Genomic DNA, 144,179 nt, shown 5'->3' on the forward strand with positions numbered 1-144,179 from the left:
CATGAAAAGACACTTAACTAATTTTAAATAAAGTTATAAAGAATCTTTGACACCATAAAGGGAGAAAATAAAATATGACATTGAAAAATCTTCCTATGAAAATTTCTTTATATCATATTGAGGAATGACTACATGAACAGAGAGAAGCTGATATAATTTACACATTTTGTAACTTTTCCTCTTTTAATCATCTTGATTTCTAACAAGCATATACATTCCTGGGAAGGTTATCATGCTTACAGAGAAACTCAGGTTTATTATTTCATTCATTCTTCAACTAAGAAACACTTTAATAACTGCCTTTTGGGGATCTTTTGAAATTCAAACTTATCAAACCTGAACCCAAGGAAATTCCTTATGATGAATTTACTCTTATTTCTATTGATCCATCATATATTTTCATAAGGACCTTATTATATTTTTAGAGATATGATAAGAAGGATTTTATAAATAGCATTGCTACCTGCACATAAGCTATCATTGCCAATATTAAGATATGATATGTTGCTTTATTCTAAATTCTCCAGTAAGTTATTAAATCATTATTATAGATCTCAAATTTCACTCCAATAGAATTCAGTGTATTAAATTGCCTGTTATTATAATATGTATTTTCTCATGTGTAAAATATTGATCTTATAAATATTTTTCTCTTAATGATATATGGTATATGAGAACAAAAAATCCATTCAAAATATTGAAAGAACCTTAAACTTTGATGTGTAAGAACTTGCTTTGTAATCTTTGTATTTGCTAAACACTAAAATACAGTTATTGCTTCATATTTTCTAAATACTAAAATGCAGTAGTTAAATAGATGTATTATTGTAGCAGAGTTCTTTTTCTCCTCAGAAAGTTGTGGAAGAACTTATTTAGCTTAATTTACATCCTCTGCATCTACCTATTATTTAGAAAGAGCTGGCAATAACTAATTGCATGGATGCTCATTGTTATAATGGCATTCCTCAGTGACATTCATTTGAAAATACATCCTTTTAGAGAGAAAAAAAGATTTTAGTGCAATTGCATTGTATTTACATCGTTGGGTAGATCTCTTGCACAGCTCTTATCAATCCAATGAAAAATTGATTAACTTTCTGTAAGTAATAGACAGATAATTACTAGCTTTACTGTTTTAAAGTTGAAGTCCAAACTTGATTTCTAGGTGGCTAATAACTTAAGTTGAGATGAAATGAGTCAAGAATTGGTAATGGCTGAACAAGTTCCATGAAGTAGACCTGCCAGAGGATTAAAACTTTGTAAAACAGGATGAGCTGAGATTTCTGACCTTAACATTGTGTATTATTATCTTATTTATGTGGTGTCTCTGATTGATATCTGATATAGTCTCATTTGATCTCTATCACATACAAAGTTGCTTGCCAAAGTATCCCTCAGTGGGGTAAAAAAATTGGTAATATTGGGAAGTATTTTAATTTTAAATTATGTAGTAACTAAAGCATCATCAAGTATAGTATAAATTGGGTGTCTTATTTAATGTCTAAGAGGAATAATATTATATTTGGTAGTTTACTTTCCTAAGCAATATAGTTCCATGCCTAGATAAGGTGGCTGTTTTATAAATTAAGTGGGAAAATTTCACTCCTCTATCATTGGCTTTTGAGCATTTCAAACATAAAATGTATCTATTTAGAGCATGTATGATGTAGTAAAAGGAGTATTCTTTATTTTATTTTTGAAAATATCTATAATTCCAAACATCAATATGCTTTTATTTTTAAATAAGACATTTTTAACAGGACATTAAATTTAAAAATATGTGAATCCTCTCATATTTCTACTTTTTGAGGAATGTCCAAGTTGCTTTCCACAGCAGCTATACCATTTTAGTTGCACACAACAGTGTACTTACTGGATATGAAAATGAAAAACCCCAAAATAGTGAGGCCTAGTAGAAAGAAATAGAAAAAGAAAGCCATACAATGATGACTTTCTTCTCTTCCAAGATAAATCCTTCCCAGACGCTGGCCATAGGCAGGGAGAAAGTGTCTCAGGAAACCTAGAAGTGATAGTCTCTAGGAAACACTAATGTCTTTCAAGAAAACTCCTCCCCATGTGCTGGCCACTGACACCCCCCACTCCCTTGCTGCAGTCTGGTTGGGCACAAAATAACCGAGCTGCCACACAGCCTTGTAGGTTCAAAACAGGAACTCCTTTATTCTCCGCACTCCTGGGAATGCCATGCACGCAGCCTTCCCCCAGGACACACCAACAGGAAATCCCTCCTCTGGAAGTCCCTCCTCCGGCACTTCCCCAACCAATGGGAACTCTCTGGGAATCCCCGCGAGAACTCCAAAGTAGCAGGAGAACTCCAAAGTAGCAGGCCAAGGCATACAGCAGGGGTCTAATATACAATTCAATACACAGCTTAACATAACCATTATCATCTCAATGGCTTGCTGGTATCACCTCTCAACCTCTCCATTCTGGCAAAAATTCCATGCATCATTCCGACTCTGCTATGGCTCTCAACATCTCCCCCCTTCTGTTTAATTAAACACCAAGCATGTGGCTTAGGGACCATGCCTGTTAGGCTGTCCAATACTACATATGGTCCTTACCTGTCATCGGATGAGCTGACCTCAAGGCGTCAGCCTCCTGTCTTAGGTTGGTACCACTGCAATTGGATCTTACCCGTCACTGACTACCGGTCCAGCATACAGCCATACTTGTGGATAGGCCTATGCACCAGTGTGGGGGGGTGAAGTTCTTTGCCTCACCTCTGTTGGCCCCCAAATTTTAGACCATCACTAGCAGAAGAGAGGAGGATACAGAAATGCCACGACAACAAGCCAATTGACGGCTCCTTTGGAAAAATTATACCACCGGTGACACCATCAGCAAAGATACTCCAGCACTACCACAATTTGCTGCACCAACAGATAGTTCACAATGTATACAAGTGATACATAGTCCAGGCAAGTTCTGCAAGCAGTTTAAAGTGGAGGAATCTATCAATATGTCCATTTCCTCCCAAAGTAAATCGACTCCTTGATTGAGCATTACTTGTTGAGTTATTATTCATTGATGCATCAGTTTATACAGTTTACTGTGATAGCTATCGAAGAAGATGTAGTTTGGTTTTATCTTTGTCTTCACCGGCACTGGGATGAAGATAGGAATTCTGGCAATGATGGCTAAAAAAAATTATATAACATTCCAGCAGGCACTAAAAGAAAGCAATTTTTTAAACAATTTAGTATCCTGAATAGAATTAGATATAATGAGAAGGAAAGGTGAAAGTAAGCAAACAGATCTGTTAACCTCCTTTTTTGTTCACATATTAAAACAATCCTCAACAGCTGTTTGCCCAATTTAAATTAAGCCATTTAAATCATGTGAATAATAAAAATATTTGGATCCATTTTTTCATGAGCGCTCCTCATATATGATATATGGACATACGCACATACAGACATACAACACAAAACACAAGTGTGCACACATACATACAACACATAAGACAATAGTAAAGGTCTTGTAGCTTTACACAGGTGAAATATCCATTGCAATGTTTAAAAACTCCACAGTCAAAAATTAAAACTGATCAGAAAAACATTAACCTAGGTCTGTATGAGCTCAAAAAATAAAATAGAACTTTATGATGTGGGAAAGGGCAATAATAAAATAGATATTGAAAAAGACATCCTGGTTACCACCTGGGTTTGACTCTTTTTTGGATATCCCATCCTTTTTCCTGTAACTTGCATAATGGGTCTGAAGGTATTCCCACAAGCAAGCCCCAAGGTTTTTTACATTTGAAATAGGCTTTAATGGTGTTCATTATTCATTAGCCTCCAGGTGTGGGGGAACCACTGTTTCAGATGTAAGAATAGCCAAGCTGGAGCTCTGGATATCAGCTGTTATGAATTTGAGTCAAATTATCTTCTTTTGGGTCTGTAGAAATCGCTTTGGTTACTCTCTCTGGAATCCAAATCGGCTGCTGTTCTCCCTGTGGAAACACACAAACAGAATCCCGACTCCAGACAATTACTGGGTCAGGACCTTTCCATTGTCCTGTTAGAATATCCTTTCAAAGTACCTTAGGCTTATGTACATTTTTTGGATACATATGTCTTTCCGCAGCACTAAGAGCTGATGAATCCAAATTTAAAAAGTTTAGATTAAAAAGGGTTATTTTAAATTTATGGGATAAAGTTGGGGGATATATACCCCTTTCCAATTCCCTTTTTTTGCTTTAATAAGTACATTTTAATAGTTTGATGAGCTCTTTCAACTATGCCTTGTCCCTGTGGATTGTATGGGATTCCTGTTATATGAGTAATGCCAAATAATGAGCAAAATTGTTTAAAAGAGGTAGAAGTATAACCAGGGGCATTATCTCTTTTTAACTGTTTTGGAATGCCCACAGTGGCAAAATTTTGTAAGCAATTAGCTATAATATCTTTAGTTTTTACTCTGGCATGAAGGGAGCCCATCAAAAATCTGGAAGATGTATCAACTTTAACATGCAAATATTTTAATTTTCCAAATTCTGGCAAGTGTGTGACGTCCATTGGTCAAATATGGTTAGGTATCAGTCCTCTAGGATTGACTCCAAGATTAACTTGTGGAAAAAAGGTCACACAATTTTGATATTGTTTTATTATTTTTATAGCTTGTTCCTTAGTTATTTTAAAATGCTTTTGTAAAGTATTAGCATTGACATGGAACCTTTTATGAAAATTTATAGCTTCTTCTATTGTAGAGAAAATATATATGTCATGTGTAGTTTTATCTGCTAAATCATTGCCCAAACTAAGGGCTCCAGGCAATCCTGTATGTGCCCTGATATGTCCTATAAAGAATGGATCTTTTCTGTACCAGATTAGACTTTGTATAGTGGAAAGCAAAGAGAAAACAGTAGAGGAAGGGGAAATCCTACCAGCATCTTCAAGGGATACTATAGCATTAACTATATACTGAATATTGGAAAATAAATTAAATACAGAATCTTTAAACATCACAAAAGCTTGTAATACTGCATTAAGCTCTACCCTTTGAGCTGATTGTTTGGGTACTAAAAGTGTAAAAGTTTGATCGGGGGTAACTACTGCTGCTGTACCATTATTTGACCCATCAGTGAATATATTTGGAGCATTCATGATAGGTGTTTTTCTTGTCATTTTTGGAAAAACTACAGGATGCAAAGACCAAAAAGACAATAAAAGATTAGATGGTAAGTGGTTATCAAATCAAACATTAGATTTACACATGATTATTGCCCAAGTATTTAACTCATTAGCTAACTCATCAATTTGATTCATAGTATATGGAGTAATAATTTTATTGGGAGAAATTCCAAACACTCCCTTTGCTGCTTTTATTCCTTTGAGTGTTAATTGTCCTACAGCCTCAGGATACCTAGTAAGAATAGTTTTAGGAGAATAAGATAAATGTATCCACAATAATGGACCTTCTTGCCAAAATACTCCTGTAGGAATATTTTTTGTTGGTATTACAATAAATAATAAAGGCAAACTTATATCAATTCTATCCAAATGCATATTTTTTGCCAAAATACTCCTGTAGGAATATTTTTTTGTTGGTATTACAATAAATAATAAAGGCAAACTTATATCAATTCTATCCAAATGCATATTTTCCAAATATGTTTCAATGAGTTTAATGCCATGTTTGCTTCAGGTGTTAACATGCGGGGTGAATTTGGATCTGATAGACCTTTTAGGATATCAAATAAAGGTCCCAACTCTCCTGATGGTATGCCTAAATAAGGCCTTATCCAATTTATGTCTCCTAATAACTTTTGAAAGTCGTTAAGTGATTTGAGTTGATCTACTCGTATTTGAATTTTTGGTGGACGGACGATGGTTGAGGATAATAGAACTCCTAAATAATTAATTGGAAAAATTAATTGTACTTTATCTATTGCTTTCTCTAGATTATAATTTTTTAATAAGTTTGTAAGTATGGCATAACATCTAGCAATGTGTTTTTATTATTATGTGCTAATAATACATCATCCATATAGTGAAATATTTGTAATTCAGGATTTTGATTTCTAAGTGGCTGGATTGCTTTGTTAACATAAATTTGACACATAGTTGGGCTGTTAGCCATTCCTGGAGGGAGTACTTTCCATTCATATCTCTGATTGGGACCTTCATGATTTAGTGCAGGGATAGAAAATGCAAAACGTGGACTATCCTCAGGATGAATTGGAATTGAAAAAAAAAATCTTTAATATCTATAGCTAAAACATACTAGGTATTTGGCAAAGCAGAAAATTGGGGAATCCCTGATTGAGCAGGTCCCATAATAACCATCTCATTATTAATGGCTCTTAAATCTTGCAATAATCTCCATTTACCAGATTTCTTTTTGATGACAAAAATGGGAGTATTATGGGGAGATATGGAAGGTTGTATATGTCCCTCCACTAATTGTTGTTTGACCAGGTCATGGGCTACTTTTATCTTCTCCTTAGTAAGGGGCCACCGAGGAACCCATACTGGTCTTTCTGATTTCCAAGTAATCTTTATTGTCTCAGTGACCCCTTCTGAAAACCCAATCCATGTCTATTTATTCATTGATCTATTTTAATTTGTGCTGTTATACCTTGTTCTTGTTCTCCTAATCTGTTTTCTTTCCTAAAACCTTGTCTAGCCCTAATAGTGGGCGCATTTGGATTGATGTTATTTGTTAATGTCAAACCTAATTGATCTAGGACATCTCGTCCCCATAAATTTATAGGAAGATGATCCAATACATATGGCTGTATAGTTCCTTCACATCCTTCAGGATCCTTCCAATCTAATACCATTGCACTTCTATGGGGATTAGTTGCCACTCCTAGGCCTCAAAGCGTTTGAGTGGCTTGTTGTAATGGTCAATGTTTTGGCCATTCTTGACGAGATATGATGCTAAGGTCTGCACCTGTATCAAATAGTCCATTAAATTCATGTCATTGAATACTTAGTTTTAGCATGGGGTGAGAATCTAAATTTGAAGACAGCATAGCCCAATCTACACCTGTAGAGCCTAATCCCCTGGAACCTCTTGTACAGTACGGCTGGAAAATTTATCATGCAGGCTGGGTATTATTAGTAACTGTGCTATTCTATCTCCTGGTGAAATTACTGATATATCTCTTGGAGAACTAGCTATAATTTTTATTTCACCTTCATAATCGGGATCAATTACCCCAGGACTTATCATAAGTCCTTTTAGAGTGGAAGAACTGCGTCCCAATAATAAGACTACTGTTCCTTGGGGAAGAGGTCCTTTTACTCCTGTGGAAATGATTTGAACTCCCATCTCTGGAATTAGTACTGCTCTGGCGGAGGCACAGATGTCCAACCCTGTGCTCCCTCTGGTTTGTCTGATGAAGGATCTAATGGATAATGTGTCCTGGGCACTACCCTGATGGTGTTGCTGGGTTCCTCCATTGACCCATATATTTGTGGTTGTGGGCCCCGGAGCATTGGGCCCCCCTGTCCGTTTTTTGGCAATGGTGCCCGATCCTTTTCTCCATGATTTTGTGGGTAAACATCTGGTCCTTGTCCATTTTTTGATAACACAGTACCCTCTATGGTGGTTTGAGAATGGCATTCATTAGTCCAATATCTCCCTTTACGGCATCGTGGGTAAATACCGGGTATTCTACTCCTTTGATACCTACCTTTGTTAAACCCTCCTCCTACGGGGCAACTCCTTTTAAAATGTCCTGTTTGTTCACAATTGTAGCATGTTTTCAGCCTGGCATCTAAAGCCTCTTGTACTGCAGCTGCCAGGACTTGCCCTTGTTCATTAATGTCTCTACATAATTTGATATATGTGTTTAAATCTCCATGTTTCCATGGTCTAATGGCCTCCCCGCACCATCTGTTTGCTTGCTCAAAGGCTAGCTGTTTAATTAATGGCATTGCTTGCTCTGTATCCCAAAAAACTCTGGTAGCTGTTTGAATAAGCCTATCTACAAATTCAGCATAAGGTTCATTAACTCCTTGTATTACCTTAGATAATTGACCTTGTAAATCTCCATGTCCTTGTAAAATCTTCCATGCCCTAACTGCATCTGCAGCAATTTGTGAATATATAGCAGGATCATATTCAATTTGTTGCAGCTGACCATCATAAGGTCCTTTTCCTAACAACATATCTAGATTTCTCTGAGGATAACCAGCTGCTGCATTTTGCCTAGCCGTCTCCATGCAAAATCCCTCATTGGCAACCTTCCATAACAGGTATTGTCCTCCATTTAGCACAGCTTTACGCATAGTAGTCCAATCTGCTGGCGTCATGTTCAAGTTGGTAATGGATTCAACCAAGCTTATAGTGAAGGGTGCTTGAGGACCATAGGTTGTTACAGCCTCTTTTAGCTGCTTCCCTGTTTTGAAATCTAAAACATGGTGAATTCGCTGCCCTCCTGCTTGTTCAAATACAGGGCATGCTAATCTTTGAGGTCCTGCCTCAGGATCCCATCTATCAACTATGGGGGTTGAGGACCCCATAGGCAGAGCTGTTGGTTGGACACTTACGCCCTCTGGTGATAGAAAGGTGTTAGTAGTAGCCTCCTGTTGTAATTTTTCCCCTGATGGCTTTTTACAAAATCGTATCATCATCCACAATGGCAATGTGCCAACTGGCAGAGTTCCTGGGTTTTTCTTTTCCCTGTCCCTTAAATCTTCACCATGATGGTCCCATTGTGATATATTCTACAACTCCTCCTTAAAAAGCCATGGGCTACATTTTTGTATTGTATCAATGTATGCCCTCTTTTTGGTTTTACTGGGGTGCCTCCTTCCTCTAACAATTTACTTAACATTCTTTTGGTTTGTTTTTTGCTAATTTCTGACCCCATGTTTCTGCTACAAGGATAACACAACTCAAACAGATAACTCAAAACAAAACCAAAGCAAAACGAAACAAAAATGGAACAAAAAATCGTTGTATCAATTTTCCTATTTTTTTTTAAATGTATATTCATGGTCTATCTCTATCTCTTCCTCAGGGCCGAACAACTTCAAACTTTGAGCCAACCATTTTTCCCAGTTTGCCTGAGAAAGTTCTAGGGATAGGCAGCTTGAAACAAAAACAAAACAAATCAAAACAAGAACACAATGTTTTTTGAAATGGTCACCCATTCTCTAGCCTTCCCTCAGGGGTGAGCAATTTACCTTTTCACTTACCCTCAGTGGTTCCCTGCAGGGGACACCAAATGCCGCAGTCTGGCTGGGCACAAAACAACTGAGCTGTCACATAGCCTTGTAGGTTAAAAACAGGAACTCCTTTATTCTCCGCACTCCTGAGAATGCCAAGCACTCAGCCTTCCCCCTGGACACACCACATACCAACTGGAAATCCCTCCTCCGGAAATCCCTCCTCCGGCACTTCCCCAATCAATGGGAACTCTCCGAGAATCCCCAGGAGAACTCCAAAGTAGCAGGAGAACTCCAAAGTAGCAGGGGCTGATGCAGACAGCTGGGGTCTAATATACAATTGAATACACAGCTTAACATAACCATTATCATCTCAATGGCTTGCTGGTGTCACCTCTCAACCTCTCCATTCTGGCAAAAAATGCCATGAGTCATTCCCACTGGGCTATGGCTCTCAGAACTCCCTCATTCCCAACCCCACTCAAGGACTCAAATTCCTCAGTGCTCAGACTGACTTGCTCACCTAAACCATCCACAACCTGAATAAGCCTGTATTTGTTTAGTGGCTTATTTTCCACCAGGAAAGTGGGTCCATTCCTGTAGGTGTGGTCCCATTGCTGAATAAAAGACTGAAATGATCTGTGAAGATTGCTTCTGGCTTGGTCTCTGTTCTAACAGTACTAAGATCCCAATTTCTCTGCATCCTTGCTAATATATTTTATGTAGTTTTTTTTTTTTCCTTCATAATATCCATCCAAACATCTCTGAGGTAACATCCCAGCATGGTATTGTTTTGCAATCCCCTATTAGTGATACTGCATTTCATAATTGTTGGCAGTGTCTTTTATAAAGAAATATTTATTCACATTCTTAGCTCCTTTTTCATTCAGATTACTTGGTTTTCTTGCTATTGAACTACCATGTGATCTAGCAATCTCCCTTCTGTTTATTTATCTGAAACAATTGAAAGTGGGATCTCAAGGGTATATTTGCACTTTCACATTCATTGCAGAGTTATTTACAATAGCCAAGATGTGGAAACAACTTAAATGTCCATTAAGAGATGAGTGGATAAAGGAAATGTGGCATATAGGTACAATGAAATATTACTCAGCCAAATAAAAAAGTGTCCGGGGATTCTTCCATCTGTGAAAATATGGATGAGTTGGAGGACATAATTTCAAGTGAAATAATCTACTGAGATAAATGCAAATACCACAAAAATTTACTTACATAAGATATCAAAAATATCAAACTCAGTGAATCAGAAAATGAAATGGTGATTGACTGTCCAGGGGCTAATATGAGGAGTTGTTGAACTGATGTATAAAGTTTCAGGTATAAAAGTTGAATAAGTTCTAAAATTTTTCTCTATAACATTGTGCTTGTAATTAACAACACTGTATTTTACATTTTTTATTTAGTTGTTTGTTTGTTTATTGATAAAGGACTACTGAGCCACATTCTCAGCTCTTTTCATTTCATTTTCAGTTTTTCCTCCTCCTCCTCCTCCTCCTCCTCCTCCTCCTCCTCCTCCTCCTCCTCCTCCTCCTCCTCAGTACCAGAGATTGAATCTTGAAACCAGGGGCACTTTTGTATTTCATTTAGAGAGAAGGACTTGCTATATTGCTGAGGCTGTATTTAAACTTGCAATCCTCTTGTCTCAGCCTCCCAAGCCTCTGGGATTACCAGCCTGTACCACCACACTAGGCTATTTTTAGTTATTTTTGAGATAATTTCCATGAAGTTGCTTAAGGCAGTTCTAAGTTGCTGAAGCTGGCCTCAAAATTGTGATCATTCTTCCTCAGCCTCTCAAGTTACTGGGATCACAGGCATGCACCACAAAACCTAGGTACACTTAATCTTTAAACCTGGGCATGGTAGAGCATGCCTGTAATCCCAGGGGGTGAAGAGGTCCAGGTAAGACGATTGCAGGTTTGAGACCAGACTCAGCAATTCAGCAAGGCCCTTATCAACTTAGTGAAACTCTGTCTCAAAATGAAAAATAAAAAGGGTGGGAATGTGGTCAGTGGTAAAGTACCTTTGGGTTCAATTCTTAGTAGCCAGATAATAATAATAAACACTTTTTAAAGTCTGGATGGCATGTTAAGTGTTCTTACCAAGAAAATATAATTTTACTTCATGTTTACTGTTTTTAGTGTTTTGATTTAGCTAATTTTAACAAACCATATTATTTATTTTTATTTAAATGTTCAGTTTATACCAACTCGGCTTTTGGAATGTCTTTATATTGATTTTTGTGTTGAGGGGGATTTCATACATTGTGAGGAAATATTTGCAATTTTCTATCTCAAACAAAAAGAACAAGTCACTTTTTAAGAAATATTGTCATTTTGAAAGGTAATTATTATTTAGAAATAAAAATACATATAGTGTTGATGTACAATATATATGTACATTGAGTTAGCATTGCTTTAAAGTCATCTTGATAATAAGTATTGGAAAAAGTACTGACATTTAAAAACAGGTCATTCATTGTGGATATTATAATTTATTTCAACATTGCTTCATCAAATGCTTTGCCTAATATTTTGTTGTTGTTGTTGTTGTTACTGGGGATTGAACTCAGGGGTACCTGATCACTGAGCCACATCCCCAACCCTATTTTGTATTTTTTATTTAGAGAGAAGATTTCACCGAGTTGCTTAGCACTTTGCTTTTGCTGGAGCTGGCTTTGAACTTGCAATTCTCCTGCCTCAGCTTCCTAAGCCACTGGAATCACAGATGTGAACCACCACACCCAGCTTCATGTATGCTTTTAATTATAAAGCCCTTACACAATAGTTTTTCCTTTGCTATTATTTCTGAATCACATGAGTATATTCATGATTAGCTTATCAGAAATGAAAGATATTGCTGATGTGAAATAAAGTATGAACAAACTTATTTAACATCACAATATTCTTTATGACCATATTTTGAGTATGCTTAATTTATTCTAAATTTTAAATGAGTTTTGCAGATGTTGGCAGTTTATAAGATGTCATTTATAGTTTTTTGGTAATAGCTTTGTAGGTACTGTATTAAAAATACAATTTATGACCTTAGTACAAACTCAATTTAACTTTTATGAAATGCAAATAAAATAGTTATATTTGGTTACCAAGTAGTCTTCTTCTAATTGTGTTACAAGTTTATAATACATAATGTTTAAACAGAACACTGGTGTGTGTGATAAGGGGATTGAACTCAGAGCCTCCTGCATGTTAGGCATGTGCTCTACCACAGAGTTGCCTTTCCAACACATTTCAAAATTTTATTTTGAGACAGTGTCTCTTTAATTTTTCAAGGCTGTCTTCAAACTTATAATTCTCCTGTCTCAGCCTCCAGAGTAGCTGGGGTTATAGATAGGCTTATACTACCATGCCCAGCCTTTTTTAATAGACAGAATCACTAATAAAATCTACCTTAAAATTATCTTGATATCAAAATTTTCCATTTCATGTTTATTACATCTTTTTTTCCTATAATATATACCTATCTTTAACACATTTTATTATGTATATAAATATATGGTTCATTATAACATCATTCCAGTTATTAAAACATATTAAGAATAACTAAAATTTATAAAAAATTAAGATAATGTGAATATATAACTTATTTGCAATTAGGGTTTTAAAAAATCTCAATATTGTTTATGTATAAATAATATATGGCTGGCATTAAAGACAAAGTTAGCCATTGTATCATCTTCTTCATTTATACTTTTATAAACTGCTTTGTTTGGAGTCCAAAGTATAGAACTTATTACTTTATTTTATACTAGTAAAATTCTTGTCATTTGCGAAACTTGAAAGTGTAATCATGTTAATTTTGCAGCTATATAATTATTAACGTTTATAATTAATTTAAGGAGAATTGGTATTAGTTCTTATTTAAGGATCTGGTAGAATTTAATTGAGAATTCAATTTTTTCTTTGCTTAAAGCCTTTTTATTATTGCTTTTATCTTATTGCTAGTTACTGGTTGGTTTAGGTTCTATGTCCTCTTGATTCATTTTTGACTAGTCTTACATGTTTAGAAATGTGTCAGTTTCTTCTAGGTTTTCCAATTTGTTAGAGCATAAGTTTTCAAAATAGTCTCTAATGGCCCTCTGGATTTCTGGGATACTATTAGGTATTTATCCTTTTTCATCTCTAATTTATTAAATTGGAACTGCCCTCTCGCCCTCAAGCTCGTTCATGCTGCCCCCCTTCCCTGTTTGTTTGGTTAAGTGCCTATCAATATTTTTATCTTTCAAAAACAACAACTAATTGTTTCACTGATTTATTTTCTATTATCAATTTCATAGATTTGATCTCTCATCTTAATTATTTCCTTCCTTCTACTTATTTTGAATTGTTTGTTCGTGTTGCTAAGGGGCCTTGAGATGCATGATTCAGTTCTTTATTTGGGATTTTTCTTTTTTCTCAAGTAGGTATTCATAGCTACAAACTTTCTTCTTAGAATAGCCTTCATAGTGCCCCAGAGGTTCTGGTATGTTGTATCACAGATCTTATTTGAGTCTAAGAATTTTTTAATTACTTCCCTAACTTTTTCTATCACTCATTCATAATTCAAAAGTGTATTGTTCAATCTCCATGTATTCATATAGTTTTAGTAGAATATTTTTAGTGTTGATTTCTAACTGCATTTTATTATGATCAGATGAGATGAAAGAAATTACATCAGTATTTTTTATTTGATAGTAGTGGCTTTGTGGCCTAAAATATAGTTTATTTTGGAGAATGTTCCATGAGCAACTGATAAGAAAGAATATTGGGCTCTTCTTGAACCAAATATTCTATAGATACCCAATTTAATTTATATCATTTTTCAGGTCCAAATAATCTTTATTTAATTTATGTCTAGATATGGCCTATCTATTGGTGAGAGATATTCATTTACAACCACCATTATTATTGTACTGGGATTTATCTGAATTTTTAATTTGAGTAGTGTCTGTTTTATGTAATTAGGTATACCAATGTTTGGGCCATATAATATTTACTGTCACTACATATTCTTTTTGGAGTGCTCCCTTAACCATATAAAGTGACATTGTTTTTTTTCCCCCTCTTCTGATTAATTCTGGCTTGAAGTATGATTTATGAGATATGGGATTACTTACTTCTGCTTGTTTTCTAGTTCCATCTGCATAGTATAACAGTTTCCATCCTTTCACTTTCAGCCTGTTGCTGCTTAGTCTATAAGGTGAATATCTTGCAAACAACATATTGTTGAGTCTTGTTTTGTAACCCATTCTGTATTTGAATTGGAGAGCTGAGACCATTCACCATCAATGTGGTTATAGAGATGTACTCATTAATTACTGATATTTTGATTTATTTCTAATGTTTAATTTGGTCTTGAGTATCCTTTTCTTAGCTAATATTCAAATGATATTTGTCTATTTGTGAATTCTGCGGTTTGCTTTATATTTTTCTGTATGAGGTATTCAAGGATTTTATGTGTTACTAGCTAAATAATCATGGTTTCTTTCAATTTCTGATTATCTTAGAAGTTCCTCTTCCTCCTCTCCTCCTCCTATTATTCCTCCTTCCCCTTCTTCTTTTTCTTCAATTCTGAAGTATAGCTCTGCCAGATAGCCATTTTTGTTGGCAGTTATTTTCTTTCAGAACTTGGAACACAACATCCTGGCCTTTAGAGTTTGTGTTAGGCAACTGGAAGTAAAAGAAATCAGAGGTGATTCTGATTAACATGCTTCTAAATATGACCTGACACTTTTCTTTTGAGGCTTTTAAAATTCTATGCTTGTTCTGTATGTTAAGCATGTTAATTATAATGTATTGTGGGGAGATTCTTTACTTGGGGTTCTTGTGTGTGTGTGTGTGTGTGTTTTCACTTTTTTTTTCTTTTACATATACATGATATTAAATTGCATTTTGGCATATTTTACATACATGAAATATAACTTATTCTAATAAGGATCCCATTCTTGCCATTGTACATGATATGTAGGTAGGGTTCTGAATACCTCCTTTATCTTGGTGTCCATCATATTCTCAAGGTTTGGAAAGATTTCTTTTATTATTTCTGTGAAGAGGTAGTCCATGCTAATACTCTGCATCTCTTCAGAGGGAGAATCTCAGCAATTTTCTGTTCTATCAGAGAGACTTTCAATTGAATGTTTTACTTAATTTATTGTGTCTTTTATTTCCAAGATTTCTGTTTGGTTTGTTTTTATATATATATTATTGAATTTCTCATTCATATCCTGTACTGACTTGTCAAATTTGTGCAGTTGTTCATCTGTATTTTCGTGAAATTTACTGATCATTTTTATAATAATTCTTTTATATTTTGTATCCAATATTTCACCCACTTTAATATATTTGGAATGTGTTGCTGGTGAATTATGAATTTTAGGTGCAGTTGTCTTACCTTGTTCTTTTCATATTTCTTCTATTCCTGTTCTGAGTTATATGCATTTTTTAGGACTGATTTTTCTTCTACTTTTATGTGTGGGCCTTATTAGGGTATAGCTTCTCCTGTGAACATGTCCTAAAGTTCTCTAGAGTGAAACCCTTTCATAGGGGTGTTATCCACAAACTTTGTATTCATTCTCTCTGTTTTCACTGTGGAACTGCATGTTCATGAGTGGGACCTGAGGAGCCCCTTAGGTATTTCTACTTGTGGCCTGGTTGTTCGTTAGAAATTTTTGTCTCTCCTTTATTACATTATAATGAAAGTCTAAATATGGTTCATTTGTATCTGGAGCTAGGTATGCTGTCTTTTGGTTGGGTTTAGTTTGGGAATATAATTTCTATCCTGAGAATTTGTGGTGTCCATGTAGATTCCCAGCACTTTATAGAAAAGGAAAAAATATAAATATCAATAAATGAACCAAACAATACAAAGCATTAAAATAAATACCTGGTGCAACCAATACTTGAAAAAATGTTCAACATCTCTAACCATTAGAGAAATTCTAATTAAAACCACTTATATTTCACCTCACTCCAGTTAGAATGGCAACTATCAAGAATACAAGTAACAATAGATGTAACGAGGATGAGGAGAAAAGGATACATTCTTACATTTTTGGTGGGACTGTAAATAGGGGCAACCACTTTGAAAAGTAGTATAGATATTCCTCAAAATAATAGAAATGGAACCACCATTTGAGACAGTAATCCCACTCCTCAGTATACACCCACAGGACTTAAAATCAGCATATTACAGTGATGCAGCCACATCAACATTTACAGTAGCACAATTCACAATAGCTAAACTATGGAACCAATCTAGGTGCCCATCAACAGATGAATGGACAAAGGAAATGTGGCTTATAGACACATGTTTATAGAACATTACTCGGCCATAAAAAAAGAATGACTTTATGACATTTGCAGGTAAATGAATGGATCTGGAAACTATTGTGCTAAGTGAAATAAGTCAATCCCCAAAATTTAAAGGTCAGATACTCCCTCTGATATGTGGGTGCTAATACACAACAAGTGTAGGAAGGGAAGACTAAAAGCTAATACACAACAAGTGTGGGAAGACTAAAAGCTAATACACAACAAGTGTGGGAAGACTAAAAGCTAATACACAACAAGTGTGGGAAGGGAAGACTAGACAAAGGGGAATGAAGGGAAGGGAGAGGGCATAGGAATAGGAAAGACAGTGGAATGAATCTGACATAACTTTCCTATGTACGTACATGAATACACCTCTGTGAATCTCCACATCATATATGTTCACTAGACTGGGATCTTAATAAGATATACTCCATGTTTTTATAGATATATCAAAATAGACTCTACTGTCATGTGTAACTAAAAAGAACAAATGAAAAAAAAAACCACTAAGATTCAGAATAAATAAATACGAAAGTGCCTACAATGACATCTACAACACTACAACACTAGTTACCACAAGAACAGGAATGGTGTGGCTAGTATAAATAGCTATTAAGTAGATCTGGTGGTAAGCAGCAGGTGTCAAGTATGTCATCCACAGCACTAATAACTGCAACAGCATGAATATTGGGACAGGAGTTTATGTAAACCAAGTACCTCAAAATGATGGTAAAAATGCAGCTTATTAAGAGAAAAGAAAATATGATATAAAGGTGAATAAAATTTAGAATACTTAAAATGTGACCATAGAGAATTCAAAAAAGATGTAGCAACTGACAGTTATAAAGAAAGAGGAAAAATTAGGAAAAAAAAACTCAAAGAGAGAGAACAAGGGAATTTATTTTAGCTGAAAAATAAAGCAGAGAAATAGAAATAAAAGAAACAAACAAAAACCCAAAACAAACCAAAAACTGTAACCCTAAAAAGGTAAGAAATAATAACTATCACAAGGAGATACTAAAAATGAGAAAACACACATATATGTTTCTCCTCTCTCTCTCTTTCTCTCTCTCTCTCTCTCTCTCTCTCTCTCTCTCTCTCTCTCTCACACACACACACACACACAAGAACACAAAAAAAGACAAAGAAAAAGAAGAAAGAAAATTTAAAAAAAGAGAAAAACAATATTGATGGGAAATTAAAGAATTGTTTCCATGAAGATGGTTAAAACGTTGTCAAGAATAGATAGTCCCTGTGTATGCCTGACTGTCCTTTCCATTTTTCTTGTGTTATGTGCCTTAGGGTTAGTGGGGGGCGGGATGCAATGGAGTACAAGGGCTGGGATTATTAATCACTTTCTCTTTTAATGTTGTTCACCAAACTGCCAGCTGGAGTGTCCTAAAACTAAGCTGGTTGAATAGCTCTCAGCTTTCTTTCTCACCAGTATAAGGTAGGATGTTACAGGACGTACTGTCAATAGGAGTTTTATGTTCAATGCACTCCCAGGGTAGGGCTGCTGCAAAGTTTAGGAGGGGAGATCTGGCATCTATGCCTATGTCTAATCTTAGGAACTTTGCTGGGGATATCTGCTCTGATGAGATTAGATCAACACAACTCTAAAGCCAGATAGATGACAATCTTTGCTTGTAGTTTGGATCTCAGGAGCCTCCTAGGAATTCTACCTATAGTGGAGGAGAGTCAATCCTCCATGGGTCTCACACTGCTGCCCACAAATGTGGCCTTCTCAGCCTTAATCCCTGACTGCATTCATACTCACCTATCTAATCTCTACACCCTCTTCTGCTGGTCATGTGATAAATAAGACTGAAAGAGAAAGTAAGTTGCACTCTCCTCCATATTTCTAACGTGGATCACCCTGGGAACAATCGTCTCTGCCTCTTTCACTCACATTCTGCTGGAACACCTTAGGCCACATGGTAGGTGCTTGCCAAGGTAGTATGACAATGTTTTCTCTGATCTCCTGAGTTCCTATAGCATCAGACTTCAGTGCAGCCTCCTCAAGATGATTCCTTTCTCAGCTTTCTGCTTGCCAGTTGGGAAGCAGAGCACTTTTCAAATACCAATTCACTGTGTAGCCTCTAGCAGGTAAGCTGAGGTAAGCTCAGGTTGTTTTTCTGATTTACCGCTATTTCCATGCCAAATTTTTCTGTTGGGTTTCTCTCTCCATATTATTCCCCTCCTTTGTGGTTAACCAGCACTGCTGTCACTGCAGCGACTGACTTGACTGCACTGTACAATTTCTTGTTCTTTACTCAATGCACCCAAGTTTCTGAGTATCTCAGAGACTCTGATGATTCAGTGAATTCCATCTTTCATCCACCTCAATGAGGAGTACACCTGCTGCTTGAATCCCAAGCCATACAGCAATTCTTAAGTTACTTTTCTTGAGAGTGTATATTCTTTTCACAAAGACATATTTCCAAGACTAAATCACAAATTTTGCAAGATGTAAGTTTTGAAACAAATATCACAAATTGTTGAAATATTAACATTTTGGTGAAATACTTTTACTTCTAAGAATCTATAGAACAATTTAGAGATTTTTAAATTAAGATTAGAAAATAAGCGATTTATTGTTTATCACCTAAAAATTCAGTAATTAATTGATTACATATACTAGAAGCTAGATTTTTATATAGTGGTTAAGAGTGTAGATTTAGATATCAAATTTAGATAAGTGTTATGACTTAGAGGAACTTTAATTGGTATTGAAATTCATTTTGATATTCATTATTAAGGATATGCTTACAATAAATTGTCATAGATATCCATAAAAATGCATATATTTGGAAGAAACACCTAAATAAATTGATAAATTAGTCTTTTTTAGGAGGGTAACAGGGATAAAACTCAAGGGCACTTGACCACTGAGCCATAGCCCCAGCCCTATGTAGAGATAGGGTCTCGCTGAGTTGCTTAGTGCCTCACTTCTGCTGAAGCTGGCTTTAAACTCACAATTATCTTGCCTCAGTCTCCCAAGCCACTGGGATTACAGGCATGAGCCACCTCACCTGGCTGATAAGTTAGTCTTGATAAAAATTAAAAATCTCTGTTTATTAAAGGATAGTTATAAGCAATATATTAGAGACTGAAAGAGAACATTCGCAATACACACATTTAGCAAAAGGTTCATCTCCAGATTATATGTGTGTATGTGTATACATATCTATTTTATATTTATGGAATTTGGAAGTAGGCAGAAGTCAGTCTGTGGTGTGTTTCAGGATATAAGCTGATTGCTGGAAGGGACTGACTGTAGGGTGCATGTGGGAACAATTAGGAAATGAAGAAAATCTTTTATATCTTGATCATAATGATGATTACATTGGTGAATAAATTTGCCGAAATTCATTGACTTGAACTGTTAAAATGGGTGCATTATTGCAAGTAAACTAAATAGTTCTATGACTATTTACATTAAGAATCAGCAAGTAAAATATAAACAATAAACTATAAACTATGTAAGAGGCCCAAGGTAATATTTTTTTTTTCAGAAAAAAATCTCTAAGTATGAAAATAAGAGCTGAAATTCACTTTGGGGTCAAATTTAATACACTATGAGATACATTTACGTACTCATCAACATAAGAAAAAAATATAAATTGGTGGCCTAAACTATTGGGAATATAACCAAAGACAAACTTTTCTAAACTGACAAAACTACATTGTAAAACAACTGGTAGTGGTTATCACAAAGTGACTACCTTAAAACTTTGAATATTTAAATATCTCATGGACCCAAAATCTCTCTCCTGAGTTTAATGGGTTTCTGCTCAGGTACATAGGATGGTTTGTTCATGGTTTGTTCATGGTAGCATTGATATGAATAGCCTGAAGCTTGGCAAAATTCCATATAACCATATACATAACAATGAGTTTTGTAGATAAATCCTCCCTAAACTAACCAAAATAAGTGAGCCAGAGAAGAACATATACATAAATTCATTTAGGTACACTTCAAGTACAAAGAATGTGTATATTTTCCCATAATATTATAGAGTTTTAAAACAACCCAATATTTTGCACAAATATGAGGGTAGTGTCTAACTCTGGCAAAGGACAGAGAAGAATAAAATTGAGGAATGCCACACAGGTAATTCCAAGGATGCTAATCTGAGTAATCTAACATTTTTTAATGCAACATCAAATTTAAGATGCAGTTTTTATCTATTTTTTCAATAATTGTGTTGTAAAATTAAATATTTGAAGCATAAAATATTAGAAGCTAACAAAATATTTATTCACCCTTCATTTATGAAAATTTACAGAATAGATTATATGCTTTGGTTACCATAATTCATAAAAAATCACTTGAAAGTAGTATATCACAACTTTTTCAAACACATTCAATGGTCTTTACAAGTTTCTTTCAGTGCCTTCTATTAACTTCATTTAAAAATTGTTCTATTTTTCATCAGAGTTTAATTTTATTTTTCTAGAACTTTAAATTGTTTTCAGATAGTCATATCAAAGATGAATAAAGGAGAATTGTTCAAAGAGGGCATTGCTTCCCTGAGAAAGGATATATTTAATTATTATGTAAAGATGCTGGAGAGATCATTTATGCTGAGAATTTCCATTTTTTAATTTGATGTTCCTATTCAAAAACTCATTATTAATGAAACTCAGAAAATGAATACCTGAATAATGAGCTGCCTTGAACTATAAATAGCAAAAACATTAATGTGAAAATGATTAGGATGAAATCCTCTCTCAGAACTCTCACTCAACTTGAGTTATAAAGAAAATCTACTCTAGAATTTTAGAACACAGACATTATGAAAACTCATGTTTATTTCAAAGAAGAAACTAAATTTAAATATTTCCTTAAATACAATATGCATTACTTTATAAAATACATGGCATATAACTAAAAGATTTAAGAATAATATGCCAATGTTAATATTTTATATCAAAATAACCAGAAAATCAAATGTAAAATGTTTCAATTAAAATTGCTTAATATTCCAAATAAAAATGTCACATGAATTAATTAAATCACTATTATTCAAATTTTTATGGAAGATCTAAGTAATAAAATCAGTTAACAAATTAAATCAGTGTATGTATTAGAAAATAGTGTAATTTTCTAATTTACATTAATAAAATGATCCTAAAATTTCTAAGTAATGCTAATAAGTAGCTTACTTGAATAGCTGCCTGAATATAGAATATTTTTTGATAATTATCTGAATATATTAATAATATTTAAGTAACTCATAAAAACAATTTAACATGAATAAATGCAAAAAAGGAACAAATAACATTAAATGCTTAAAGTTGCTTTTATCATGAAATAAATGGAACTTATATGAAGAAACTGAAAATGATGTTGATCTAATAAGACCTGAATGAATGACAACAAGTTTTGAAAAAATGTTGAGAACTTTAAAATACTATTCTTTCATATAAATTTATTGTCAAAGAAAATAACCATGGCATTAGATAAACAAATTTCTTTTAAATTGCAATTGAGAATAAAATATTGATGACTAGCTAACACCACTCTGAAATACCAAGAGTAATCCTGACAGAAAAATTTTTAACCCACCTTAAACTTATCATAAAGTCACCATAAGAAATTCACATCATATTATAATTGATTGGTAAAGTACAACAAGCTCAAAAATAGTAGAAATTTTATATGGGAAGTTAATATGAAAATGTAGGATTTGGGAAGAATCGCCAACAGCAGCAAGTATGATTTGATTTGAAGGGACACTATAAAATTAATATTTTGAGAAAATTCTACTACTTGCCTAAAAAAGGAAAGGAATAGGAAGAAAACTGTAGGCTGCCATATATTTGCCCAACTGTACAAATATAGAGAGTTACAAGAGCACAGATCTAACATGCATGTGAACAGGGAAATTAAGCCTGATAGTGGTTTATTGCCAGAGTAGATAAGAGATGCACATTAATTTTTTGTTTGATGTACACTAATCCACCTTTATATGTTTATTTGTTTTGATTCTCCAATATTTTCTTAATTTATATGTTTATTTGTTTTGATTCTCCAATATTTTCTTAATTTTTTGTTATTAGCAATTTTAAGGATTACAATCAACACATTAAACTTAAGACTTATATAACTTTTAAGCAGCCTTAATTAATACAAACTTAGCTTCAACATTTTAAACAAGTCACAACACATTTAAATCATTTCTCCCACCCTTACAAATGCCACTTCTTCAGTGGTCAGAACCATGTGAGATCATTTTGTGTTATGGCTTAATTATACCTTACAACCTGCTAGAAGATGCATTTCATAGTGATTGAAAGTGTACCTATTGGAAAGAAGCTAAGTGTGAAATCTTATTGTACTCTGTGACTTTAGAAAAGTTTCTTAACATCTCTGTGAAATTGTGTTAATTATAAAACCAACAAAACAATTTGCATGGTTTATATGATTGATTTATATAAGAGTAACTCAGATAACATAAGAACATGATTAGTAAGGCATCTAGAATAAATAAGTATCCTAAAAAATAATATTTCATTTCATGATTATCCTTACTACAATTATTACTATTATTAACATTTCCATTTTTCCTTAGGGCTCACTCATAGACCTCTCCAATTCTGGTGATCGATTTACAATTCACATAATTGTAACTAGATCCTCTCTACTTATTATAAATTCTAACATGTACATTCTCACATGTGTAAACTCCTGGCTTCTTGACACAATTTATTACTGCCTTTGGACTTATTTATTTTTTGGCCTTGTTAGTTTGAGTTATCTTCTTGAAGAAAGGTTTTTGTCTCATTCATCAACTAGTATTTAAAGCACAGTGTTGCTAGTAAGACACCTTACTTTGTAAGGCATGGAAATTTGGTGTTTACTGAATGCCTCAAAAGAAGAAAAAGAATAGTTTGCTAAAGTCTTTTTTAGATATTTGACCACCCTGTGTAGTCAAGTAGCTGTACTAGGTAGAAGAGAGGCAAACATGTGGCTTAAAGCAAGGTGGAGGGTGAATGAGTGTGGTAAGGAAGAGCAGGTAGTAAGGAGCTAGCAGAGGAAAACCTACCAAAAAATAGGAAGCAAATAAGCTTTCCGTTGACCTTCAATCTGATTGGATTTTCCCAATATTATCATTTCTTCAATATTTCCTAAGGAGTATATGACTACACATCCACAAAACGACAACATACAGACCTGAAAATGGAAAATCGAAATAAGAAATAATATCTTAGGAAAATGGTTTAAGACTGTCGTGGCCTGCACTGCTGTTAATTCAGGTAACTAGACCCCAGGCAGTGAGAGGATGAAGAAAAGATAGACAAGCAAATAGAGAAAAATCTGGGACTCAGTGGTTCACTACCAACCCTGATAAGGAGATAGTGACTACAAACAAGCCTGGCACGTTTATTGTATGCGTTTTAACATCAAAAGGATTTATTCTGAGATTTCTTAGAACCAAAGTTGAGAGTATAACAGCCCAATTAGAAGTGTCACCTTGAGCCCATAATTTTCTATCTCTGGGGCAGCTGGCCTTTGAACTCTAAGTCTTGAACTGATAATTCTGTGGCTGGCATGAAACCTTTTTTTTTTTTTGACAGGGCCTCGCCACAGCAGCGCAGCAGTCTCAAATCCCCGCCTTTTCACTGAGAGTTCTCAGGAGGGGCATTTCTTCTGTCTCAGAACAGTTCAAGGACCATAATTCATTTCTCACTCCCGACATAAGACCATGCATGACCTGGTGAAGAATCAATGATGAGAAAACAGGCTGTTCAGCTGCAATAAAATGTTGTCTAAAGCAGTCAAAAACAAAAAACAACAACAACAACAACAAAAAAACAGGACTCCAAATGCTAAGAGGGATTTCTAAAAGACCCCTCTGATTCTATATGAAGATAGCTTAACCCACGTCAAATAGAATTGTCTTGGGGAGGAGGGTGAATATGAAGAATAAGCAAACAAAAATTTCTAGTTTCTGAGACATGTGTTTTTCTTCTCCAAAAAATATCAATGTTGGATGATGTTTATTACAGTGTTTTGTTTGTTTTGATTTAACATCCCTAACCACATTCTCAGCTTCCTAATGGCAAAGAGTGTGTCTCTGAAGTATTTTTGACTATGTGCAGTTCAGAAAAACAGTGAGCATTTCATTAAATGTTTTCCAAATATAAGTTTAAAACATTATTATATACTTACTAAATTTCATTTTGACATGTCCTATTTACTTTCCCAAATAATCTTATTTTTATTTGATTGATTAAAGATTATTTGCACAATAACACCATATTTTATATTTCCACAAGATGTCTTCTCATGGTTGCTATGTGGATAGAAAAAAAGTAATTAAAATGTGATTTACTGAAATATATATATATACACACACACACATACTCAAAACTAGATGGAGTTTGGAGACAGAATAGCTGAGTTTGAATCATTTATTTGAACCTAATCTATCTCCATTTTGGCAAGTTATTTAACCTTTTTGAGTCTCATTTTTCTCTTCTCTAATTTTACATGTTATAATGACACTTATCTCACAAAGTTACCGTGAGTATTAAATATTACGTATAAGAAAGTCATTTCTGAGCTGTAAAATTCAACTCAGATGTTATGATTTAAGCCATTGCATCTATGAAATTCTTTTTCTAAAATTAGTTTTCTGCATCTGCCAAACAACCTCAGCCAATGCCAGTTTTTAAAATATGGGCCTTTTAAATCAGTTCTTCTTTAAGGACAAAAATATACATCTCCCTTGGTGCCCACAAATAGGTCAGCTATTAACTAACTATTAGACAACTCATTAATTTCAAACTGCATCTACTTCTTCAGAGAAAATAAATAACCTGCAGTTGTTTCTAAAACTATAAGGCAAAATCCATTATGTTAAAAGGTAGATATTTTATGTTATGTCATCATAATTCATGTCTGTTAAGACTTGGCCTTACAATGCAAAGGTAAATTAACCATGTGTCAAATCACGGCCACACAGTATTTTTAAATAACTCTTCTTAGTACCAGCATTTTAAAGTTCCATAAAGTGGTATATGCTCTTACTCTGCCATTCTTCTTACTTTATCAGACTCTATTAGTTCAATGTCATTTTAGGAGAGCTTTTAATTTATGATAAAAACTATATTTAGAGAAGCATTATTTTAAAAAAAAATCTTTCAAATAAATATTCATTAGTCTTATAAAATCGAGTGTCAAATTTCTTCTTTCATATCTAGAAATAATAACTTTAAAATTCTTCCAAATTAAATAAATTATAGACTATGTAATGCTTTGTAAAGCATTACAATTCCTAAAATTTCAGAGTTATGTTATCAGACAATTAGGAGGAACATCAAATCAGATATCCAATAAGCAAAAGTGCAGCCAACAAATGCTACTAACATGGTGATTTGTTCTTGGAAATTATTTTGTAAACAGAGTTCAATTTCTCTCTTCTTCATCACCTAAAACAGTTTATGGCACATTGTTTTAGTCCTGAGCAAATATCAACTAAATAAAGATATCCTATCCAAAGTTATCTTAAGTAACTTTGTACTCCCACTTCCAAGGAGGAGAACTGTGGAGAGTGAAACATGTTCTTTTTTTTTTTTTAAAGGAGAGAGAGAGAGAGAGAGAGAGAGAGAGAGAGAGAGAGAGAGAGAGAGAGAGAGAGAGAGAGAACCCTTTAATATTTATTTTTCAGTTTTCGGCATACGCAACATCCTTGATTGTATGTGGTGCTGAGGATGGAACCCAGGCCGCACGCATGCCAGGCGAGCGCGCTACCGCTTGAGCCACATCCCCAGCCCGTGAAACGTTCTTCAGGATGTTAAGAGAACAGAGAAGCACAGGAGATTAATGAAGGTTACTGACACACAATTGCTTAATCCTAGTAACCCAGTAAGGTAAATTAGGCAAGTGTCAAATAGGCCAATCCACCTCTCCTTCTGTCTCTTTTCTACTTATCAGTGATTCTTCCTTGCTGAAGAAGTTTTCTCATCTGCAGATCTTTAGAAAGCTTACCAGGAATTAGATAGAAAAAAAGTACCTAGAACAAAAGTGCTTATACCATCAATTGCATGCTCAGCTGCAGCTGCTGTTAATGGGATGGATAATAAATCCTGAGACCAGAGAAGGCTTGTCTAGCTTGTAGATCAACTCCATTTAGATAGCTGAAGTCTTACAAAGAGCAAGACTAACCCCCTGCATTGGTAAATGATCTGTAGACAAAAATCGTCTTGTTTGTTTTAGAATTTCTCAGTGCAGGCTACCTAGAACAATCTAAGATTTCAGAAGCAACTGTACTTCTGATGGACAAAAATCCCACAAGTAGAAAGAGAAAAACTCTTGGATCTTGATTATTTGTATTCTATTTAAAGAGATTTCAGTGTTTGTATTTTTATTCCAAGAATTGGAATAGGGGTTATTCCAAATAGCTGAAGTTTTTACTTACAAACTTTCTTTTACTGATGTCAAACATGGGAGGTGAGAATGACTACTACCCAACTTCTATTATTATTGTTCTCTTTATTGGATTTCTCAACCATTTTAGTCCTCTAAAATGGTTCTCATTGAATTTCAGTATAACAGGAAATAAGCAAATGAAATAATATTCTGCAACTACAAGATTAGGTAAATGCAAAAAAATACAAAAGTTTTTTTTTTAAGTCAAAATATAAATAGAAACTTATTCCTACCCTTTGTTGTGGGTTTATTTCCTTATTTGCTTGTTTTAATTGTGGACACATTAATGGGAAAAAATCATGGATCCATCATTTGAGCTATGATGATGCTTTGGAGAGAGAAAACCCTAGAAGCACAATAAAGATGATGTAAAGTCTCCCTAATTCAGCTTTTACATTTGTGTTTTATCATTTTGCCATATTTTATTTAATAAGTACACATTTTGCAGAATGCATTTAACTAAGGTATATATGGAGCACCCAAATTTTTGAATTATAAAAGGAAACTCCTCATTCTCATCCCTGTCTAATCTCATTACTAAACAGTAGCTACTGGTAATAATTTGGTATATCCTTTCTTACATTTAAAATATACACAGTAATTTCATTCATTTTGGTACCACATTGACATAGATTATATAAGCAATTTTTACTCAAAATTACTGAATTTAGACCATTTTAATTGAATAAACTAGGCTATAGTTAAAACAAACAATTTGGAGTTTGGTATGACTTCAAGAAGACAATAACTAAGTTGATGCTCTATGTTTATAATACTAAGATATATGAGAAACAAAAGCCCAAAAGATCTAATTAAATCTGGTAGAATTACACTTAGTTTTATTCTGGTTATGACACAATGACAAAGACCAATTCTTACTGTTCGACTGTTTTTAAAAGGTAGATAGCATTAAATAAAAATAATGCATGCATATTTTCTAAACCTTTAAACAGTTCAGTTCCCAAAGTCCCAAACTGAATTTACTTTTAATTTCACAGGTTATAAACTCGAGAAAACTAGTAACAATTGACAGACATTTTGCTGAAATTATAAAACAAGAAACTTTTATCTTCTAGCTTCTATTTTCTGTATCATTTTCCCAAACATTATGAAGTATTTTTAATCAAACTAGTGACTAATATAAATATGAAATGAAATTAGAGTACATATTGTCCTTTCTGGGCAATACTTTCATCTGGTAAATGACATTTTATGAGAAAACTAGCACTTACGTATAAGCAACTACATTAGTCACTTTAGATTTTAGATTTATGATTGTATGCTAAATTTTGTGGCAAAAGGTTGCTTTTTCTTTGGTAATACTACATGTTATATTGTTGTTCTTTAGAATTTCATTAGTAGCAATATTGAAAGAATGACAAAAATCCTATTGCAGAGCAATTACAGGTGCTGAAGAGAACATTAAAGATCCAGGAATTGTACCATTTGGATTTATTGTCATTGTTTTCTAAAGCACATTATGCAATTCTACTTGAATTTATTCAAATGCCAAAATGGAGTATAATTAATAAAGATAATCAATTAGATCGGAATTCTCAGTCTGGGGCATAATGTGTCTTCACTGAATTAACACAATTTTGTAAATTACACTCACTCTGTGGGAAAAACCAAAGTTCTTCCATCCAAGTTTTCAAAGGCTGAACAGTTTACTCCAATAATCTTAAGTGTAAGCAAATTCAGAATTATGGGCTAGAGCGAAGACCCTAAACGACCCAGACAGAGAATCTAAAACTGTTTGCCTATGCCCTTGTCTCCATGGAGAAAACAAGATGCTTAGTTGGTCATGGATTGGCTAAGTGCTTGGATAAAGATGAAAGAAAGCATCAGCAATAGAACCAAAAGGTAGTCAACAAGACGAATCTCAAACTGGCCTCTTCTCCACAGCATACTACTCCCTGGAACTCAATGGCAAGGAGGTTTTTTATTTGAAGTACTGGGAATTGAATCCAGGGTGCTTTATGAGAAACTGAACTACACCCCAGTTTTTTTTTATTTTTATTTTTATTTTGAGACAGGTTCTCACTATACTTGAGAGGTTGGCCTCAAACTTGTAATCATTGCCATCCCTCTGCCCCACACCAGTACCTTAGATGACAGGCATGCACCACTGTGTGCCCAGCTGGAAGGAGTTTTTGAAGACCTTAATATGTATATTTGTCAGAAAGTATATATGAAAAGATTTATTATAATCAAGTGCATATCTGATTCACTTCTCTTACAAATCTGTTGAAATAAAAAGAAATGTGCACGCTCTCAGACAAAGTCCAGGCATTCTCTCTTGACCATCTCTCCTTTTTCAAAATTCTGCCATTTGCATTCCCTGGTGACATTTTGTCCCACCAGCTCAGAAAAATCAGGTAGTCTCCCAAGAATTCGCTTTACCTGGGAAGTCCAATATCAATTAAAGGGCAAGAGAGGAAAAAAAATCTATTTTACTGAAACTCCTTTGCTTTATAACATTATTGCTTGTTAACCTCATTGTTTTAAGGAACCCCAAGAATGCTATGACAGAGAAGACATAGCATCCACATGAAGTTGGAGAAACGATGTCAAGGAGTTATTTATTGCTGGTCATTTTGTTTCTGTGGTTGCCTTTAGAGTGGACATTAGTAGTCCATGCTGGTACCAGAGTTGATGAGGGATTGCATTAGACTTTGGAATTAAAATCTGAACATTGCAAAGTGGTCATTGGTCTGAACTTGATTTAGACACATATGCTTCCATGTAACATCAAGGAATGGTAGATTACTAGCTGATCAGAATCGGGAAGCAGAATGTGACGCTTTTTCAGGAGAATACGTTTAAATAAACATTTAAATGTAAATGTTAGAATTGAGACCTAGCACTAAAAATAGAGTAGCCAAACGTATATTAGAAGTTTTGTGAAATAATTTATGACAAAAACTTTTAAATATTAGGTAAGTCAAAATTAAAATAGATTTTTCACAATAAAAGAAAAATAAATGCCAACCAAAATGAAGCACATAATTAATATTAAATTATAATTTTTGATATAAAGTATCATTGAAGTATAAAGAACTTTTTTATTTCTACTTCTAGATATATTGTTCCATTATCCCAGAAACTAATGAAGCAATCTTATTTATGGTGACTGTTATGTCAGGTTCTTTTTTTATTTTCATTGTATTCAATTCTGAATTTAGAATTATTTACCAACTCCAAAATAAAAAATCGAATAAAATAATATCCTTAGTAGGAATTTAAAGAAACAAACCCAAGTGGGTTTGACCTAACATATTAGGGAGATATGGGTATATGTAAATTTAAAGTTCAAGTTATAGGGTGCACTCAAAATTTTGGCCCATTTAGGCAAAACTAAAAGCTAAGTGTTTTTATTTACCCCAAAACTCATTTTACTATAATTTTTTGGCATAATTTTATAAGTTTGATTTCATAAAAATTATGTCTATCTAGCATAAATGTTTCTGAAGAAGTCTGTAAATTAAACACCAAATTCATGATATATCCTGTTTTTATTTATCCAATTTATATAGATTTATATAGATACTCTATCTGCTTTCTGATTATAGAATACCAAAGTTGGGTAACTAGTAAAAATGGCTCAAAAACAATGCTAAATTTTCTTAGGGAATCTTACAAACTTGTTATAATTTTTGAAAATAATTTTTGAAGATGACAGTCTATGTTTTGCAAAAGTACATCTTTTGTGATTACAGATAATGTAATTAAGAGAATGCAAATATGACAGTTAAAATACACACTCTCCTATATGAGTGTGTTACTATGTATAGGAAATGACCAGCACTTGATGTGAAAAATACTGTAAAATAAATAAAGATTCCAAGAGTGGTAAAATTAAATGAATTTATCTGGTAATAAATGCACTAAGCCAGAAAATAAAAATAAAGGTCATAAAAGTAGTAAAGATATGAAATTATCATTATTTGCTGATAATAGCATCATATACTTACAAAACCCAAAACAATCAAGAGAAACATGATAGAAATATGAAAATAGTCCATGCAATTGAACATTATCAGAAAAAAAAATGGAAAATCAATAGTATCCTTATATGCCAGCAAAAACCAGATTCAATAGTATAATGAAAACACACTATTCCTTGAAAATACTAGGCAAGGGTAATATAAATACACAGAGATTACCTTAATAAAAATCTGCTACATTTAGATGAATGTTTAAGTAATTTTCATGAAAGATATAAAAAACTAGACTATATTGAGCTTAAAATATATTTCAAGATACTAATCCCAAAATGGTTATTTTTCTAAAGTATTGGCTTACTGAGCACTAAGCAATATTCAGTGGCATATATTTTCGAATTTAAAGTATTACAAAGTCCAGATAACTCTAAAAACTGGACTATGTTTCACAATTGATAGAATGTTATAATTGACAATTTTTTTCCTTAGTTCTACATAAGGTAAAAAGTTGTGTTCAAGGATAGTATATTACATACAATGAGATATACAAATATAGCTTTAAAAAGCAAGTTAGAAAACATTTTCCAAAGGATAATTATTGGATTGCTATAGTGGGAGTATACTCACTATTTAGCAAAAATTACAAGGTGAAAGATCAAAACAGGTGTCAGTGTTTTACTAGATAGCACACAAAACCAGCATTCCTGGAGCATAAAAATTTGAGCCAATAAATAAAGCATTACAAATTAACTGAAAAATAATAGTTGTTCCATAGGATGTATCCAGTAAGTGGCTTATTAGCTTGCAAATAATACATAGGGCATCTAAAATGTATCACAATGAATGATACAGTTACAGCACTCATACAAAGTCTATCAAGTACAGAAATGAAAATAGAAATAGTTTAAACTTCAATAATGGAAATAATTTTTTCCATCTTAAAGAGGGGATTGCAAAAGAAAAATAAAATTTTGTCTGTATACAGTTTTTTATGTGTTAATTTAATCTTGTCCATGATGAAATTTTAATTATTGAGAAGAGTATTACATTTCCACAATTTAAATAATAACAAAGGAAAAAAAGTTTAACTTTCCCCAGCTTAATAACTAGTAGGTTGCCAGGACCTCCAATTCCCTGGATTTTCTAGATCTCATAGCTGCCTAGAAGCAATGACTTCCCTGATGGTCTCAGAATCTATTCCTTGGTAGTTTTACATCTACAGTCGATTTTCATTGTTCATAGATTTCAGATTTGAAAATTAACTAGCTTGCTAGAATTTGTTATTGGCAAATCAAATCTCAAGAATTTTGAAGGGCATTAATAACAGACATGTGCAGAACATTGAAAATTTGAATTGTCTGACACTTTTTCCAATGTGATGTTGAACAAGGTAATTGTTTACCTCCCTGTTTCAAGAAACAAGTGTCCTTCTCAAGCTCTCTTCAGCACCATGTCTTTCACATTTGGGTTTTTGGTTTTTTGCTTGTTTTTTTTTTTTTTTTTTTGGTGGAGGGGGGTGAGGTGGGACGGTGTCAGGGTGTCAGTAGTGATGCTGGTTTCATCTTTGAAAATGGTTCAAGGAAAGAGCTTAAGTGACATTTAGTGTTCTTAAACATAAAGAGACTGTGATGTGCCTCACAGTGTGTGTGTTAGGTAAGCATTGTTCTGCTATGAGTTTTAGTGCTGTTGCCTGGGAGTTCAATATTAATGAATATATGTTAAATAACATCTTGTTTACCATATATAAGACAAAATTATATATTGATTGGTTGACAACATATGGGAAACAGTGTTCAACAGAATCCTAAGCCCTTACTTCTCTTACCAGCAATATTTCAGTAATTGTTAATTCATTGTTTGTGTGAACTTTAAAGGACATAGTTGCTAAGAATAATAAAAATCAACTGTTCATATTCACCATAAGTTAACATACTGCTGATAGGACTGTTTCCTTATTTCTATATTTATCTCTTCATACTATATGTAGTCTATAATTTGCTTATTTTTGCTAAATATTATGTTTGTGACATTTGTCAGTATGGATAGATGCAACTTGTTATTCATTAATTACTTCTGTTTAGAACATTTTGATTCGATCTAATTCATTATATGCATTATAGTACATCCGTGTCTATGCTTTTAGACTCTGGGTTATTTCCAAATTTCTGCAAATGTGAAATGATATCACTATAAAAATTGTTGCATATGCTATAAAATTTTCCATTATTTATTTCTAGGAGAGTAACGGCAGAGTCAAATATTTTATCAGTAGTTGTTGCCAATTTTACCAATAGTTTATCACTGTTAAAAAAAGGCAATTAAAATTAAGTCAATAAAATTGCAAAACCAATGCTACTTTCCTTAATGTATTACTGTATTGATGTGCCCTAAATCCATGCTACTCAAAGTGTGATCTAGAGACCAAAAGCATCAAAGAGCTAATTAGAAATGAAGGCTATCAAGGTCACACTGTTGAATCAGAATGTGCATTTTTACATGCTCCTCATTCTAACACCATCCCCCTGTGACTCATATGCACATTAAATTTTGAGAAGCACCAATATGCATGACACTCCCATTTTTTTTTAAAGTTTAGAAACTGAAGCAAAGTCTGTATAACTTAGGACTCATGCTGTATATAAAAAACATGAAAATTTCAATCTTCAGTAACTACTGCCATAAAAATATTTTTATATTAATATGCCATCATTGAAGGGAGACTGGTGTTGTTGCTATATTATAAGCTACATTTTATACTTAAAAAATCATACTATACTTTTGTTGTTCTCTTAATAAATGTGCAAATATTCTCTGTTCATCAGTGTCTTTTTGTATCATTCTGATGTGTGGACAATTTTTCATACCCTACAGAATTAGGAACTAGTTAGGCCTAGAATTAAATATTATTTTTTGCCATTTACTAGTTTGTGAACTTGAGTAATTTACTTAACCTGGATGAATCACAACTTCAGTTTTGTAAAAATGTTAATAATGTCTATCTTATGAGGTGGTTGTGTATGAAAAGAAAGATATTAAATGAAAATCATTTAGCATTAGTAGAATATACATATATATATATATAGATAGATAGATAGATAGATAGATATGCTATGATAGATAGATAGATAGATATGCTATTTTCCTTTGATTTAATGTACACAAAATCAGGAAGTTACCTTTTCTTGAAATTACACTAATGCATTACTAGAATTATACATTGTCATGAATCTTCAGGTGAGTCTGTTACATTTTCATAACAAATACATTTAATCAAAATTTTAAAAAGCAAAATAATAATCTAAGAAAAAAGATTAAAAGATTAATTTCTTAATATTTTATATTTAATTCGTTTTAAATGTCAAATTGTCTTCACAATAAAATCAGTTACAATTTTTGTGATAGCAAGAGAAAACTGATCAAAGTTTTGTTTGTTATGTGAACAGGCAAAGTAAAAATAAGTTTTGGGGATAAAAATCCATTTAGGGAAGAATTGTCATTATGTTTCATAAGGAATTATAGAATAGTCAAATATTTTACAAATATCCTTTGACTCAAGTCCTGCCTCCTCATGCTTCTGTCAGTCTGGTGGCAAATGTCAATAAAATACTTTCACATATTGGTTTAGCATTGCCACTTTCTTCAAATGACAGAGCATAAAATAGACTGAACGGAATAATTAACATATCTATTATAGCAGCATTTAAGAGAGTGGTAACTTCTTGTAATTTTCTAATATCTGCAGCTAGCAACATCAAGTAAGCAAGGTGAGGTGGCACATTCCTGTATCCAAGGAACTCAGGAGGCTGAGGCAGGAGGATCACAAATTCCACGCCAGCCTGGGCAATATAGTGAGACTCTCTCTCAAAATGAAAACATGGCTTGAGACATACTTCAGTGGTAGAGTGCCCCTGCATCAGAACAAAACACACACACACACACACACACACACACACACACACACAAGCAATGCTCTTCTCAATCATTTGACCAGTGTGGTACCATTTTAGTAGAAGCACTATTGCTGATCTTGATATGGTTTTATAACTCTAATATTAAACTATTCTCCAATTTTAAAAAAACAAATCAAAAACCCAAACTGGGCCCATATGTAACTGTATTTAATCCATCAAAGGAAAGTTCCGCCCATGCAGTCAGTGGAAATGGGGTTCCCATTGGTGCAATGGGCTGGCTGAGAAATAAAAGCTAAGATAAATAGAAAACTGAAAACACACACACACACACACACACACACACACACAGGACAAAGGAAGTAGTTTCAGAAGCAGGGGCAGGACTGGCAAGCCAATCAGACAGATCTAGCTTCTAGACTAATGGCCAAATGGAGTCCGGGCCTGCTTTATTTATATCAGGAAACATCAAAGGCCTTCCATAAAATGTTCAAAAAAGGTTAAAGGTGGGCTGTCAGTTTCCAACAGGTTCTGCCCATCTCCAGAACTACTATGAGGTATCTTCCTAACAGAGCGATGATAAAGGTCACATGCGTTGGGCAATTTATTGCCACAGGAGAGCCACTGATAGTTCTCAATGCCAAACCTAAATCTCCCTGGCTACCATACCGAGAGAAGACCCTCATGTAATTCACGGATGGCTTCCCATAGGAAAGTATCTGCCTATTCCATTGTTATAGTGCAATGTTTCTAAAAGTGTGGTTTTCTATCACTGAATAAGAAGCTGTGATAAGCTTTGCTAAAAATGCTCTTTCCTGGAGATTGCCTAAGACTTTCTGAAATCAAAATGTTGAAGATTAACCCATGAAATATACACTTAAAATAAATTTAAAATACTTACCAGTGTGATAGTTTCTTAGCAACACAATATGGGATCTTTTGTTACAGTGCCCTGAGATGATTTGAGCAAGCCTGTACTGGTCCTCTGTTAAATAATCTGAATGGCTATGTGAAAATGCCTTTAATTGCATTGATTGAATTTGAATTAAAAGGAGATTTAGCATCTTCTCTGTGTGTTCTAATTATGTTGCTCTAAATAGTTATTCCAATTAGATTTCTTGTGATCCTTAGGGTTTATTCTTGAAACTCAAAGTTTTATTTTGTTTCAGAGTATAAGAATTGCAGAAAAGATGGGGAAAATATCATATTGGAGGATTTTCCATTGACAACCTTCATTGGAAGATAAGTGTTAAAAGCTGGTGAATTTTGAATCCCAAGGCAGGAATATTTGAGTGTTTTTTTCAAAGCTCCAGAATTGTAGGAAATGCAATTTAAGTCCTTAATTCTACTGGTTCTCTCCTAGAAAAAATTGATATGTATACTAGGAAATAGGAGTGAACTTTCATATCCCTATTTTTGTCCTTCAACAGTCTCCAGAGGCAGAAGTTGTTTGTGTCTCATATTGGATTTTAAAGGTCACTTTTTATTTTATAGCTCGAGGTTGGTTTTTATTCCTAGATACTTTACATGACCCATGGTAAATTAGACTCTAACCTGTGCTGAAGGACAAACTGTAGCTGTGTCTAATATCCCAGAACTTCATTTTCCCACTATGGAGTGAATACTTTAAAACTGCCTTACTATGGTACTGAAATACTGTGGTAATTCCTTTTGATTGACACTTCGGCAGTATATTATAGTTTTTAAAATTTTAGACACTAAGATACAACAAGCATGGGTTGGAATTTTAAGATACTTACTAGGTGTTTAAAATTGCTGAGGTTACTTAATCAATGGAAACTTGATGCATTTTCTGTAAAATCAAGAAAACATGTCCCTATATTTTTGGATTATTGCAAGAATTGAGGTAGCACATTTAAGACATTTAGCTAAATGGTTGTTATATTAAAATTATCAATAAATATTTGTTATTTTATTGAGCCATATTTTATTTTGTCTTAAAAATTTTAAACATAAACACACATATTGCTACAAAGTCAATAGAAGCATTTTGTTTCATTATATAATCATGCAAATGATAAATTTCAGAATGTAAAAGTTTAATTAAATAATAAGTTTGAAAGGTAAAAAAAAACTCTACATTCGTCTTTCAGAAAATAATTGAAATTAAACTTTATGATAAACATTTACCTACTATTTGAGTGCATTGCTAAAAATAAATGCATAAAGACTAGTGCCTTATTGTTAAATGGATGTTATTTCCAGTGTTGTTTAAGTTGCCATGCTTTACTTTATATATATATGAACAGTGAGAGTATATACTATAATTTCCAATATTTATTCATATTTAACTTGATAATGAAAATATGACTATACTCACTAATTGTTATTTTTTAATAATTAATGACTTCATGAGAAAAATCATTTATCAATGTACAGGTAGATGTAGTGAGATCTTAATTTTGTGTGATCTTGACATCCATTTGAATGCAAATGTAACTTTCTTATTCCAGAGGTAGGGCTCAGTCCACCTTCATAAATTTCTATACCACCCTCCATTGACTGAATCTAGTTGCCAGAGATCAGAACTTAGAGGCAACTTTTCCATCTAGCAGACTAGACTCCCTGATTCCCTTGCTTCCTTTAAATAAACCAAATAAAACTTGTCCTGGAACTTAAAGTGGCCAATATCCTGTTCTCTTAAGTATACACTTGTTGACAGGTGTCCCCCATCCTGTCTCTACATTTCCTCTTGTTTGACCCATGAATTGAGGACTGCCCTCCCAACTCATTACTTCCTCAATGCCCAGGAGTAATAAATCTCTGATTCAATTTCATACTATCATGGTACATTGATGTTGCATTTTCCAAGAATCAAAACTAACAACCAAAGGATATCCCAGGCTGGATTTTTTCCATAATATGAGGAAATCATGGTTGGGTTCCCAGTATAAGAGGAAGGTTCAGGCAGGCACAGAATGTATACAAGCAGACAGAGCCACAAGGCTTACATGTGAGGGAGCCCTTGCTCATGGGAAGGACAACTAGGCATGGAAAGAACAAATAGGCATTAAACCATACACCAAGTACATGAAGAATCCAATGAAAGACTTACTATAAACAGATATACAGCTCCCTCACTTTTCCGCTAGGGCAGAATTGCTAGCTGCTGTACTTCTGGAATCCTCACTTAGCTGGGTTCTTGACATAATATGTGACTTTGGATAACTGTCTTAACCCAAAGATGGGACATATTTTTATCGCTCTGAATTAAGTAACTTTAGAAATAAACCAGGAAAAACTTTTTTTAAGTTATGACTCAAAAATAAAACTAATTAAAATTTCTAGCATAAAATATTGAAACTCATAAACTCATAATAATATAAAATCTCATTCAGTTTATTTGTTGTCTATTAAAGCACCATAAGCCATATATTGATTCTTTAAAAGAGAAATGTGAATAACCTTGTGCCAACTGAGGCATTCAATTAGCTGGCAAACAAAACAAGTTTCTTACATTGAGTTTCTGCATTGTAATTGATATTAAAAATAATATTTACCAAATATATCAAAAAGAAAAGAATATGAAAATTTTACTTAAAAGAACATAGACTTATGTTGATGATATTAACGTTTAATTGAAAATTAAATATTGACTAAATAGGCATTTCTTCAGATATCATTACAATATGATTGAAAAGTTGAGATGATAGTAAATTTATAATAAAATTTAAAATTTTTGATAAATGAAATGGTTTTTTAGACTTTATTAAGTCACTTTATCAGTAATTTTTATTCTATTGCTCAGTAGTAAGTGCATACACACACCTATACACAGAAATGATTGAAATTTGTAAAAAGGCTTACATATGATCAAGGACAAAGTACATGGAAATAATTGCCAGCACACATAAACATATCAAACACTAGGAATACTCTATTTTAAAAAGAGGAAAAGGAAAATCAACTTTGATTGCCAGAAATGAGTTCTTTGTTTTTCAATTTCTCATGCCTAATACAACTAAAAGCCATACACATTTTAAACAAAACAAAGATAGCAGAGTTTTGAAAATTTCAAAGGCTATCCAGTATCACTATTTATCCTAACTGGCGATCTAATGCTGGGTTCACAAAATCTAACTATTCCAATAACTTAAGAAAAAGGCAAAGAAAGCATGCAAATACACAATAGTGCCTTTTCAAAATCCAGGGACATCTCGTTAACCTTAGAGGTCTGTGGAAAGAGAGAGAGCCACTGGAATTCTTTATTCTTATATAGGAGACACACAAGGGAAGTTTCCATGGAATATTCTATCCCAAAAAGGGCAAATGGATGGGTTACATAGGAACAGGAGTGTAACTCAATCCCAGCGAGTGATGCCTACTCCTGGAGCCAAGCCTTCTTATCCATGCTGGGGCTATGTCCAAGTTACTGCGACCTGACACTACGGTGCCAGACTGAAGGCAATGATTTTTCAGAATCCTGGCTCATCAGGACTTAACGGCATCTGCATCCAGGGCAGCTCCCTACAATCCAGGAAAAGACTTTGGATCCCAAAAGTCCACTTTTGGGATCCAAAGTCTTTTCCTGGATTGTAGGGAAAGGAAGATCCAATTAAATCCAAAGTAGGAAGAAAAATAAATAATACAAGTTGGAGCAGAAAACAATGAAAATGAAAACAGTAAATCAATAGAGAAACTTAATTAAGTCAAAATATAGGTCTCTGAAAGATTCAACATACTCAAAGGCCTAAGGAAAAAAAAGACACAATTACTATATCAGCAGTGAAAGTGGGTTGTCACTAAGATATCATCTGTACTGCAGCCATAGGCATGGACACCACTGTGTGATTCACTATTTAAGAGACTACTCTTCAAAGGATTCTGAGAGGAAATGAGAAGAGAGAAACAGAGAAAGACAAGGAGGAGGAGAAGGAGGAAGGGAGGTAGGGAAGGAGCCTGCTGAGCCAGCTACTTGGGTCCATGCTAACAACAAAAGTCAACCAGTACAAATGCAAAACACAGGCAGTGCCACAAAACTGGTAGAACATGCAGTGGAAACATGAATTTTAATAGCAAAAGTAAATGCTTAGGGAGATTTAAATACAACACTTTCTAGAGATAAATATATGAATTTACAACTCTGTATTCTATCGATAAATGAAAGGAGACTGACTTGCCTAAAGATATAGCAACATAGAAAGCAAAAATATTTTTAAAAATCCTAAAGGAAAAGAACGTGGTGTCAAAATCCAAGAGGAACAAGACATAAATAATGCATATCAACAATAATTAAAACAAGTGTTAAGGAGAATTATGAATTAAAATAGAGACCGCAATGTAAAAACTGAAAGGATTTAGAGAATTCCAGGCTGTTTTGATTTGAGAAAACACGCACATATAAATACAAACACACACACAAAATCACACACAGACACACAGGCACACACATAACCCACACATACATAGATTATATTATTTTAAAATCCCTTTATTTTTAGTATAAAGAAAAATCTATGAACAAATTTGTGTTCAAAAACAGGAAAATTTAAGGAGCAGGAAACTCCTTTCATAGAATTGACCACATGAGACTTCTGGTAAATACAATGTAGTTTTTGCCAGTGAAGGCACTGAGAAATTGTCTCATTTGTTTCTATCAGTTCTTAAATAGTGATGAAATGAGAGAAATAGTCCTCAACAATTTCACAGCACTGTCCTCAGATCTTCCTTTTTATATCCTGAAACTCTATTAGAATAATCATTAGGTAGCTCTGACTGAATGTGCATCACAGCAACAAATACTTCTAATTATAGAATTTAAAATAGCATTGCATAGTTTATATACTTAATTTTCAGTAATATTATAATGCTTTGGGAATATAAAAATGCAGCTTTTAATCAGGATTTTTGAAACATAAAAAAAGTTTGCTAGAATTTATTCTTATGACTTAATTGGAATCACTGAACTTTTGAACATTAGAAATAATCTGTATTTTCAGAATTGTAATAACACAGAAATATATATATATATATATATATATATATATATATATATATATATATATATATATATGAAACATTTGTAAATGCATATTTGGGGACAAATATAACTTTTGCTCAATCCAGAAATTCTCTCCTTAAAATTAATAGAGAAAGAAAACACTTTTATATATTAAATAGTTATTAAGCCAGAAGATAATATGTACCCTCGTCAATCTGGTAAAAAATTGGAAAAGCAAAATAAATTACATCCATTTTATATAGCTTCGCAGGTACAATCCATTACATACATGCTTTTAAGATAAGCAATAACTAGTCCTCAGGTAAGAGGACTTGACAGCACCATTTGTCACAAGTAGTTTGTTCTAAATTTATGCAGCAATTGGGGTGATCATCATTGTTAGCTAATTGGTTTCATCCAGAGAAGAAACAGACTTCTCAATGACAAGAGATTGTTCTGCACCATGAAGTAAGGGGCCTCCCACATTAGAATCCTAGTCCCCCACAGAAACCTGGAGATAGGAGGGCTACTTCCTTGATATTTACATTTCGAGGAAATGGCCCATGGGTCCTTGAGAATGACATTACCAAGTCATAAAGCTAACTAAAGATACATTTAATTTCCCAGAGGGTTTACATACATATGAAAGAAAAGAGAAAGTATTTATAATTACAAGTTTTCTAAAGTAAATGCTATAAGAATAAGGAAAAAGGGGGAATCTTATTTTTACAGCGATAATTAAATCTATTTAAAATCTTTGTCTTAAGTATGAAAATGCACATCCACATACACACATATGTATGTGCTCTTAGTCCTCTTCTTATCTTTATTTCCTGGACCTGTTAATCGGGACTGTATCCTACACCTGACTTCAATCAACATTTGCATTATCAACATCAATATCATCAACATTGCTATGGAATTTTGTCATTTTTCTTTAAATGAAATATACCCCCTTAAGTGATTCAGCTTTTTCAGTTTCACATTAATGAAGTTGCTAAATATGTCTATGCAAGTGTCATAAAAAATATTCAGGAATTTAAAAAAATCCTAGTTACTTTTCTTTCCTTTGTGTGCAATCTCTCTCTCTCTCTCTCTCTCCCTTTTCCCACCTCTCTCTCTCTCTCTCTCTCTCTCTCTCTCTCTCTCTCTATATATATATATATATATATATATATATCCCGATAGGTTTACCTATTCACCTGTTGAATGACATCTGGGTTGTTTCTAGGGCTGGACCATTACAAATAACACTACTGTGGACACCTATGTGATAATATTGATGTGGACATAAAATTTTATTTCTCTTGGCTAAATATCAGAGAAGAATTTCTAGATAACGTTTTTAAAACATTTCCCAATAAATACACAATTCTATTGGCCTTAGTTCTCATACCATACATTAGATCTCTACTTTATTGAACCGCTACATCTACTATTTTGTTTCCTTTGACTTACACCACTTTCATTACCATTCGCCTTCCACCATGATATCCACTGCTTCATTCACTAACTCTGTGCATTGGAGACATATGTAGCCACATATTTTGTGTATGTGTGTGTGTGTATTTATGTATACATATATTAATATATTCCATATAATTTAGATAACACTTTCTTTTCTGTTTGGACTATTTCACTTTAAAATAAGCCTCTATTCTCATAACCTGAAATTCACATATGATCTTACTGGCTTCAGAAATCCCTGTTCATCTTATATGTCTCATTAGAAAAATATCCACATTTGGCAGTAACAGTGTCCAAGGGAGTCATGGCTATTAATTATTGAGATTCAATTCACTTTCCACAAACTATTTTAAACTTTTCAAACCCATTCCCCATCCCAGAGTAAGATCAGCAGAACAAGGGAGAAAACTGAAACTAGTACCAATTACCAAATTACCTTTAACTTTAGTGATTATCCATTCTCTGGTAGGGTTTTATTCCTCAGTGCTTTTTAAATTTTTGTGGTTCTGTTGGTTAGAGACTATTTTTACCTAACAACCAGTCTAGGAGTTTAAACTATAAAACACCATAGAATATAATATGTTTCATATATTAATGGCAGGTAATATTTTAATTTGTAAGTCAGGCTCAACAATAATATAAGAATTTTAGTTTTAAAAATCTCAAATAATACTTGAGAGCTGGGTTTGTAGCTCAGTGGAAGAGCACTTGCCTAGCATGTGTAAGGCACTGGGTTTTATTCTCAGCACCACATATAAATAAATGAATAAAATAAATGTTCATCAACATCTCAAAAAATATTTAAAAATGTAAAATAATACTTGAGAAAAAATGAACTTTTTAATTTATTTTACCCTTTATTACCATGGTCCTAAAGCTTGATAACCATTCTATAAATATCTTGACTGAAAGTGCATGATGATATTGCTGCAAATTCAAAATGTCATGAGGGGATATTGTTAGCTTCATAACATAAAATCGCTAGAATATTTTTGTCTCTTCAGTCTCCCAATAGTAACATTTGTATTCATGGACAGAGAACAAAAATTGAATCATTCATGTAAACTTTCTGGATTTCAAATAACCAAAATGTTTCCAGATGCCTAAGAAAATCCATAGTCTTTTGAAAAAAGAAGTATACTATTTTTCATGTACTAAGTATGAAGTTACCTGCATGCCTAAAATTCCTCATATATTAAAAACAATTTAATACCAAGCACAATAAAGTTTTAGTTCAAGACTATGATAAGTTTCTCATCCTTTTGTTTCTCCCTAGTAATCAAGTTCTCTAATGTCTGCCATTTAGCAGTTTATCAAGATGCTAGAAAAAGTGAAGTTATTCTTCTAAGGCAATTACTTCTGGTCTTGACTACCAGCCCCTCTGAGACCATCAACTAGGCCTAACAGAGGGAGACTATTGAGCTAATTGAACTTCATCTCTAATGGTTGCTAATGACTTAATGTGCTCATCCTCCCAGATAATATATTTGCATTTTAACAGGAAAATGAAATGTTTTAGTTGAAGGAGTGAGTACTGGGATGATTTCAGATAGATTATAAATATTAATGCACTTTAAGTGAAGTTTCCTGGGAAAGATATGGTTGTTTATTGAAAAGGAAAATGTTAGTATTAATTATTTCAAAAATGTTTGGGGAAAATTCATACGTTTGTGTAGTCAATTTAATCAAAATGTTGGTCCATTTGGGTGTGGTGGTTTCCTGCCTGTAATTCCAGCTACTTGAGAGGCTAAGGTAGGAGATTTGCAACTTTTTAAGGCCAGCCTTGACAACTTAGAGAGACTCTGTCTCAAAATAAAAATAAAAGGGGCTAGAGATGTAGTTCAGTGGAAAAGCACTTGTCTATCATGCCTGCGGTCCTGGATTCAGTTCCTAACACTATAAAAAACAAATAAATGTTGGTTCAAATGCCTAGTCAACATGGTGACTATAGTCAATGATGATATATTGTGCCCTACAAATATACAGAGAAAGTAGATGCTAATTATTCTTGTTATAAAAAGTAGTCTGTCCATCCCTATATGAAGTAATGCATTTGTTAATTGGGTAGATTTAAACATTCCATAATAATATTGTAAGGGCTCTGAAAATGGTACCACAAAGATGCATTCTCTGGCATGCTAAGCAGTCTTAGAATCAAGGTTCCTCTGACTTTCCCTTGTTTCTTCCCTCCCAGGGCAGGGTGAGACTTTCTAGAAGGTTCCCTCATGTGCTTCAAGTCTGGAGCTGCCAAAGAGAAAGCAATTTCCTCTGGTCTCTTCCCTGAGCTTTCAGTGGCTGAACTCACATCACAGGAAGAAAGACTGAAATCCAGCAACACACCTGGCCAGACTTGCCTCACACTCCAATGTTCTCTATTTAGTCACAATGAGAATCATTGACAAACTATCATCTGTTCTATTATATGTTCTTTTAGCCCACTGAGTCCCCTGAAAATCACTTAGTGTACCCATCAAAATTGTCTGTATTCCCCATTCTCCCCTCCCTTACAAGATAATATATATAAACATTTGAATAATTTGGGGCTAGTGGATAAAAATCCCACTCCTGTGGACTCCTACTCCATCCCCAGTTCTGTGATATTTCCCCTTTTGCTTAAATAAATTTGCATATGAAATTTCTCCTACTTAATCTCTGTCATTTTATTCTTTCAGAGGGTAGAGGAGAAATTTCCCTACACCTTCATCACATACACTTCAAAACATCATGTCATACATGATAAATCCATAAAATTTTATCTGTCCACTAAAGAAATAATAAATCAAACAATTTGTCTTTTTAACCTAGGTCAAAGAACATATAGAAAGTGAAAAGCTGGAGAGAATAAAGCTCTATTCTAAGGAATTACTAGTTGATAATAAATTTTAGCTATTTATAGTTATAATTTAATTCATGATTTTGAATTGTATCAGCTCCTTAGATTTGCTTTGAATAGACTCTTTGGTAATATAATCAATATGCAATAAGTTTCACATATTTAAAGATTATAATTTGATATGTTTGATATATCTATAAACTTTTGAAATTACTATCACAAACAAGATATCATCTGCTTCTAAAATGTGTACTTGTTCTTTTGCAATCTGTTCCTATTGTGTACACAACACCCTGGTAGCAAGTGACCTTCTTTTCACTAGAGATAAATTTGCATTTTTTCATAATCTACAAAATGGAATCATACAAATTTTACATATTTGTGTGAATTATCTCATTCAACAAAAATATTTTAAGATTAATTCATATTAGCACATGTTCTAATAGTGTATTACAATTTGTGACTGAGTTGTATTGCATTTTATAGCTAGAAAACACTTTGGTTATTTACCTTTTGATAGATAACTGGGCAATTTTAATTCCTGGCTATTTTAAATGAAGATGCTAAAAGTTTCTGTATGAGAATAAGCTTTCATTTATCTATGTTGAATTTCCTTGGACGTGAATGATTGAATCATATGGAAGGTGTCTTTAATTATTAAAAATTAACGTTTAATTTTAAAATAGTCTTAAATTTACAGAAAAATTACAAATTACTACACAAATGTTGCATATACCTCACACTCACTTTGCCTATTACTAATATTTTACTTTAGGGTGATATATTTGACACAATTATCAAACCAATATTGAAACAATATTAGTAACTTAAATCCAAACTTTATGCATGCTATTTATTACATTACATGCATACTATCATAATAAACCATAACTAATCCTCATGTGAGAAGACATTGGAACTCCACATGCCACATATAGTTTATCATAAATTCACCTGCAGCCATCTGTATTTACTGCTTAGTTTTATCCTAAGGAAAAATAACAAGGGATAGCTTTTCAACTTGGAGTTTGATGCCTGTCTACATTTAGGCTCCTGCACTGGCACAGACACTGGAAGATATGAGGACATTCTCTTCTTTATTGATTCCATTTCAAAAATGCTCCTCAGGACCTTGAGAAAGTGTGGGATTGTGAGAATGTTTCCTCTTGTGAGAAAGGGATCAAGGAGAGGATGTTTGCCAGGGCAGGACCTCAGTGTGGTCAGAGACCCTGGCAAGAGGCTTAGTGAGATGTTAAAAAGACTTACATATATTTCAAAAAGAAGGCAAGAACTTAAAATTAGAAGTTTATACTAAAATGTTTTATGAAAGGGGAGAAGCTGGAGTCTTTTCCTTTATTCTCAATCGGAAGAAATAAGTCTCTTATTTTAAGTTGATGTTTGCTTTTACAACCCTACCTGAAATTCTTCCTTACATTCTATAATATTTTGAGATATGTGTATTGAAGTCTTGGAAAAATTTTGCATTTTTCTCTTTGCGATCTACCAGTATCGCTTCAGATATGTATATAAGCTTAGTTAATATGTGAATGTTTAGTTTTATGTCATTCTGATGAATTGACTTTTGTGCATGCAAAAAGATAACTGTGAGATGCTAGATGTCTTATTCTGCTTCACTGTAATAAACATTTTACTATGTATACATATCCCATAATATCAGATAAACTTCAAATACACAATCAAATTTAACAAATGATAAATTAATGAGTAGATAAATAAAGGGCCACAAGAGGCAAAGGGGTCAGGGAAAGTTGGCTCTTAACATCACAAGTGATGTTGGTAATAATTTTTTTCTCTGAAGTATACTTTGTCTCTTCTTAATATCTGTATTCTAGAGTTCATTTGATTAATATTATGATGACATTTTCAACTTTACATTATTTATTTCTTTGTACTTAATATATATTTCTTATAGGCACCATTTACTGGAGATTTGTACTTTAATCTAAAAATTTGTTTTTTAGGTGTGATATTTAGTTAATTGTTAGTTAATTGACCTTTAATATGATTGTTGTTATAATCGGTTTTAAAGGTTTTTTAAAAAAATTTATTTATTTATGTATTTATTTACTTACTTAGATGATATTGGGAAGTCAAACCCAGGGCCTGGCACATGCTAGGTAAGAGCTCTACCAATGAGCTATACCCCCGTCCCTATAACTGGTTTTAGATTCCCCAAATTGCCATTTGTTTATCTATTTTTCTACTGCCATTGTTCCCTTCTTCTCCTTGATTTACTAAAGTTTTTTCTCAGCTAAAGAAACAATAAGAGAGGTAAATAGAGATCCTACATCCTGGGAACAAATCTTTACTCCTCACACTTCAGATACAGCCCTAATATCCAGAGTATACAAAGAACTCCAAAAATTAGACAATAAGATAACAAACAAACCCAATCAACAAATGGGCCAAAGACCTGAACAGACACTTCTCAGAGGAGGACATACAATCAATCAATAAGTACATGAAAAAATGCTCACCATCTCTAGCAGTCAGAGAAATGCAAATCAAAACCACCCTAAGATACCATCTCACTCCAGTAAGATTGGCAGCCATTATGAAGTCAAACAACAACAAGTGCTGGCGAGGATGTGGGGAAAAGGGTACACTTGTACATTGCTGGTGGGACTGCAAATTGGTGCAGCCAATTTGGAAAGCAATATGGAGATTTCTTGGAAAGCTGGGAATGGAGCCACCATTTGACCCAACTATTCCCCTTCTTGGTCTATTCCCTAAAGACCTAAAAAGAGCATGCTACAGGGACACTGCTACATCGATGTTCATAGCAGCTCAATTCACAATAGCAAGACTGTGGAACCAACCCAGATGCCCTTCAATAGACGAATGGATTAAAAAAATGTGGCATTTATACACAATGGAGTATTACTCTGCATTAAAAAATGACAAAATCATAGAATTTGCAGGGAAATGGATGGCACTAGAGCAGATTATGCTAAGTGAAGCTAGCCAATCCCTAAAAAACAAATGCCAAATGTCTTCTTTGATATAAGGAGAGTAACTAAGAACAGAGTAGGGACGAAGAGCATGAGAAGAAGATTAACATTAAACAGGTGGGAGGGAAAGGGAGAGAAAAGGGAAATTGCATGGAAATGGAAGGAGACCCTCAGGGTTATACAAAAGAACATACAAGAGGAAATGAGGGGAAAGGGAAAAATAATACAAGGGGGAGAAATGAAGGTCAGTAGAGGGGGTAGAGAGAGAAGAGGGGTGGGGAGGGGAGGGGAGGGGGGATAGTAGAGGATAGGAAAGGTAGCAGAACATGACAGTCACTAGTATGGCAATATGTAAATCAATGGATGTGTAATTGATGTGATTCTGCAATCTGTATATGGGCTAAAAATGGGAGTTCATAACCCACTTGAAGCAAAGTGTGAAAGATGATATATCAAGAACTATGTAATGTTTTGAACAACCAACAATAAAAAAAAATAAAAATAAAAAAAAATTAACTCTGTATTTAAAACATTTTATTTTAACTCATTTGCTAGTCTACTTCTCTCTTTTGGTTGTTTTCACTTTCTAGTAGTTTATGGTTAGCATCATTAACTGGTAGCAGAATACTTTCGAGTCGTGGGCTATCACTTAAACTGTATAATCAAAACTCAATATGTCACACCTCAACTCTTCCATTCTTGGCTGTTGTGCTATTGCTTTCATTCCATTTCTACAACATAAACTCCACAATGTGTGGCTGTTGATTTTTCTTTAAATACCTAATGATCCGTAAAAGAGATTTTTCAAGATAAGAAAAGAAGACATTTGCAGATATTTATCATTCACTGTTCTTCATTGATTTGTGCTACATCCAAATATCCCTCCACTCTCGAATGTTTTGCCAGGAAAAAAAAACTACCATTTCTACAGGTGAGGAGCTGCTACTGATAAAATATTCTAACCTTTTTATGACTGAATTAGTATTCTCATATTTAAAGGCACTTAACACAAATATCAATATTTCTTATTGTTGATAGTTGATAGAGTATTTGGCCTTTGTAAATCTATAGTTTTAAGGTTTTAATCAAATTCCAAAAATTTTCCATCATTTATTCCAATCATTGTTCTATCTTCCTTCCTCTCCTTTAGTAATTCCAATAACACTGATATTGAACAATGTGAAATTTTCCCATGACTCACTGATACTGAATTTTTTGTTGTTATTTCTGTTTTGAGTTTTTTCTTCCTTTTTGTGTTTTCCCCCTTCCTTAAGGGTAATATTTTCCTGTATCTTTGCATCCTGGTATTTTTTTTTATTACATGTCCAATATTATGAATTTTATGTTGTTGGAAGCTGTATGTGTTCTATTTTATATTCTTAGACTTTATTTTGGAATTATATTATGTTCTTGGAATTCATTTTTTAATTATTCCTTAGATAACACCAGTAGATTTGGGCTCATTTTTTTTTCTCACTACTGAGTCAAAGCCCTTCCAATTTGTATGCTCCATGAAAAATTGTTTTTCACTTTTGCTGGTGGAAAGTTTTCATAACTCTATGCTCCTGAGGTTTTTCTCTGTTCCTCATTCTTTCTTCACCTCTCAGCCTTGAGAAGTTTTCTTGCTTATGCCCATTGATTGACACTCAGCAGAAAACTTTGATGAAGTCTTTGAAAGTTTCTGAAGTTCACTGTCTGAGAAACGTGGTCCTCTCATGTATTCTGTTTTATAATCTCCAACTAACATAGTTTCACTGCAAACCCAGCTTTGTTAATTCAGGGAGTCCACTGGATTCTGCAAGTTTTTCCTGTATTTGTGATATAGTCTGGAAACCCCTTTCCACTAATAAGCCTGCAGAAAACTAGAGATACAAATGTATGTTTTCTGATCGAAATGCCATTGAGATACCAATTCCACCCCCAAAAACATGGAAAGGAAACAAGTTTGAACTTATTAACAAAACCATTTCAGCATTATTTATTATCTCACTGTTTTCTCTATTAATAAATTAAACCAAATATTTGGAATATGTCCATTTTATATTTGAAAAATTTATGGCATTATCTATTTAAAATTATACTTTAAAAGTATAAGTAGAATCAAGGACAAAAATTGCATGATCATCTCAATAAATGCAGAAAAAGTCCTTGACAAACTCCAGCACCCATTTCATTTTAAAATACTGGAAAAATTAGGGGTATAAATAACTTACATCAACATTACAAAACTATATATCGGAAACCTAAAGCTATATATGATGAGCCCAAACTGAATGGAGAAAAACTTAAAGCACCTCTCTAAAATCAGGAATAAGAAAAGGATGTCCCCTCTCACCACTCCTATTCAATGTAGCTCTTGAAACTCTAGCGAAAGCAATCATACAAAAGCAAGAAATCAAAAGGATAAAACTAGGAAAAGAAGAAGCCAAAATATATCTGTAAACTGATGACATAATTTTATATGTTAAAAACAAAAACAAAAACAAAATACTCCCCCAAAAGACTTCTACAGCTGATAAATGAATTCAGGAAAGTTGCAGAACACATATCATCATACAAAAATCAATGGTTTTCCTATTTTCCAATAATGAATCTGCAAAAAATCAGGAAAATAATTCTATTCATAATAGTTTAAAAAATTAAATTAAACACTTTGGAATAAATCTAATGTATGGGATAAAAGACATCTAGAGTGAAAATTATAGAACAATGAAAAAAAAAATCAAAGACCTTAGATGATGGAAAGACTTAACATGCTATTAAATAGGCAGATTTAATAATGTCAAAATGGACATACTACCAAAAGCAATATACATATTTCATGAAATCCACATCAAAATACCAATGGCATTCTTCATGGATCCAGAAAAACGCAATCCAAAAATTCATAGAAAAGAATAAAAGACTGAGAATAATAAAAGCAACATTGAGCAATAAGATAATGATGGTGGCATTACAATAACTGATCTCAAGTTACACTCCAGAGTTATAACTTAAAAACAATACCATCATTGGTATTGGCACAATAAGAGACAAAAAGAATAATGGAATAAATTGAAGACACAGAGAAAAATCCACTTTGGTACAATTATGTGATCTTTGACAATGATGACAGAAAATGCATACATTGGAGAAAAAGTAACATTTTTAAGAAATGGTGCTAAAAAAGAAATATTAATATGTAGAAAAATAAAAGTAGCTTCCTATCTCTAACATAATAATCAATGCAAAGTGGATGAGAGACCTAAGAATTAGATAAGAAATACTGTAACTGTTAGAAACAAACTCAGGGTCAACACTCTAATATATTGGCACTGACTTCCTTAATAAGACTTCTAAGAGTTTGAGAAATAAAACCAAGTATCAGTAAGTGGAATAGCTTCAAATTTAAAAGCTTCTACATAGGAAAGAAAATGATTAAGGACATGAAGAGAGAGTCCCAGAATAAGAGAAAATCTCTGACAGTTAGAAAGGTGATCATCAAAAATACAAATAAAAAAGGAGGAATGGACCCACCATATGACCCCAACTATTCCACTCCTTGGTATTTATCCCAAAGGACTCAGATCAGCATATTATAGTGATGCATGCACATCCATGTTTATAGCAGTGCAATCTACAATAGCCAAGAACCAGATCAGTTGCCCTTTAAAAGGTGAGTGAATTAAGAAAATGTGGTATTTATATAATGTGGAGTTTTACTCAGTCATAAAAAAAGAGTGAAGTTGTGGCATTTGCTGGCAAATGGATGGAAATAGAAAACATCATATTGAGAGAAATAAGACAGATGCAGAAAGTCAAGGGTCAAAATGTTTTGTTATATATGTCAGAGAAAAATAAGTATTTAAAAAAGGGGGGAATCTCAGGAACATAAAAGGGACAACAGAGCAATAGAGAAAGGATAGAAAATAAGAGGAACAGTAGAAGGAAAATAATCAAATTATGTCATGTGCATATATAAACATGTCACAATAAATTCCATTTTTATGTATAACTATAATACACTGCTTAAAAATAAATAAATAAAAGTATTATGTGTAACATTTCAGTAAGTAGAATTTATTTGATATTTTAATATTTCTAATTTTACAATTATAAATTTATCACAACTATTTTGTGGATATGGCTTATTTATTTTTCTGCTTCAAAACTCTTTTTTTTTTTTATTGGTAGTTTTAGGGATTGAGCCCATATCCTTGAACATGCTAGGCTAATGCTCTACCATTGAGCTATATCCCCAGCCCTTCATCTTTTAAAATTTTGAACAGGGACTTGCTAAATTGTTAAGACTGACCTTGAACTTGCAATCCTCCTGCCTCAGCTTCCCAAGTAGCTGGGATTATAGGCATGTGCCACCATGTCCAGCTTTATTGTTTTTTTTTAAATCTTATTTAATAAAAATCCAAAGTCCTTTTAATAAAAAAAAAAAGATCATTTTTTAAGAATCATGATTCAAATTGCTTTATTGAGGCCTTTATTCTGTGTACTCAAATTATTAACATTACTGGACACTTTTGTATAAGCTGATGGAGGAAATACTTTTGGCTATATGGATATTGAACTTTAGTATTTAGTCATCCTACTATAGGTCCTCTAAAATAAAAATTTTAAATGCATTTGAGTATTTTAATTCCAAATTTTTATTAATACTAGGTGATAACTAGAAATTTAACCAAAGTTCAAGACTTCTGATTCAGTATGTTTGAAGTCAAAATTTGGTGGGCTCTACCAGCATTGATTTACATGTTTCTACTAAGGGCACTTTCTTCATGGTTTCATTTAAGATGATGTAAAGCCATCAATAGCATGTGTGGCATAAAGATTCATTTCAGAAGTTAAATATGAATAGTAAGTGGCGCAGTCTGGCTGGGCACAATTCAGGAGCCACTTGTAAAAAGAAATGAACTTTATTTTTAAAACACACACACCAAACCACACAGCTCCTCAGGAAAAACCTTAAGAGCCCAACTGCCACCACTGGCTTCCCACAAGCCTCTCAACCTCCCCCACTCCTCCTGCTCTTGAGGCTGATTGGCTAGGTCGGGTGGGCAGAGCCAAAAAAAGGCCCCCAATGAGCAGCTCCCTGGTCTGAAAGGGCGGGGAAACAGCCCAATGAGCATCACCGCAGAGGAGCCAATCAGTTGGCAGCTAGAAGCTGCTGTGAGCCAATCATCAGCTGGCAGCTGGAAGTTTGCTGGGGCCCCTTCGTCAGTGGCTCTCAACAAGTAAGTAGTTAAATAATCCCACTTAACTGTTAAGTGGGATCCTATGGGTATGTGTTTGAGTGTGTGCATTAAAGATTTAGTAGAGAAAAGTTTCCCTAAATAAAAAGTAATACTTTACCTTTGCTTCCTAGTGGTAGGTCAGAAAAATCACAAGAGAAAAAAATGATCTTCAGTGTCAATTAATTGCCTTTCATTTCACAGCCAGCACCCATTGATTTGAGATAATATGATTCTGAAGCTAATTTCCCTTTCATGATAACTTAAATTTGTTTTATTTATATTTCTATCAATATGTGTAGGTCTAATTAAAACTCTGTAATTGCAGTATTGTTATTTTGTTACTAGGTTGAAATCCAATTCAAATCAAGCAGAACTGACAATCTGTGCTTTTAATAGAAACTTAAGAAATTGGTATTTGAACTTTATCCAAATTTATAAATGGAAAGTATGACACTGGGTTTTACTTTAACATTAAGAAACAGATTTATCTATAAATTCATGGAGGTACAGTTAATTATATATCCTTTTGCTAATATTAATATAAGTTTATTAAAACAATTATTGATTATCAGTCGTATGTCAGGTTAAATACCAGCACCTGGAAATGAAAATATAAATATGGCATGGTATTGTGTTTGCCTTGATCACATTTCAGAAATGCTGCACAAAAGCAGTCACATAGAATAAGAAAAAATATGGGGCAGTCACTTTTTGGAAGCATTAGAGAATGGTTCAGAATTAAGCACATATTGGAGTTGGTCTATAAGAAGGATAGATTAACATTTCTGAAGTGAGGAAATGAATTTAAGACAGAAGAAAATTTCAGAAGTGTAATATTTACCCTGTTGTTAGGGTATAATTCCAGGTATTAGCTACATAAATTTTGTGGCAACACAAAGAATTAATAGGGTTTGATACATGGGAATTAGATTTGCAGCAATGATGCAAATTTTTGTTGGATATTATAATATTTGGGCTTTTTCCAATTGATTATTTTTAGAGTTGAAGAAAATAATTAAATCTGCAGGAATAATTGCAGAAATTGAAGCAGCTGAATTGATTTAGAGTATTTATAATAATCATGATAAAATTATAGTATTTAGAATTAAGATGGCCAGATAGATGGACAGACTTTCACAGGTGGAATTTTAGAATGAATTGGGAAAAATAATTTTCTGTAAGTTTGTTGATTGATACCAAGCCTCAATTTTCATCTTGTTTATGAAGCATGACTTCATTAAAGATCAAATCTTCTTTTCCCTTATCTTTTATTCATGCATTACAGTTGTACATAATGGTGCTATTTGTTGCTGCATATTTGTACACACACACACACACAATATAACAATATAATATGGCTGATATCATTTGCCAGTATTTCTTCTTTTTATCCTTTCTCTCTCCCCATTTCCTTTTTTACATTTTATTGATCTCTCTTTGATTTTCATGAGATCCCCACCACCACCTTTTTTTTGTTCTCTAGTTTCCACAATATTCTGTGATTCAGTATTCAGATAGCAGAGGTATAGAAATAAAAGCTCACTTCTAACTATAATCATTATTTAGTGTTCTGATGAGCAGGATTCCTATGTCAAGAATTATTTCAACTTTTGAAGTTCAAAGGTTCAAAATTGTTTTAATAGTTAAGGTTAGATACTTCGGTTATCTCTTTCCAATTCCAATATGGCATCTAGTGGTAAAATTCAGAAAATTAAGAACCACATTTCCCTGATTCTCTCACAAATAATATTCTGCTTATTTCCCTAATGGAAGAATTCTTTTAAGATTTATAAAGAAGTAATAAGGCAATGGCAATTATCCTGGATTTTGACAGTTTTCACTGGTAATAAAGATTACAGTAATGTATTCTAGTGTTTCTAAGTTTGATTGACAGAGATAGTAATAACATTACTCCCACATCAGAAGAGAACCATTGGTAGCTATAGAATTAGTAGCTTCCCTAAATTTCAAGATCTGTGTGTTCTTAAAATCACATGAAATATCCAGAATGAAATTTGTTTCTATAATAACCAATAATTTTGAAAATAGTCTTTGAATTTTTATTTGTACCTCTTTTTGTTTAAAATAGCTACAATGCTGTTGTTGATTATCTTGTGATTGACAGGTTTATATTAGCAAAGAAGATGACCAAAACAGTTTAAACTTAGTATTATTATAAAATTTACCATGCTCTACCATGAGTTTAAGTAAAAATACAAAAAAAATGAACTGGAATATAATTAACATTCAACCACATTTATCATTTCAATAAGTAAGGGGTTTTTTCTTGGTATATTTACAAGGTTATAACAATAATCACTACTATTGGGCTGGGGGTATAGCTCAGTGGTTGAGTGCTTGCCTAGTATGCATGAGAACCTCAGTCCAATTCCCAATATGGAAAAAAAATTTAAAATTTTAAAAATCACCACTTATCTGGCAAGCATTAATAGACTTTTTGTCTATAAGTTTACTCATTCTGAAGATCTCATATAGGTGGACTCACACAGGATGTGGCCTTTGTGTCTGGGTTCTTTCCCTTAGCACAACAGATTCAAAGCTCGTTCATGTTTAGCATGTGTTAGTTATTTCTGAATAATATTCTACAATATGCACACAACATATTCTATTTGTTCATTTATCAGCCAATACACATTTTCATTGGTTGATTTCACTTTAAGGTTGTTATGAATAATGCACAATGATCATGTTTTTGTGAAGCATATTTCATTTCTGTTGTGTATAATATAACCACTGGATAATATAACCCCTTTTTGTTTAACTTCCAAAGAACTGCCAAACTGTTTTTAAAAATAGATGTAACATTGTAAATTTCCACCTGAAATGTATGAGGTTTCCAATTTCTCTACAGTTTTCCTTATCAAAGCTTATTATTCCTCACCTTATATGAAAATTTTATTAGTAGATATGAACTTTACTTCTGACAAGAGCTTTGCTATATAAATAGATGTGTATCTTTTTTTAAGGTTGATGAATAAAAGATAATGATGCTAAAAAAAAACCAGAAAAGTCAAAGATTTAAAAAACTGGAAATTGTGGACTCTTAATAATATTCAATTAACTAATTACCATTACATTTCATTTGTCTGTCAGTTGGTGAGAATACTTTGTACAACCAAAGATATTATGAAAATAACAGATTTTTTTTTACCAATGATTAGAAATTATAAAATTTATCAGAAATTTTAGATGTATTTTAATGAGATTTGAAGTTCTTCTTTCAGGAATAACTATACACATATAAAAAGTGAAAACCAGTTATACAATTTCCATGAGTTTTTCTATATTCATTAAATATCTACTCATTGTAGATTTTTCAGGGTTTCTGCTTTAAAGCATTTGTTTTTAATTGCTCTTAATAGTACAACCCAGAGGCAAGCATTATAATAATTTTAATTAATATTTTTAAGAACATGGACTTTGGAATCAAAGAGAGTTAAATCATAGTTCTGGCACTATAAAGCTATGATGTGAGAGAGGTTAATTTAATTTATTTTAGTTAATAACTCATTTGTAAACAAGAGATACTATTATTATACACAAAGGATTATTTGAGAAAAAATGAAATGTTGGATAACAAGGGCTTTGGAACAATAACTAGTGTTGCTGAAAGCTTGGTCCTTATCCCTGATGCCAATCAATAACAAGGACACCATTTTGAGAAAAAAGAAAAAGAAGTTTTATTGTTTTGCTAGCAAAGGAGAAGCACAAGGGACTCCTGTCCCTGAGGCTGTGATCCTGCCCATCAGCAGGAACAGGGGACTTTTAAAGAGGTGATTCAAAGGTTATATTTCATGTATTCTCTGAGAGAGTTGTAATTCACTTATTAATTTGGGAGACAGCCATTTCTGAGGTCTTCTGGTACCATTTTCAAAGTCTGCATTACTTGATTCTTATGGTGGGTGTGTACTCAAGAACAGATAAACCTGCTTAAAATGGGGAAGAAAAGTAATCCTGTTTCACTTGAGATTAGAAAGGGGGAGAGATTATGGAGAAGCAGGGAAAGAGGAAGAGAAAAAACATGTCCATTTTAAAAATAGGTTGCAGTGATAGAGCATCAAGAGTTATATTCAAAGCATAAAGTGGACCACTGTTACACTAGTAGACATCAATTCCACATGATTATTCTTATAAACTTTTCATTTATCTAGAAATGATTTTTCTTTCCTTTATTTATATCAAAAAGTCTAAAAGTCTATTTTGGCTTGATATACGAAGGTTCGCATAAAGTTCTTTATACATATTATACACTTAAGCATATACTTCTGGATCTAAATATGATTGAATGAGTAGACTTTAGTTTTAGGGCAATTTGAATTTATAGAAAAATTTAACAGATAATACAGAGATTGCCATGTACCTTCCCTCTCTCATACACATTTCTGCTACTAAAAACTTCTTACAGGCAGAGTTTAGTGGTACAATTCTTGCCTACAATGCACAAAGCTCTGGAATCAATCTACAGAACCATAAACACACACATACAGACACACAAATATTACATTAATGCAATGAATTTGATGTAATATTGAATCAGTATTGATACTAATATTTTATAGTCTATATTAAATTTTATTTTCCTCTATAGTTCTAAGTGTTTTGCAAAATGTCATTATCACCATCAGGGTATCATAGAGAACATTTTGGTGCCATAAAAGTCCCCTTTGCTCCATTCATACATCCCTTGTTTCTTCCAACTATACTCACTCCAAGCCACTATTGATCCTTTTTTTTTCTCTACAACTCTGCCTTTTCCAGAATGTCATATCATTCATTAAATATGATAATACAGATAGGATAATACAGTATACAGTTCTTTCAGATAGGTTTCTTGCTCTTAGAAATATGCATTTAACTTTTCCCTTATATTTTTCTGTGTCTTGATAGTACATTTCATTTTATTGCTGAATAATAATCCATTGTTTGTATGTGCCACAGTTTATCCATTCATCTATTGAAGGACATTATGGATGCTTGTAGAGTTTTGGGCAACTATAAATCAAACTGTTATCAACAGTTATCTGCAAGCATTTGTGTGGACATAAATTTTCAATTCATTTGGGTAAACACTTAAGCGAGGGAACTATTTACCTAGGTCTGCCCAAACAAGCTACCACAAACTGGATATTCAACAGGAATGTATCATCTCACAGTTACAGAAGCTGGAAGACTAAACTAATGTGTCAATAGGGTTGTTTCCTTGTGGAGGCTCTTAGGGAGAATCTGTTCCATTCTTCTTCCATTTCTTCTGTTTACTTTGGGCTTTCCTTGCATTATAGAAGGTACTTTCCATGTGTCTTCACATCTGTCTTTCATGTATGTGTCTCTGTGTTCAGTTTACCTTTTTTAATAAGAATAATGGTCATATTAGACTTGGGCCTAATTAATGACTTCATTTTAATTTGAATATGCTGTAAAAACAAAATTTGTATTTGATTACTTATATAAATAACTATTCTCAAATAAGGTCCCAGTCAGAGGTACTGAGGTACTTCAACATATCCTTTTCTGAAAAGACACAGTTAAGCCCACAACTGACAGCAAATGCTAGATTGTGTGGTAAAATATGGTTAGCTATGTAAGAAACCGTCCAATGGTTTTTCAAAGTGGCATTATCATTTTGCATATAAACAAATTACAGTTCCTGGTGCTCTGAGTCCTCAAAAACATTTATTACCGTCAGGTTTTGTTTTGTTTCATTTCTACATGTTGTAGTAGGTATTGTGGTATCTCATTATTGTTTTAGTTTGCAGTTCTCTCAGAACATATGATGTTTTCAGGCCATCTATTATGTCTTCTTTGGTGAGGTATCTATTAAGAAATTTTGCTCATTTTTCCATTGGATTGTTTGGTTTTTTTATCATTGAGTTTTAAGACTTTTTTTGTATTTTAGATAAAAGTTCTTTTATCAGCTATTTATTTGGCAAATATTTTTCTGCCACTTTGACATTTATCATCTCTTAGGAGATAAACTCTGAGACTTTGGAGTATTTTTGCTGATGAGTTGTTCTTGGTTTTGGGTTTTTTGTTGTTTTGTTATTTATTTATTTATTTATTGCCATGTCTCAAGCCTCTGAAAAATGGTACTAGCTTGTCAAAATAAGTTTAATCCTCACAGATCTACAGGAGACAGATATTGCTTCTCATTTAACATATGTAAAATTAAGAATAAACTGGTTGTTCAAATAGTTATCCAATTAACTAAGCTCAAATCTATGATTGAAAACCATATTTTCTTGACCTGTCAATCACTGTATTTAATAGTTTCTCTGTCAAGTGTCATTATTGAACAAGATTAATTTTAGCTGACTGACCATATATACACACTGAGTATCTAAATAGGTTAAAAATTGACACTTCATTTAAAGTTATATAGGTGATTCAGAGCTGAATCGATAGCAAATAAATGATATTTGGATATCTATTTTTATTTTTTTTTAATTTTGTAGTGATTTTTCTCAAGAATCTTTGAATTTATGATTTAAGATGACTGCTCTAACTTCAGCTAAACTTTCCTCAGCCCAATCAATAATGTAATAGCATATATATGTGTGTATATATGTGTGCATATACATATATATGTGTGTATGTATATGTGCGCGTGTATGGGTTTGACCTTGGTTTCTGTCTTATAACTAGCTCCCCAAGGCAGGGCATAGAAACTGTAATCATCCCCTTTCTAAAGCAGGCCATTAATAAAGTTTCCAAATTACCTTGTCTGAAAGCACATCATAAGACCCTCCTCCTTCCAGAGTAATTTTCTACCATATTCCAGAGAAAGCAATGTTGCACAGGGAGGCCAAAAAAAATTCAAATAGAGAGGTTTGCTTGTTCTTCCCACCATGTCTGTTAGCAATCATGCCTATACAATGAATCCTCCATAAAATCCCAAAGGATTAGATTTGGAGAGCTTCCAAATAGCTGAATGTGTGAATGTTCTTAGAGGGGGCATCCCTGGAGAAGTCTTGGAAGCTCTGTACTACTTCCCACATACGTACGTCTCCCTATATATCTCTTGTATCTTTTATAATATTGTTTACAATTAACTGTGCTTCCGTGAATACATTTATCAGAATATTGAGCCCAAGAAGGGATTTTGTAACCTGTTGGTCAGAAGCACAGGTAAAACAATCTGGATACTATGATTGACATATAAAGGGGAGAGAGAGTTAATCTTGGGGACCAAGCACTCAACCTGTGGAACCTAACAATGTCAGTAGATATGCCAGAAGTGAATTGGATTAGAGAACACTAAGCTGGATTCCAAATACAGAACTGATTGCTTACTTGCTGGTGCGAAGAAAACCTCTGACCTTTTGTGATCACAGAAGTCCTCTGGGTTGGTTGTTGAGGTATGAGGGCAAAGGAAAAGCAGGCACTTTGTTTATCCTAAACACACAAGTATGTAAGAGTGAAGGAAAGGGAAGATATGAGGGTAATGCTTTTTGCTAATGAGATTTATACTACACATAACACTTCCATTTTTCTAAGGCCAAATCAAGAAAGCTGGGAAACAGTCTTTATTCTACATAACTAGCCTCCCAGGTAAAGGACATTCTGTTACTATTAAAAGAAAAAAAAAAGCAGAATTGAAAATGGGAAAGTGGTAGACCCTCACAACAGTTGTATTTTCTCTGCTTAATGACAGGCAGCTGAAAGTGTGAGCACAGCTTAAATTTACTGAGTGGCTTCAACGCTGGGCTTTACAAAGGTTCTGCCGTCTAGTCCTCACCATAGTTTAATGAAAAAGAATCTCAAATAATTTCTCTAAGTCCACACAGAAGGTAAATAGCAGACCCAGGGGGAAAAAAATCAGCTTCAAGGTCATATCATTTTCATTAGAGTAGTAATTTTTAAACATTTAGAAGTTTTCCGGTTGACTTGAGAATCTAACAAAACTTGTAGTCCATATAATAACATTTAAGATAACAAGATTTCTCTTGAAACATCTCAGAACATATCTTACGAAAACAAAATTAGATCATTACAGCAGTGATTTTCAATGAACATGTGAATGAAAAGGTGACCTACTCATAGTTCGAGCAAAACTTAGGCTCAATATGGGAGGGGTGTGTGTGTGTGTGTGTGTGTGTGTGTGTGTGAGTGTATGTGTGTCTGTCTGTGTGCACTCACATGTACTTGTACGGTCATGAATGGTCCCCAGGAACAAAACTTTAGGAGAACAGAGGTGTAATATGAACTCCCTATCAAGAAATTCTGAACTTCACCTAACTCCCAATGATTCTCTCAAATGCAAATGATTTTAAGACATCTAATATTAATGGACCTACGTTTTTATACTTTCAATTTCTAGATAGTCTAAAATATGCCATTTTAGGGATATACATGTGTGTTTGGAATATGCAAAGATGCCTATCTCTCTACATTTTGAACATAGCTGAGTATCAACATTCCAATTCTTAATTATTTCTGGAAAGATCAGGGAGTTGAGCAGTGTGTGGCTGAGAGGAAACAGCTTACCTCAGAATTTAAAAGCCATTGAACAAAGCTAAAACTGCAACCTGACAATGGTTTGCTTTTACATTAAAACCAGGTCAAATCCTACTTTCCTCAAAAGAGGAAATTAGGAAAAAGAAATATTTCAATAACGTTCAAAATAGCATTTTTAAAAGAAAAAAGCCTGAATATGCAAAGAAGATATTTAGATAGAAACTTTGTAAATACTGTAATTATCCTGGAAACAGTCCATTATATGCTTTTTAAAACTAGGTCATATTTTTTCACTGAGACATGAGAGCATTATTTTTCTTTATTTCTTCAAGGATAACACATTAGTTCAGTCATCATTTTTTGACATTGCACTTACCCAGAGAAAATTATGGGGAATTAAATATAAAAGCACCCCCCCACACACACAACTTGAGTTCTGTTTTTCAGAGAAAAATTAAATAATGTTGGGTTGAAAGGAGCCTTAAAGGTTACCTATTTAATCACCTTCTGAAGCAGTAGTTGGATTCTTAGACCAGTAGTTGGATTCTTGATTATAAATAATGACAATTGTGGCAAACATAATTTCAAGGGGAAAAAAAGCAATCAAAGCCTAATAAAGGCCCTACGTGTAGCAAATAAACACAAAATATTTTTTTTCACAAAATACTTTTAATCTGTTAGGACTAAGACAGGACCATAAAATTCCTCTCACCTTGGAAACTACAGATATTGGTGCAAAAATAATCATGATAAAAAGACGAAGACAGAAATCCTTGGGACACAACTGTCAGTCAAGGAAGAGGAAATAATTTGGAAGTCACAGAGGGGATGTGTGTGTTACATAGCATGTCCCCTGGTTGACACTTTTGGTGTGGTGGTGGTAGAAGGGAAGAAAGTACCAGAATGAAAAAAAATCATAGCACTGATAAGGCCAGAGGAGTTAAATGGGGACTTTTGTTCTGATAAATCACATGGAGGCAGTTTTGCTTTACTATGTGTGGAATTAAATCTTGTAATTGATTAAGAAATATATTTCCAAGAAATATTTGAGAAATAAGTATATTTGGAGTGTGTGGAAAAAAAATATTTAGCAAAAGCTGCGGGAGTGCAGGCTTGCTTTTGTTCCCATCCTCCTTATTTGCTTTCTTCCTGGACTGTTGCTGTGCCTCCTGCACACAGTAAATAACACGTTCGTCACTCAGAAGAATTGGAGGGCAATCTTTGCAGTCCCTAGGATACTAGTCACATTTTTTTCCTGTTTTTATGTTACACTATTCAAATTTCTATTTTTTAGTAAATGTAACTTTTTAAAAATATACATTTATAAATATGTTTATGACACGTCGTAATTATATGTATTTACAGGGAGCAGCATGATATTTCAATACATGTATCCAGTGTGTAAGACCGGATCAGGGTAACTGTCATATCTATCATCTCTTATCATTTATCATTTCTTGTGTTAGAAACATTCAAATTTCCCTCTACCATCTATTTTTAAATGTAAATTAATTATTGTTAACTATAGTTACCCTACTTGCTGCCCTGAAGAACATTAGAAATTATTCTTCCTATACAACTCCTCACTGTACCAGTTAATTATCTTCTGTCTATTCAACCTCCTTTCCCAAATTCTGGTAACCACTTTACTGATCACTACTTCTATGAGATCATTTTTTCGTCTCAACATATGAGTGAGAAAATGCAATGTCTGTCTTTCTGTATCTCTTTTTTTTTCCTACAATGCAAATTATCATTGAACAGAGAGGGTGTAGTGGGGAAAAAAAACTTCTAAAAAAAATAGCTGATGTATGGCAATAAGATGCTTTCCAAACCAGAAACATATATGAGAATTAACAAAAATTTAGTCTGAAATTTAGTTCTGAAAACAAACTTCCACTTGAGCCATGTCTCCTACTAGAAATTCCATGTTAATCCATCAAAATTTTATAAAAAATTGCTAGAATCCAGTGTATTTATTATGCAGTCTATTATATATTTGTTCACACTTACAGGAATAATAAAAGTCCCAGATAGCTGAATTATCCTCCAAACCTTGATTCATGCAGGGATCTACAAACTGAGTCTGTTACCATTCTCGATAAAAATCTTCCTGGTATTTGACTATGTTCAATTCTGCCTACTTTAACAAAATTTCAACCACTTTAAATGTTAGTTATTACCTCCATATAATAATGTTGTTGTAATACTTAGCCAAGTTCTATAAGATAATAATTCACTGAAGGTAAGATATTATTTTTCTTACCAACAGCATTCACCTAGCCTCTGCTGCTACTGATAATGCCAGTCCTCCTTTTCCTCTTCCTCCTACTGCTATGACTACTAGTAATTTCTAAAATAAAATAAAATGAAAAACTGGGAGCAATCTTATTCTCTCTGCTTGAATATAGAATATTGTAATATTGTTTATTTTTGCTTTTTTATTTTCTAAAAACATTTTCTTTGTATCTCTCTTTTCCTCTCAAGACAACTACTGATTAATTTTAGTAAAGCTCCATCACCCTTATCTCTTTCTGCAATATCTTTAAGCTATATTTCTATAAATTGTGAAAATGGGTAGAAGTTAAGAGCATCTGCTTCTATAAAGCAAATCTGCTAAATTGGCAGCACTTATGGGAGAAAAACTATGAACATAAGAATAAAAGAAACGAACAAAGAAATTAGAAGCACTGAAGGAATAATTGTTGGTATATTATTTAGATACTTGATGTAAATACAGCTGACAAAGCAGTTTAAAAGAAAGTTATTTTTTTTACATAGAATAAAATGATAAATAACCTTTGTTTTTTAGAATAGACCAATCTGGTAGACCAAGGTAGCGCTAGGAAGGAGGAGAAACACACACAGATGGACCACCTTGTGCTTGGCATATAACCATAGATTCAGAGGAGATTAAAAAATAAGGGCAGTGAATTTGACATAAATGAGCTAATGAATGTTCAGCTGTACAAGAAAACAAATGATTTTTAAACAAATCCTCTAGTAAGACAATAATTTAATGCTTTTTCTTCTTTTTTATTAACTGTATTTTCCATTTTATTTTTCAGCCATTACTAAACATTGTTTACATAAGAAAAATATTCTAAAGACACTAATTTAGCAAAAAACCTTGATGTTATCTTTATTAGTGCACACCTAAGGGAACCACATCCATGCTTCCTCAGGGTAGAGAATATAGTTGTAAAGAGATAATTGGAATTGTAGAGACTAAGAGAAGATTATAGGGCTCCATTTCCAGCATGTATTAGCTTTAATAGATAATCTGTGGTTTGTTAAAACATAATAATGCTTTTGGTTCTTCTTCTCTGATAGGAACATTGCTAGTTTTGCATGCAAACAAAGACCAGAGTATTAAATATTCTGAATACCTCCCAAGTCAAATAACTAGAGATTTTTTTTATCATAATATTTGGCACTCACTTTGATAAAAATAAGCTGGAGTGAATTATAATACATTATACAAAAGATTAACTCTGAGGTTATTAAAAATACATTTATAAATCAAAAGATGTTACAGTAATAATTCATGTCTTGCCTTTTGGTTTTCAACATATTGAATTCATCAATACTTCTAGAAACATAGGTATTTATAGGTGGCTTTTAAAAGAACATATGTATTTCAAGTAAATATTTTTGAAATATATAAGAACATGGTTTTGGCTCAAATTTATATTGTATTTTCCATTAAAATTCTATATTTTACATCTAATTACTAAGGAAGAGGAGTCATTCCTGGTCATAACATTTATAACTTTTACACTGAGAAAAGTATTTTTCAAATAAGGATACAGAATTATTTATCTTCTGGTGTTTTCTTTTGTGTGTGCTTGGTTATCATTGTCTGTTGATTATGAATGACCCTTGGGGAAAAATTGGGGTTTTGTCCTATGACACAGAATGAAGCAATCCTCTACCTCAAAAGATTATTTACAATTGTAAAGTTATCTTTTTATTGGGGGGGGGGCTGGGGCTTTTACTTTATTAGGCCCACCTAGAATAAGTTATTTTCTGTATAACTCCAAATCAACTTATTTGGGAACTTAATTACATCAGCAAAATTATTTCCCTTATGCTACATTCTGCGGGCTCAATGTAAGTCACAAGTCCTGCCCATACTCAAGGGAGTTTAATATTCGAACTGTGACCAGAACTAAGTAGGGGGAGATCATTCTAGCTTCCTCCTAAAGTCTGTCGGTTACACATGCAATAAAACATATTTATGAAAACTCCCCAATATGGAAAAATGAAGAATATATTTCATTCTGGTTTTTTTTTCTCTTTTTGTTTACTCTCTGTGTGTGTGCGCGCACACATGTGTGCATATGCATGTGTGCATAAGGTGGGGTGTCACTATGATTTCCAGGCTGATCTTGAACTCCTGGTTCAAGTCATCCTCCTGTGTCAGCCTCCCAAGTGCTGGGTCATGGGACTGCACCTATGGGATATAATTTTATATAACCTGTTGATCAAAAAGGAAATAATAACAGGAATTGGAAAAACACGTTGAATTGAATACTAATAAAGATACAACATCTGAATCTGTGGGTTACTCTTGAAGTAGTGCATTTGAAACAGGAAAATTCAATACTCTCTTTTTGGAAAATACAAAAGATCTGAAATTGATCTTTTTAGAGTCACAATAGGAAGACAAAATAACTAGTAAAAGGAAAGTGAAGAAACAGAAGAAGGGAGAGGGAATTAAAATCAAAATAAACAAATGCAAAGATTTTCCAAGTTCAAATGTTTGAAAAGTATTCTCAAGACATTAAGAAGCAGGCTTACATAACTCTTTAAAGCAAAAGGATGTGGTATAGTGAAAGAAAGAGAATACAGGCAAGCATGGGGGCCTGTGAGTCATCCAGGTGTAAACTCTAGATTGAGTCACCAAGAACTAAGCAGTGAATCTTTGCTGCAGGAGAGCTCAACGCAGAAGTGCTTTTTCGTGTGTGTGTGTGTGTGTGTGTGTGTGTGCGCGTTAATACCTCTGTGATCACTTAGTCAAGCCAGGCTGCCTAAACAGTTACACCAAATGAAAATCAACAATAAACAAAGCAGTCCCAGCAGTATCTCTCTTATGGGATTTTTAAAAGAGCTACAATTCACACTGATTATTTTTGTATAAAATAAATTATTTTGGAGAATTGCATAGGGGATCAATTTCTTTATCTACGGTTGTGGCTTTGCTACAGCATAATTGTGCCCACAGGGAACATTTGATAACACTTTGAGAGTCTGTTGGTTGTCACCCAGAGAAAGGGGGTACTATGATCATCTAGTGGGGATAAGACAAGCATGATGGTGAATATGCTACATTCACAAACTGGCCCAGCATCAAATAAGAGAATTTGGCCCAAAACATCCTTAGTGACAATGTTGAGAGTCTGATCAAAGTTGAAGATACAAAAGAAAACATTATGGAGGGAAGATAGAGTCAAGATTAGAGGAGGCTCTAGGGAGAAATTAATAGTTATAGCAAAAGTTTCTGGGAGAAATTTATATTTTCAAGAACTGTGAAATTAGGACTGAATAGAGTGGCTAGCAAATATTTCTATGCAAGATAAAATAAAAAGGAAATTTTATCTGTGTTATAAAGAAAAGATTGACTTGGGAAAAAAAGACATAGATAAACAAGGGAATCAGAGACTGGAGGGAGTGTTATGAGTACAGGTAAATGACTGGCAGGATGACAGAGGAAGGGTCACCTTCCTTTTTGCATCCCACCTCTAACCCTCAGGAATACTTTTCATTGTTCCAAAGACCTGTCTTCTGGCACCAAAGCTCTGATCTGCAGCATGTTTTTATAATGCCTCCTTGCATGAGGCAGCACTTCAGATAATGGAGGACTCTGTATCCTTTGTCTGAGAAATAGTAGAACTTGGGCCTAAACTAAGCTGAAACTCAACAGAGCCTCTGTGTGTGTGTGTGTGTGTGTGTGTGTGTGTGTGTGTGTACTAGATCTCCTCCAGTTTATTCACTATCAGCACACAAATCAACGTTTAATGATATTGGTGAAACATTTGTACAAATGAGGTAAGGGATCCCTAGGACTTGTCTATGCTAGCTTCGCCAACTCCCACCTCACTGGCTGAAATCCAATCATGTAGTCCCTCTTGGGTAAGAAAGGAAGGTAAAAGTAAAGGAAGATGATAGGTGACCATTTAGAAAATAAATTGACAACAGATTCCTTGAGCACTGAATACACCACAAAGAATATGGGAGGAGCCATAAAAAGTGTTATCACCCACTTATAATATCTGCCCAAATATCAAGGGATTGGCTTAATATTATCATCTTGATTATTCTTTTCCTTTTGAATGTATGAGTTAAATTTTGTTCTTTATTTATTAGAAGGAAAACATATCACAAAGATATTTTTATACTTTTAATCAGAAATTAAAATGCTTTGAATAAATAATAAAGAAATAAATAAGTAAGTTTAATTTTAGCAAAATAAGTTCCCGATTTTACTCAGCATACCAGAAGGTTTCTCTGAGAAGTTCCTTTTTTTGCTACCACATAGACACAATTGTTCTGGTATCTTGCCTTAAAGTGCAACCAAGAAAGATAAGATGACATTTATTTACCATCTCACACAAAATTTTTAGCATTTGCACAAAATATCTATTGTATTTTTAATTGCTACAAATGTTAAGGTGATATCAAAACCATTGATTCAATAAATGAGCTCTAAACTAAAGATTAATACACGCAGAAACAAAGCAAATAGTCCTATAATTCTCTCCAATTGTTTGATGTGATGGATGGTATGTTCAAATAACTACATAATGCACAAAGCAAGTTCAAGATGAACATGATAATTTTAATAATTCTCAAACAAGAGACAGTAGCTTTTATATATTTTTCCCTTTATTCCTCAAGAATTGCTCCCAAAACCTGACTTTGATATATACTTTTAAATTTTTCCTAAATGTTTACTGGCACTTCCAGACTTCAGACATTCTTGAAAATCATCGAAGCAGTATTAAAGTGAAATTCATGGCTTATTCATGCATGCAAAATTCTCCATATAGTACACGAAGCAGAAACATTGTAAGAAAAAAGATGACATCTGAAAGCTCTGTGAATTAAAAAGCAGAACATTGCCAATGCTAATTGTTGGTTTTACGGGAATACAGCCAATTTTTTAGAATATTCGTAAAATCTCAGCTGTGAGTTTCAGTTAAAGAGTGTAGATCATGGAGTAAGGACTTGCTTTAAATCGGACTTTGGCTCTTAAATGTCTATTCATTCATTTAGTTGATAAGCCCTGACTACAATGCATCATGTTGCAAACCTGTAGTCAGATTGCTCTCATAAGTAAGATTTTGTTTAATTACATAAAAATATGGTAAATGTTACCTACCTTCAGAATAGAATGACTGTTAAACCTGTAATTATACCAGTGTAAAAGGGCAAACAAAATGAATACAAGATTCCTACTTCTCGTTCAACATATGATCAAATATCCAAATCTTAGATTAGAAAGCAGCACACTGCTCTTATAATGAGCTAAGCATGGTAGTAAAAAATTCAACATAATTAGATTTCTTTTGTAAACTGAAGAGCAGTATAATTCTTAACGAATGAAGGTCATAATTGTGGATTATGAAAAGATATAAAAAATGTTTAAATCATTCTCAATCCTTCTTTTATCCTCATGAACTGTTAGGGTCTGTAAACAAGTCAGGATGGCGCCTGGCATTTTGCCAGAGGGAGTGGTTTGTGAAGTAACGCCAGCAAGCCATTAAGTGTGGAGATTCTTTATTGGTTGACTGCTGTATCTAGTTTATGTTAATTAAGTAAGCTGTGTGTAATATATATATATATATATATATATATATATATATATATATATATATATATATATATATATATATATATATATATATATATTATCCCTCCTGCCCTACAATAAAGGGCTCCCACTCCTGCTGTATCAATGTACACAAGTTGCTCGTCACCCCCGGTTATTTTGCTGCAGCCAGACTGCGGCAATGAACTATGAATTTCCAAACATACAGAACTAAGAGTATTCTTCCATGGAGATTTTTAGAGCATCAGCCATAGGCTGGATGAGAACAGCTATGTACCAACAGTTCCCAGACTCTGATGTTCAGCACTGTAGACTTCTAATCCCCATATGGTAAATTTATATTGATAAATATGTTCACATTTTTTAACTAGGAGAAAATTCTTTTAGAACAACATAAATCATTCGAGATGGAAAAAAGTGTCTATTTATCTTTTTCTTTTACAAAGTTTCCTTCCTACAAAGTAAGTATGACTACATGCTCCCTACAGACCATCTCTGTACACTATTGCTCCATCTGTATAAGTATATAAAAGGCCTCATATATACTTGAATGAGACAGAGAGCTATCTCCCCTATATTTCACAACTATGATGGGCCACTTAATATTTCCTGGAATAAAGATATTTCCTAGAAGATAATTTTTAAATTTAGCATTAAGAAATTAAAGATAATAAAAACAATCCTAAATCACACATGATTCTACTACCAATAATTAACAGATTTTTAGGTATTGTCATGCTTGCTTCACATCTATCCACACCTAAACATACCAGCAACAATTACAAAATGACAGATACAACCGAAGTCTCATCTATTCTGTTTTTCTTGCCTATGTTTGTCTCTTCTCCAGAAAGATTTTTCTTTTGTAATTTTCCCATTTAATATGTATTCATAAAATTATGATATCACTTTGAATGATATCAATGTATCACTTTCCAATACATTTTAGTCAGTTAATATTTGTTCATTTTAATGTGGTGTTGGACTCACAAAAATTCTACAATATCTTCATTCAATTGACTGTTGATGACATTTAACTTATTTCTATAATGGTTGACATTCAGCTCAATTCTGCAGCAAATCCTGGTATACAAGAATTTAGCGTTATTAAATGGATAATTATCATTAAAGTGAAGGATAATTCCTTCCACTGCATATATGCCATTCTTTTAAAAGAATGCATTTTTTAAATAAAATGCTTCACTTATAGATACCTACTAAAGGAATCAGTGATGGCAGACATTGTGTTTATTAACAGAGTGGACCTAAGTGATGAGGAGCATCAGTGACTTCCAATGTAGCCAGGAATTAAAGAAAATACTCAGGTAATAATTACTGACTGATTCAATAGAGTATGTTCTCTAGAATTTAAACTGGGAGCATAGATAGAAACTTCTGGTTGACAAAATGGCAAAAAGAAGCACAGATGGCTAAGTCATGACAGTAGCAGAACACAAGACTCCAGTAGCTGAAATGTGTAGTGTAACTTTTGACTTTAGAGCCACTAATATTAATAATTCTGAATAAAATAATAAAACACCAATCTCCTACACAGAAAAAAGAACATTATCAATAAATATAAGACGGTGCACTTTCATATGTTGTTTAGAATGTGCTTCTATAAAATCATACATAATGGGCTCAATCTTAGTCAAAGCTATAAAAAAGAAACAAAGTAGAAACTAAGGTAGACTTCCTAGATCATGGTGACTGTCCTTTGGTAAGATAATACAAAACTAATCCAAAATGTTAAAGGAGTCTTGGGTTTCTGATTTATGGAAGATCTTGTAAGTAATCATGAACTCAGGGGTAGAAACAATTGTACTGCTAAGGTATCAACAGTATGATTTTACCCTAACATAAGATGGCCCAGAAACTTTGATCTCATTGTTAAAGAGCTCTTCCTTACTTTGGCATGACATATGTTTTCCTGTGACCATTTCTTTATCCTTTCCTCATGGAAAGATTACTGAACCCTAATCAATTATTACTACATGCATATTAAGACCAGCTCTGTACATTCTGGGGCAACCTTATAGGATATTGATTTATGCCTCTTATAGACCTTAGACTAAATAAAATGTTTATATACTTTAAAGAAAAACACACATCTACTCAGCAAAAATAATAATAATAACAATAATAATAAAATTTGAATTAACAAATAAAGGTTAATTTTGAAGATATACAGAATTGTTTTCAAACAATTTGGGTTTCCAAGAGCCACTGAAATTATCATCAATTTTGTTGCATTGCAATAAATATAAATAAATAAATATAAACTAATAAATTTGCCCAGTTGGGAGGTGATGAATATCTCTTCCTTTTGTTATTTTTACAAAAGTCTGAATAAAGTAGTTTTTCTTAGCATAGTCAATGTAAGATTAGAAGATGAAAACAATACTTTTCTGAATTCAGTGATTTTTTTTTATTAAATGGGGAGGGGGTTCTCATAGTATGTCATACATATGGATAGGGATATATCTTTCAGGGAATCAAAGATTCCAAGTTTTCTAAATGGCATCTCAGGGAACACAGAAAAAATAGTGATGGCTTCTTGCATATACCTGTATTTCCATTCTTAAAACTTACTTCACCCACCTCTGCCTTATTAGATCCAACTTCCTCTTCAAGAAGCCTTGTCCTGAGGTTAGGATGTCAACCCTCCACTTAGCTGCAATGTCTTTGGTGACAGAGGCCAAACAAAGTAGAAGTAGACTGAAATCAGAGGTGCTCATCAAGCCATGATTAGCAGGTTTCATTATTTGGGAAAGAATTGTGAAGTACAGAATTCCACTGTGCACCATCATCCTTGATTCAATCATCTTTGATTCAATCGGATTCTCTGGATGCATTTTCTGTTACAATAGATCCAATAAAAAGAAAGAACATTTTATTTTCACTCAATAATTCCTTTTACTTTTCCAAGGTATTGCATCTCTCTGTTCAAATTTCAGTTTATATCATTTCTGTCTGATTGCTTCTTGGAGCAGGAAAACAACTTCCTTTGTAATTATAAACTGCCATCATTACTAAAAAGCACATTTCTTTAAATACAAATTAAAGCTTTTTTTTCTATTGTATAAGTGGACTTTAAAATATTTACTTATGCTAAATATAATTGGCTTGATTATTGGATCTAAAATCTCTCAATTTTCATAACATAATTACATAGGCATCTCCCTCTGAGCTTGGACAGCACCTATCACTTGCTTCTAATGAATAAAATATGCTGAAGGTGACAGGATGTCATTTCCTTGATGAGATTGGGGTGTATAGCAAAAGTGAAGAAATGTAAACAAATCTTCTAATCTTTTGTAAATTAACCAAGAGTATATTGTCCTGGCTGAATTTGCCCTACTAAGAGAAGCCCTGTAAACACAGTACATAGAACTGAAATAATGAGACACACTATTATCTTTCTGTTTTCCAATAAGTAAGCAGCATCACATTCTGAAGCTGCAAAGGAAATGGATTCACTCTGGTATTTCAGAGTATTTGCTAGAGGATTCTTCTCTAGTCAGGTTTCCAGATGACTTTGCAGCCTGGTTAATGCCTTGGTTTCAGCTTCCTGATGGCCATGGTAGAGAATAAATATAAATTGTGCTCCGACTTGTAACCTACAGAAATCACAAGATAATAAATGTGTGTCATTTCAAGCTTCTAAGTTTTTGGTAATCTGTTACCTAGACAAAATAATTAATGCACTCTGAGAAAAAGTAAGGATGAAAAAAAGGCAGGATTGATAAAGAAAAGAATGTTTATAATTATTAAGATAGGATTATAAAATTTGTATAAGTTTAGAAATACAATTGGATGCACTAAGTAAAAAAAAAAAATGAAAGTCTTGGTTTTATGAATGCCATTGTTAAGCCCCTAAATTCTCTGCTAATAAAAGTGGGAAATCTAACCTGCTTTCGGATCACATCAGAGGAGCAGCAAGTGGGACAGTTGGATCCTCACTGAACTTAGTGCAGTAGACAAACCAATGGTAATATTTATGAATTCTTTAGTCTTGCTTTAAACTGGGCATGGGAAGATAGTTTGATTCCACTTTTCAACATCCAGGTATTCAAACAATAAATACCCAAAGGATAGAGACTAGAATAATATAAAGACCCATTCTCTTTGGTGGATGGAAGGTGATGCTAGACAGTGAATGGGTACCACCATTCCTTTAAATTTGGGTTTCTATATGATGTTTCTACACATGGTCTAGCATGGCCTTTTCAGTACCTCACCAGGGCTGTTTTCTTTTGTGAGAAGGTGGGAGAACAAGGGAGAAAGAGGGAAAGGAGGGAGGAAGAGGGAAAGGAGGAAGGGAAAGAGAATGAAGGGGAAGGGAGAACAATTATGCCAGGTGAAAAAATACATGTTACATATATTTTAAAATGTAGATTTGTGAGCTGGTGACACACTCCCACAATCCTCCACTGTTGAGCACAGACACAAGCTCATGTGAAAGCAAAAAAAGACCCAGTCCATTGGTAGAGGACTGGGGAAGGACATGTGGGACCATAGCTATTTCTGCAGCCATTTTTAGAAAATACAATCTCTTATCTGTGAATTTCCTGTTCTAATTTATATTTAGATCCAGGATTTATTTGACAAAATAAGAGATGGGGGAATATATCTTCTCATATATTATATAATTCATTAAAATGTTAATTTTAACTGGTCTGCATATTTTCAATTTAGTAAAAAACCTGCAAAAATATGTGCACCTTTAAAACACATACATTCAAATTCTTATTAATTCAAAAAGCCCAGTCTGTTGCTTTTTTCATAAACGTGTTATTGCTTCCCCCTAAATTTCTTCTGCTCATCTACATTCATTTTTTTTTACCTCTCAAGAATCTCCCATATCTTATTTTGAAACCTATTTCCTAATGAATAATTTGTATGCTTAAAACCTGAAATCTAGTAAAAAAACTATCGTTTTTTTTTTTTTTTTTTTGACGATGTTCATAGCTTTTTTGCATCCAATTGCCTTTACAAGCTTGGACATATCCAACTTTCTTACATTTGAAAAAGCTTCTAAACCCAATTCTCTGAATGTAAGGCAAACTTGGCTGCTGCTACCTTATCTTTACACGTGCTAACATCCCTTAATGAAAAAAAAAAAGAAACTTACACTTTATCTTTGCTGTAGAGAATACTATCTATCATATTTTGGTCTCCATGTTATTTAATATTTCTTATATAGTGTTCATTTCTCACTTACGTTGAAATAAATTTCTCCTTCTATTTCCAGTGCCTATTATAGCATACATATAATATGACATTTAAAGTCCTAGATAAATTTGTTTGATTCTCTGACCACCAGAATTTAATAGCCTTATTCTCTTTGAAGTTCTGTGATTTGCTACTACAGCAGAATTACTTAGGTTTCACAACTATTTTTTCCTCAGTTGAATTTAGTGGGATACAAATAACTTTTTAAGTCATTCTCCATATCAAGGCATGTGTATATTCAAGCACACAATTAGAAATACAAATGATGCTTAGATCTTTCCTTAGTCCTTTCAACATTTATAATAATTGACAGCAATATACATTGGGAATTGGGTCCTGTAAAATATGAGCAGAATTTCTGTAGTTATTGGATTTCAGTGACTTAAACAGGTACAGACACACAAAATCCATTCTTGCAGATGAAACATTATTTAAAAAATGACCAGGTTTGGGGGTCTATTCATGCATTCATTCTGAACTCAAGGTTGCAGAGACTCTGTTATGCTCAATGTTTGAATTACATTGAAATTGGAAAGATGAGAAAGACCATGGAAGACTAACTAAGTGTTTTTACTACTCCAGGAATGCAATTGGTGCATATTAGTACTGATTATATTCCATTGGTCATAATTCAGTTACATAGAAATTCCCAACTGAGAGATGAAAAATGGCATTTATCCAATAACAACTGTTTGCAGTAGAAAGGATTGCATGCGTTTCTTTCAGTCATTTAGCTCTGCCAAGGACTAAATCAGGTATTTTTAGGTAATGGTTGGGCTGAATTGGACATGTGTTTTGCTTAATTACTTTACTTTAAGATCTAACACTCTATATTTTTTTTGAAGTGTTATATGCATCCTTTGTATTTCAATGCATATGAAGATGTGTAAAGATGAAAAAGCAAAGATATCTTCATGCTGACTTCTACTATTCCTACTGTTACTATTCTAGTTCCTTCACACTTCAAGCTGACTTAACCCAGAGTAATTAACCCCACTTAATCCGTTTATATGCCATTTGCTTATACACACTAGTGTATTCTGAATTGCAAATAGTCTCTTCGAAAGTACTATTTTGAACATGTTTTTACTACAAATTAAGAAATTTATCACAAATTTAGTATGCACACAGTATATTTACTATATGATGTGCAGACTTTGCTTTCGTAGTAAGCCAGTGCTTTTATTATTTCAAATATATAAAAAATATATCTACAAAAAAATTGTTTTCAACCACATTTAAAATTTGCTTACCGCACAGATGATTTTATGAAATAGCTATCTGCCCTAGAACTATTTGTTTAGATAATTATTAGAGAACACATAACGTACAGTTACTAATATACCAATACTAATCGTTCATTTTACCTGCTAAAATAGGCAATTATGTTAATGAGCAGTGCTAAACTCATTCACATGATAAACTAACCCTGCATAATGCAAGGTGTTGATTTGTTAATAAATTATTTCAGTACGTCTTTCTTGAAACAATATAAGAAAAATGCTAGAAAAATTTCATCTACCATGTAATAAGAATGACAGACTGCCCCATGAATCTGATTTATAAGAACTAAAAAATATGCTCACCTTGAGAAGAGGGTAAAAACAAATTGAAATACCAGATAATCTAATTTCAAGAAATTTTAGTTCATGCTCTCTTGTAATTCATGGCTTATTTTCCTTGTAAATCTAACACACTTAGACATTGCTACAAGTATTTTTTATTAAATGTACACATTAATTAATATGATCTAGATATATAATGTTTTAAAACTCTAAATGATCTAAAACCTCAAACTATTCCTATGGAAAAAGTTTATACTGTATATCTGAGGCTACATACAAAGAGCAATTTGTTTTGTTTTGTTTTCTTTCTCTTGTAGTTTCGTTAGTTTCAAAAAAAAGAAAAAGAAGCAACACAAAGTATTCTATGATCTATTCCTTTCCAAATTCTACATTTTCCATAGCAAGGATCTCTTCGGTGAGTCTCATTTATTCATGTGTTTTCACACACTTAGAGGCTAATTCAAAGCATGAGTAAGACTGCCTGCTTAGTAATTTTACATTCCTATGGTGTACCACAATTTACTTAAACAATAACAGGATAATAAATGCAGAATTGGTTTGCTTTTTCATTTTGTTAATATGAGTAATTCTCTTGAAAATGACTGCATAAAATCTTCCTGTATATGCTGATTGTGTTCTTTTAATTTTACATGTCATTATTCAATGACTCTATACTGTAGATAATACTTCTAATTTTGGTCACCATTGCTCCAAAACTCAATCTTGTGGCAACAGCTGCAAAACCAGAGTGATTTACCTTGCTGTCATTATTTCTTCATTAAAAATCTAGGCTTGGTAACACTGTTTGCTGGGGTCAAGGTCAAAGGGACTACCTGAACAGTCAAATGTTCTGAGAAAGCTTCCATTTTAATTGGGTGAATTCTGCTTCCCACTAAGAATTTTAAGATAGGAATTCTATGTATCACATATTAATCAGACCAATTAATGGGTTTCACTAAGACAGTCCAGATATGTGTCCACAAACTGAGAGTCCATATAAGCTATACTAACTTTTCTTGTTTGCTAAATTAATGTTTTCATATTAATATGTTAATTATTTGGAAAGAACTTTTAAATGGTTCTACTTGATTAAACTTATCGTCAACATTTTTCCTATTCATTATTGCTTGACTTTATATTAGAAAGTCTTCTCAGTTATTGGAAGAAATATTTACCAGAATTTCTCTTATATATGGTTTATCATTTTTAGTCTATGTAAAATATTTTGGTTTGTAAATATTTTTATGATAGTTCATCATGGCCTGATTTAAGTTGAAGTTCTGAATCTTTTAAAATCCTTATTTTGTTTGGAATAAGTTTTCAATATTGAAATAATATAGTATATGAAATATTATATCTTGCTTCATCTTACCACTGAATTTCATATCAAATAATTATACAATTTCATTATAAATATGCTATAAATTGAGCACAAAAATGTGTTTATCATTTCACTTAATACAAGAACCCTAATTTAGTTAAAATTTCCTTATTGCTGCTCATTTAGAATATTGCCATATTTTATCACTTGTTATATTTGAGGCACTCTGCCACATTTTTTATTTGCATGATAATGTTTAATTCTCACAATAATTTGTCTCTTACAGATGAAGAAATGAAGGTGTATGTAAGGTAGGTAACATTTATGGAATGAATGTTTTAGTCAGCTATTTTGCTGCTGAGACCAAAAAACCTGACAAGAACAATTTTAGAGCATGAAAAGCTTATTTGTCTGATGGCTTCAGAGATCACAGTCCATAGATGGCCAAGTCCATTGCTGTGAAACTTAGGTAAGGCAGAACATGGTGGCAGAACTGCATGGCAGAGGAAGGCAGCTCAGCATGGCAAAGGAAAGCAGCTCAGGACACGGCAACATGAAAAAGAGAGAGAGAGAGAGAGAGAGAGAGAGAGAGAGAGAGAGAGAGAGAGAGAGAAGAGTTGTGCACAACAAGGATAAAACATAAACCCCTTAGGCATGTCCCCAGAGACCCATGTCTTCCAGCCATGCCTTACCTGCCTATAGTTACATTACGTTAATCCCTATCAGGGGATTAATGCACTAATTAGGTTAAACCTTTTCTAACCCAATAATTTCATCTCTAAACTTTCTTGCATTGTCTCACACATGAGCTTTAGTTGGACACCTAATATCTAAACCATAACACTGAATAAAAATAGGTGGTCAATAATGATTTCAATCTAGGCTTGCTCTGTCTTTATTTTCTATTTAAATCCTTGTTCTCTATTCAAATAATAATTTTTAATTTGCTGGTACAAGTGTTTTAGTCAGCTATTTCACTGCTCTGACTAAAGGATCTGACCAGCACAACTGTAGGGCAGGAAGAGTTTATTTGAGGGCTCACTGTTTCAGAGTTCTTAGTCTGGAAAAGGCCGGCTCCATTCCTCAGGGCTCCAGGTGAGGCTGAACTTCATGGTGAGAGAGGGAGGCAGAGGAAAGCAGCTCACATCATGGTAATCAAGAATCAAGAATCAGGACAACCACTCCATTCACAATATCCTCAAAAAAAAATAAAATACTTGGGAATCAACCTAACAAAAGAGGTGAAAGACTTATACAATGAAAACTACAGAACCCTAAAGAGAGAAATAGAAGAAGATCTTAGAAGATGGAAAAATATACCCTGTTCATGGATAGGCAGAACTAACATCATCAAAATGGCGATATTACCAAAAGTTCTCTACAGGTTTAATGCAACGCCAATCAAAATCCCAACGGCATTTCTTGTAGAAATAGGGAAAGCAATCATGAAATTCATATGGAAAAATAAAAGACCCAGAATAGCAAAAACAATGCTAAGCAGGAAGTGTGAATCAGGCAGTATAGCGATACCAGACTTCAAACTATACTACAGAGCAATAGTAACAAAAACAGCATGGTACTGGTACCAAAACAGGCAGGTGGACCAATGGTACAGAATAGAGGACACAGAAACCAATCCACAAAACTACAAGTATCTTATATTTGATAAAGGGGCTAAAAGCATGCAATGGAGGAAGGATAGCATCTTCAACAAATGGTGCTGGGAAAACTGGAAATCCATATGCAACAAAATGAAACTGAATCCCTTTCTCTCACCATGCACAAAAGCTAATTCAAAATGGATCAAGGAGCTTGATATCAAATCAGAGACATGCCGTCTGGTAGACGAAAAAGTTGGCTACGATCTACATACTGTGGGGTCGGGCTCCAAATTCCTCAATAGGACACCCATAGCACAAAAGTTAATAACTAGAATCAACAAATGGGACTTACTCAAACTAAAAAGTTTTTTCTCAGCAAAAGAAACAATAAGAGAGGTAAATAGGGAGCCTACATCCTGGGAACAAATCCTTACTCCTCACACTTCAGATAGAGCACTAATATCCAGAGTATACAAAGAACTCAAAAAATTAGACATTAAGATAACAAACAACCCAATCAACAAATGGGCCAAGGACCTGAACAGACACTTCTCAGAGGAGGACATACAATCAATCAACAAGTACATGAAATAATGCTCACCATCTCTAGCAGTCAGAGAAATGCAAATCAAAACCACCCTAAGATACCATCTCACTCCAGTAAGATTGGCAGCCATTATGAAGTCAAACAACAACAAGTGCTGGCGAGGATGTGGGGAAAAGGGTACACTTGTACATTGCTGGTGGGACTGCAAATTGGTGCGGCCAATTTGGAAAGCAGTATGGAGATTTCTTGGAAAGCTGGGAATGGAACCACCATTTGACCCAACTATTCCCCTTCTAGGTCTATTCCCTAAAGACCTAAAAAGAGCATGCTACAGGGACACTGCTACATTGATGTTCATAGAAGCACAATTCACAATAGCAAGACTGTGGAACCAACATAGATGTCCTTCAATAGATGAATGGATAAAAAATGTGGCATTTATACACAATGGAGTATTATTCTGCATTAAAAAATGACAAAATCATAGAATTTGCAGGGAAATGGATGGCATTAGAGCAGATTATGCTAAGTGAAGCTAGCCAATCCCTAAAAAACAAATGCCAAATGTCTTCTTTGATATAAGGAGAGTAACTAAGAACAGAGTAGGGACAAAGAGCAGGAGAAGAAGATTAACATTATACAGGGATGAGAGGTGGAAGGGAAAGGGAGAGAGAAGGGAAATTGCATGGAAATGGAAGGAGACCCTCAGGGTTATACAAAAGTACATACAAGAGGAAGTGAGGGGAAAAGGAAAAATAATACAAGGGGGACAAATGAATGACAGTAGAGGGGGTAGAGAGAGAAGAGGGGAGGGGAGGGGAGTGGAGAGGGGATAGTAGAGGATAGGAAAGGCAGCAGAATACAACAGACACTAGTATGGCAACATGTAAATCAATGGATGTGTAACTGATGTGATTCTGAAATCTGTATACGGGGTAAAAATGGGAGTTCATAACCCACTTGAATCAAAGTGTGAAATATGATATATCAAGAACTATGTAATGTTTTGAACAAGCAACAATAAAAAATTTAAAAAAAAGAAGTAGCAATGGAAAAGTGCATGCAGAAAATTAAATTAAATCTAAAATATGTCTCAAAGACAATAAAAAAAAAGAATCAGAGACATAGACTCCAGCTCCAGATACAAAATATATACCCCATAGTGATGCCCCCAATTAAACACTTCCTCCAGCCACACCCTATCTGCCCCTAGCCATCACCCTGTTAATCCCATCAGGGATTAATTCACTGATTGGGTTAAAACCCTTGAAATCCTCTGCACCTTCTTGCATTGTCTCACACATGAGCTTTTGGGGGACACCTCATATCCAAACCATAACATGCAAGCGACCAAATTTTATCTTAAGAAGGTAGTGCTATTTGTATTCACTAAAATGAAATTGCTCAATTCAATGATCTCATACTTGATAATCTGAAATACCAAATAAAATTTTCTCCATTTTATTTTAACAACTTAAACATATACTGATTTTGACTTTGAATAATGGCAATTTCATGTGCTTGACCTTATAAATGAGGTTGATTTTTTTATTTCTTCATAATTTTAAATATTCTGTGTATTTTCTATTAAAGTTCTTTTTCCTGACAATGCCTTTCATTTCCTGACATTCATATCTGTTTGTATGAGCTTTGCACATAGCAGGTACATTAACTCATTTGTGCTAATAAAAATTTTGATAGATAGAAGCAAGCATCAAGTCAAAGCTGAAAAGAATCATAGTTACAAAAGCTGGGGAGAGTAGGGAAGGGAGAGAAATGGAGCAAAGTTGGCTCACAGGTACAAGTAATAGATGGGAGAAATAAGTTGTGGCATTCTGTTATACAGCACGGTTACTTTAGATAACAATAATGTACTGTATATTTTTTAAAAAGCTAGAAGGAAGGTGTTATGGAGATATAAGGTATCCCCTGAAAGCTCATGTGTGAGACAAAGCAAGAAAGTTTAGAGGTGAACTGACTGCATTAAGAAAGTTGTAATCTAATCAGGGCATTATTCACAAGTTAGGGATTAAATGGGTGGAAACTGTACTCAGGTAGGGTGTGGCTGGAGGAGGTGGGTCATTGGGGCATGCCTTCAGGATTTATATTTTGTCCATGAGGGAAGCTTTTTCTCTTTCTGCTTCTTAGTTCTATGACCTGAGCTGCTTCCCTCCATCACACTCTTCCACCATGATGTTCTGCCTCACCTCGGGCCCAGAGCTGTACAGCTGACCATCTATTGAGTGAGACCTCCAAAATGGTGAGCCCCAAATAAACTTTTCCTACTTAAAATTGTTCTTGTCATATCTTCTGGCTACATTGGAGAAAAACTTACTAAAACAGAAGGATTTTGAATGTTTTCACTACAGAGAAATTATGTTTAAGGAAATAGACTTTACCCTGATCTGTATACAATGTAACCATGTTAAAACATCACATGGTACCTCGAAAATGTTTACAATTTTTAAGTGTCAATTAGAAAACAAAATTTTTTAGAAAAGCAATAGATTCATTTGGGGATTATTTTCTGAAATGAAGATCACAGAAACACACAGATTGACTCATATTACATTGTTAAGGTAAACAGAGATTATTGAAAATTTCTTTTTAAGTAATAGTATATCTTAAATTAAATGAAAACCCATGAACACGCCACACAAAACTGTACAGTTAAATGTACTGTTCTTTAACAATATCAGAAATTAAAAACACTCCATTGCTAAATGAAATAACTGATTTAACAATCTGTTTTATCATATCTATTCATATCCGAAAATAACAACCAAGCTTCTGTTGAGTGAGGAAGAGAAAAGAATGAAGGAAAGAGAAACTATTATTTGGTCTCCAATTAATATTCAGAATGGATATACATAATTTTAAACTTCAAGCTCATATGTAAAGAACTTGAGAATTAAATATTTTTAAATTTATATTGAGGTATTCACAAAGATTATACTAGAAATTTCACAAGGAATATACTAGAAATTTCATATTTAAAATGGATACTAGAAGTTTTCTTTCTCATTAATAATCAATAATTTTCATAGAGGCCTTTCTCAACTTCAATTTAAAAATATATTGATGTGAACATTCATTTCTAAGGTAATTAAAAGATTTTGAATGCTATGATTTTTCTTGACTCTTATGAAAGATGATTAATGAAATAGTTTTTGTCCACTATAGTTACAAGGAAAATATTGCTAATAGTCTCAATTGTTCAAGTATCTAAATATATTCTTTGCCTATTTTGTAAATTTAATTCTTCATAACATGGTAGGAGCTATTAGTTCTAAATTTTGTATAAATTACCAAAAAAAAAAAAAAAATCAAAGTTGTTAAAGGACAAATAGGTACTATGTGGTGACTGAAGTACATTTTCCAAAGTTCCATTTCTTATATGTCCCTTTTAGGAAAGATTTTTATGGAAGTTAGGCTCATATTCAGTGTCACATATCTGGTGACTTTCGTTTTTGGCAAATGATAGTTGAATGGCTTTGCTCTGGTACTTCTTCTCTGACTCTGGATCCAAATAAGTAGTTTTAGCTCCATGAAGATGCTACTACCTTCTGTAGGATACCCACGGCATTGGGGTCAGAGTCAACAAGAAATTACATGGGACTCAGTTTATACTCCTTTGTCTTAGCTTTTGCTTTTGGGTTTTGAAGTGTTCAGGTTCTGCTTTTCTGATTGACCTTGAAAGATGCACACACAAAGTGATGGAAGAATGAATTCAAATCTTTATGCCACCTGTGTTAGTCAACTCTTTGTTGCTGTGATCAATATACCTTACAAGAGCAACTTAGAAGAGAAAAAGTTCATTTTGACTCACAGTTTCATTGGTCCAGTCTGCAGTTAGCCTACACCATAGCTCTGGTCTCCAATAAATATTCAGAATGGATGAGGTAGATGGCAAATGCATATGATGGAGGGAAGCTGCACAGTTTATGACAGCCCAGAAGCAGACAAAGCCTAAGAGCAAGGAGCCAGGGATAACATAATACCAAAGAGCACACACTAGGGACCTACTCTTTTAGCCATACCCTACCTGCCAATAGTTATCTTTAGTTAATCTATTAAAGTTATTAATCCATCAAGTGGATTAATTCACTGATCATTTGCCTCTGAACATCCCTGCATTGTCTCACACATGAGCTTTTTGGGAGACAACTCAAATCTAAATCATAGCACCACTGTCTGCACACTGATACTTATCAGCTGCATATTAACTCAAGGTTGAGCCAATATTTGAATGTACTATTTCATAACAAAAGTTCTGCCTCTTTTCACTGTCAACATACTATGTGAAAATTATTTGAAAATTTGTGAAATATTGTACAACTTTTGCTTTTTATTGCTACTAGTATCAAACTTTCTACTAATTGTGTTGAATAGATATATCATGCTTTCAAATGCAAACTTTATTAGAGTTATACATGTTTTAATATTAATATTAAAAGTTGATTACAAGTGATACATATTTTTATGTATGGGTTTTGAAAAATACCCTCAAAGGCGTTAGTTGGGTTCTGCTTAATTCTTGATCAAAGAAACAGCTTACATAGCCAAGAAGTCAACTGAACTCACTGGTTAAACATGGAATCCTCCATGTATTTAGTACAATTTACTGTTGACATCTGCTATGCAGCTATCAGCTATCAGTTATTGCTTTCATTTCTGCCATAATTTATCACAATTAACATACAGGAATACATATACACACATATGTTCTCTTTTGCAATAAATTAATAGGTGTGCTACTGTTTGTTATTTAAATTCACACTGTTTGCTTTTAGTCTCTAACAATCTTTGCTCTTGCTAAAATAAAACTTACATAATACGATTTAATTAAAAGGGTACATGAATTATATATATTTCAAATATATACTATATCGGGATATTCTCCGGATTCTCTAAGGTATGCAGAGAGGAAGGCAAATGGACTATTGTCTCAAAACTATCAAGAACCTACAGTGTTATAAAGAGCTAGATTCACTTCTAAATTTTTCTAATGCAGGTCCATTTTAAGTAAAAGAGAAAATAAAGAAGAAATAAACATTATTTTTATTTGAATGCTTACTAGATGTCAAGGCCTTTATACATGACTGTATTAGATGGAATAATGTCTCCCCAAAATGTGTTCATTGAAATATGTGAATATATGTTACATTGTATGGCAAAAGGGAGTCTGCAAATATGCTTAAGACTACCTTCAGATGGGGAAATTATTCTAGACTATTGAGTTGGGCCCAATCTAATTACATAAGTACTTAAAAGTGGAGAAACTTCTAAACTGTGGTCATAGGAAGAGATACGATAATGAGAAAAAAAAAAAAAAATGACAGCATAACAAGGATTCAACCTGCTACTGACAATTTTGAAGTTGGAGAAAGTGCTCTACAAATTAAGTAATGCAGGCAGCCTCTGCAGCTATAAGAGGCAAGAAAACAGACTGTCCCTTGGCTGTCCAGATTGGGTCCTGCCAGTTTAATTTTACTGCCTACCCAGCTCAATTTTAGCCTATTGTGGCTCATGTTTGAATTCTGACCTAAAAAACAAACAAACAAAAAAAAAAACTTTGTAAATTCATGTTGCTTTAAGCTACTAAATTTGTAGCAACTTTTTTACAGTAGATAATTTAAACAATGACTTATGCTATTTAGTTCTCAAAAAAAGGTATTATTATTATCCTTATTTCACAGTAAAGAAGATTGAGGTTCAGCAAGGTAAAGTAAGTTAAGTAGGGTTAGTGAGAAAGAAAGATGAAACTAAACTCCATATTTCTCTCTGAACAAAAACAAAAGGAAATTTTTGAGACGTGGAATAAAGTTGACATACATATAATAAAATAAAGTTCTATACGTAGGAAACAGGAAGAAATTTAAATTATGAAAGATAATGGCTGAGAAATTGCCAGAACTAAGAATATGTAACTGTCCTCAAATTGAAGCAACGTACAAATTTTTAAGCAGAATGAAGAAAAACAAATTCAATCAAACATATCATCATAAAATCCTATTTTAAAAAATACGAAAACTACTAGACAGAAAATTATAGACATTATAAAGGCATGACATGTAAATAGATAATCTATTTTTCATCACAAACCACAAAAGCAAGAAAGTATTAAATTTAATTGTCCAAAAGACTGAAGAGAAAAGATGATCCAAACCAAATTAAAAAAAAATCTCCAGAGGACTTAGAATTCTCAGTTCTGATACATTATCATATAAGATTAAGATAAAATTAAAGATAATATAAGCAGTTGAGAATGGGAAAAAAGAAGTTAAATACTAAGTAATTTTGTGGTTGAAAAAAAGTTAGTATTAAGAGAATATGAGATAAAAAGAGTTTTAAGAGTTAAAGTACCTAAGAGTTTGTAATCTACTGGAGGATACCACAGATGATGAGTAATTTTTGATATATAGTATAAAATATTACTTATCATATATCACATTATATGATATCACATTATGTAACTTCCAGATCAGGGAAATAAATTTTAAAAGGGTTGGAATAAGCAGAATTAAATAACAACTTTTTATCAACCCAGTAGAATTGAGAATACAATTAAACAAGAAAAGAATAAAAACACTAAATATAAAAAATAATAATAATTTACTAGCCTTAAAATTATGGTAAGATACTGAAATAAGATTAGCTAAACCTCTGTATTAAAGCAGCTATATATAATAAATAAAATTATAAATATTGTTAATGCAAATTTGGGATTAAAAGGAGTAATAAATACCACCCAGACTTAAAAAGCAAAATAAAACTGAAGATCAGAGCAATAAGCATGGTTTTGTGCTGTGGCAGCTACTGTTTTATGGTACTGAGAAGAGGATAACAGCTACTCCTTACAACCTAAATGATAATATTATAAGGAGAGGAAAACAAGGTGTCTCTTTCGAAAAGCAACAAATGTAATAAATGTAAGCATGTTAAAGGTGCATATTAAATACAGACTGAAAATCAAACAAAACTCTTTGGCAAAAAAAGATGAGAAAAATTGTCTTACAGGAAAAAAAAAAAACAAATTGTCCAGGGTCTATGATTGAAACTGGTTTGGGATTCAAATGTCAGAGCTTGAGGAAGAATAACCAAAATTTCCCCACCACCCCAGCTACATGGAACCCTGCAATTAAAGTACCACTATGAGCATGTTTTTTTTACGTACTTCCTGTTCTCCTTCCTGAGAATAGGAGAATCTACCAATTTCCATCCCCCTTCTAATCAGGCAGAACAATTGTCCAGTTCTGCCAATTGGAATTAGACTATATCACATCTGGCCTGAGCCCATGAAAAAATGCCCTTGCTCAATTTGCTAGTCTCTTCCCCAAAGAGCAAATCAGATCTAGGATGTTGCTAAATCACCACAGAAAGGAAAAACTGGCCTGGAAAGTAGACTGGGCCCCAAAGGACTTGCTTGAGCAAGAAAGAGTGAAGAATTATATGATGTGATAATAGGTAAAACTTTTCCAGACTTGATGAAAGATTGAAATTCTTCAAATCACAGGCAGAGAAAATAGACATACCCAACTTGACATATCATAACATATCATAGTGGAAGTATGGTCTAGCAAACAAATAAAAAAACACAAAACAGGAAAAAAATCAGCAGAGGAAATTATTCTAACAAGAAACTCTAAAAGGCTTAATAAGACTTAATGGAGGGCTGGGATTGTGGCTCAGCAGTAGAGCGCTCGCCTAGCACGGGCGGGACCCAGGTTCCATCCTCAGCACGATATAAAAATAAAGGCATTGTGTTGTGCCCATCTACACGTAAAAAAAATAAGTATTTTTAAAAAAAAAGACTTAATGGAGAATTTTTTTTTCCAAAACTAACAAAGCATAGTCAAGAATTCCTCTGAGGAAAATATAATTAACAAGTCAATAAAATTTTTTTAAAAATTATTTACCTTTGGTATAGGGGATTGAGCTCAGTGGCACTCTACAGCTGAACTATATCTCCAATCCTTGTTAATTTTTTTTTTTTTTTTTTTTTGGTTACAGGATCTTACAAAGTTGCTGAGGCTGGTCTCCAACTTGTGTTGTCTCCCTGACTCGGCTTCCTGAGTCACTGTAGTTCCAGGTGTGCCACAATGTACTTAGTGAAAAATTTTTAAATACACAAGATGTTTCTCTTTCACAGACTTTCATTGCAAGTAATATGATATATTTCAGGAAGAGGCATATGGATGATGAAAAAATGAGAAATAATAAACAAATAGATTGTTAAATATGATGATAAATCCAAGCCAGTGTTAATTTTTAAATTTATAAAGCAGCAATTATGGTAACCTCTCTGTAAGATATAAAATTCAGGTAGATTAAAATACCAAATTAAATTAAAGTATATGCTGGTTGGATATAGTGATCAGGGTGAAATCACTATAAAGCCCCAGTGATATCAGTGATTAATACAAATACACATTTACTTTGGATTTGATAAGTATGATGTTAAATTATTATATAAGCAATACTCACCAAACAAACATACACATATATGGTATGTATATTATATAGATTTTACATGATTATATAATGTATCATATTATTTATATTATGTATAATACATAATATAACATATTCTACTTTTGGGATATTTATATAAAAGAAGAAAAATTATGGTTCCATGATTATAATCAAACTGAAAGAAAGTGTTTTAAACTTTGGAGGGAAGAAATAATATAGATATGTTACAAAATTTAACACTGATTTGGATTTATACCTACATACATACATGACAGATAGTTTTATCCTTCTTTTGGTTCCCTAAATTCCTAACATTATTGCTAGATATAGGACTTCTTAGAATAATAATCCATATTTTCCAGACTCCTTGCAGCTAGTTGTGGCCAGGTACCTATGTCCTAGTCAGTGGTGTGGAGCTGGTAAAAATTATCTACAACTTTGAATTCACATAACATTAGTTTCCTTTCCATTTTGTCCATTCTCCCTGGATGGAATGCAACATGGTGGATGTGAGCCTTGGGCCATCAAACTATACCTGAGGGATCACGGAGAAATAAAAGAACTGTCTGTCACAATTCCAGGAGCAAACTGCTTGTGCCTCGATTATTACAAGAAAAGGAAATAAACTGCTTGGTTGAATAAACTGTTTGTAGTAGCCATGAAAATGGACTATGTGTACTCTAACCAATTTAAAGGAATATGGAGTAGAAACTAGTACAATAAAAATAAATCAAAATATATTGGAAATCACAGTAAATATCAATTGACTACAGTTTCTTGGGAAATTAAAAAACTTGGTGTTGTAAATACTTTTAGTTATACTCAGTTTTAAAGATTAATAAAAAAATATTCTGAAATTAAATTCCAATAAATATCCAAGTAGAGGCAGTTTTAATAGTGCATGCCTCTAATCCCTGGGGTTTGGGAACCTGAGGCAGGAGGATCACAAGTTTGAGACCAGTGTCAGCAATTTAGCAAGGCCCTGTCTCAAAATAAAAAATTAAAAGGGCTAGGGTGTAGCTAGGTAGTTAGGTGCCCCTGTGTTCAATCAAAATACTTGAATAAATAGATAAATAAAGTATTTACAAACCAAATATATAGTTACCTTAAAAATAAATGAAAAGAAAAATGAGATCAAAGATATGAGAGAAAAGGTAAAGAGATATGAAGAATTAGAGAAAACATACCTACGGATAGGTAACACTTAGAAAAATTACAAGGAAATATGCTGAAAGGCAAATACCTCTAATTTTGAAAAAGTAAAATGTAAAAATTCCTAAAAATATAAGTTATCACACACAGTTAACACTGATTGATCAATAAAATTAGAAAATTGGATAGTCTAATGTCACTCCATTGTCTTTATGCTCCCCAAATCTCCCATCACACATGTATGGACTTATGTAAGCAGATGTTAAAATGTATCAAGGTAAATATTTATAAACTTTAATTATGCAGACTAAATTTCAACAAGAAAAAAAGAAACACTATGAAATTTTCTAGAAAGTTTTTGAAACTTAAAATTACAAAAAAAGAATTATCACCTATAACAATATTGAATATATATTCAGTAATCTTCAATAAAATATCAACAAATGCATTTCGGTAATATACAGAAAAATTAACCTTTTTATGTAGACCACATCTCCAAAGTACAAAAGATGATAAAATATTAGAACACGTACTAATTTTAAAATGTTTTTATTAGTGACACTTGATAATTTAATTTATCCAGTTATCTACATGATAATCTCAATAGATGAACAAAACTTTGATGGAGTTTACCATCAATTCATGAAATAAGAAAGGTCTCCTGAAGGAAAATAAAGAAAGAAAATGTCTTAATTCACTCCAAATTTACAGTAAATATGGTATCAGTTTTGCAGTGTCAGAAGGGTTCTCTGTTTATGAAAAAGAGACAGATACTATTATTATGCTATTATTATTATGTTTTAGTTGAGACTTGTTTTGAGAGTTTTGAATAGCAGAATGATTAATGAGGAAGTAAATGTGCATTAGAATTAGAAGTAAAATTCAAGACAGATTTTACAGATCAATAAAATCAGAAATGGTTTAATAGGGTGACTGACATAAAATGAAGAATTCAAGTTAGAATATCTATAAAGAATACTGCAAAGAAATAATTAGAAAATATAATAAATAATCAAAAATGTTTTTAGGAATAATAACATAATAATAAGAAATGGTAAAAAAAACAGTGGAAAAAATACAATAATATATAGTTACATATTGCCAATTTTGATAGTAATTTCTCTTTTTTTGTTTAAGATAAAAGGCACTTTTGACATTTTACTTCTTATCACACTCAAATATAAGCCAAAATGTGAATTTTGAAGGCTAGTTATTTATGTCTGGGGATTTATTGCAATTTCCATAGTGTTAAACTTTATTCTTTAGCCCATTTCCTAGTTCCCTAAACCACTGTCTCTTCAGATAAGGTTAGACTTACAAACCTAAAAGATAATAATTTTATAATGCAGACATTTACAAGATGGTTCACTGGCTTATTTCCTTCCTATTTCACATTCAAGTCAAGAGCTTTTTAGTCTAAATTGTGTATAAATTGAGAATAATCTATTTAACTTTTAAGAAATACCAGCAATTCCTATTCTATTGGTGGGAACCTGGCCCTTTTAAAAATATGCTTCAACTAGGTGGGAAGAGAATTAGATTTAAGTGTTACATTTCAGGATTTTATTTTTATGCAAACTATATCTGCTTTGCTATTCCTTATAGGAATTCATTTGATTTTCTCTGATGTTGTATGGATATATCAGTATATTTAATAAAATGTATGTGACTCTATTTTAAACAATTTCTAATGTTTTTCCTTTTATCAGAGGCTATGAAATAGGTGTGACTTGCAAATACTTATCAGATCTCTTGAATTTATGCCAATTCATTTTCTAGTTCTAAACACAATTTTTTAGAACCTACTTTCTTATAAAGGTTTAATAATTTTTCTAGAAGAAAATTATACACATAATCATTTCTAGTTATATGTGTGTATAAAAATGTCCCTCCCCTGAGGAAAATCCTATTGGGTTACACCCTAATAAACTCATCATAGATTGAAAGTATCATAAATACAAAATGCATGTAATATACTGGGTTAGATTTTTGTTATGACAAAATACCTTGAGATAATCAACTTATAATATTGTATGTTCTGTAGTTAAGCTATTAGTATTTTACCAATGTAGTTGAGTTAATAATATTTTAACAATGTTAACAGTATTATATCAATCATCTTGGTTGTGATAATAGTATCACAATTAAGCAGATGGTTATCATTGGAATGACATACAAGAACTCTGTATTAACTCCTTTGTACATTTGAAATTATTTCTATAAAAAGTAAAACCCAAAGGAAACAAAACTTTTTTGAAGTATGACATTGTTAAAAAATGAAGACAGTATTAAAAAGAATAGTGTCAAAATAAGGCATTTGAGAACAACAGATGTATAACATAACACCAGGAATCACAGATATTACATAGTTCACAAAAGCATTTTTCCTAGGCTACTATCTCAGATTCTCATTCATAGATCAAAGACAGTTACATATTTCACCCTTTGAAATTTGGTTTCAAGTTGATTTGACTTTAGGGCAGAATTGATATAAGGTTAAGAAAACATCACAAGATGTTACTTTTATTTGGAGGCATGAGGTGTTGATCTTTGAAGCTATACTTAATCTTGATTAAAAATAAGAGTTAATAAATTGCTTCTGAAAGTTACACAGGATCTGAAACCCACAAAAACTCTGCTGCTATACCAGGTTATACAATTAGCAATAGAAGTATATCTTTTTTCTTCACCCAGGAAAAAGCTAATACTTTATACAGGGTTTTTCAAATATTAGAGCATGTTTAAACCATTAACATCATTAGATTTATGACATGGAGTCTTCAAATACCATTTATTTATAAACATCATCAATATATAAAATATAGTATGGAACATATATACTTATAGCATCTAATACTGTGCCTTTTTTGAGGACCCATCTTTTTACTGAAATGATTTAAAGTAGGTATGCCTAATATACCCATTATGATGCATCAGAAAATTGATTTATAATTTCATGTGTCTTGGAAATCTTCCTAGATTGTTGAGAGCCACAGCCGAGTCAGGATGGTGCCTGGCATTTGGGAAGGGGTATATATCTCTCAAAGATAAACTTCAAATAACCCCTTTTTACTCTAAACTTTTTAAATTTGGATTCATCAGGGCTTAGTGCTGCGGAAAGGCACATGTGTCCAAAAAATGTACATAAGCCCAAGGTACTTTGGAAGGATATTCTAACAGGACAATGGAAAGGTCCTGACCCAGTGATTGTCTGGAGTCCTGGGTCTGTTTGTGTGTTTCCACAGGGAGAACAGCAGCTGATTTGGATTCCAGAGAGACTAGCTAAAGTGATTTCTACAGACCAAAAAGAAGATGACTTGGCTCAAATCCATAACAGCTGATATCCTTACATCTGCGACAGTGGTTCTCCCACACCTGGAGGCTAATGAATAATTAACACCATTAAAGCCTATTTCAAATGTTAAAAAAAAAAAAAAAAAAAAAAAAAACCTTGGGGCTTGCTTGTGGGAATACCTTCAGACCCATATGCAAGTTCCAGGAAAAAGGATGGGATATCAAAAGAAAAGTCAAACTGAGATGGTAAACCAGGATGATTTTTTCAATATCTATTTTATTATTGCCCTTTCCCACATCATGAAGTTCTATTTTGTTTTTTTGAGCTCATACAGACCTAAGTTAATGTTTTTCTGATCAGTTCTATTTTTTGACAGTGGAGTTTTTAAACATTGCAATGGAGATTTCACCTGTGAAAAGCTACAAGGCCTTTACTATTATGTAATGTGTTGTATGTATTGTATTATGTGTGCACACTTGTGTTTTGTGTTGTATGTCTGTATGTGCGTATGTCCATATATCATATATGAGGAGCGCTCATGAAAAAATGGATCCAAATATTTTTTTATTATTCACATGATTTAAATGGTTTAATTTAAATTGGGTAAACAGCTGTTGAGGATTGTTTTAATATGTGAACAAAAAAGGAAGTTAACAGATCTGTGTGTTTACTTTCACCATTCCTTTTCATTATATTTAATAATTCTGTTCAGGATAATGTAAATTGTTCAGAAAATTGCTTCTTTTAGTGCCTGCTGGAATGTTACATAATTTTTTTAGCCATCATTGCCAGAATTCCTATCTTCATCCCGGTGCCAGAAAAGACAAAGATAAAACCAAACTACAGCTTCTACCATAGCTATCACAACAAACTGTATAAACTGATACATCAATAAATAATGTAACTCAACAAGTGATGCTCAATCAAGAAGTCGATTTACTTTGGGAGGAAATGGACATATTAATAGATTCCTCTGCTTTGAACTGCTTGCAGAACTTGCCTAGACTATGTATCACTTGTATGCATTGTGAACTATCTGTTGGTACAGCGACTTGTGGTAATGCTGGGGTATTTTTGCTGATGGTGTCATCCGTGGTACAATTTTTCCAAAAGGAGCCGTCAATTGGCTTGTTGTCGTGGCATTTTGTATCCTCCTCCCTTTGCTAGTGATGGTCTAAAATTTGGGGGCCAACAGAGGTGAGGCAAAGAACCTCACCCCCCCACTGGTTCAAAGGCCTATCCACAAGTATGGCTGTATGCTGGGCCGGTAGTCAATGACGGGTAAGATCCAATTGCAATGGTACCAATCTAAGACAGGAGGCTGACGCCTTGAGGTCAGCTCATCCGATGACGGGTAAGAACCATATGTAGTATTGGACAACCTAAGACAGGCACGATCCCTAAGCCACATGCTTGTTGTTTAATTAAACAGAAGGGGGGGAGATGTTGAGAGCCACAGCAGAGTTGGGATGGCGCCTGGCATTTTGCCAGAAGGAGTGGTTGAGAGGTGACTCCAGCAGAGCCATTAAGATAATGATAATTAAGTTAAGCTGTGTATAATTGCTGTGACTGGATGATGATGGATTGAAACAGGCTGTGTATTCAGTTTTATATAGACCCCTACTGTCCAGCAATAGGGCGGCTCCTGCTGCCTTGGGCACCCGCTACTTTTGAATTCTCACGGAGTTCCCGTTGAGGTCCCTTGAACTCATGGAGTTCCCCTTGAGTTCCTGTTGAGTTCTCGTGGAGCCCCATTGAGGGCTGAGAGAGTTCCCGGGGAGTGCGCGTGGAGTGACAGTGGAGTTCGGGCAATAAAGGAGTTCCTGTTTGAACTTACAAGTGCCTCCTGGCGGCTCAGTTATTTTGTGCCCAGCCAGACTGCGGCACTAGATGAAGGAGAGATAAAATTAAGTAATCTGTAGAAGTATTACTGAATAACAATAAATTAGGCAAATTGGGCATACACAAACAACTATAATGTAAATGTCATTTAAGTTCTACAAGACATAAAAGTATCATTTTAGATTGGATGGTTTTGATTCCAGTAATGATAATGTGCTAGTGGTATATTAGAGCTCAAGTGACCATAGTCAGACCAACCATTCACTCTTTAAATCCCAATCCAATAATAAATTCTCTATTAGAATCTCTATGGTCATATATGTCCTCAGCTAATGAATAAATATTGATCACTAAAGAAAAAAATCACTATTGAAACACTTAAAGATATGTTACAGTATGTCTGTTACATTATGAACATATCTGTCATTTTTCCTTTTTATTATTCTCTGTTCTTACACAATTCAACACCAAGCTATCCCCAATATTTGCAAAATGCTTTTTATTTTATAATTTAATTTTAATTTGTTTTTTTTCCTTTACTGGGATAGCTTCTTTTTTCATCTTTTTAATGTATACCTTTTCATTCTTTAGGGTCCAAATTCAAATAATACCTACTCTAAGAAAATTTCCCCAATAATTAATTTTCCCCTTGTCTGTGTCATACATTGCACTCATAGTTTCTAGCTATATTTATTATTTAATCTATCTATTAAATAAACATGTGTTAAACACTTACTTAATGTGTTATTTTTAAGAACTGGATGGACATTGTTGGTAAAAGGAAGAGAAATGGTTCTTGGGTTGAAAACATAATAAAAATATGTGAATATGTGTTCGTATGATTGGGGAACATATTACAGATAAACACAATGAGCATTTATGATTACATTATGATGTGTTAGTCTTTAGGACAGGCTGGTGACAGGAGTCATTAGTACTGACAATCTGTTAGCATAATGCAAAACATTAAAGCATATTTCATTTTTTTCTAAAACAACTGTCATCCTAGAAATTAGAAAAACACATGAACATGGAAGTAATTAGATAGAAAATGAAGACAACTTGTAAGAAATGCTTACAACTATCACAGAGCAAAACAAAAAAAGCCCAATACTTCCCATTGGTTTTCTTAGCATCAGGCACTTTTGTTCTTCTGCATATTCAAAGCTTTTCTAATAGATTGATGCATATAATTAATGTGATATACCTAAAGAATCCGATTTGATCTCAAATTTTTGTACTGTAATTTTTAAGATAAATAAAACAATAAGGTAGAATTTTAGGGTAATTGAATTGAAGCCTTTATTTTATGTGCTTAAAAACAAACATTAGTGCTTACTAGCTTCTGGAAAATCAGCATCAAAAGAAAAAGGGGGAGCAATATTTACTGACGGTTAATCGAAAACATGCAGTGTGGAATTCTGATGCAAAGCTTTGCGTGTGTCCTTTCTTATGATATCAAAACATGATGATAAAGGAAGAGGCTGTCTCAGCTCATATCTCTGTCCCCAGGGTTCACTATAGTGGCATGAACATAGAAGCACTTCAAGTGTGTATTGAATTGACTTCAAGTTTTAAGGAAAAATGAAAACAAGATCACACAGCCATTAAGTAACATAATTGCAATTCTAATTAAGGTCTGACCAAGTCCAAGATATTTCCAGTATGAAGTTATTTCCTGAACTATGAAAAAAGGAAGGTAATTAAAAGTCACTCTTTTAGCAAAAAAGTTTCATACACTTAAGCATATCAAGTGATAAAATGAACATTTTTTGTGGTTTGTTCCTTACCTAATAGAAACATTAGGTGACAACAATTTCTTATTTCTTGTAGGGTCACAATATTTCAGAATCATAGAGAAAGTAGAAATCTTTTATCTATATAGACAATTGTGGGAAAGTGTTTCTTTTGACAGAGACCCTTATGTAACTTTTACATTTAAAACAACAACAAAGAACTGAAGGACAAATCATTTTTTTTTCTTTTCACAAAAGATTATCTTTGTAAAAGGATGACAATTTTCATATTTTGTTGTAAAATAAGAATAAAATTGGATAGTTTATTCATTCTATTAGTCATGGAAAGAATATTCTACACAATACATATGCAAAATTTTGCTTTCAGAGTTTTAGATTGTTAGTCAACATTTTAATAGAAAAATATCCATGATGGTGTGGTGAGTTGGTGAACAAAACAATCTACATTTTAATCGATGTAAATACATACTATTTTCAAATTTATACTAATTTCTTAAAAACTAACATATCAACAAATATTGTTGCATTTCTATTACTGATGTGAAAATAGCAACATCTTTGTTCAAAAGAATAAAACAGAATAGTTTCACATCAGATATCCACCAATACTGTCACTCTAGGCAAGCTACTTAATTTCTCTGTGAGTCAACTTCCTTTTCTGAAAAATCAGGGTAAATAATATCTATCAGAAAGCACTTATCACAAAATGAACCATAGTAAACATTCTTATTCTTGTTTCAATGCTTAAATAAAATTATATTTGAGCCTTTGTAAAATCTTGGACACATAGGACAGGTTATATTGACAAATGGCTAGACTGGCATTTCTCAAAGTATGATCTGCAGCCTCTTGGGAGTCCTCAAGCCCAGGGCTTCATGAGGTTAAAACTATTTTCATAATAACATCAAAGCATTGTTTGCTGCTTCTACTTTTTCTCTCATGTGCACATAGCAGATGTTTCCAGAGACCACATGATATCATTGTTCTGAAAACTAATGGAATGTACTTGTAAAATTTTGTATATTTTTATAACTTAAATAGTTCACTATTTTAACTTACAATATGGTAAATGTAATAGGTGTATTTGACACAAACCAAAGCTTTTGTGGTCTTCAACATTTAGGGAGTACAACAATGATCTGAGACCAAATATTTGAGAACTGTTGGCCTAGAAATACTGGGAGTTTCATGTTATTATAGGCCCTAATATCTTGAAAAGAAAAGTGTTACCTAATTTTATTCTCCCTTTTCTTAAAGTTTTAAAACAAATGCTTGTACCAAACAAAGAGTGGCAGATTATTTAAATACCTTTCAGGATGACATTATCTTACCAAACTTCTGTGGCCTAAATCTGGTTCTCAGTTTTGCTTTTGTAGAAACTGAGGGCTTTTAGCAACTCTAGATATGAAAAATGCTGATCAAATGCTACCTGATATATTAATGTTCAAAACACAGAAGAATAAATAATTTTATGGGAACTATATGATCATCTCTATTAACTATGCTGCTTATATGAGGAGATCCTTATTCTACTTTTAGGGATCTAGAAAGATGATATAGTTATTGATACAAAAATGCATAGGACTAAAGCAAAATTATCTGGGATATATTATGATACACTTAATTCAAGCCATGATAAAAATTTTAGAAATGTGCTGACCTAGGGCAAAATACTACCTTATAATTATTTTCAAGATTATTATAATATTCTTTAAATAAAACTTGTTTCTCTTCATGTAAAGCCAATTCTGTATAACTTAAGCAGAAAACATTTTATTTAAAGGATCCCAGATACTTCATAACACCAATGAAATAATTGGAGTAATAGAATTGATAGAAACACAAAATCCAAGGGAGGATATGAAGCCAGAAACAGTCAATACGACAGACACAAACAGTCTTGTGAATATACTGTTGCCCCAAGAGATTGGGCACTACCTTGGGCAGTGTTGCCTTCTCTACCATGGGCCCCCAAAGCCCCTGCTCCATTGTGTCACTTACTTCAAAGCCGAAGTTCAAAATGGGAGCATCAAATTGATTACTCTTGGTTTGATATAACCTTTAATTTTTTTTCTTAGAAAAAGAATTCTAATTTCATTAAGAGAAGCAATGTGTTTAATTAAAATATTACATTTCTTTTTTTTCTCACACAAGTGTGACCATATTGCTACATTCTGATTATTTAGATAACAATAAAAGTGTCATGAAAGACTTTAAGAAATCAGTGTCAAGGGAGTTTTAGAGCTAATAGGAGGGTCATTTGATACTCCAGCTTTTTCTGGTCATGAAGAGGTGATGGCTGGAACTACAGAAATAATTCTGGACCTGGAATTGAATCTGAATATGAAATAAATGTTAATAGAATAATGACAGAAAACAGAATAAAACTGATTTACTCATGAACATGAAGCTACTATGACAACCAACAGCCACAGACTGTGTATCTTAAACTGTTTTCCATTACAGAAAATAACACATTGCATATTTATAATAATCACAAATATTTCATTCTTCCCTGTTATGTATTATTTATAACAACAACTAATTTTAATTAATTTAGAGATTACTGATATTCACACAAGCACAGATAACATTCTCTGAAATAGGCTGGCAAATATGTGTATAAACACATATTTACAGTTTTTGGTAGGTCTATTTCTATACTTTGTCTGAAAACTTCACTGTCAATAATCTTCCATTTCTGTTCTTCTCATATCTCTGATCATCAGACCAGTGTACTGCCCATTGTCCATAAATCGTTCAAGATTCTTTTTCATGTTATCTCACTTCCAGGCAGAAGAAGAGTAATATTTCTAGGTTAAAATATTTTTTATGTTTATTTTTTATTAGTTGTTGAAAACATTACAAAGTTCTTGACATATCATATTTCATACATTTGATTCAAGCGGATTATGAACTCCCATTTTTACCCTATATACATATATATTGCAGATTCACATCTGTTACATAAGAGGGCTTCCCTGTAGGTGTCCAGTATGCTTCTGAATGGGATTCTAATGGCACAGCACTGAACTTTTGGTTGTCACAATCAGTAAAATAAAAGTGATTTACATGTGAATCAGGCTCTTATTTTTCACCTCATTCAGTTATTCATAAGGCATTTTACATGAATCCCTAAGTGTGAACTAAGGACAGAATTGAAGTAAAATCAAAGTGTTGATGTGAGACCCTTTATCTGTGAATAATTTGTGCTTTGAGAACATCCTTGGGTAGTTCTCATTCAAAGTGTATTCACTTAAAGTGTTGCAGGGTACAACTACCTTTAAGGCTATAGATGGATATTATCCAATTGATGGACAGTTTGTAGTAGGAAACATACTCACCTATTGTCCCAGGGTCAGATATTTAAACTTTAAAAGGGCCTAGAAGCCCTTATATATTCTTTTCTTAAAAGAATCCAGGGCCTTTTCCTGTGATGCTTCTATTATGCCTTGCTGTAGTTTAAATAAAGTACTGTTTTCTACATAGATTCTGAGCCTCATTGGATCTACTGGTCAAAAGGCTGCATACAAATTGCTCCAACTGAAACTTAATTTTTAAGTAAAGAACTTAAATGCAAAAGACTTTAAGTAACTTTTAATAACAACTAAATGTATTGGAATAGCAAACTCATATAATTTGATCTACATGCAAATTTTTATTAAATTCTCTAGATGTCTTAACTTATTCTTAATAAAACTGATCCTAAGATAAATTCATTTGTCCCTTTGAATAAGATATCCCAATATGCTCTAAATCACTAGACTTATAGAAAATGTAATGAGTATAAAAATATTTCTATTTTCACGGACTATATCACACATTCTTGAATAAGAATTTTTCTTCTCAAATCCTTTAATGGTGGTATATTCTATCTTCTACTTTATGTTATTCAGAATATTTTAAAACTAGATGGTGACTTGAAATTGAATGTGCCTTGCTGAGCTGCTGTCCCTGCCAGGTGAAAGCAGAATTCTTTTTATGTTTGCTGCATATTGGTTTAGAGGGGAAAAAAGTTATATCTGGATCAATAATAGCATACCAGATGCCAGGGGCTGTATTGATTTGCTTCAGTAAGAAAAACACATTTGGGATGGTGGTTGCAATTGGAAAACCACCTAATTAAGTTCATGATAAAGCTCTATAATTCTTTGGACAAATCCATCTCCTGTCTCAACCAAACTAGAGAGTTAAATGGGAATGTAGTAGGGATTATCATTTCTGAATTTTTCCAGTTTTATGATGTGTGAATCCCAGAGCAATGCAGTGTTGTTTTTGATTCAATTTTGGTTCCAGGGAAGTATTCTAGGAGCTTCTATCTGGATTTTCTTGTAATCATGAGATTTCTCCAAGGTAAGAATGCAGGTGTGGATATGTACTTAGCTAAGAAGATGAATCTCTACTACTCCCTCATAAATGTTATTACTTTGCCTATCACAAGCTTCTTCCACATTTTCTGATGGATTTCAGTGATAACTTTATACCAAAAGAATCATAATTATCTAAGAACAAGTGTATCACTCAGAGTTCAGTTTAAAAAAATATATACCACAGGCTTATAGGAATAAAGGATTTAATATGGAATTGAAAACAAACATGAACACGGTTTGTAACTGGGGGTGTAAAGATGGCAATCTAAATGTCCAATGTTTCCTCAATTAATTATCATGTTTTCCTTACACTGCATACTGTTACTTGGGTAAAAATCATTTCAGTCTTTCATACTTCATGATTTTAGAGTTGATGACTAGATGAGAATTTGTAACTCTGCTTTGATGGTTAGACTAAATAACCAGGCTTATTGGCACAGAAGTTTGTATTTTTGGTTTTGTATTTTTTTCTTGTATTTTTTTTTTTGTATTTGTTTCTTTGGTTGTGCATTCCAGGTAGCACCTTTTTATGTATGTGCATCTAATGTATTCCTAGGGCTATCATGAAGTGTTTGCATGAACAAAGACCTTCTAGGGCTAGACTGGTTTGTTTACTCGTGTTTATCCTTTATTGAGCTAAACCTTCATAGCTTGATCTTTAAGCTAGTAGAAGCTAAGCATCTCTAGTTGGTATCTGGCACCCTGAAATCTTCTCATGCTCATTTGAAGTCAGAGAGTTCTGTTTCAATTATAGAATATCACTTGAGATATTCTATATTTCATCCATTGAAACCTTTTTCAAGGACGCTGTTATTCTCTTATCAAATGTAGAGGAAAGAGAATGTAGCAAACCTGAGACTGATCCTTTTATAAAGAGCAGCTTGTAGGATTGACATTTGGCTGGCTGGTATCTAGGGATTTTGATTTGGGTAGAAGTTTCCCACAGTTCACAACACTTATTTTTTAAAAATGCTTACTTTACCTAAGTGGTCTGTATAGACAATATGGCTTATACTGAATACATGCTTTACTTCTGGAAGTCTGAAATTCTTACATGGTTGGCAGAGTGACTAATCTCAGGTTTGTTTGTTTGTTTGTTTGTTTTTTTAAATACCCCAGGAACTGAATGTCTAATGAATGTCTGATAGATCGTGTTTTACAAACGTGTTATCACAACTCATTGCTAGAAGAACGAAATCTGTCCTGCATGACTCTACTGGGAAGGTAACTAAGCTTCTTCCCATACACACTTTCCTTTGTTAGTTTGCTTTGCATCCTTTTGCTGTAATCAGCCATAGCCATGTGTCCAACCCCATGCTGAGTCACTGAATCTGGTGATGATCTTGAGGAGCCCCTATGTGTATATAGTGTATATATGTTATTCCAGACCTTGGTGGAGGAATTGGTTATGGGGTCCTCTAAGCAAGACTAGGAGAGTATGTGAATCACATATTTAAAGTCCACTATATGACTTATATTTTTCCAAATTATTGGTTTCGTATTGTACACCAACCTAAGGAAATTTTGCTATCTCACCTTTATTTATTGGTGAGTCCAATTTTAGATCAAGTACACAAACATTTGAATAGTGCAACACTGCTAGAGATTAAGAAAACTAATTTAGAAATTTTGGCATATGTTCTTGCATTAATAAATTTGGTCCTACACAAAATTTTGTTTTTCTTTTATCAATCAAACATCATCAGAATCCATCTCCATACACATTCTCAGTATGTCTTTGCTATATAAATTATAGAAATCTTTTCATTTTTATTTCACTTATTCCTTTGGGTTACATAATTGTTCCTGTGCTTCCAACAACATGCCTGGGATTTATTCTACATATAATTCCAGAGACAAGGAAGAAAAAGTATGAGGCCAAACAAGTAAATTATTTGCTTTATCTTCCTTTTAATTCCCTTTATTTAAAACATTGAAATTTATTTAATAAAGCGAAATCAGGCTCATTGGTATTGGGAGTTAGAAAGTTTAGTTAGTAAAGAATTTCAGTAAGATTTGAGAGATTTGGATGTATACTAAAGTGTCTACCATATGTACAATTTCTTGGATTTAACACTGTAATAATCAATGCTGTAAATTTCACAAAAGAGTCCAAGCAATATTTCAAAATAAATAATATTTTAATTCAGTAATCTGAAGGATAAAACTTCACATTATGGTTAAATCTGTTTCCAATATCAGAGCAGGGGGAGATGAACCTTGGATAAAAATAGAAAGTCTGTGAAGCATTCATGTATTGCTTCATACTATGAGTTTTCTGAACTGATTATTTTGCTTTTTAATCTACACAAATTCAGTCATAGTGACTATCCCACCCTGATATTCTTTCTGCTTTTACACTGTTCTATGGAATTAGTCATTTTGTCCTCAAGCACTTATTTTTACTGGGCAATTATTTCCAGAATGAGTATTTGGCTATTTTTTATTCTGTATTATAAATGATTATTTATCAAAATCCTTATCATTAATGTTGTATTACCTCTAACTCCAAATATGCCAGATAACAAACCCATCAAAATTCCCTACATCTAGATATTATTATCCCACATGGTCAAAGTCTGGGGATGCAAATAATGTCAACCCATGTGACTAATGTAATTAGAAATGGAATTTATTACAGTTCTCTGGGAGGTAGCTTATAAAAACAAGAAAATAACAGAAAATTCATCTCAGAAAACTAACAAGAGTCAAGTGTATCCAGCAGCTAAATTTAGGGACAAAAACATGGTTCAGAACCAAGTTGATTAAGTGACATTTGCTCTCACCACTGGATACTACTTATGGCTCCTGTCCTGAAATAAATGTTACTATCACAAACAGAAGAATGACTTTGAAACTGTTTTAACTCCTGATTTCACTATGATTTAATTAAAGTCTTACAGGGGATGGGGAATCAGATTAGTTAAATTTAGGTTACTTGCCTACAATCATAGCATATTTGGCCTTTTTACCTTTTCAGTGGGGTCTCCAAAATGGGTCTGTAAGAAGTTTCTCTGCCACCATGTTTCATATTCACCATGTTTCATGAAATTCTCATCTCACTGCAGGATAAAAATGACATTTCTAGCTGATCACAATGGTACACGCCTGTAATCCCAGCAACTTGGGCGGCTGAGGCAGGAGGATGGTGAGTTCAAAGCTAGCCTCAGCAAGGCGAGGGGCTAAGCAACTCAGTGAGACCCTGTCTCTAAATAAAATACAAAATAGGACTGGGGATGTGGCTCAGTGGCTGAGTGTTCCTGAGTTCAATCCCCAGTACCATCCCTCAAAAATAATAATAACATTTCTAGATTATGATACACAAAAAGACTATATTACTTCTGATGATAATTAGATGAGATTTAAGAAAGATTTTGATCCAAGTGTGTAGTTTTCTTTTCTTAAGAAAAAAGTTTTGTAGCCACTTTGAAGTTCCTAGATAAATTATTTATTTATGTAAAATAATCTAATCACCAATAGTTGTTCAATAAATAAACCAGGCTTGGCTAGTTTTCTGGAGTTATTGCTTCTCCATCCCTTTCCCTCCTCCTCTAATCACCAGCACATTAATGTGTCCAGACATATGTTTGAAAGTTACTGGGCTTTGATCAGTCTCACACTACTACTAAATTATTTGTTTCTGCTACAGGAAATAGAAAATGAACTGTGACGTAATCTTCAATTTTCCTCATATCAATGTTGCCAAGTTCACTTAAATCCAATTTGTCAGTTTCCCCTTTTAAATGTAAAGTAGGTGATCAGTACCAAGTCTGTTTATTCATTTATCCCTTTGTTTTTTCAATGGGTTTTTAATATGGCTTATGTTTTTTTTGAGATACCATGTAGTACTTTGATCTATTTTTAATAATTTTTCTTCTAAATCCCATTTCATTTATTAATATATATTGTTCTTATTTAATCAAAATTAGGTTCAAGTTGATATTTTTGACAAATATTATTCCAGGAACCTTTCTCCAACTATGGATTGTGATAAGTTCTTGGTTCACATTGGTCATCAATAGAAAAAAAGATACAATTATGGCTTTATAATATTCAAGTCATCCAGAAAGTTCAATGAAAATGATTAAATTTTATAAAAATTTGGGGTAACAGAGGGAGGGGATAGTTTCTGCATAGCACATATAAGAGATTCAGTATAACTAAGGTTATACTGAATGAATGTGTTAAAGATGAGATTAAAAGAGAGGGTTCCACATTCCTTCTATTATTTTTAATTAAATAATTTAAACATATATAAAACATTAAATTTTTACACATTTATGGGGTACCATGTAGTATTTCATTGCATATACACATGTATAATATTCAAATTAGGTTAAACATATCTTTCTCAAACATTTTTTATTCCCCAATGGTTAAAACATTCAAAATCCCATCTCAGATATTCCTTAAATATGCAGTACATCATCATTATCATAGTCACCCTATTACACAATAATATGCTGAAATGTCTTACTCCTATTTAAGAGTAACTTAGTACCCATTGACAAGGTCTCCCCAAACTCCCTCCCATCTCCCCTCCCTTGCCCCTGATGGAGGGATAAGGAAAAACAGATTTATTTACTAATTGCCTACCCATTGGTCATTTTGAAAGCACTTCCTAGTCATTGAAATAAAATAATATCAGTGAAATTTTAAAAAAAGAGATGAAGTAATTGAAAAAATAGAAAACAGATCAAGCATGAGTTTGTAAAGTTTGGAAGCCCTGGTAGGAAATGTTATTTCATACTGGGACAAATGCAGGTTTTGCAGAGCTGTCATATGATCCCACTTTTCTACACTGTGGAGAATGGATTTGAAGAAGAAGCTGGAAAGCTAAGAGTTAGGAGAAAATTGAATAATACGCAAAGAAGGAATTGCTTGATCTGAAGGAAGTCAGTGTCTGGATGATTGTGAATAATTGATTATTTTGAGATCTACTTAGAAGAAATTGATACTCTGTGATTCATTCTTCACAGGGTTTTGATGGAGGAAATGACAATTTTGAGTATTCAGTGTATCAGCTGAACATTCTTCATGGTACGTGGTCCTTGGTGTTTTTTTATGTTTCTTAACCAAATGACACATATTTTAAAAGTGTACTTAGCTTGTTATGTTTGACTCTAGGTGAGAATGTTAACTTCCATCTGAAAAACAAAGCAAAGTCAGAAAGAGGACAAAGAGCATTGGAGACAACAGTCAGAGATACAAGACAAGGACAATCCCTTCCAAGAACATGCCTCGGTCAATCTCAAAGAACCAGAGCACAGACAGCAGAGAATATTAGGGTTTTGTTTTATTTTGTTTTGTTTTCCCCCATGCATTATTTTTCCATCAGGTTTGGCATTTTGTTTCTTAATTCGAACTTTAAAAAACTGACTTCCGCAATACTGAATCTACTTTTTGTTGGTAAATTCTACTGTTCTAACTGTTAATAACTATTTTCTCCATTCTTTCATGTTCATTCTTAGTCTATATGAAGAGCTTTCTTAAGATTGTAACCAATCCTCTAATACCATCTATTACATAAATTACATTAGTTTTGCAGCTTTCCTTTTTTTCAACTTAATTTAAGCAGATATAGATGTTGTAGATATATAAAGATAGATACATGTAGGTAGGTAGGTAGATAGTTTCACTAGGAAGAAATTTGAATTGCTATTGTGATTTTAAGTATGCTCCACATTATTAAAATTCTTTCAGGAAATGACAAAATAAAAAACATAATCTTTCAGGACCAAGGAATTTCCCCCATTTTCTGCTTTAGATGTTCTACAGTACATGAAAGTAATGCAGAAGAAATGTGAGAAATAATTGATACTTAAGGCAAGATTTTGAAATTTTTTTTATTTTCTGTATGGTTCATAGTCCAAAAATTTCTGAGAAATGTGAAATTAAGTAAGTTTTTTTTTGTTGAATTATCTTGTACTCTGTCTATAATGAAAGTAAATCTCAATATTAGTCCCCCAAAATATGAATGCTTAAAATATTCTTATTTGCTATTGGTTAGGTAGGCATTAGGAACATTTCCATTGAGAGAGAGAGAGAGAGAGAGAGAGAGAGAGAGAGAGAGAGAGAGAGAACGTGATTATTAAAGCCTAAGAATTGTTATTTGGTAGCTGAATGAGAATGAGAGAGCAAAGGCTGAAAAGCAATTAATTTCTTTAATAAACCTAATCATTAATTTTTAAATTTTTTTTCCAGTAAAGCAAATAAAAGAACCTGGGCATCATAAATCACTTTTACATTGAAAATAAAAATAAATTCTGAATAGGCACTCTCCTCCTGCTGAGATCTGCAATAATAGCAACATAGTCAACTATGTCTAGTCATGATTTTAGGGCATGGTTGTGTCACAAGACAAATTATGTGTGTAGGAGGAGAAAGGGTTTTATTTCATAATATACTCTAATTCATATTGGTACAAAACCTGTAAAATTTGATTCTGCTACAATCTTTATTGCTTACCAAATTCTTTCATCAGTTTTTTTCAATAGACTTTACAACAAACCCCTGTTGCTGATAAAGCAGTTATTATTGGTTCTCTGTCCCTGGAATTTAGTATATTAAATAAGAAAGTTAAAATGAATAAGAGAAAACCACACATCTCATCCTCCTATTCAGAAACCATCATTCACTCTCTCTCATAATTTTCACAGCCTTTTTTTGTGACCAGAACAAAAGCATTTAAAGAAAAAATATTAAGTAGAATATGTCTTAAATATATTTCAGCATTGTGCTTTTTATTACAATTTGACTTTTTATATTTGCTGTTGCATATTGCCACCTAAGATTTTGGATGACATAGGTTCTAACCTGGAGGAATTGCAACTACAGGATAAAATTGGCAGTATTTTCAGAGAGAAAATTCCTTCCTAGGCAAACCTATTTAGCAATCTAAGAATGAAACTACGGCCTGATGTTCCAGAAATAGCACTGAAGGGATCCATTGAGCAAGTAAATACCCCTTTGCCATGCCCTCACAGTGCTAGGGAAAATGCCATTTGTGTAAACAGGAGCAGCATTTGTATTTCCAAAGGTTTGTCTCACTTCTGTGTCCATGCTCCTAAACATTATGTAGTGCTGCATCTAGGAGGACAGAAAAGAATCAGTTTTGTGTTCAGGATTGGAACGTTCGTTGTGTGTTTGAATTGAAACTTGGTGATGCACGTGCAAGAATACATGATCAAGTATGAAGACATGTGGCTCGATCCTTAATGTCTTCCATTGCTGCCTTTCTTAGTCTTTTCAGACTTGCTCTTCTTGCAAATTAGTTTTGGCTTTCATTTTTTAACACTGTAGTTTTTTTCCCAAGACAGGCTCCTTAGCTTTACCTTTGTGGCTATCTCCCCTCAAGATTGCAGGCTATTCTCAGTTTTAGGTCTAAACATATTGCTAAGAACTCCAGCAGCCTGAATGGTCCTAAGGACCACATTGGAGCAACCACAGATGGATAGGGAGAAAAAACAGCATTATGAGTGGGTCTTCACAGGGTAACTATCTGTTTCAGGGATAACTTCTAGAAATAAAATATCAAGTATCCTATAAACCAGATCTCTTTATATACTCATAAAGAAAAAATATATTTTAGAGTAGCAGAGTTAATTCCAGATTTGCTAAATTATGATGGGTATTCAATTTTATATTTATTAAAATAAATAAAAATTTTAAATTTACAGAGAATATAAAATTAAGACTGTTTACAATAATTTTATAAGCTTTTTAATTACATGTGACCATTTTTTCAATATCAGTAATGAAGTTCATGAAAAGAAGATATTTTAAACATGAGATTCATAATTACATGTGTTATTATTTCACATAATAATATAATAATATATTAAATTATTTGCCAAAATATTTGTTAACATGGACTATTTCTAGATGCCATCTTCGCATTTATCAAAACTACTGAGAATGTCTGAAATATGTAACCAGTATTCTGAATCCAATTTATGCTGAATTTAGTAAACATGAAATATTATACCTGTAGTCTCTATAAAATATGTTAAATAAATAGCCACAATTGTGTGGTTTTTCTCAACTCAAAAAATGTTTAAAACCTCACTTGCTTGTGCTGATTCACAACCTTACCAAAGGAAGAGTACGCATTTTCACTACTAGCCCTGAGCACAACATTAATGAGTATTAAGGTTAGGTAGAAATAGATTTCTGATCTTCTACATAATTGTTATCTCCTTCCTTTTGGGGGGAACGTGACAGTGTCATGGTGCCTAGATTCATCTCCAGTTCTCTTTTGATGATTCCAGGCTACCGATGGCTGATTTTGTTGATAGGGAGAGAACTTTTGTTCCTTTATTGGAAGTTGCTACAAGTTTTCTTTAATTCTACTACAGAGTTTCTTGACTCTCTTCATTTTCTTTTATTATCACTTAGCCTGCTTTTCCAACACCAATGTAAATAACAGTGACATAAAAACAAGGACAGTAGATATTCAAAACTCCAAAACTAATATCTAACTGAAAGTATGAAGCTAAAGTTGGCAAAGGCAGCCTTTTTTATTATCCCTTTTCTTCCCTTTCTTTCTTCCCTTCCACTTTTCTTCCTCCTTTCCTTCCTTCCTTCTTTTTGTGAAAAATTATTTTTAAAAAATTAACTACCTTCACTTTGTAAGACAAAATCAATATTCAGGTAAAAGTCAAACTTTGACTTCCACTAGGAATGCATGTGATCCTTGCATTTTATTACTTAAAATAAATATGTCAGCATATATTTCTAGATTTCTTAAAAATAACAGATTCAAATGGTTTGGGGTATTAAATCAATTCTTCTGTGGAAGAATTTTATTCAAATAATTGATAAATTAATCTGACTGTCAGAAATGTGATGAATGGCGATGCGTTTTGATGAAAATGAAAGAAACGCTTTGGTAACTTTTCAGAGTATCTTAAATTTGCAGTGAAATAGAATTCGAATAAGGTCACCTGGGAGATAGGTAGAAAACAGAATGTAAAGTCTACCCTAGCCTTTCAGGAGACATCTTGTATTGTAAATATGATTAACATTTTGAATTAAAAAAAAAAACCAATAATTTCTAATAAATATGTTAAGTTTTAATAGTGACAGTAAAATAACAGGGAATTTTGGTGGTTGTTATTGTAAAAATCTATCAATGAAGGAATGTGGAATGGGAAATATCATAGTCCTCAGAATGTAGTTTGATTGGAAAATGTGGGTTAAGCTCAGGATGGAAGATGAAAGATTATAGTGGGTGAAAGTACAGGAGAGGGTTGAGGATAGCTATGATCAGTACCTAGATAGCATTGCAGAGGAAAGAGTTTTTTTTTTTTCTTTTTATAAATTTATTTATATATAAAGTGGAATGCATTACAATTCTTATTACATATATAGAACACAATTTTTCATATCTCTGGTTGTATACATAGTATATTCACACCAATTCGTGTCTTCATAATGTACATTGGATAATAATGATCATCACATTTAACCATCATTAATTACCCCATGTCCCCTCCTTTCCCCTCCCACCCCTGTGCCCTATCTAGAGTTCATCTATTCCTCCCATTCTCCCTCTCCCTATCCCATTATGAATCAGCCTCCTTATATGAAAGAAAAGATTTGGCATTTGTTTTTTTTGGGGGGACTGGCTAACTTCACTTAGCATTATCTTCTTTAATTTTAATCACAGAAAAGTGGCTAAATCTCTTTGAGTATTAACTTCCTAGATTTTAAACTGGGAATAAAAGTACATGTATACATATTATATATCAATTTGGGTCTGTGTTGGCCCTGAAATAGTCAAAGATGGTGTCCTACCCATCATCTTCAACCATTGTGAGCATTTAATGGTAGTTTCTTCTCAAAATATGAAAAATCTATATAACAGGATGGTGAAGCTGGGAGGCTTGGAGTCAAAACAAGTTCAAATCTCAAGCCTAAAAATTATTAGCCATTCATTTAAGTTCTCAAATTGTCTATGAGGTCAACAATGATAATTATTTTCTTCTTGCCTTTGATGCTGTTGAGAAACCTGGGACTTACATGCATAATAAATTATTCTCACTACTGGATTTGGAAGAATTTGGTATCTAGCTGAAGACCTTATTTCTCTTACTATCCCTGGTGCCTATGATTTAGTCAGAGATGGAAAAAAGAAAGGAAACTGGTTCCACACACACCATTATCATTTCAACTAGAACTGCTGCTACTCATTGAATCTGAAACCACATGGTATTTGTTATGGCAAACTAGGTTTGTTGATGAGGATTTTCTAGAGTGCAACAATATTGCCATATGGTAGTGTATTTTTAAATAGAATTCATAATCAATTCTAACAGATGCTGGAATAATATTTAAAGGTTAATTATTTTATATCTTTTGACATTATAAACTAGTTCATGCAAACACAATACAGATAGATAGGAGGGAAACAACACCCAATACCTGACTAATAAAGTCAATATTTAAGCTCACTTTGGACACTTAACATATTCCTCTTCTCAAATACTGACTGTATTCTGTTTTGTTTCTATGTTCCTGATAATTATAAAATGAAGCAGGGTGCAGTGACACAGCCTTTAATCCCAGCGGCCTGGGAGACTGAGGCAGGAGGATCAGGAGTTCAAGGCCAGCCTCAGCAACAGCGAGGTGCTAAGCACTTCACTGAGACCCTGTCTCTAAATAAAATACAAAATAGGGCTGGAGATGTGACTCAGTGGTCAAGTGACTCTGACTTCAATCCCTGGTACCCACAAAAATAAAATAAAATGGTATCATGCTGTATATTTTGCTTTAGAAATCTCTTATTTATAATTATTTTAAAATTATTTTATATTTGTATATATAACTATACTTATCCCATACATGTGTGTGCATGTATCACTATATTTATCCCTTTTTGTATTTGTGTAGTACTTCAATGTATGAAAAAAAAAAAATATATATATATATATATTGCCATGAACTTCAGTATTCTTTCATGTTATTCTTTGTTATCAGCAGAGTCCTACATATATTATTGTTTTTCTCTTGCTGAACATGTGCAGAAGGTTTTTTAGAATGTCTGGGGCTAATGAGTAGTAGAATTGCTGGTTCTCTAAATACACATATCTTCATACATACTAGGCCAAATTGTTTTCTAGAGTACATATCACACTACTCCTACCAGCAGTGACTATTTTTAATGAATGATTTTGTATCTTTTTAAAAGAGGTTTATGAAAAATTAAAACTTTCTGATCAGTCCTTGAAGGTTTATTTAAAATTTTGAATTAGATTAAAGGCATGCTAACATTTTAATTTTTTGTTTTTAAAATAAAGCTCTCAAAGGACATAAAACATTGATCTTATTCAAACAAGGATGTATTGTATACATCCATAAGTGCCTATCATTTTTATTGTGTATGTGGACAATGAATTTCCATTAGGGCAATATAGAGATACAAATTTTGCTGAGGTGGCAGTATTGGTAATCTAAATACATACAGTGAATGCAGAAACTCATTTTATTCATTCATTCTTTCATTGCCAAGCGTAGGTCACACGGAAATCTAAGACTGTGCCACAGTAAATGTATTGATCTTTGGACATCACTAGTGGTCACGAGTTTAAACTCAGAGCAAAGAAAACCTGGTTTCTCCAGAAAAGAGAGGGCTTTCTTTTCTTTTTAATTTTTTTGATTTATACCTAATACTTGTACATATTGTTGAGGCATGATATGATATTTTGATCCATGTATATTGGATAGTAATCAACTCAGGGTAATTATCATATCCATCACCATTCCAGAGTAATGGTAACATCTTAGAACTGGGGATCTCAGATCACCTCTCTGCATTTGCTCCAAACTTAGAAGTTTCCAGGTATTGGTGTTCAGGCAGATAATACACCTGCTAGTTAAATGTGTATGAGGGCTGGGGGAAATAGCATTCTGTAGAAAATTTGGAGGAACAGTTAAAGAAGCCAAAAAAAAGAAGTCTTGTATGGGAAAACAAGTTCTTTAGACTTGAATCACAGATGCATGGTCCCTACACTTCACCTGCACCATTCTGAGCACCTATCATGTGTATAAGGGGAAATTCAACACACCCATGCTTCCACTTGCTAAAAGATTATTTTCAGAATACTCATTTCTGTTTTATGAGTCCACTATTTTATCTACCATATATCTCTTCTCTGTTCATTTTGTCTGTCTTTGCTCAATCAAAAAAGTTCAGCAATCAGAATATTTGTTCTACATCTCACTGATTGTGAAGGATAGGCATATACAAGTTGTTCAAGCCAAACTTCAGCTTTTCAAAACTGTGTTCTTGGCCTTGAACTAAAAATAAAGTGCATTTTCCTCTGGGCTTCTTTCTGTAAAGCATGGAGCTATGTAAAAAAAAGAAATTAGCCTTATGCTATTCCCTTAAACTCCTTAAAGTCTTAAGGAGTTCTTTCTTCCTCGGCAAATTAAGGGAATGGTGCCTATAAATACTATTTATTATAATTACATTTTAAATAAGTAATACATTCAAGTAATTTAAAAAATCAAAGAGCTGAAAGAAAACTGTAGTGAAAAGTCATTTCTCACTTCCAGTCTAAGTTTCCCAGTAAGAAGATACTATTATTAGGTTTTCACAAATCCTGTTGAAAATGCTTTAATGTACATGTGAGCAATTGAATGTTAGCTACTGCTCTCCTTTTTTCATGAATGAAAACTCCTCTTTTGCATGCTGTTGTGTACATTGATTTATTACTTACCATACAATTCTTGAAAGGCTTTTCAGATCAATTCAAATAGATCTCTCTGTGTGTGCATGTGTTCACATGCATTTCTTTCTTTACCAGTTTTATTATAGTCCATTTTATAGATACACTATAATTCAACTGGTTTTCAAATTTTTATACTTAGGCTTCCTCTCTAACAATACTGCAAAGAACATTTCTCATTTTGAATGTATTATATTTGTATATCACCAAGATAAATTCCCAGAAGTGGAACTGTGGGGACAAAGGATATATGAATTTTAGTATTGGGAAATGATGATAAATTTACCTCTATAGGGAATGTATCAAATTGCACTTCCCCAAAGAATGCATAGCATCTTAGGATCAGATATTGGTTGTGTTTTTCAATGCAAGTGAAAAATAATATCTTGGCCAAGTTTTAACTGAACTTTCTGTTGTTATGAAACATTGATTCATATGTTTTAGAACATTTTGAACTTACTTTTCTTTAAACTTTGTATTCCTATTTTTCATCCATTTTATAGGATTTTTTGGAAACTTTACATTAAAATTGTATGTATTTTCCAATTATATCAATTAAACTTTTTACTTAAATTATCTTTCAGTAAAGATTATTTTATTTCCAAATTTCTCAATTTGTTTTTCTTTATACCTTTATAGATTTTGAATCATAGTTATAAAGGTCTTGTTTTGCAGAAGTTAGAAATGAATTATCTTTTCTTCAGTAATATTATAGTATAGTCATATATCAATGTACAAACACACATATATACATGTATTGAAGTATTTGATTCGTTTGAAACAATTTATTTTATTTGGCATGAAGTATGGCTCCAACCCAGCTATTATGTTTTTCCAATTTGTTCTTTAATTATTCAAAACTTATGTAATGAATTCACATCATTTTTTCCCAGTGATTTAAGAAATCACCTCTAAGATAAACAGAATATCCACAAAAGTTTCTAAAAATTGGCAACTTCATGCTAGTTTTGTTTTTAAATAATAGCATGGTATGCTATTTATTATTTTAAGTTTTCTTGTTTCCCAGTATTTAATTATTTAATTCAGATATTGTACAGTTTTTTTTTTTTTAAATTTAGGTCTTTGCACACACTTTCATTCCTAAGTATAGTACTTTTCTTGCTAATGTAAGTGGAGTCTTTTCTTCCTTTGTATCTTCTGATTAGGTATTACTGAAATACATGGAGAGAGAGAGAGAGAGAGAGAGAGAGAGAGAGAGAGAGAGAGAGATTTAGATATATGCATAAATGTCATGCTTGACTATTTCAATGAATTATTATATTTTTGTACAATTTTTAGTTTTGTTTAATAAACTGGGTAGAAAATCAGGTTGTATGAGATCAATAATATTTTATTCACTCTTTCCCAGTCTAAAGGTCTCTAATTTATTTTCTTATCTAATGGTGTTGTTACTATGTTTACTCTTCCCAGTACAATGTTAATAACCATGTTAATGAATATTTATTAATTTCCTGTATATTTTATGAATAAAAGTACATATTTTATAAGTTAAGTAAATACTACCTTTTATTTTATTAAACCATAAGTATTAAACTCACCATTAATGAAAGCATATTTTTTCAAAGTCCTATATTTATAAAGGGAATCTTACAAATATCTGTTAGATATATTAATATGATCTCATATATAGATATTATTCATGGTCATTATGTATTATTTACTATTCTTCAGGATTTATATGCTTATAGTAACATTTCTGCTTTAGTTTTTATAAATGATATCTCTTTTTAATTTCACTACTTTTAATTTATATTGCTATCTGTATTATGATTTCTTAAAATAAGAATCTGAAAGTATTTTTTCATCTTCAAATATTCTTAAGCTGTTTAAATAACATTAGAATTTTCTGACAGGATTTTATGGCAGAATTCTTCTAAAATTCCTAAGACAAACATCTTATTTAAGACTAATCATTCAATTTAGATTTTAAGGTTTCCTGTGTATCCCCAGATTTCTAAACGTATTTCAACAGATCTGAGTAACACAGTTTCTTAAGAAAGTTAATTTTATTTTCTCTTTTATAGTTATTTTCTCTTAGTAGTATGAATTCTGCACATCCATTTTTTTCCAATTTTTTTTCTACACTTACATTAGCTAAGGACTCAGCTATTATTTTGACTTTGCCAATGAACCTGCTTTTTTCATTTGTGGGGTCTGTTTTTTTTTATGTCTTGCTTTAATCTTTTTTATTTCTTTTCTTCTTATAACATTTATTGCCGCAGTCCGGCTGCAGCAAAATTACTGGGGGGTGAGGAGCAACTTGTGTAGATTGATACAGCAGGAGTAGGAGCCGTTTATTGTAGGACAACAGAGGTATTTATACATTCCACACAGCTTATCTTAATTAGCATAAACTAGATACATCAGTCAACCAATAAGGAATCTCCACACTTAATGGCTCGCTGGCATTACTTAACAAACCACTCCCTCTGGCAAAATGCCAGGCGCCATCCAGACTTGTTTACAGACCTTAACATTAACCACTCCCTCTGGCAAAATGCCAGGTGCCATCCAGACTTGTTTAAAGACCTTAACAATTTGTTTTGCTATTCATTTTCTAACTTTTAAACCAAGTGTTTGATTCATTTGATTTTCTTTTTGCTGTACATGCACATCATTAATTTTCCTCTGGGGCCTGGCAGAACTCTGTGTCTATAGGCATTCTGACATGTAATGTTTTCACTACTGTTTTATTCCAGTATTCTAGATAAACAACATTTTCGTGTTTGACCTAATAACTGTTTGGAAGGAAAGGATGATTTTTTTGTTTGTTGTCTGTTTATAATACCCAGTGTGTACAACATTTTTTTCTGAATTCATTTTTAATTTACACATTTTTTATCATTTTTATGTTTATATACTTTTCAATTTTATTTCTAAGTTATTTCTTGAGGGGGACTTTACTGACCTATGTCATGGTGTTGATATCAAACAGAAAATCTATAATCACCTTTTATTAATTATTTTCCTTCTCTTAAATGGAAGAACAGCTTTAGCTTTCTAAAGTTTTGTTTAATTTGGAATATCACTATTTCTCTTCCCACTCTTTCTACTGTGAAAGAGAAGAGGGATGCTGGCAGAAGTAGAGTGGGTATGATAAACAGAAATGATTACTCCTAAGTGATGTTTAAAGATGAAAAGGTGGAACTGACTTTAGCCCTAGGAAGGACTACAACAAAATAGACATATGTACCTGTGGATAGCGAGCAGCTCCAGAAGCTTTGGTATGTCTATGCCCTAATTATGTTAGTAGTGTCTGGCGCTGAATTAAAGACAAAGGGACCTACATTAGTTTGACCTTGCCCAGGGTACAGTATCCTGGACAGCAGAGGCCACTGTAACAGCTGTGGAGTGTTGTGCTAGCTTAGGGAGAAGATAGGATTTTCTCAAGGGCATGCTTAGTCACAACCAGGGAAGCCTGTCTTAGCAGAATAGCCAAGGCTTTGAAGGCTCACAAGCTCCAGTTTTGTAAATTGTCATCACTTTCCTATGAATGACCTTAGTTCTTTTACAAGGGTTTCCTGTTTTCTTTCTTTCTTTTTTTTCCCTATTAATCACAGCTTTTATTTTCATTAAGAATGCATTCAGTTAAGTGCCTTACACTGATTTCTGCAAGGAAGGGCTTGATGAAAACTGAGATGAACTGAACATAACTTTATATTCTAACCAGATTTATTATACCCATATCTATTTTGTGTTGTGATGCCTTTTTAATGCCCAAGCAATTTTTGCTATATTTCTGGAGAGTTTAGATTTATCAAAAGATTCAGGCAGGATGAATGTATATTTAATTCTCTGCTTTTTTGCAAAGTTCTTTTGTCCCTTTTAGACAACGAATAGATTTTCCTTTACCAAGGTTCTTGGCTACAGTTCCATCTGTATGGTGTCTGCCTGACACATTAAGATTAACATCTCCACATGATTATAGTCCTTCAGGCACATCACATTTCTATAGATACAGCCTTAGCTTAGTCTTTCAATTAGTCATTTTTCCTTCCTTGCCTTCTCTTTTTGCTGGGCAAGATTTCAACATGTCAGAATAGAATATTTCTCATTATATTTGAGGCATGAGAAAAGGAAAACAAATACTGACGTTTAGAATTAAGAGCAACGACATGCCTAGCACCAAATCACTTCTCTGTCTGCAGTTTGTAAATGGCACAATAGTAAGTTATGTTCTTTGGCATTTGCAATTGTAGGACAGAACAGATGGTAAAGGCTTATTCAAAATTAAAAAAGAGGAAATATTTATTTAAAAGAATTGCAGTGCCAAGATGTAATTTATTCTGTGTAGGGGGAGGGCATGTATTCAATGAAGCCTGGTCTTAACTAGAGTGAGATAATATTCTTCAAATTGATTGGTCCTCATTTAAGCGAATTTCCATTAAGAAATCCACATTGACAGAGAAAGATCCTCCACTGAATTTAGCCTGTGTCACCCTGAAACGTTAAGCAAGCATTTTAAACTCAATTATTCTCTTTGGTTTTCAAGAAATAATCCATATAGGAGCCTGTTGACCAGAGACATAATTATTAAATTATGTTTGAAAGAAAATACAATCTGATTTCAAGTGAAGGCTGCAGTAATACGATACTGAGCTTGATATTCTTTATTGAGAAAATCGGAGGAAAGGAAAAGTCCTAGAGAGTAAGTCAAGTGATTTGGCAAACAGATTAAGCTTCTTAGGCCATTAGGTACAGTATGGCTGTTTCTTAATTTTCTGTAACAAATCCATCTCTCTGACATTCCTACCTTGAATATTGGGTTAAACTGATGAACAACTATTCTGCTGTTAAGCAGCACCACAAATGAGAGAAACACACAAATTGAAATTCGGAAGCATCTACAGTTGGCCCTCTCTAGACCAGAGATCACAAAGCTAAATGCTAGTGGGGTTAAAGAGAGCAATAACACAAAAGATGCACATTTCATAATAAAGTCTTCATTTACTATTAAAAAAATACTTATTTGCATAAGGAAATGTAGTCTTTCCTCTTCTTAAAAATTGACACAAAAATATTGTATATATGTACAAGATGTCATGATATCATGTAGTGTTTAATTTGGGTGGGCGTATCTATCCCTTCAGACATGTGTCATTTCTTTGTTCTCTTCCTTTTTGAAACACTAACTCATCTAGTTTTATTTTTTGCTTGCACACTTAGAGACACAGAAAACGGGGAAATATTTATTTTATCTAAAAAACATCCCAGGAATTTGATGAGGAATAATAACTGATACTCATATTCTCTCCTGAGAGAACTGAAAAGTACATACTGCCTGAATTGTACAACCAAAACTTAGCTCCAGTTAATGCTGGTCCAAATGTTGCTAAATCTTCCACTCACTTTCCCCGCAAATGAAATCACATCTTTATTAGCAATGTCTATTTTTTTAGGTGTTGCCATAATTTAGCAATTTTTGCTTTACATAAAAGAGAACATTTTAGACTGAAAAATACTGAACTTCAGGCTATGATAAGCAATAATAAAAGCATTCCCAAATATATTTATTTAAATAGAGCTTGATGGAATCATACTCCCTGAAAAGGCAAACAAAAAGAATTTGATTCTTGGGGATCCAACATGGCGGCCGGCAAGGAAGCAGCACTTTCAGTATCTCCACATTAACCGGATCAGAAACACCCATTAAAACAGCTACATTCTACCTACTGAGGAACTTCTAGCAAAATTCCGCTGAAAGGAGACCTGCCAGGAAGGTAGTAAGTTATATTAGAGGTGACAGTTGGCCCCAGACAAGTGAATCTTGGCCGGCTGCGGGCGCAGAGGTCCAATTCTGCAGCCACCGCCCAACCGGCTCTGCAAGCGGCCACCGGCGGACCGGGGCAGTGAGAAGGGTCCACGCCTGGCCCAGGAGACGGCTCCCGCCATCCTGGCTCTCCTGGCGGCCCCGCTCGCTCGGTGATCGGCCACCCCGCCCGCCCGGCTCTTAGCCACGAGGCCACTGCCTACCGGGTTCTACAAGCGGCCCCCGTCGGCCGGCGCGCCGAGAAGGGTCCCCGCCTGGCCGGGCAAACGGCCCCGCCCACCCAGCAAACGCCCCCCCCCCCACCCGCCCTCCCGGCTCCGTTGGCGGCCCCGCCCCCGGCCAGTGCAGGCTCGGCTCTGCAGGCGGCCCCGGCGGCCCGCGCAGCGAGAAGGATCCCTGCTTGGCCTGGCAAACGGCCTGTGCCCTCCCGGCGCTGCTAACGCCCCGCCCACCCGGCAAACGGGGCCCCCGCCCTCCGGGCTCTGCTGGCACCCCGCCCGCGGCCACCACCCCAGGCTCTGCAGTCGGCCCCCAGCGGCCCTGCGCTTCGAGAAGGGTCCCTGCCCGGCAGACGGCCTGTGCCCTCCAAGCTCTGCTAACGGCCCCGCCCCCACTGCGAACGGCCCCACCCACCCGGCAAACGGCTCCCCCCCTGAGACGGCGTGAAGGAAATCTAACCAAGCCTTTATGAAATAGCGAACTGGGAACTAAAACCAGAGATTGGGTCAGACCAGAGACAAGCCAGTTCCACCCCTCCCTTCGGACACTCCAGCAAGGAGGCAGGGGCCCGCCATTGCAGAGAGGGGAAGTCACCAAAGTTCGGCCAAAGAGATTCCTTCCCAGCGGAATCTACTTTGGCAGGTGTGTGACTCCCACCCGCATCAGATACAAACAACCGGGAAACTTCAAAATCTCTCCGTGGGCGTGACTGTAAGGGCCAAGGGACTCCCGACCCCCAACTCCCAATACTGCCAGTGACGTGGGCGTGACTGTAGGGGCGGAGGGAAGCAGAGAAGACTCCCCACCCCCAACTCCCCCAACCGCCAACTGAGAGGGCGTGACAGTAGGGGCGGAGGGAAACAGAGGACACTCCAGACCCCCAACTCCTCCTACTGCTAGCGGAGTGGTCGTGATTGTAGGGGCTGAGGGAAGCAGATGGGATCCTCGACCCCCAACTCCCATTACCACCAGTGGCGACACCAATGGTCTTAGCCGCCAGACTCCGAAGGTGTGCCCACCAAAGGGGTCAGGAAAAATTAAACTATTGACTCCCAGAACACAGCTCCACAGCACTGGGGCTTAGATGAATGACAGAGAGAGTGCTCAGTCATTAGGGAAATAGAGCACCCAGAGGTGCTGAAAGTGTAACCAAATCCTTGGAGAACCTCCTCCGGTGCACAGGACCTGGCTGGCTGGCAGGAGGAAGGGGAGGAGGGGCCGTAGAAGTGAAACGGCTCTGGACCAACAGGATTGAGAGACTCCCAGGAGCCGCCTTACAGGGATTGCTGTTGACATATTGAGGGCAAATCTCAGCCCGGAGGGCACAGCTTTGCCTATGGGAAGAGAAGAAAATGGATCTCTAAGACCTAATTTTATTTCTTATTTTATTTTATCTTTTCTCTCCCTTTTTCCCTCTTTCTCTCCCCTTCCAAGTTTTATTGTTCTTTCCATTCTCCTCTATGCTATCTAACTCCCCCTCCTTCTTACTTTTCAAGAGCACCTTCCTTTCCCTTCCCCCCAACTTTCATCCCAAGCATTACGTCCTCCATTTCGTGTAACTGTCTAAATGCAAACAGGTGAATGTTTCGAGGCCGTCTATAGTGCTCCTAAATACCTAGCTACTACCAACACCCTGATCCAATTGACGGTTAGCATCCCCCTTCAGTAGAGCAATCTTCTAAAGTAGCCAAGACATACTAACCCGTATACCTTCATAGCACCCAACATAAAGTCCTAAGAACAAAAAACAAATCACTATATGCATACAAAATCCGGAAGCCCTTTATAAATTGAATGAATCAGCTCTAAAGTACAATAAAGCCCAACATCTATAGGCATAATCTCCCACCACAAAGGAGAAACAACAGATATAAACAAAGCCAAAACAAATGTATAGGAGAAGGCAGTTACAAAGCAGTCAAATAGAGCTGGAAAGTAACGTGAACAACATGAAAAAAACAGGGAAAAAAGGAGTACAGATAATGCAGGACAACTTACATCTACAGGAGGACCTAGAAGCATCAGAAACATGGACAGGGAAAGAAATCAAGGCATACCTAACTCAGATGGAACGGAATTTTAGAGAAGACATGAGACAGCAAATCCAAGAATTGAAAGTATATTTTGAAAACCAACTAAACAAACAAATACAAACTGCAAAGAACGAGCTTTACCAGGAGATAGAGATCTTAAAAAAAAACCAAACAGTGATTTTAGAAATGCAAGAAACCATAAACCAGATTAAAAATGCTAACGAGAATATTACAAATAGACTAGATCAAGTAGAAGTCAGAACATCAGATAATGAAGACAAAGTTTATCAACTTGAAAAGAATATAGTCAATACTGAAAAGATGCTTAAATCTCACGAGCAATCTATCCAAGAGATATGGGATTTCATCAAAAAACCAAATTTGAGAGTCATTGGGATAGAAGAAGGCACAGAGATTCAAGCCAAAGGAATGGACAACCTATTGAATGAAATAATCCTAGAAAACTTCCCAGAGATGAAAGATGGAATGGATTGCCAAATCCTGGAAGCCTACAGGACCCCAAACATCCAAAACTGTAATAGGCCAACTCCAAGACATATAATTATGAAGATAGCCAACATACAGAACAAGGAGAGAATATTAAAAGCTACGAGGGAAAGGAGGCAGATTACATTCAGGGGTAAACCAATTAGGTTAACGGCTGATTTTTCATCACAGACTTTGAAAGCGAGAAGATCCTGGAACAATGTATTTCAAACGCTGAAAAATAATGGATTCCAACCAAGAATACTATATCCAGCAAAATTAAGCTTCAGATTTGACAATGAAATTAAAATCTTTCACGATAAACAAAAGCTAAAAGATTTCGCAGCCAGAAAACCAGCACTGCAAAGCATTTTGGGCAAAATTCTACAAGAAGAGGAATGGAAAAACAGTGCCCAAAACCAACAGCGGGAGGTATCTCAGTAAAGGCGGAGGAAAACAACCAAAAAGTAAAAACTAGCCAAACTAAAATAAATAAATAAATAAACATGACTGGAAGTACAAATCATATTTCAATTGTAACCTTAAATGTTAATGGACTAAACTCACCAATCAAGAGACACAGGCTGGTAACCTGGATCAAAAAAACAAATCCAACAATATGCTGCCTTCAGGAGACTCATATGATAGGAAAAGACATACACAGGCTGAAGGTGAAAGGTTGGGAAAAATCATACCACTCACATGGCCCTCGGAAACAAGCAGGAGTGGCCATACTCATATCGAATAAACTCAACTTCAAACCTAAGTTAATCAAAAGGGATAAAGAAGGACACTATATCCTGTTAAAAGGAACTATTCACCAACAAGACATAACAATTATCAATTTATATGCACCAAATAATGGTGCAGCAACATTCATAAAACAAACTCTCCTCAAGTTCAAGAGTCAAATTGACCACAACACAATAATTATGGGTGACTTCAACACACCGCTCTCGCCATTAGACAGATCCTCCAGACAAAAGCTGAATAAAGAAACTATAGAACTCAATGACACAATCAATAACCTAGACTTAACCGACATATATAGAATATATCAACCATCATCAAGTGGATACACGTTCTTCTCAGCAGCACATGGATCGTACTCAAAGATAGATCATATATTATGCCATAGGGCAACTCTTAGTAAATATAAAGGAGTGGAGATAATACCATGCACCATATCTGATCATAATGGAATGAAACTGGAAATCAATGAAAAAAGAAGGAAGGAAAAATCCTGCATCACATGGAAAATAAACAATATGTTACTGAATGATCAATGGGTTACAGAAGACATAAAGGAGGAAATCAAAAAATTCTTAGAGATAAACGACAATTCAGACACAACATACTGGAATCTATGGGACACAATGAAAGCAGTTTTAAGAGGGAAATTCATTTCCTGGAGTTCATTCCTCAAAAAAAGAAAAAACCAACAAATAAACGAACTCACACTACATCTCAAAACCCTAGAAAAGGAAGAGCAAAACAACAGCAAATATAGCAGAAGACAAGAAATAATTAAAATCAGAGCGGAAATCAACGAAATTGAAACAAAAAAAACCATTGAAAAAATTGATAAAACTAAAAGTTGGTTCTTTGAAAAAATAAATAAGATCGACAGACCCTTAGCCATGCTAACGAAGAGAAGAAGAGAGAAAACTCAAATCACTAACATACGGGATGAAAAAGGCAATATCACAACAGACACTACAGAAATACAGAAGATAATTAGAAAGTATTTTGAAACCCTATATTCTAATAAAATAGAAGACAGTGAAGACATCGATAAATTTCTTAAGTCATATGAGCTGCCCAGATTGAGTCAGGAAGACACACACAATTTAAACAGACCAATAACAAAGGAAGAAATAGAAGAAGCCATCAAAAGACTACCAACCAAAAAAAGCCCTGGACCAGATGGGTATACAGCGGAGTTTTACAAAACCTTCAAAGAAGAATTAATACCAATACTTTTCAAGCTATTTCAAGAAATAGAAAAAGAAGGAGCTCTTCCAAATTCATTCTATGAGGCCAACATCACCCTGATCCCGAAACCAGACAAAGACACTTCAAAGAAAGAAAACTATAGACCAATATCTCTAATGAACATAGATGCAAAAATTCTCAATAAAATCCTGGCGAATCGAATACAAAAGCATATCAAAAAAATTGTGCACCATGATCAAGTAGGATTCATCCCTGGGATGCAAGGTTGGTTCAATATACGGAAATCAATAAATATTATTCACCACATCAATAGACTTAAAGATAAGAACCATATGATCGTCTCGATAGATGCAGAAAAAGCATTCGACAAAGTACAGCATCCTTTTATGTTCAATACACTAGAAAAACTGGGGATAACAGGAACTTACCTCAACATTGTAAAAGCTATATATGCTAAGCCTCAGGCTAGCATCATTCTAAATGGAGAAAAACTGAAGGCATTCCCGCTAAAATCTGGAACAAGACAGGGATGCCCTCTCTCACCTCTTCTATTTAATTTAGTCCTTGAAATACTAGCCAGAGCAATTAGACAGACAAGAGAAATTAAAGGCATAAAAATAGGAAAAGAAGAACTTAAAATATCACTATTTGCGGACGATATGATCCTATACTTAGAAGACCCAAAAGGGTCTACAAAGAAACTACTAGAACTGATAAATGAATTCAGCAAAGTGGCAGGATATAAAATCAACACGCATAAATCAAAGGCATTCCTGTATATCAGTAACAAAACTTCTGAAATGGAAATGAGGAAAACCACCCCATTCACAATATCCTCAAAAAAAATAAAATACTTGGGAATCAACCTAACAAAAGAGGTGAAAGATTTATACAATGAAAACTACAGAACCCTAAAGAGAGAGATAGAAGAAGATCTTAGAAGATGGAAAAATGTACCCTGTTCATGGATAGGCAGAACCAACATCATCAAAATGGCGATATTACCCAAAGTTCTCTACAGGTTCAATGCAATGCCAATCAAAATCCCAACGGCATTTCTGGTAGAAATAGATAAAGCTATCATGAAATTCATATGGAAAAACAAAAGACCCAGAATAGCAAAAGCAATTCTAAGCAGGAAGTGTGAATCGGGAGGTATAGCGATACCAGATTTCAAACTGTACTACAGAGCAATAGTAACAAAAACAGCATGGTACTGGTACCAAAACAGGAAGGTGGATCAATGGTACAGAATAGAGGACACAGAGACCAATCCACAAAATTACAACTTTCTTATATTTGATAAAGGCGCTAAAAGCATGCAATGGAGAAAGGATAGCATCTTCAACAAATGGTGCTGGGAAAACTGGAAATCCATATGCAACAAAATGAAGCTGAACCCCTTTCTCTCGCCATGCACAAAAGTAAATTCAAAATGGATCAAGGACCTAGATATCAAATCAGAGACTCTGCACCTGATAGAAGAAAAAGTTGGCTTCAATCTACACATTGTGGGGTCGGGCTCCAAATTCCTTAATAGGACGCCCATAGCACAAAAGTTAATAACTAGAATCAACAAATGGGACTTACTCAAACTAAAAAGTTTTCTCTCAGCAAGAGAAACAATAAGAGAGGTAAATAGGGAACCTACATCCTGGGAACAAATCTTTACTCCTCACACTTCAGATAGAGCCCTAATATCCAGAATATACAAAGAACTCAAAAAATTAAACAACAAGATAACAAACAACCCTATCAACAAATGGGCGAAGGACCTGAACAGACACTTCTCAGAGGAGGACATACAATCTATCAATAAGTACATGAAAAAATGCTCACCATCTCTAGCAGTCAGAGAAATGCAAATCAAAACCACCCTAAGATACCATCTCACTCCAGTAAGATTGGCAGCCATTATGAAGTCAAGCAACAATAAGTGCTGGCGAGGATGTGGGGAAAAGGGTACGCTTGTACATTGCTGGTGGAACTGCAAACTGGTGCGGCCAATATGGAAAGCAGTATGGAGATTCCTAGGAAAGCTGGGAATGGAACCACCATTTGACCCAGCTATCGCCCTTCTCGGTCTATTCCCTGAGGACCTTAAAAGAGCATACTATAGGGATACTGCCACATCAATGATCATGGCAGCACAATTCACAATAACTAGACTTTGGAATCAACCCAGATGCCCTTCAATAGATGAATGGATTAAAAAACTGTGGCATTTATACACAATGGAGTATTACGCAGCACTAAAAAATGACAAAATCATGGATTTTGCAGGGAAATGGATGGCATTAGAGCAGATTATGCTAAGTGAAGCTAGCCAATCCTTAAAAAACAAATGCCAAATGTCTTCCTTGATATAAAGAGAGCAACTAAGATCAGAACAGGGAAGAAGAGCATGAGGAAAAGATTAACATTAAACAGAGACGAGTGGGGGGAGAGAAAGGGAGAGAGAAGGGAAACTATGGAAATGGAAGGAGACCCTCATTGTTACACAAAATTACATATAAGAGTTTGTGAGGGGAAAGGGGGAAAAAAAAAACAAGGGAGAGAATTAAACAACAGCAGATGGGGTAGAGAGGGAAGATGAGAGGGAAGGGGAGGGGGGATAGTAGGGGATAGGAAAGGTAGCAGAATACAACAGTCACTAATATGGTATTATGTAAAAATGTGGATGTGTAACCGATGTGATTCTGCAACTTGTATTTGGGGTAAAAAATGGGAGTTCATAACCCACTTGAATCAAATGTATGGAAGATGATATGTCATGAGCTGTGTAATGTTTTGAACAACCAATAAAAAAAAAAAAAAAAAAAAAAAAAAAAAAAAAGAATTTGATTCTTTTGTAGTAAAAGCTTGAAAATGCAAATCTAAACACAGTTCAACACTCAAACTATGAATTTAAGAATGACCAGGTATTATCTACATTTCCTAGCATATCAATAATCAAAAAATAAAATAAAATTAACCAGTGCAGCATATCTCTCTTGTTTTTATATGTGGCTTTTGATAAATATGTCCTAACTATCTTGATAATTCTGTTAGTGTGGTGTGATATAATTTGAAGAATTATCAAATTAGCTTCCATACTCCATTTGCTTGACATTCTATTAGATTTTTATTATTTATGATTTTATTATTATGATTTGAAAGGGTTTTTTTTGTTTGTTTGTTTTTAAATATTGATTGTAGCTATCTAAAATTGAGTAATAATAATTGGAAACTAAAAATCTTCACTGCATATTGGCTTTGGATGAATTATTTATCTTTCTGAAGCATCTATAAAATGAAGATAATATTCATACTAACCTCATAGGATTATAAGGATTCAGTGACATAATAAACAAAATCCTTAGATTGTGTTCTGGCATGGCAAGTACTCAATGTTAATTACTAATATAAATGTAAAATGTTATTAATAATTGTGTTCTGGTAGAGAATATGTAAATGAGGAAAAATTTCTGGTCCACTAGACACAATAGCTCCCTTAAGCTCCCATTAAAAAAAAACATATATAATTTTTAATGTTTATACTCAGCAATTAAAATCTCAAGCATTTAGAAATAAAAGGAAACAAATTCTATTAAGCAATGATCTAACATCAAACCAATTTGATAATTGTAAGGATAAAGTCAAAGGTAATTAACAACTTACTATTAGAATAAAAAACACAAAGTCAGGTAGATAGATATCTGAGTCATAAATGTAAACGGAGTGTAGTGATCCAGATGTTGTAGTTCAGACAGCAGAGAAATACTAATGAAATACTGCCAGACTAAATCATTTCCATCCCTAACATTCTCATGGCAATGAATTAAATTCTAAAACAAAATTGTCTTTGGGGTTGATGTGGTTGTCCATGCAGGGATAATGAATAGTAGGGAAGTTATTATTTATTTTGCAGGAAGTTATTACTAATTGAACAAACAAAAAAATTGGAGGACTGAGAAAATTACATAACTTGCCAAAGTTGCCAAGCTGCAAAACAATAGTAATAGGAATTGGAATGTGTACCTCTCAGACTCAAGAAATCATGCTTTTTATTGCTGTTTTATCAATTAGGGAGTAAGAGATTTCTCACTTAATAGTCACTAAAAAACAGTAGATTCAACAAATAAATGAGCAGGTAGAGAACAAGAATTTTCACACAAGCACACTGTCCTAATTTACCAACTGGTATGGGACATTAGCCGTTTGTTCAAGGGCATTATCCAGTTGTTGGGCTTCTTCATAACACATTTAAAGGTAGACATAGATTTGGGAATAAAACAATCATTTTTTCTATCTCAATATTATGCTGAAGTACTGATTTATTGAGAGATATTTTACTTTTAAATGTCCACAAGCATATAAAATCATATCATCAGTGGTATTTTTACTTTGATCATAAAGAATCAAATTTATTTCATTAGCCTGGTTATTATATTCAGAATAATAATGACAACCCTGGAAGGAATATTCAAGTCTACTAAATTCACTTAGCTTCACTGAACAATGATATGTGTAAATAAAAAAAAAGGCAGGCCTACTAAATGGATTTAGTAGTTTCCTCCATGGGTGACTAAAATGTAACAGCTTCAACAAACTCAAAAAATCGCATTGTGAGAACTGTTTGAGTCCATTTCTGTGTTGTAATTTCTTTGCTTGTCATAGATGGACATTTCAAAGCCTTTCCTACTGATGCAATATAAATACTGTGTGTATTCTTAAAACATCCTCCTTTCCAAACACTCTCTTATAACTCACTTGTAAGTGCTACATGAATAGCTTAGCAAAATAAGTGGCCAGTCCTTTAACTCAGTTCTCTGAATACCTGAATTCTATTTTGTAGAATGTGAAAAAATAACCACCTCAACTCTCAATATTTTTCTATCATGATTTCTAAATTAGTCCATCTACTAATAGCCAATATAAATAACTATTAAAGTACAACCATTAATCTACTGAAAGTTTTCACTACTGTGTAACTTCTCTTTCAATCCAGAAGTAGATATTATGGAAGAGGGTGCACATATTCTAATTTTCAGGAGCTTGATAAAATAACTTTACAGCAGTATTTACAATTATCATAGTATTCATTAAAAAGTCATTGCTAAATTAGCCAAGAAACCAAGAAATACTGTCCAGTGTGAAGTAAAAATATCTTATCCTCATCATTAATACCCTTTAAATTATATATATATATATAATATCTACAAAAATAAGTTCATTTTTCCTTATTCAATCCTTCTCTTTCTTTTTTAATTCCTTCCTTCCTTCCTTCCTTCCCCTTCCTTCCTTCCTTCCTTCCTTCCTTCCTTCCTTCCTTTCTCCCTATATACTGGAAATCAAATCCAAGGTCTTGTGCCCTGTGATGAAGGTCCACCACTGAGCTACATCCCTAAGCCCTTTCCATTTTTCTTTATTTACTTATTTATTTTTGAGGCAGGGTCCTACTATGTTGCCGGTCTTTTCTCTAACTTGCCTTAGCCTCCTGTGTAGCTGGACAGAGAGATCCCTGCACAGACAGATCCCTTCTTGAATAAGACAGGGAAGCTAATTTAATGATATATATTTGGTTGTCCAAAATCTACTCATCTTTTCCTTGGTAAGAACAATGAAGTTTCCTTTGCATGTGTCTGTTTTCAGCTGAACACAAGATGCATTCTTATCAACAACAAAACTATGAACAGCCCAAATTAAAAAACTGGCATAGGAATTGAATATGCATTTCTCAAAAGATAATATCCAATTAACTAACAAGCACATAATAAGATGTTTCATATCATTAGTCAAAGGAAAATGAAATCAAAATCACAGTTAGATACTATTTCACACCTATTAGGATGACTCTTTAAAAAACAAATAATAGTCCCCCTTGTATTATTTTTCCCTTTCCCCTCACTTCCTCTTGTATGTACTTTTGTATAACCCTGAGGGTCTCCTTCCATTTCCATGCAATTTCCCTTCTCTCTCCCTTTCCCTCCCACCTCTCATCCCTGTTTAATGTTAATCTTCTTCTCATGCTCTTCGACCCTACTCTGTTCTTAGTTACTCTCCTTATATCAAAGAAGACATTTGGCATTTGTTTTTTAGGGATTGGCTAGCTTCACTTAGCATAATCTGCTCTAATGCCATCCATTTCCCTGTAAATTCTATGATTTTGTTATTTTTTAATGCAGAGTAATACTCCATTGTGTATAAATGCCACATTTTTTTATCCATTCGTCTATTGAAGTATATGGGTTAAAAATGGGAGCTCATAACCCGCTTGAATCAAAGTGTGAAATATGATATATCAAGAACTATGTAATGTTTTGAACAACCAACAATAAAAAATTTAAAAAAAAAAGAAAGAAAAAAAAAACAAATAATAGAAAATAGTAAGTCTTTCAGACAATATGAAGAAATTAGAACCCTAGTATGTCATCGATGAGAACGTAAAATTGTGCAACTACTTTGGAATATTGTCAATTGAAAAAAAAAAAAAGACCATAAAATTATCATATAACTGAGGAAATAATTCTGGTTAATTAACTCCTAGGAGATCTATATTATCACTCTGCTACTATTTGAATATTCATTTCTTTTTTTTAAAATCATTCATGTATTCTTACCATTGAACTTATCACTTTGTATTTTACATCAAATGCTTATGCAATATTTATGCAATAATACAGATTAACATCATAGGTTGAGAATGCATGGATAGCTGAATTTGCTGAATGAAACTTAAAACCAGTTCTTAAAAGTAGTCCTAGGGCCAGGCATGGTGGTATACACCTGTAATCCCTGAGGCTCGGGAGGCTGAAGTTGGAGGATCACAGGTTCAAAGTCAGCCTTAACAACTTAGCCAGGCTATAAACAACTTAGTGAGAACCTGTCTCTAAATGGCTGGGGATATTGCTCAGTGATTAAACACCCCTGGGTTCAATCCCTGGTACCAAGAAAGAAAAAAAAAAAAAAGATAGTCATAGGAAATAATTCTGTATAGTGGGAAAAAAGCTTTTATAATGTAGATGGGTTATTTGTATTTACAATAAAAATGTAAATGTAGAGTTTGCAACCAGAAATGTTTATAACAAGAAATACAGTTGTCAACAGGAGAGCTATATTTTTGAAAATCTAACTTATTGAAAAGTGGGGATAAAAAAACAATAAAACATAAACCAAAACTGCACATAATACTTTAAAACATAGTTTTATGAAGGAAAAGGAAATTGGAGTAATACAGTGATGAATAACTGGTTCACAAGAAGGTGTTTTGTTTTAGATTTATAAGCTGGGGATTCTTGGAAGTGATGTCATTTTAATTGAGACTCAAAGGCTAATACCCTGTGGTGATCCAGGAGGGGAATTTTGTGCAGGATGATGGAGTGGCAGGTGAAAGGCCCTGTGATAGGGCAGATTGGCGTTTTAATGAAATATACCAGGAGCTAGTGTGATTAGAAACTAGAAAATGAGGTTGAGGAGGTGCACGTATGTTTAGTCAGACAAGATATTTTTAATTTTGATTTTATTATGCTATTAATAAGAGCAATGGGGAGACATCCTAAGTTCTTAAACAGAGTAGTGATAAAATTTGAACTATTTTTAAAGGTTACTGTGAATAACATAAAGCATTATAAGGGGTTAGGCAGAGTTGTTCTAGCAATGGAAACAGAGGGACCAATCAGAAGCTTATTATTATTGGCTATTCAGACAATGAGTGAGGAAGCTAGGTTGGTAGCTGTGGCAATGGAGTCATGTTACATAATATCTGCCTGAGGTAGCTGGATGAATTGCTGATAGGTTCCATGTGGGGCTGAGTTCTAGAAATGAAGAACACTAGGTGCATTCTGAGTCATCTGCCCCATCATTAGATGGATGGAAATGGCATTTACTGACATAAGAACACAGGAGGGGTGCTGTAACCACTTTTTACATTTACGCATTTGATATTCCTAACATCACCCAGATGGGGACATCAGGTAGACACATATTATTATAATAGAATCTTAAATTTTAAAGTTTTGATGAGACAAAAATACTTCACACATACCAAATACAAAAGCCATTTATGAAACAGAATTTCTTGGTATGGTGAAAGAAAAAACAGAGGATTGTTTTGATTGTTTACCAACTCAGGTTGTTGTGCCACCAAATTCAGTTATCTGTGCATTCTCAACCTATCTTAATTTTGTATTGTTTCATAAATATTGTCTAAGCTTTTGATGTACAATATAATGTGATAAGTTCAATCATAAAAACACATGAATGATATAAAAAGCAGGTGAATAAGTCAATGGTATCAGGCAGCGCTATGTGAGTGTGTGAGCATGTGTCAGAGGGAATGGCAATCTTCAAGTATCAATAAAATATCCATTAAAGAAACAGGAATATTTAAACCACTGCTAACCTCAGACAAGGTAACAACATTGTGAACAATCTTAATAAAAACAAAACAAAACAAAACAAAAAAATCTCCTTAACTTTCCTGACCTCTCCTTCTTCATGTTCTTGAAGAGATGAAGGATAGAAATAATAATACAATAAAGCAATGATGCAATTAGTAAAGGATCTAACCTGCAGTGGACTGTGCCAATAGAGAAGAGATGAATGTACAGAGTTTTTGTTATGTAAATGCATGAATTTTGATTGTTAATTTGTGATTGTGTTGGCAATTTATAATGACCATAAGACTTTCATATTCAAGAATTACCAGAAAAATCCTGTGACCTCAGAAAGCTTTCACCAAGTTGGAAGGGAACCATAAAAACAAGAATGGAGATAGAAATTGGAAATCAAACCAATGGAGTTGGCATTTGAAGAAATAAAAGCAGACGAGATAACTCATAGGGTCCAGGCTTCAAAAAGGGAAATGCATGCTGTTCTTACCTCTGTGGTTCTGAGAAGGCACATGCAGTATCCTAGAAAAGAATCAAATAGTAAAGAATGATGTCATGGAGGACCATATTTTCAAATTACAGAAATGTCAGCTATTCAGCAAATGTCTGACCCAGAGTATTTCTCATTAAAATCTGTTAACCTTTTTAGAAGAAAAAAATTGTTTCAATAGAAATAGAATTACTTGATAATGATCAAAGGGGTCATTTGCTACATTTAAAAATTACTAAACCAATCTAATTCAAAGTTCAACTTAATCCTAGGAAAGATATATAGTATCAAAGAAAGAGAAAACCAGATGCTAAACCTCTGGGATATAATGGGGGGAAAGCATAAATTGTACTCACAGAAATCTACTACTGAATGCACTCTTCAGCCATTTGAAAGTTGTGGAACTTAGAAAAACTCCTAAATGGCAAAATATATCTGCCTCATGTAGTTATTGTACATATGAAGCAACTCTGGCAAAGTATTTCAAGTAGAACTAAAAAAAAAAAGAATACTTTTATTCTCCTGAATATTTTTTAAAGAACTTATTTTTCCAAACTTTCTAAACACAGGATTGCTAAACAGACAGAAACATACAAATCTAAAAATCATCCCCTTTATTTAAGTCCCAACTAGAGCTTCGGCAGTACTTATAAAATGCTTACTTCAGTCATGAAGACATATTCACATTCTTTTGCTCAGATATTTCTTCAAATTATTAGTAGGCTTTGAAGACAGATTTCATTTCATTTAAGAGATTTGAGTCTCACAGGGTCTGCTGCTCACCCCCAGGGCATCTTCTCCTTGGAGCCGATTGATTCATTGCACAATTGTTACAGTTCATTAAAAGAATGAGGGATGCTGATAATTCAGCAGATGCAATTCGTTGGCCTCTTTATGGGTCACCTACCACTGCGAGTTTTGTGCTGTGAAACAGCAGCAGAATCTAGGAGAGTAAAGAGAAATGGTGCTTGCTTTAAGTCTTTAGATTTGGTTTAGCATATCTTTTCTTTTAGTAAATCAAATCAATGAATATTCTTCCCTCCACCACATTATAAGTTTTATTTTGTTTTTGTTATTTTTTTATTGTAATTTTTTCACTTATTTTCTTTATAGCAAAAAATACTCATTATGACCAAGCATGAGTTTTTGTTGTTGCTGTTGTTTTTAACTGGCAACACTGATCTCTATGGAGGTAGCAAAAATGGAATTTTATTACCAAGGAAAGACCTTACATAAAGTATTTTAGGCAATATGGCAGTTGGGTATAGAGAAAATTGTCAGTTGACAGGTGATTAGTTAGTATGTACTTAACAGTGTAAGTGCTCAAAATTTAGCAGTAAATAAGATGGAAGTGGGATGTGAGGAAAGAAAGGTAGAAAGCTTTGCAAAGTGGTGTATTAGCATTTTGGGTCCTGTTTAATGATTGGGAGCAAAGATAGAGTTACTCGGAGGATGCACACACCACATACACAGGATCTGTCTGATTGAATTAGAAGTAGTAAGACTTCTACTTTGGGAGGGGGATAAGAAGGGATTTCTTCCCACTCTCCTATTAGTCAAAATTCAACCTATGGGAAGAAGATTTCCATTCTATTCTGCTTCCATCAGCTGGCCCATGTTGAGAACCTCATCTAAATCCAGCAAAGGCAAGAAAAGCCTGAATCCATGTAGTTATTCGAGATGTGGTGCCCTTTTGGCAAATAACTTGTAGTTTTAATGCAGCCTGAGAAGAAAGGTCCACTTATAGAGTGAGAGTAATTAGGGATTCTTTCCAACAGAATGCCATAGACTTCATGCAATACAAAACCTGTTAAAAAGTAATTGATAAGTTAATGTCTGATAATTAATGAGTGCACACATGACTAAATTATGTAAAATATTTTGCAACACATAAAAATGATGGGAGAGTGGACATGAAAAAGAAAAACGCAAGTTTCAGAACATAAATTATCTTTTTTATAAATGATGTTCTATTTTCAATATTTTTGAAGGGCTGAATTTTGGAAAAGAATTCTTTCTTAAATACTAAGAAAAACTATATAAAGAAATCTAAAGACAAAAACTATATTGTTCATTAAGATTCTAACAAAGAAAGCAATCAATTATTGATTAACTCAGCTAAAATAAAAGACAAATGGAATATTTGCATAGTATTCATTTTAATAAAGCATGTTTACATAATTTATCTCTCCTAATCCTTTTTCATTCTTAGCTATCAAATTTGTCTTTTCCAAACTATTTACTTGAAAATAAAAGTGCTGACTCCATGTTCTGAAAGTTTTAAGTCACTAGCAATTTCTCTCAGTCAAAAATATAGGAAAAAAGATTTCAAGTAAAATATGCAATATTGAACTGTTATGATAGCTTAATTTAATTAAATAATTTTAGAATTATATATTGGTATTCCCAAATAACAAAGGCTATCAGAAATATATTTTAAGACTCATTCCATTGTTATATGCTGTGTATCTTTATTCTTAAAAATAAGGATTCATGAGCACCTAGGCTGGAAGAAGGACATGGATTTTGTAAAATTTGTTTCATGGATTGACTATGTGACAAAGCTTTACATATAAAGTGTTATAATCAAAGTCAGAATCACATTCTCTGGAAATATAATATATTCTTTTACTATCAGGGCCAGGTATTTTTTATTTGGTTCACATTTTTTCCCTTTTATAGAAAGTATATTAACATATACTAAATACCTTCTAATTTTCTCATCAGTAAAGTGAGTCAGGTAGATAATAACAGATGGTTAACTTACAAGCATTTGCCATATACAATCCACTAACACACAAATGATTGTATGATTTTATAATTCTGAAACTTTAGTATTTCCTAATGTCCACAGAATAAATGCAACCACTAAAATTATCTATTCAAAATTATCCAAACATAATCCATAGTTTTTGCATAATGTAGAGATTTTAGGAAATATAGTTTCTGGATATTAGTATGCCATCTGGGTATGGGGATGCAATGATAGTTAAGGATGGCAAGAACATTTTAATTCAAAAATGGAAAGGGCTTTTGTAATTGCTGTGGTTTGAATATGTCCCCTATATGTGGTATGTTGGAAATGTAATCCCCAAAACAATACTATTGGGAGATAGTGCCTAATAATAGGTGATCAGGTCATGCGGCAAATGTTATCATTTAATTCGGTTAGTTATTTCAAGAGGGATTTATTATTAAAGTGAGTCCAGCCCTCTCATGCCATCTTGCCCTCCCGCTCTTCTACCTTGTGATGATGCAGCACAAATATCATTGCTCAATATTATCCCCAGGCTCTTGGGATTCCCAGCCTCCTAAACCATAAACTTTCATTGTTTATAACTTACCTAGCCTCAAATATTTTTTTACAGTTTAAAAAAAAAGGACTGAGAGTTACTGTGATGAGTAGGTATATTATATATTAAAATAAAGCATCCATGCTGCTATAAAAACTGATATTTTTCCTAAATCTGTATACCGTACTCGTACACAGGATGTTTCCATCTGTTTTCTCAGGCCACACTTTTCTGACTGTGCATGGGCACACATATAGCTTCTCAAATCTCTAGTCATTCAATCACTGCCTGAAATTTCATGTTAGACTTGTTGCATTCTGAGCATCATGACTGGATTTGGTTTTGTGCTTGACTATAAAGCATAATGTTAGAGCAACTGATGACATAAAGTAATGTGTTATTATGCATAGAGTAATTTCTCTATGCAGTAGAGAGGAATAGCCTACAGGGCTTAGCATAATGTGTACCTTTTCCCCATTAGAAAACATAAAAGTATATTTTATCTTTTGATGAAAGAAACACCACATGGAGCAATCAGGTAATCTAACCACATTTATTATATATTTCTTATGAGCATATAGCTTCAGCAAAAGAACTATTTCAAAATCAATTGCAACTTTACAAAACTTGGATTTAACTTGCATCACTCCCCAGAGTCAAATTTTAATTTAAGTTTCCCAGTGAGATATATACTTGGGGCCTTTGCAAACTGCACTGTATACAGGGTGCATAAGAATTCATGAGACAACCTCAACATTCTCATTAGAAAAAGCATGTCCAAAATCATTACTACCTGCAGGCTCCTTAGCTTGTAGATGGAAAAATTTAATGCAGACCTAGAAATATATTTTAATTGTCCTTGCTACTACATATACCTTCTCAAAAAGATGACCCATATATTTTGGTGAGGACAGATTATAACCCTGTTTCCCAAGTTATTTTTGTTTCTACTGAGCTTGAACCTGCAATGGTTTTGTGCAATCAACACATCAAAACTAATGATGGTTTATGTGCAAGACATAAAAGCTTGAAACCAATTGCCTGAGGATTTCCTAACTGCTCTCCCAAGTCTACATGTCCATGTTTCATTGTTTCTGCTTAAATTATAAGAAAAATGTGTCTGATACAAAAAAAAAAGTATACTCACCGATTTTATTAATTTAAGATAAAAAATAAACATGACAAACATAGAATGTTAGAAGTCAGGTGAGTGGTTGCATTTACAGAGGAACAGTAATAACTGTGAGGAGGCAAGATGGTAGCTTATGAGATACTGGCATTGTTTTTCTGTGAGCAAAATTTGCACATAAATTTTCATATTGGAGAGTTGAGAGTTATGCACTTTTCTGAACAGGTGTTATCAGAAATAAAAATGTTTTTGTAAGAATGGATCATCTATATGATACTTCTATGAAGCTGAATTCATTTGCCTGAGGATTTTCTGTTTTATTTCAGTCTTCTGTTTGTAAAAGAAAACAAAACAACAAGAACAACAAAACAAATGCAAACATGATCTAGCTTATTGGAGACATAAAATGAACTCATGAGAGTACTAAGAGCTATGTCTTTGTTCCAAAAAGCTGAGTTTTACAAAATGTTGCAGTTATCCATTTTACCCTTATAATTCTAAAGAAGCTAATAAGTGGAAAATTCTATGCAGATATCAATGGGATTGTTTGTAAACTCTCATCTATACATTCAACAACAATTGGATATACTGCTTTATAGATCATAGGCTGCAATAAAAATACATGTGTATTTGTGTTAGTTAATGCAGTAAGAATGGCTGGAAACTGACTGTGAAAAGAAAGCACAACATGAGAAAAGAAATTGTCCAGGATTACAATTGTGAGAAGGACCAAGTCTTAAAGGGCAAAGAAGGTAAGATAATCTGGAAATACTGAAGAGGAATAACTACCTGAGAAGGTGAACCACAGAAATGTGTTCTCAGAGTCTAGTGATGATGGATCCAATCAGAAGGATGATCAAAAGTCAAATGTTTTCTCTCATATGTGGAAGCTAGAGTAAAATAAAGGAAAGGACAGGATTTCATAAGAAACCAATCAAATACAAATTAATAGAACAGTGAAAGGAAGTCTCTTAGACCAGAAGAAGGAGAAGGGGAAGGGGGGGTGGGAGGGAAAATGGGGATCATGAACTGAAATTCATCTCTATGCATATGTGAATATGTTGACATGAATCCAACTACTATGTATAATCATAAAGCTGTAATATTAAACAAAAAGAATATATGATATCCCCACATAATGGAGTTTCACTTTCAGTTCTAAAGAAAAATGAAATTATGTCTCTGGAGGAAAATGGATGGAACTTTGGTAAAATAAGCTAAACTAAGAAGGTCAAGGGTCATATGTTTTCTCTCATATGAGGAAGCTAGAGAGAAAAAAGGAAAAGTAAGGTGGAGGAGTAGGGAGTCCATGAAAATCAAAGGGAAATCAATAGAGGAAAGAGACCAGGGAGTGGGAAGAGGGGAGAAAGGAGGGAAGTGCTGTGGAGAGATACTGGCAAAATTATATTGTCATACTGTGTGCATATATGAGTATGTAATAACTAATCCCATCATTATGTACAACTATAATATCCCAATTAAAAAAAGGGAAAAAAGTCTAAAAGGAGGCCCATAGAGAGCCATCAGATAAAGGTGCTATCTTTGAGCATGTTTAAAAGATGAAAGGAAGGAGGTAGTAATGGAAAGTCTAAAATATATGTGAAATAATGTACAAATTGCTAAAAATCTATTCCTGAAAATATTTTTAAGTTTAAAATAGAGGAATTCCTATTTTAAAGTGACAGATAGTAAGAACACAAATATTGACATTATAAAAAAATCATAAAAATATTTGTTTTCTAATAAGAATAATAATAAAAAATTAAAAAAGAATAATAATAGCTAAAAAATCATGGGAGCATGGAAATTCAGAACCTTGATATAAGTAATTTCATCAAAATTATGACTCATTTAAAAGTAGCTACTAAATTCCTTATCATTGAGTCATACTGTCTGCTATGATTTTATCCAAATACTATGCAAGTGATTTAATCCCTATTGAGTAGATTGCTGTGTTAATCCATCATTTTCTGGATAACTAAAGTGATTTCTAGTGTTATTTGCATGCCTACATACCATCATTCCATGACCCCTTACCTTCTATTAATCATAGGAGTTTTCCAGATATCTTTTAATTTTCAATTGATCTAAGGTTTAGGATAATATTTTATAATATTGTTCTTTTTTTCAATATCTTGGTAATGTTTCTGTTAAATATGTTTTAGCTGTGATAATGCTCTATTACATATACCTCATAAAGGCAAGATAGGTGATAGATATGTATACATATGCAAATCAAATATTTTATTGAAATTTACATCAGAATAAACTCCTGGGTATGTATTTTTATCATAAGTTATATAACAGTCATAAGTAAATGTAACTTCGTGCACAAAACAGATAACCATAGAGAATTATAAAAATCCTCCAACAAGGAAATTTTCTAAAGTTAAATGAATCCATTTGTCATGTTCCTGAAGATCAATTAATACAGTTGGTAAAAGAGAAAGGCAAATGTGCAGAGAAAAAAACTTTAATCCATATACCTCAAAATGGAAGGAAACAGTAACTTTTAAAGAACTTTTTGTGTTTGCTAAATGACACAATTTATTTTTTTCTAATAGATTTGGATTTTATCTAAAATATATATTAAATAACTATGATTTAAAAATTTCTTGTCCTTCTTCATGTGAATCAATAGCTCTTTCTTTGCTTATCTCTAATTTGTAGGGCCTTTATTTTGAAGACTGTGAACAGAATTCCATTTGTATGAACTGATTCAGAAAGTGCAGCCGCTAAAGAAATGCATTTAAAAGAAATGAAAGAGAAAGTGCAGAGGCGAATACAAACATACAGCATAATTGATTTTTAAAGAAAGGAATATGAAGCCTGTAAAAGTTTCCTTTGTACTAATTCTGTCACTCTGTAATTTAAAATTATTTTATATCTCCCCTTGGTGAACATTCTTAGAATGTCAAACAGGTCTTCCATGGTTTGTCTTCTTAATGTTCAGTCCCATCTCTCATCATGTCCCCTTGGACTCTATGCTCAGGCCACACTGAACTATCTGCAGTTTTTCAAATGTCCCAGACCATTTGGAACCTCTATTAATTTGCATATTTAAAAGCCCCTACAAGCATTGCCTTCTCTCTGGACCTAAAATTCTTTCTCTCCTACTCTACTTAGTCATCATTCACTTCAAGCATATTTGTTAGAGCCCTTCCTGATGTCTCCCACCTTAAACAGAACTGTCTTCTACCTCTGATGTGGCCCAAGCACATATTGATATAGATCTCAAGCTCAGTTCCTTTTATATTCTATCACATTGACTAAAGTCCCCTGCCCCTAATACCTTGAGCACCTTGAAGACACCTTATATCTCTAGCACCTCGTGACATTCTGAAAAGCATCAATAATGAAATAATTTTTTAAAGCCCCAAAATAAAAACAAAAATATGTTCGAGTTATTTTTAACAAAGATACAGAAGCAATTCAATAGAGGGAATATAGCCTGTTCAGTAATTGAAACTGGGGTGATAGTATACATAGAGGGGGGGAAAATAATTTTAATCTAAATTTCACAAATTAGATAAAATTACTCCATGCAACATAGAATTAAATGAAAGTCATAAATGCTGAAAGGGAAATGCAACATATAATTATACTAAAATGTCATACTAGAATGTCTAAAATATCAGTAATTTAAAAGTGACACAGGCATAGATTTGTAAGGATGCAGAGAAACAGGATCACTCACACATTGCTGGTGGGAATATCAAACATACAGCTACTCCGGAAAACGGCTGAATAGTTCCTCATAAAAATAAACAAAAATACCTAATGACTCAGCAGTGGTGCTCTTCAACATTTTCCCTAAGGAAATAAAACATATGTTCACAAAAGCTCATTGTATTTTTTTCTCAGAATAACCCCAAACTGGAAGAAACCCAAATGTCCTTCAGTAGGTGAAGGAGAAAACAAATTGTGACACACAGATATCATGGAGTTCTACCAAGAAATATGAAAAAGTGTTCTATTGATACATACAAAATTTGAATAAGCCTTCAGAGAATTATGCTGAGTGAGAATAAAGCTTATTGGGTAGGGAAACAGTGATGCAATTGTACAGAGTACACACACACACACACAAGAAATGTAAATCTCAGTAGGAGCAGGGGATAGATATTATCAACATCAAAAGTTTAGTGGTATCACAGTTTTGTAAAATTTTACCATTAAGGGAAACTGGGAAAGAGCACATGGTATCTCTGTATTTTTACAATTGAATATGAGTCTACACAGATGCCCATAACATTTCAGTGAGATGTATTAGTTGAACATATTTGTCGCATTTTGTTTACAAAAATGGCCAATGTTTTAACAGGCATAGCAAGAGGCATAGGGAAAGTATGCCTAATACAACTTCCTGGAATTGAAAGAATAGAAAAATTGACTTCTAACTCTTCTAAATGAAGAAATAATGCTGCTACCAAGAAACATCAGAAGCCATAAAATTTATAGAGCTTAAAATATCATATCAGATTTAACAAACAGTGTTGTTTGTTTGTTTTGCTATTGTATGTAAGAGAAGACAAGTATTCTCAACTATTTTGAAGAAAGAAGCTTGATTATCTAATCAAATTTATTAGATAGTTTCTTAAAAAATATCAAAGGAGAAAAAGTAGCTGTGATTTTTTAAAATAAGTAAAAAATAGAATGTTACTTACAAAACTTTGTACATAATTTAATTGTAAAAGTTTTTGTTGAATGATTTGGAGTAATAAATAATAGAAAAAAATAATATTTTTTTTTTAAAAATGATGAGTTGTGTGTGGTGGCACATGCTTGTAATCTCAGTGGCTAAGGAGGCTGAGGCAGGAGGATCGTGAATTCAAAGCCAGCCTCAGCAACTAGGGGAGACCCTCAACAACTCAGCAAGACCCTGTCTTTAAATAAAATATAAAAATAAAAAGGGGAGTTGGGGATATTGCTCAGTGGTTAAGCCTCCTTGGTTTTAATCCCCGTACCCCACCCCCCCCAAAAAAATTATAATGGGTAAATTTTCTTCTACACATTGCTATTTAACTTTGTCCAAGACAGGTTACGTGTAGCCCAACACAGAACAATATATTTTGATAATATATTGTTTTGTGTATTTGATGAAGAGCATAAATTCTCAGTGAGTATTATATTCAGATACTTGAGAATGAATCACTTTGGAAAAAAATGATTATCTATGGTGATTGTTTCAGGAGAGGAATTATGTAGACTGTTTTTTTTTTTTCTTTTTTTGGAGAGTGGGAGGTACCTGGGATTGAATTTAGGGGCACTTGACCGCTGAGCCACATCCCTACCCCTATTTTGAATTTTATTTAGAGACAGGGTCTCACTGAGTTGCTCAGTGCTTCCCTTTTGCTGAGGCTGGCTTTGAACTCGCATCCTCCTGCCTCAGCCTTCTGAGCTGCTTGGATTACAAGAGTTGGCCACCACACCTGAATTATATACACTATTAAGGAACAAAAGTTATAATAAATATTGTATTAATTTGCAAAGCACAGAAATATGTCAAAGATTTTCACAAACACCCTATGGGGTACTGATATCAGAAAAGAAAGATTAAGTAATAATTCCATTTTACAGATGTTTAAGTGCAAAACTTAAAAAAAAAAAAAAATAGTGTTTTTCCCCCAAAGATGATCCAAGTAGTTGTAGCAAATAAAGTTCTCATTCAACTTAATAATTTAAATTAATTTCATGATAGATTTGACTTTAGCATTCAAAGTAAAAAAAGAGAAGCTTTTGAAAATACAGTTAATGCTTTTGTTACTTTATTATATATTTTTGTTTTCTTATATATTTATTTATATATATTTTATCTTAAAGCAAAGGATGAGAATTTATCTCATTAAATTTCAATGTAATGCATATTTTATCTACAAGGGAATAAGATTTTTTATTTTGGGCCTCAAAGATTTTGGCTGTACTTTAGTAGTGAAAAATATGAAACCCTCTCTATAAAAAGTGTGCTTGATATTTTTATTATGACATGCACAAGCATGACTAAAATCATAGTTGAGGGCTAGAAATGAAAGGAAATCAGAGAAAAACCATGTAATGTTTTGAACAACCAACAATAAATAATTTAAAAAAAAAGAAAGAAATTATATTTTTCAGGTTTGGGGGGAAATTTCATACTGTTCTCCACAGCAGCTGTACTAATTTACATTCCCATCAACAATATATGAGAGTCCCTTTCTCTCCACATTCTCAACAAAATGTTTATAGATATAAAGCAGCTATTCTAAGTGGGTGAGATAATTTCTCATTGTGCTTTGTATTTGCATTCCCCTCTTGGCTAACGATATTGAGCATTTTTTCATACATTCCTTGGCCATTTGTATTTCTTCTTTTGAGAATTATCTATTCAAAGTTATCCTACTTCTGGGTACACAGCCAAGAAGAAAATGATAGCAGCATACCAGAGATACCTTCACGTCCATGTTGACTGCAGCACTATTCACAACAGATAAGAGATGGACTTAACCTAGGTGTCCATCAACAGGTGAATGGATAAAGAAAATGTAGTACCTATAGACAATGGAGTTTTATTTAGCCATAAAAAGAATGAAATTATGACATTTGCAGCAAAATAGATGGAACTGGAGGGCATTATGTTAAGTGAAATAAGCCAGGCTCAGAAAGATAATCATGCAAGTTCTCTCTTAATTGGAGAAGATTGAAAAAAAAAAGTTGACCCAAAGGTAGACAAGTGATAACTAGAGTTTGAGGAAGCATGATGTACAGGGTGGGCAAAGGAGGCTGGAACTGACCAGTGCATTTTCAGGCATGTGTTGAGTATCACCAACTCCCATTAACATGTACAATTAATCTATGTTAACCAAAAATAAAATATTTTCAAAAGAAAATAAAAAGACTTACAAACTTAAATCAGAATGTCCAAATCAGGAGCTGGCAAAAGAAAGTAGGTCTTAGCTTCATAAGAAAAGAAGATCAACTACAATTATTTTTTCCTAACAAGCAGCAAGCTGG

Source organism: Marmota flaviventris, chromosome 13 (genome assembly GCF_047511675.1).
Source record: "Marmota flaviventris isolate mMarFla1 chromosome 13, mMarFla1.hap1, whole genome shotgun sequence".
Classification (NCBI taxonomy): domain Eukaryota; kingdom Metazoa; phylum Chordata; class Mammalia; order Rodentia; family Sciuridae; genus Marmota; species Marmota flaviventris.